This window comes from Amphiprion ocellaris, chromosome 12 (assembly GCF_022539595.1).
Source record: "Amphiprion ocellaris isolate individual 3 ecotype Okinawa chromosome 12, ASM2253959v1, whole genome shotgun sequence".
Taxonomy (NCBI): domain Eukaryota; kingdom Metazoa; phylum Chordata; class Actinopteri; family Pomacentridae; genus Amphiprion; species Amphiprion ocellaris.
This window is the reverse complement of record NC_072777.1, coordinates 30,713,572-30,857,750: the sequence shown is the minus strand read 5'-3', so window position 1 is coordinate 30,857,750 and position 144,179 is coordinate 30,713,572. Positions and strand designations below refer to the sequence as shown.

General features: G+C 38.5%; 6 protein-coding genes and 1 non-coding gene across 13 annotated transcripts in view; 4 read left to right on the top strand and 3 right to left on the bottom strand.

Moving 5' to 3' along the window:
* The window catches only part of LOC111585829 (mitogen-activated protein kinase-binding protein 1-like), a 41,515-nt gene extending 15,106 nt beyond the window's left edge, over nt 1-26,409 (bottom strand). For all 3 annotated transcript variants that reach the window (XM_035941645.2, XM_055015666.1, XM_055015667.1), the window contains exons 1-22: nt 26,086-26,409; nt 21,881-21,972; nt 16,522-16,584; nt 16,349-16,406; nt 14,088-14,258; nt 12,830-12,967; nt 12,070-12,252; nt 10,714-10,874; nt 10,317-10,506; nt 9,073-9,207; nt 8,765-8,952; nt 7,143-7,234; nt 6,926-7,051; nt 5,915-5,985; nt 4,221-4,342; nt 2,376-2,451; nt 2,170-2,281; nt 1,993-2,056; nt 1,605-1,715; nt 1,334-1,485; nt 636-673; nt 182-382 (exon numbers count right to left, since the gene is read on the bottom strand). In XM_035941645.2, coding sequence (XP_035797538.2) covers nt 182-382; nt 636-673; nt 1,334-1,485; nt 1,605-1,715; nt 1,993-2,056; nt 2,170-2,281; nt 2,376-2,451; nt 4,221-4,342; nt 5,915-5,985; nt 6,926-7,051; nt 7,143-7,234; nt 8,765-8,952; nt 9,073-9,207; nt 10,317-10,506; nt 10,714-10,874; nt 12,070-12,252; nt 12,830-12,967; nt 14,088-14,258; nt 16,349-16,406; nt 16,522-16,584; nt 21,881-21,972; nt 26,086-26,187 — 2,646 coding nt within the window. In that variant the 5' untranslated portion in view covers nt 26,188-26,409. The remainder of the gene's footprint in view (nt 1-181; nt 383-635; nt 674-1,333; nt 1,486-1,604; nt 1,716-1,992; nt 2,057-2,169; nt 2,282-2,375; nt 2,452-4,220; nt 4,343-5,914; nt 5,986-6,925; nt 7,052-7,142; nt 7,235-8,764; nt 8,953-9,072; nt 9,208-10,316; nt 10,507-10,713; nt 10,875-12,069; nt 12,253-12,829; nt 12,968-14,087; nt 14,259-16,348; nt 16,407-16,521; nt 16,585-21,880; nt 21,973-26,085) is intronic.
* A 1,452-nt stretch (nt 26,410-27,861) lies between these two features.
* Nucleotides 27,862-63,506, bottom strand: magl (MAX dimerization protein MGA-like). Of its 2 annotated transcripts, none has more exons than XM_055016105.1 (22): nt 63,030-63,506; nt 56,819-57,941; nt 54,443-54,914; nt 54,185-54,284; nt 52,149-52,280; nt 51,926-52,051; nt 46,749-46,862; nt 46,175-46,574; nt 45,073-45,280; nt 43,397-43,628; nt 42,968-43,146; nt 41,973-42,243; nt 41,242-41,486; nt 39,984-40,208; nt 39,382-39,643; nt 36,897-37,516; nt 35,141-35,223; nt 34,999-35,044; nt 34,756-34,908; nt 33,069-33,180; nt 30,465-31,202; nt 27,862-29,581 (listed from the first exon to the last, which is right to left on the bottom strand). In XM_055016105.1, the coding sequence occupies exons 2-22, from the start codon at nt 57,919-57,921 to the stop codon at nt 28,692-28,694; spliced, it is 6,711 nt and encodes a 2,236-aa protein (XP_054872080.1). In that variant the 5' UTR covers nt 57,922-57,941; nt 63,030-63,506; the 3' UTR covers nt 27,862-28,691. The 2 variants fall into 2 exon arrangements, with proteins under 2 accessions (XP_054872080.1, XP_054872081.1); XM_055016106.1 differs by having other exon boundaries at nt 42,968-43,107.
* Nucleotides 63,507-68,845: 5,339 nt separating this feature from the next.
* Nucleotides 68,846-74,442, bottom strand: LOC111585925 (C3a anaphylatoxin chemotactic receptor). Its single transcript, XM_055016117.1, has one exon. The coding sequence runs from the start codon at nt 70,577-70,579 to the stop codon at nt 69,653-69,655; it is 927 nt and encodes a 308-aa protein (XP_054872092.1). The 5' UTR covers nt 70,580-74,442; the 3' UTR covers nt 68,846-69,652.
* trnag-ccc (transfer RNA glycine (anticodon CCC)) lies at nt 71,072-71,142 on the top strand. Its single transcript has one exon. It is a non-coding gene; the product is annotated as a tRNA-Gly (tRNA).
* A 3,904-nt stretch (nt 74,443-78,346) lies between the features above and the next one.
* LOC111585839 (bromo adjacent homology domain-containing 1 protein-like) lies at nt 78,347-118,709 on the top strand. Of its 3 annotated transcripts, none has more exons than XM_055016234.1 (7): nt 78,347-78,483; nt 104,222-105,982; nt 107,488-107,846; nt 109,798-109,957; nt 110,064-110,143; nt 112,037-112,128; nt 115,699-118,709. In XM_055016234.1, the coding sequence occupies exons 2-7, from the start codon at nt 104,242-104,244 to the stop codon at nt 115,886-115,888; spliced, it is 2,622 nt and encodes an 873-aa protein (XP_054872209.1). In that variant the 5' UTR covers nt 78,347-78,483; nt 104,222-104,241; the 3' UTR covers nt 115,889-118,709. The 3 variants fall into 3 exon arrangements, with proteins under 3 accessions (XP_054872209.1, XP_054872210.1, XP_054872208.1); XM_055016235.1 differs by lacking the exon at nt 78,347-78,483 and adding an exon at nt 85,569-87,679; XM_055016233.1 differs by lacking the exon at nt 78,347-78,483 and adding an exon at nt 87,723-87,873.
* Nucleotides 118,710-126,525: 7,816 nt separating this feature from the next.
* On the top strand, nt 126,526-139,567 carry LOC111585809 (echinoderm microtubule-associated protein-like 1). Of its 2 annotated transcripts, none has more exons than XM_023295427.3 (7): nt 126,526-126,800; nt 133,247-133,444; nt 134,890-135,019; nt 135,741-135,842; nt 138,338-138,369; nt 138,538-138,564; nt 138,792-139,567. In XM_023295427.3, exons 1-7 carry the CDS (start codon nt 126,647-126,649, stop codon nt 139,067-139,069), a joined length of 921 nt encoding a protein of 306 aa, XP_023151195.2. In that variant the 5' UTR covers nt 126,526-126,646; the 3' UTR covers nt 139,070-139,567. The 2 variants fall into 2 exon arrangements, with proteins under 2 accessions (XP_023151195.2, XP_035797548.2); XM_035941655.2 differs by lacking the exon at nt 126,526-126,800 and adding an exon at nt 132,327-132,691.
* Nucleotides 139,568-143,788: 4,221 nt separating this feature from the next.
* evlb (Enah/Vasp-like b) overlaps nt 143,789-144,179 on the top strand; it is a 59,373-nt gene continuing 58,982 nt past the window's right edge. The window contains exon 1 of the mRNA XM_023295552.3: nt 143,789-144,179. This exon is cut by the window's right edge and continues 40 nt beyond it. The gene's annotated coding sequence lies outside the window, so the exon portion shown is untranslated.

Sequence of the window (144,179 nt, the reverse complement as noted above, 5' to 3'; positions counted from 1 at the left end):
GTATCCTCTTTTGTGGCTTTTATGACTATAACATGCGATCTGTGTTACAAATTTTCACAAAATAGTAAAAAAAAAATAAATAAAAAATAAGAAGAAGAATTTTCATTCTCTGTCAAAGCAATTGCTGCTTTATACATAATTAAATAAAATGACTAATATTATAATTCTAAATCCTGCATACCGGGGGCTCCTCGAGGCTGCTTGTGCTCACTCTCTCTCGGTCATGCGAGGGGCAACTCGGGCTTTTCTTATGAGCGAAGGTCTCCAGCTGCCTCAGGTCCAACATGGATTTAACCATCAGCTCCAGAGAGCCCATACGATGAGACCAACGCCTCCGAGGACGTTTAGAGGGGTCAGGGACGACCTGACTGACGGATCCAGGCTGGAAAGGCAGCGCAGGAGATGAACCAGTTATAGATAAAGTATAGTGTTTAGTGGGTATGAAACATAGTACATCATGTTGCTGTTAAAAATTAACACTGGGGTTTGAATTTGGTCACTTTATTTAATAGGGGAAAAAAAGTGGTTTTGACAATACAAAGACAATGGTCTTCTCATATTTTTTTTGTAAAAAATGCACCAATAAATCATTTATGGTGTTTGTTATTTGATGAATATGTTTAGAAACCACCTACCTTTGTTGGCTCCCAGTCTTGTCCTTCATCTGAGCCCCCTGTAGCCGCAGAAAAGTGCATAAATTACATGTTTAAAAATGATCACAGGAATCACTCTTCAATTTAATGTAAATCGTTTTCTAGATTCTGCTGCTCTTCATAGTGGAGCTACAACAGTTACTCAATCAGTTATTAAATATTAAGTGAACTATTTTCATAACCGATTAATGAGTTTGAGTAAATTTTAAAGAAAAGTAAGACACATTTTTGTGGTCCTGCCTTCTTAGATGTGCTCATTTTCTGGTTTATATCCTACTTTATCGAGAATATAATCAACAGATTAATCCACAATAAAAATAATCATTAGTTCTAGCCCTACTTCATACAGACATCAGATGTCAGTGGCAGTGCAGTGGGGCAGATGCACTGGGATTCAAAATAAGGGAACTTGTAATTAAACGTTCTTTTAGAGGGGAATGTAGTAAACATGGCTGTGGTTATACCTGTCATCAAGCACCACCAGCAACGACCATTACTTTTCAAAAAGGTTAAAAATACAGGAGATTCATGGGAAAGTATTCAAATAGGAAGGTAGTAGGAGGAAATGGCAAAATGTGGGTATAATCAGGTTTGACAGTGAACCAGACATCTTTCTACCAACTACCACACCCTTTTCTCAGCTCTATGTTTGTATGATTGTCTTAACAGTCAGACTGTACCTGTGTCGTCTTCTCCATGGCTGCTATCAGAGGAAGTGCTGGTCGTGTTGTCTTCAGGATCATTGTTGTCATCACCTCGGTCCTCCTCTTCCTGCTCGCGGTCGCTGTCCGAGGACAAACCGCCCAGAGCAGGAGCGCTGTACGCCTCCCTCCTGCAGCAACACGGTCAAAATAAGGAGTATTCTGTGAGTACATTAGTATATGTGAAGTGGAATGTTTTCTCCAGGTGGGTTTACGTCATAAATGTAATCATTTAGCTGTGTGTGTTCACCTGGGACTGGTGGTCCTGAAAGGTGGAGCGTTTGGGTTTTGTTGCAGCTGGAAGAGTCTCTCTCTCATGCTGATTGTCAGTTCTGGAGCCAGTCGCCACACGAAGATACAGCTGGGAGATAAAAGCATTCAAGCATTAAATATTCAAGATTTCATTTTAGTTCGACTGTTGAGGAAACTGTCTGCAAACACATTTCCACAGTCATTTCCTCTCACTGCAGAGGCTGGAGATGGTTTCAGTCCTGGAGCTGCTCACAGAGAGCGTTTGCTCATATTGTTTTCTAATGCAATAATGAATAAAAATAGCACATCTAAATGTCTGATTTTATATATTCAACTTACGCGTTTTGCTGTTTTAAAGTTCTACTTGAATCACAAACGTTTCTCACCTGTCGCCTGATACAGAAATCAGATGCTTGCAGTCGTTTGTAAACTTCATCCCAGTGACAATTTCTGCAGAACAAAACAGTAAAAATATTCTTTAGTTATTTAATGTAATGCCTCCCTGAGTGCAATTTATGTACAGCACCGTTTGGCTTCATGAAATCTGATGTGAGTTCTGTCACCAGAGTGTCCGAACATGGTGGCGACACACTCCCCAGTGCAGAAGTCAAAGATGCTGATGTTTTTATCAGAGCAGCTGGTGGCCACATATTGACCCGAAGGATCGATCTGAACCTGCAAATACAAAACAGTCCTACAGTTCAGGAGCTGTACGTTTATAAATAAATTTATATATAAAGGCTTTTTAAATGTGGAGGGAAAATGTTACCTTGAGCAGACTCCCGTCTTCACTCAGAGATCCTTTGTAGAGTTTTTTCTGTTTGCCGCTGCTGATGTTGAAAATCCTGCAGTCAGATGTGAAATTTTTAGAAATGAGTTCCTTCTATGAAACATTTGAAATTGTAAGTTTTGTGAACCACATTAGGGCTGTAGTGACTAGTTTGACTGACAGACTGGTTGGTTTTATCTGTGTTACTTTCATAATGAGAAAAATCTTTACATCAACAGCCTTCCAGGACTAATCCAGTACTTAGAAGAACAGACTGCTCCTTTTCACAACTTTGAACTTCTTTAACCTAATAAAGTCTGCTTGGTCTGGCTTATTTAACTTTTACTAAACATTTACTCGGGTTGGTTCCAAACTAATTCACATTATGTCAAAGAAGTCGTTGCTGTGGCTGCAGTTTGTTCAAACAAACCAGATGCAATCAGCAAGTGGTGGATCTAACTGAGAACTCAAGGACACAAAGTACAGTGATACAGTAGTGACCTAAAACATATCATGCTTTATTGTTTAATTTACCATTAATGGAACCATAGTTTACAAAATGATCATCATATTTTATTTTAAAAGTAACAAATCAAGTGAGAAGCAGGTGCATTTCCTCATAGACTTCTGTGCAATCTGACTTCTTTTTGCCACCACAGGAGTCGCCCCCTGCTGGCTGTTAGAATATTAGAAAGAAAATTTTTTTCATCCATCTTTTAAATTCAGTCTGTGATTCATGGTTCACATTTACTGTACGTTTAGGACATTTAGAGCACTTTAAAAGTGGAGTGTAAACTTTGCAGTTGGTATAACAACTACTAACATGACAGATCACCTAAAAATGCAGGGTAGCTTTTCTGTTTTGTCCAAAAATATATATACTAATGGAAAGATTTTTCCACTTAAGCATTCATGCATAGAAATGTATGGGAAAATGACACATTCAAAAGGTCAATCAAACCAGGAAACACATATAACCTACGGGGAACATTGCTTTTTAAATCTTATTTTGGGGCAAAAGTCAACAACTTTTTAAAGCAGTTTTTATCAGATTTGACAGGGGATTATACACATGCACCTTTTAAATTTGGCCTGTTTCCTCATTCATTTAGACAGAGAGCTGATCTTGTGAACCTGAAATAGGGACCTAGAGGCATTACCAAGATGGATGCCAAATGGCTAAAAATGTCTACAAGGACTTTGGCAGCTAAATTCTTCAATAGATCTTGGTGGTGCTGGATCATCAGTTGATATGGAAACTGATTTACCAGATGTTCATGGAGAAGGAAGGGGAAAATCTGTTTTCAGAGAGCGACTTTGCAGAGGTCTGTGTAGCAGGTGAAGACAGCCCTGCCAAGAACACATATCTCACACACAGTTGTGCTTTTATAACTTAATCATGAAATTCTCTGTCGCCCTCAGACCCAATTTTTAGCTCATCATCAGCTCTTTCATGCTGTTAAATAGATGATTTTCTAATCCTTGTAAAAAGAATAGACTCTAAAACATGATCACGCTAGGAGTCTGTGATGAGCCTGGAACTTGGTCGGAGATAATAGGTCCTTATTACTTTGACCCCTGAACCGTCTTCTTAGTGAGAAGTTCAGAAGTTCTACTGTCAGGAATCATATAAATATGGGAAGCTGGTTTGATCAGAGTCAGTTCTTATTATTTCTGTATTTAAAAAGCAGAGTCTAGCTTTTTAAGTTTATTTACAATTCATTTCAGCTAATATGGCTAGCAGGTAGACTTGGTGATTGGTTGAAAACAAGGGATGATTCCAGTCGACCATTTTTTTCTCTGGTTCACTGCAGCTCTAACACAAAGGCATTTAAACGCTCTCACCTGATGCATCGATCCTGACAGCCAACAGCGGCATACTTGCAGGTGGCGTCGACACACATGTCATAAAGTGTCGTCTTCCTCACCAGGTGGTGAGAACGCCTGAACTCTGTTCCTCTCTCAGTCTACACAACAAAGAGAAAATACTGTCAGGTCTGTGCAGGATACCACTTTAATTGTAAGTGAGCTAAACTACAAACTCCACCTACTGACAAAAAGATACGACAGATTACATCCACTTACATAGAGCAAACGTACATACCTAAAAGCTGCAGAGATCAGTTTAAATCAGTGTCTAAAAGCATCTCAACTGTGGGTTTGCAGAGAACTAGTCGCTGCTGAAAATGCTCAGAACATTCTGTCTCCGTTAAAGTCTGGAACATGCTTTGCAAAGACCCAATGTCAGTTCTGATAAGTCAGATCATTTAAGAGGTTCAGACCACAGCAGTGCATCATCATCATCATCTTCATCGGTATCATACAGACACAGTCAGAAGATCATTACGGTTCATTTAGAGTCCTCGACAGCACAGGTCTGGATAAAAGTCAGCACAGAACTCGTTCCTTTCCGTTCTGTCGGAGCACAGATCTGTCACAACAAGTTTCCACAATGAGCCTCCATAAATGTCCAGAAGCTGAAGTTTCACTCTTCACTAACAAGCCGTTGTTTGTTGTGCTCCACAGAACCAAACATAGCCTGAATCGTGGCTTAGGTTTAAGAAGAATGTTGTAACTTATGCAACTGTGACTGAACACAAAACTGGCCCAGTGACCCAGAAGCAATCCTGCAGGAAGAATGAAGCTTGGGGCATTTTTTTGTCTGTTTAGTTACACAACTCATAGTCCAAATGCTCCTATTGTTGTACGTGCTGCAGAACTGGATTCAAAAACAGATGCTAAATAGCTTGTGTGCCCTTTATGGGAAGAATTAAAGACATAGGGTGGATTTTTTTTTTTAAATTAAAACAATAAGAAAAGACATAGTTTGATGATGGTGGGACATAGTGGTGAACCACGGGAGTTGATGTCTTCTTTACCTTTGCATAAACGTGCATGAAAATGATCTTCATGGACAAGTGTGTGATCTATTAAAGTTTTATTCATGTACATTTAGCTACTTATGTTCATGTTATGTCATTTCATTCCAGTAAAACAGCTGCAAGCCCCGTAAGCAAACGTAACATTTCCAATCTGCCGTTACATCTGAGAACTCCTCAGATGTGATACAACGCCATGAACAGTCAACCAAAATGAGATGCAAGATTACACCGAATAAAATCACTGATTTCTGTCAGTTTGAACGTTGTTAAAAGCATTAAATGTCATAGAAGTACAAAAGTTAACAATTTATGCCATCACGTCTTCTAGTTTAAAGGCATTTTAGTGCAGATTCTAGCACATGAGGTTTGATATATACATAAGTACATATCAAATCTTTCATGGAAGAATTTGTGCAATATTTGTAGATTATCTTTACTTATTTTTGCTTTCTTTTAACTGATGCTTTCTACATTTTTGCACTATCCTCTGTGCTGCTCTAAATTTCCCTGTTGTGAAAATAATAAAGGATTATGTCTTAATATATTACATTTATATGTATGACAGGAGATTATCAGTTTCTGTGTTAATGTTATTAGTGGTATTGGATGTTCTGCAGCACATGTTTGATAAAAGGTGGGAAATGGCAGTGATGTTACCTTGTGTGCCGTGTGGAAGTAGATGCTCTTGTCGGCTCCACAGCTGATCATCCTCACTTTGTTGTCATTGGCTGAAGAACAAAACTCAATTATTTTATCGTCAAATATTTAATTAAAGTCTTTTAAACTTGAAAAACAAGTTAAAGCATCAAAGTACATAGCAAGTCTGCTAGTTCTTATTAAGAAGAATTTATAATCCATGCAAATCAAAAACTAAATTCATCCAAAGTCTAAATGAGTGGTGAAAAGTAACTAAATACATTTACTCAAGTGGTATGCTTAAGTATAGTTTTGAGTTACTTTACTTGTGTATTTCCAGTTTCTGCAACCTGATATTTGTACTCAACTACAATTCTGAGGCAAATAGAGTACTTTTTTCTTCACTATATGCATTTCATAACTTTAGTTACTTTGCAGATTCAGTTTCATGATGCAAAATATAATCAATATGATGAAAAAGTTATAGCTTAAGATAAAAATATACTGATCCCTTTATTGAGGGGAAATTCTCAATCTACCCAGCAGATATATAAAAAAAGTGTACTCATATTTACCAGCTCCAGCTGATGAACACAATAATGTGTCAGTAATTCCTGATCATACATTATTCTAAAATAGGCCATTCTGCATAATAAGTACTTTAATTTTTGGTATTTTAGATAGATTTTGATGCAGATAATTTTGCACGTTCAGTTAATTAAAGCAACAAAGTATTTCTCTTCTGGGATATTTACTTTAGCACAAGATTTGAGTATTTTTTCCACCTCTGAGGATGGTAACTGAAGCAAATATCTTAACTGAAAGAGAGGAAAAACACAACGTGACAAAAAAAGGCTTCGCTCAGACAAACATAACTCCACCTGACGACACATGTCGCTGTCATCTATTATTTAAAGAAGCAGCGCTGCGAGCTGAATGAAACGGGGACTTTGTGTGGGACCGAGTGGCGATGAGAGCGAGGATTAAGAGAAGATTAGCCGTCAGATGTTGACAGAGTCTCGAGTGGCTCACCAGCAAATCGGACGGCTGTTATGGATGAAGAGTGTTCGTCGAGCGTTTGCACCAGACTGTAGTCGTCGTCCGCATCCAAGACGTGGATCAGACGGTCTCTGCTCGCTGTGGCCAACAGCTTCAGACCTGACACACATAAGAATCAGTTAATGTCTCATCTTTGACACAACCGGTGCAAACGTCTCCAAACATACGTTCATTAGAGTCTCACGCTGACCTGTTTCTGGTTTACTGTATTCAAGACAGAGGATCTCAGCATCATGGGCGTCAACCTTCAGGATCTCCTCCGTGCTGCTGAGGTCATGAACCCTGCAGATTATAAGGTCACATTTTTAACCCTCTAAACCCCAAAACCAGCTGGTGGGTTTAAAAGGCAGCCTGAAAGGTTAGTTTTGAAAAACCGTATACCATCATAGCATATATCAAAATCAGAAACAGTAAAAACAGAGAATTGTTGGATCTTTTTTTAACTAATCATGTGTGAAAAAAGACCAAATCTAAACTTGCAATGTTTCATCAAAATCACTTTATTCTATCAATTTCTTTTTTTGACACAAAAATGATCCGGTTTGGATTAGATTCAGAAAAGAAAAAAAAATTCTGGCAACATTGAAAGGCATGATTGACTCAGCTGTGATCTTTAGTCATATGACAAAAATTCTCAAAAAATTTCCAGTTGTACTGCAGGCGGGACTAATCTTATGGGATATGCAGTGTCAAATTTAAAAATGTGAAGTCTCATTCAAAAGTTTGCTAAATACAGACTTGTGGCACCAGATCCTTTAAAATCACAAAAACCTGTGCTGCTTACACTATTCAGAAGCTATGAGTGGCTCAGTTGTGAACAAAAGTCCCATGAAATGAAGTCTGAGGGTTTTTGGCTGAACTGCAGGCAGTGTTTACACAGAGCAGAGTGGAGATGACAATGGTGTCGGAGGGAAAAATAAAACACACTGGATAAATCAAATAAATGCAAAATGACTCAAAGAAGAGAATGGTATACAGAGAAGTAGTTTTAAGATACATTCAGCTTGGTGAAACATTCTTCTACATGCCAAATTTGTACAGGCTAATAAAATATCTACAGCATGTAGAGCCTCCATTTTTCCAGTATTGCTGACACCTGTGCAAGAAAATTCTTGTAAATATTTTCAAAAAATGAGTAAAAATCTTCCAAAAAAATCCTAAAAATATCTAAAGTGATTCCATATATATCGGTAAAACTTCTAATATTTTCTTTAAGAACATTCACATAAAAATCAGCCAAAATCCAGCAAATTTCGCTGGATTTTGGTTGATTTTTTTTTTTTGTGAATGTTCTTAAGAAACATTTTTAACGTTTCTTTTTTTCCACCAAAAAATGTTCAAAGATTTCCCAAAGATGTTGTAAATGTGGACATTAGAAGTTTCACTGTGAAAATACATTTTTTTCCCACATTTTCAAACTTTAAAACGGGTCAATTTTGACCCGCAGGACGACACGAGGGTTAAGACGATGGGTTGTGGCCTTCCAGCACGGAAGAGGAGTGTTTAGGAGAAGGTATATAAGACGATGTAGCGCTTTGTGTTTTAGAATTTGCTCATATTTGTTCTTACAGCCTCTGTATTGAATAAACATTATTCGCATCAGACTCTGAAGACTGCTTAAAGACTCTTTCTTGAAAACTTTTTGAAGACTAAGTTTTGAACCAGAATTGATTTTTGACTACGTTTGACAAAGCTGCCTGATCATCACAACAGCAGGTCTTTTTATTGGAGTAAAAAATTAGTACACAGTAACAAATAAAACACCCAGAAACTGCTTAAAAGGAAAGTCATATCAGTGTTGGTGTGATCTACCTGAGCATCCCGTGGCGATCTCCAGATGCCAGGTGTTTGCCGTCCGGACTGACACAGATGGTTCTGATGCCGGTTCTGATTTCTGCTGTCTGCCCATCAGCCGATTTGTCTGCATTCACGTTCGGTGCACAGTCTGGATCCAGCAGGGCTCCGGTGTTTCCGTCTACGTAGATGATTTTCAAGAGATCCTGCAGAGCGAAGATGAGATGACAGAAACTAATCCATCACAGGGAGATTTTGCACTTGAAATGTCAATGTGTTCTTTTATCCTGACACAAAGGAAATATGATGTTTGAAGTCAAACTCACGCTGCTGAGGATGTTCTGAGATTGAGTTTGTGTCCCGTCCGACGTCCGCCACAGTCTGATGGTGTTATCAGCCGAGCAGGTGAGGAAAGAACCTGACGACAGACCAGCCAGCTCTCCTGGAACATCTGGAAACATCTGGGGAACGAGGGCAGAAGGAATATTAACCCTCCTGTTGTCCTGCGGGTCAAATTGACCCAATTTAAAGTTTGAAAATGTGGAAAAAATATATATATTTATGTCCGCATTTTCAACATTTTGGGGAAATTTTTGAACATTTTTTTGGTGGAAAAAAAGAAATGTTTTTTAAAAAATGTTTCTTTAAGAACATTTACAAAAAAATCCAGCAAATTTCGCTGGATTTTGGTTGATTTTTTTGTCAATTTTCTTAAAGAAAATATTATAAGTTTTACTGATATGTATTTAATCACTTTAGGCATTTTTAGTATTTTTTTGGAAGATTTTTGCTAATTTTTTGAAAATATTTACAAGAATTTTTTTGCCAAAGAAAAAAATTTGGGGGGATTTTTTAAAAATAAAACTTGTAAGGAATTATTGGAATTTTCTTCCTGAAGGTTTTGCAAATTTTCAGAAATTTGGGGAATTTTTTTGCAGAATTTTTGGAATTTTTTCAGACAAGGAAACAATATTTTTTGGTGCCGGTAAATGAAGACAACAGGAGGGTTAATTACATTATTAGAAACAATACAGATTTATTAAATACCACTGCTAAGTATATAGATTAATATTCCTTATGGGGCACTATCATGAGCCAGGATGGTGGTGTTCAAATCGATTGGTTGGTCGATTTGCTCTTACACAACCAAATTCTCATTGGTCAGACAATCGCTGGTGTTACTTTCACAAGGAAAAAACAGCTACATCACTAGATTTTCAGGAATATTCCATAATTTGTTGCCAAACAACTCTGTGCTTTCACAATTTTTAATTGGCCCAACTGTTAGGTCCACCTTATTTAACACATAAACTGTAAATATGAGCTGAACATAGCCGTCTTTGACTCACACATTGGTTTGTGGACTACTGTTTTGATGTCTTGATTATGGATTTTGGCCATTTTGTTTCTTTGAAACCAGATGTCATGAGCAAGGGGTGGATCTGACTCGAGCAAATAACGTAAACTCAGTGTTGGAATTGATTTGGTATCGGCCAGCTGCACTAATCAGTAACCTGCTGATTTAAAACACAGTTCATGCGTCACACTCCTTCCTCCTCACAGTGTTTACCTCCAGATCCCAGACACAGGAAGCATGAAAGAGGGCAGAGTGCAGCTTCCCAATGCGCTGAACATCCCTCACATCCCAAACATACAGACTGTGGTCATTATAGACACAGCTGAGGCGGCAGCCGGCGGGGTCGAAAGTCACGGCGACGGCATCGGGGTAACGGACGTCCGTCTTGGAGTTAAATAGATGGCTGTCAGGGAGAAAAGGTGCAGAAACGTCTTCTATAAAACCAGCAATGCATTTTCATTCATGCTGTTGCAACAATACCAGACATTCAGGAGAGGTTTTAACTGAATCGGTGCCACTTGAGACAGGAAACTCTATAAATAGAGCGCATTTGATCCGGCGGTGGATCGCTGCCAAGGGAAGGCTGTGTTACTCCTGATCTGCTGCTCACCTGGCTTCAGTGACGGCTGATACGTCAGAGCCGAGAGGATGAGGTCGAGGCAGCGTGCAGATGAAGCTGAGGTCGGCAGGTCTGAATGCTCTAACTGTCCCATCAGCACAACCACAGAAGATCATTTCCTCAGACAGAGACAGCGACTGGGCCACACCCGTCTGCAAACAGGATGCAACACGAACATTCACAGCGCTGTAATTTACACATGAAGCAGGGAGACTCACTGTAATAACAAAAGCAAGGCTAGCACCAATTATCCACATTTAAGTCTCAGAAAACTTGGCTGGATGTTACACATCTATTACAGCACAGTTGAGGTGAGTCCACAGGCTGACGGCCAAAGGTTACAGAGGAACACAAAGTGTCCTCGTTGGAAATCTTCCAAACACATCCTGTACTTGTCCTTGCTGTTAATTCCTCTTTGATCCTGTGACAGAAGGCAGAGCAGCACCAACAATCTTCACATGCTCATTAAACGTAACAGCCGGACTCGGACCAAAAGCTTTATTGGCTGCTCAGCTCTCAGGACCAAAACAAAGACTAAATTACTGAAGTTTTAGTTTTTATTTAGTTAGAGTGTTGATATTTTTAAAAGCAAAGTCAGGACCGACCGTTCTAGTCAGGCTTTTGATTGATTTGATAGATTTTATTTACTACTCTTCTTATTACTACTCTTCTCGTTTTAGTCTATTTAATGTCCAGCTAATTACTTCATTTCTATAATTTCTATAATTTCTTGTTCTGTTATATTTACAAATGTTATAAGAAGGCTACCCAGCAGTGTGTAAACTTATTAAAATTAGCTCCAGCCGCCACATTTAGGTGATAAATACACTCCTGATTATTTATCTGATATCTAGGTTAGATATGTTCCTTCCAAATAATTAAAATCCTCAGAAAATGTGTGTGTTAATGTAGTTTTTGTGCACGTAATCAGACCCATTTATGGCTTTTATTCTGGACTTTTGTATTTTAGTGTATTTAATTATTATTTTTATTGATGTAAATCACATTGAACTTGCTGTGGGAACTCTGTTCTACAAATAATGATATTATTATTATTGAATCAATAATTAGAATCCAATAATATTATGTACATTATTGTGAAATGAGCCAGTCTGCATAATAAATATTTTTACTTTAGCTCCTTAGGTATATTTTGATGTTAATATGTTTGAACATAAAGACGATTTTGACTGCAGACTTTAACTTTTTAGTATTTCTACACTGCAGTACTGCTATTTTTACCCAAGAAAGCATCCAAATACATTCTCCACCACTTGTTAAATGAATGTGCTGTAAAAACGCGACCTTACCAATACCCCAATGAAAGATTCCATGGCTGTTACTCACCTGCAGGTCCACCCACTTGTCCAGCATCCTCTTGCTGTTGAATTCACACAGCAGGCCGGAGGAGGTGATGCAGAAGGTGGAGTCACATTTAGATCCTCGTCCACAGGCGACATCGCAGAAGAAGTTGTTCCTGAGTTCTCCGATGAGCCCTGAGCGACCCAGCAGAGGTACAGGAGCGCTGGACTACAAACCACACAGAGGTGACGTTAGCTGGGACCAGTTAAAGCAGAAAACATCAAATATGTGCATGTGTGTAGCTGGAAAAAATCTGTATCTTGCACGTTCATTTTAACTTTGTTGGCTTGAAAATTTGTTTTGTAAATAAAAAGAGATACACTGAGAATTCAGTGATTTTTACAGTTAAATTTGGAACAAGTCTATGTTCAATTATTCTCCATTTCTTTATTTGACTGTCAGAACTGATTCACTGAGCAGCTGTCAAGGCAGGAAGTTTACTGAGACGAACACTCAGCACTGAAACAACAAAACAGCACTGAAAAACTGCACTCAAATTTCCTCTGTATGGACTGGCATTAATGTCTTGTTACACATATTGTAGCACATTTGTGTAACTCTGTGCTATTCCTAATTTAAACTAAGCTTTTTCCTGCTTAAATAAAGGCTAAATTAACAATAAATAAATAAAATAAAGCAGAAAATGTATTTTTCTGAAGATGGAAAAGGAAGTCTGAGAGCTAAAAAAGCAAAATAAAAGCTTTAGCTTACAGGAAAGACACCAGCATTAGTTAATCTTCACTACCTTGTTTGCCTTGCAGTGCTCCAGATACCAGAACTTGACATGTCGGTTCCCCACAGTTACAAAGTAGGAACTGTCCTCAGAGAAAGATACTCCAGTCACCTTACTGGACACCTTGTTAGCAGCAACAACTACGTCTTTCTGCAAGAAAACAACACAGCAACACATTTTTTAAGAGATACTCATGAAGACACTGATGTACAAAGAGGCTTTTTTGGAGCTGCATGTACTATATTTTACTGTAGAATCCAATTTTACTACATGCCTTTGACCAGAATTGTTAAATAGTGGTTCTAGTTTTATATTATTTCAAGTATTGCAGTAAAAGTCCCGTTTTAGTCCCTCTGACTCATATATAACTAGTGTTGAATGTTTCCTGTTTTACAATATTTGGTGCAAATTAGTTGTTTTTGGCAAATGTTTTAAAGAGACGTGTAGAAAAAAATGATTTTGCTGAAATAACATGATTTTAAGCTTAGATTTGGTTAATTTTCCTGTTGAAACATCATGTCACACATGATTAGTTCAAGAACAATAAGAAAGTTGAAAATCCAATGATTTTCTCAGTTTTTACAGCTTCTGTCTCTAGAGTGTAATTTTGGCAATTAAAAAAAACAGATTTTGGGATTCGGAGGCTAAAACTTAAACATATTACACAACTGACTGAAGTTTCACAGTCCCAGTTCGACAAATTAAGACAGAAACATCCATTGTATGTGATTCGTTCATGTCAGAAAGTTGAAAATCAAATTATTCTTTCTGTTTTTACGGGTAACTGAAAAAGTTCTGCAAGTTTTGGGCATCAGAGAGTAATGGAAACTGTATTATGATACACAGATGTGTTTAAAGCTTTTGGACTTTTTCTTTTTGGATATTGGATCACTTTAACCTTTACTGAAAGAAAACAGAAGTTTTGGGGGAAAAATCTATTTGATGAAACTGCTAACAACTCATAGATATCTGAAATACATACTAAACACTGCTTTTTGCAAGAAACCAGAAAGACTGGAAACTATTAGTTTAATCTTGAACTATGTGTTATATTATCCGTTGTGACAAAAGTTTATCTTAGCTGTCGGATAAATGTAGTAAAGAAAACAGTTTTGTGATATTTCCCTCCAAAATGTGGCACAAAATAAAAGTACATGTACAAGTACTGCAAAATTGCACTAAAGTGCAGCACTTCATCACATTTTTGCAGTTATTTCTCTCTTCTGAACATCAGTTTTTGCAACAACTTAAACTCTAAAGTGAAACAAACCTTCCAGGCCCAGACGTTGACCATCATGTCGTGCTGGTTTCCCACGCTGACGATATATTTGCCGCTGGGGGAAAACGCCACACAGGAGATGCCATATTTGTGTTTCTGGAGCTCGGCCACCTGCCGTCGCTCTGCAACATCCCAGAGTCTCACCGCTGGAAGGTGACCGCTCTGGTGAGGCGGAAACAGGGGAGAAAACGGATGAAACAGGGTTGAATGAGGGAAAAGAGCTGTTGGTTAGTTACAGTAAAGTGAGTGGAAGTCGTCTCCTGGAACACTGCAGTCTATTAAATGACCTCCAGCAGATTATCCTGAGTGTCCTCTGACTGTTGTCACTTCGGTCCCTCGACCTGCTCACATTATTCCCTCGCAGGGATCAAGAGGTCAGCAGGCTATTTGTGTCGTCTCACTATAATGTGCTGGAAGGACCTTTCAGAGGGTAACAGGCTGAAGGACGCTGCAGAGGGACGACATTCAGCTAAAGAAAGAGCTAAAAATGACACTAAAAAACCATCAGCTCGTCCCTGTATGTTAATGATCCGGTGTTTGATGAATGGGAGCGATTCTTATCACATCATTCACTCAGGAATATCTTCCACTCCTCCTCCTCTTTCTCTTTAAAGGCTTACAGGGAAATCCTCTAACGGAGTCGTGATGCTCTCAGCTTTGATCACAGCAACTAAAATCACTGTCAGAGTCTAATATTTCTGCTGTAATGCAACACCGACTCCCAGCACTGACATGTAAGTTAGTAGATCTAATATTTCTACGATGAATCCGCTGTGATCTCTAACAAGTGTTCATAGTGGGAGTGTACAGACTCTGGTTCCTTCTGAATGGCAGCGTTTCCTCCGTCTTTTGAACTTTGCTCTCTGCCGTCATGGCAACTGCTGCCTCCATCCACTTACACAGAGAAGTCTTTAATCGGCTTTGATTGGCTGCAGAGGATTAAGATGGAGTGTTTGCGTCGAGGCTCATGTTGTAAGTACAACAAAACCGAGTCAGGACGCTGGACTGGAGGGACGTGTTGCACCGAAGCTATAAGGCTAGGCTAAGGCCTAGAAAATCTGCAGCAGGATTTCTGTGAAACTCCTTCTAAGACTGACATAACTGCAGCCAGCACTGTCAAAAAAATATGTTTTTACAACAGTTTTTAAGTCAAATGTCATGTTATTTTACAGAATGTCTTCGTTTTGTTAAATTGTGAATAATACCAAGTGAAATCACAGACAAAAATAATTTAATTTAGCAGTTATTCATAGAAAAACAATTCAATTTGTCCTTCCACAACGTAAAATCACAGAAAATGTATTAATTTAGATTTGGAAGATTTGGAACTGTAAATAATGTCCACATCAAAAATTTGTATTTTTACTAATGACAATTTATAAAACATATCACTTTAAAATGACACAATTTTATTGTATTTCAATCCGCAAAACATATTTTCAGAATCTGATTCTGATAATTTAGAGATATTTGCTGCTATTTAAAAGAAAAATGATGTTAAGGACTGGAAAATGGCAAATATTTTTTGAATGACAATTTTACAGATTTTTGTTGTTTTGTTTAATTTATAGATATCTACTAAAACCATAAAAAGCATTAATTTACACACAACAAAAATCTGTATTTCTAGAAATAGCAATTAATTTGACTGTGAAACTACACTATATTTCCAAAGACAAATCAGCAAAAAATATATTTTACATATATTTGCCCTTGTTTTAAAGAAAGATTATGTATATTAAGGACTGAAAAATGGTCAATAATTTTGTTCTAAAACTGTAAAAGTGATATTTTAAAGATCTTTCCAGTTTTTTTTTTTTTCCAAATTGGATTTTTAAGGTTGTATCCCATTTTCTGTCTTGTCTGGTTGTTTCCTTATAACATGTACAGATACTCTTTGGGTCAGACGCAAAGTGGTGCTTGGAAAAACAGACTCAAAATTAGATTGTGGCTGCATCTGTGGTTGACTGTAAATGTTACAGTCCAACCACAATGTAAAAAACAGGAATGAATTTTTTTTTTTCTGTCTTTTTGGACAAATTTAAATTCTGAACCAACAACCCAAACGTGCACAATTAAAAATTTAAAATGACAGACAGTTATCCCTTTGTGAAGCAGTCAAAAGAAGCCATTTGATTCATTTTTATGCTGAACAAAGAGCTGCAAACCATCACACAGACGAGTTCCTTTCAGGTGAAAATGAGTTAAACTGCAGAGACAAAGGAGTAAAATCTGACAGTTGAAAGACTCACCTCTCCTGTCACCAGGTATTTTCCATCAGGGGAGAATGACAGAGCTGTGATGGTTTTTCTGTGAAAGACAGGAGCAGAAAAATATCACTTTGACTCGTTTCCATGTCAACTGCCAGTTTTTACTGTTTATTGCTGATCTGATTAAATGTCGCTTGTATTTGTGCACAACTCACCTTGAAGTGTTGATGATGTGATGCTGCCTGTTCTTTCTGGGGTTCAGCAAAACTACCACACACCTTCATTATGAGAGGAAAATAAAAAAATCCACATAAATATTTGAGTTTAAGCTACATGTGTGTACTGAGGAAACGGTTTGGTTTAAGTGGAAAGTTTGGATTGTGTGATTTTGTATTGTTTTGTCAAGAAATGCACATTTCTCAAGTGTACAAATGAGTAAATACTTGTGGTACAGCTTAGAGTACAACTAGATTACACAATATAACCTTACAAACATTTAAACTGTGATGTAATGCAGGAACACAGCCTCACTTCAGCAGCAAAGAAGCCTGATGTAACTAATCTCAGTTGATCCGTAATTAAACCTCAGGTCGCACATTCCAGATAATTACAGCTGGAGGTGCAAAAACACCGTACTCGGCACTGTAAACATTAATGCATTCACTCTTCAGGGGGTGCATTTAATAATTTATTCATTAATTCTAAAGAAGACCTCATGGTGTGAGGAAATTCATTAGAATTAACAACACAAAGGTGAACTGAAGGCCAATTAAAGCATCTGTGAACATAAAAAAATGACAAAATTTCAGGGGCCTCTGTTGAGAAATGCTAAATTATTCAATATGTATTGATACTGCACTTTAGCTTAACAAAAATGCAAAACTAAACCAGGCTATAGAGATAAAATAAGAATAATGCAAGAAGTAAACTGTAAAATAATAAGATCAAACAAAAACATAAAAAGAAAAAAAATAAACAGTTCAAAGCCTGAAATGTGAGCAAAATAACTTTAAAATCAATTTAAAATCTAACAGGAAGCCAAAGGGGGAGATGTGACCTTATCATATTTGTACCAACTGTAGACAATGGAAGGAGCTGTGGCTGCTCTCTGAGAAACATATGTTGCAATAATCAATCCAAGAATAGATTAAAACCATTTTCAGTAGATTGGCAACTAAGTGGAAGGTCCTAACCTCAGAGCTAATCTTGCAACCTGCTAAGATTAGTGCCCACAGAGCCGATGGAATTTAACACATCAAACACAATGATTTCCCACTTCTCTACATAAAATGTAAGTTAACTTCAGGACATCCAGGATTTTATATCAGCGGTGCAAGTTAAGAGTTTTACTGCTGGTAGGATCCGTTGGCTTTACTATTTGTATAACTACGTGTCATCGGTGTATAAATTGATTAAGTGTGATATTACTTTAAACAACCTGCCCCAGAGGTAGCATGTCTACAGAAAAGCAAAGTGGGCCAAAAATTAAGCCTTGAGGAACCCCACGAGTAATGGAAATACAATAGAAAAGTGCAAAAAAAAAAAAACATAGGGAGCAGTACTAAAAGGATTCACAAAGAGAAATGTTTTAAGAAAGCCAGGAAAACCCCTGGAGATGTATTTAGGAGTAGTTCTCTTCAAAGCTTTTAAAGTGAGCAATGCAATTTTTAAATCAAGGAAAGAAAGCAATACTTCATCATGTATAATTATGGATTTATCTGGGTTTGCTGGAAGAACTTGGGATAAAAATTACACGTCCAAATATATATATATATATATATATATATATATATATATATATATATATATATATATATATATATATATATATATATATATATATATATATATGACCTTAGTAAAATCATTTTTGGGCATTTTAACACATATTTTAGCCTGAAACATAACTTTGGTCATCCTTTGTATCAGTCACTGCACCAGTGATTTAGGTAAGACTTGATCTGCTTTAATTCAGACAGAACTCAGGAAAGATGTGGCTGCACTGTCCCTAATTTTGTTCAAAGTTCAGATACAAATGAGTGATTGGTTCTAGCAGAGGCCAAACTTTAAATTATTGTCCCTTGAAAATGGGAAAAGGTGTACAATTTTTAAACAATGGTGGTTTTGAAAATTTTACTCGATTGTTCAGTAGAATTTGATATGTGGCAAGTAGGGCACGCCACTGTTCACTGCTTTTTTTTGTAATTAGACATGCCAAAATGGCGATATGATACATGGTGGTCTCTTTTGAAATTCAATATTTGGCCTCTACTGGAGCCATTTCATCATTTGAATCTGAGTAAAACAATTTGTCTGTGTCCTCACCAAATTTCATGTCTGTAGGAGTTATATTTTGGGATGTATTGAGTCCTTAAAATGGTTTTCCAGGTCAGACAGTTGATAAATTGTGAAAATACAAAAATCCAAGGTCTGAAAACATGAAATGCTCCAAATCAAAACAACATGTTTTGCAGAACACAGTTTTTGGTCTCAAATAGCAAATGAGTGAAGTGAACCAAATCTGGAATGACTCAATCCCCATTTGTAAATATTGGATATTTTGCCTTTCCACTGTTATGCATTCACTTTAAACATAGTAAATCTTTTCCATATTCAAAAACCCCAGATACATTATCGTTTTCTGTTCCTAAAAGTTCCTCTTCACACCCCGTCCATGGTCTCCACCTGTTACTGAGCTGAGCTTCCTGCCAGGAGCTGCAGTGCTGCCACCACAGCTTGGAGAGATTTAAACTGAGACAGCAGATGGATTGCCAGACTGTGCACAAGTTAGGAAGTACAAAGCTTTCTAAAAATGACAAACGGAAGAAGACGAACACACAAATACAGCCATCACATATGTGCAAAGATGTGCCCATGTCCACATGCACGTATACACTAATTAAGGTACTGTAACAATACTGTAAACAGCTCTAAGTCTCCTGTTTTTGTCCAGCCATTGACCTTCTTGGTATTAATACAGCTTTGTCAGAAGAACCGATTGTGCTACAGCCTCGCAGGACCAACCGTGCTGCAGCTCTGAGGTTCTCAGCAAGACTTTGGTGGATCTAAATCCTCCAACCTGCAGCTCAAAGGTCTAATTTTTATACAGGTTTAAAAGTATTCATCTCCTTCAAGTCAGTAGATGCACCTATGGCCACAATTAGAGCTTAGAGCCTCTGTGGATAGATCTCAATTAGCCTTGCACACCTGGATGCTGCAATTTCATTCCATTCTTCTTTGCAGAACTGCTCAAGCTCTGTCAGGCTTCACAGAGAATGGGAAGTGAACAGCTCTTTTCAAGTTCAGCCATAAATTTTCAGTTGGATTGAGGCCTGGGTTCTGTTGGATTATCGTGCCCTATATAACTCTTGCTTATTAACCGGTGTGCCTTTATTGTAGAAGTTTAGAACAGTTCACATACATGTACCAGCAGCTGTAACTTAGAGTAGTATGCTGTAGTGGAAAAGCACTGGGTATCTGGGCCCGTGTGAACATTTGTGTTTCAGAGATCAACAAGGGCAGTATCTCATGTTGAAGACTACACAACCGGTTCAGGGGAAGGGTTGCCTCCACCCTGAGGTGAGAAGGAGAACAAGGAGCGCGGTCACGAGCTGTGCATGAGCCGACACAAGATGAGAGAAGAAGCCAATCAGAGGGAGAAGACACCAAAAAAACTTGCATGATTTTGTAGTAGTATATAAGTCTGGGTCAGGGTGGAACTAGGTGTAGTCAGACTTCATGAACTGACAGTGTCTCTGTTGCTGTTAGGGAAAGGAGTCTGGACCCAGAATTCTGTTCTGTTATATTCAGTCTTCTGTTAGATAAGTATTCATAGTGAGACCTAATTATCTTCTCCTATTGTTTCATCCAACGAATGCGCAGGAGCTATCTCACACATAGTCTATTTTGCTGGTAGATTGGGATTGAGCTCCAACAGTTCTGACTTGGTCACTCCAGAACATTCACCTTGTTGTCTTTAAACCATTTCTGTGTAACTTTGTCTGGATGCTTTGACTCACTGTCTTGCTAGAAAACAAATCTTCTTCCAAGTCACAGTTCTCTTGCACAATTCATCAGATTGTCCTTTAGGATTTATCTAACTATTGCTGCACTGATTTCACCCACTACCTTTACAAGCTTTCCAGGACCTGCTGCCGAAAAACATCTACCCATCATGATGCTGCCACCACCATGCTTCACATCATGATGCTGCCACCACCGTGCTTCACAACATGATGATGCCACCACCATGCTTCACATCATGATGCTGCCACCACCATGCTTCACATCATGATGCTTCCACCACCGTGCTTCACAACATGATGCTTCCACCACCGTGCTTCACATCATGATGCTGCCACCACCATGCTTCATATCATGATGCTGCCACCACCGTGCTTCACATCATGATGCTGCCACCACCGTGCTTCACAACATGATGATGCCACCACCATGCTTCACATCATGATGCTGCCACCACCGTGCTTCACATCATGATGCTGCCACCACCATGCTTCACATCATGATGCTGCCACCACCGTGCTTCACAACATGATGATGCCACCACCATGCTTCACATCATGATGCTGCCACCACCGTGCTTCACAACATGATGATGCCACCACCATGCTTCACATCATGATGCTGCCACCACCGTGCTTCACATCATGATGCTGCCACCACCATGCTTCACATCATGATGCTGCCACCACCGTGCTTCACATCATGATGCTGCCACCACCATGCTTCACATCATGATGCTTCCACCACCGTGCTTCACAACATGATGCTTCCACCACCGTGCTTCACATCATGATGCTGCCACCACCGTGCTTCACATCATGATGCTGCCACCACCATTCAATTCAAATTCAGTGACTTAATTAAATTTTCTTGTATTGTCCCCTGACTTTTCCTTTTCAGTAGCCTTTTCACTGAGTTGCTTGAAGTGTTCTTTGTCTTCATGGTGTAGTTAATTCCACAAGTACTAATTCACCAGTGACTGGAGCTTCCAGATGCAGGATTCTTGATACTACAATCACTTGAGACACTTTTACTAAACTGGCTAGGTGAATATCTATGCAATCATGTATTTTAAGTTTTATATTTTTGAATTGATTGACATTATTTTCTAGAAACTTCCTTGACTTCGACATTAAAGAGTCTTTTTGTAAATTCTTGTAATAAAAAAAAAAGCCAAAAGCTAAACAGACTGTGGTTCAAAAGTGTGGAGTAAATATTTGTTTACTTGTAGGCACTGTATACTACACTGAACACAGCCAGCGTTACCTTTTTGCACAGGTTAATAATACTCCACAGCTACGTCACTGTATCACTGAGCGAGTCAAAGAAAACCTCCCCCACGATGAGATAAAAAAAAGCTTTGGAGTTTTCTGACACCCACAGAGTTTCCTTCCTCACCTCCTCTGAGATGGTTCAGAGATAAAACACAGAAATTTGCACCCTGAGCGTCTGAACCAGGTAGATATGATAAGGAAGCTGTGAACGCTGCTAAGTCAAAGGTCAGATTCTGAGATAATGGCGCATTAAGTGGTGGTTGCGCTTCTTTCTCACCCTGCAGCGTAGGCCACCAGTCCAGATCTGGGATCGCAGGCCAGACTGCTGTTTCCTGAGGTGGTGATGCCCAAAACCTTCTCCAGAGTCACCTGGAGAGACACAACACAGAGGATTTCATCCCAATGAGAAGGACGAGAAGAGCTGGTTACTGGGTTGAATACAGGACTGGAGTCAGCAGTGATGTAGAGCTGCAATGATTAACAGATTAGTTGCCAGTTATTGAATTAATTGTTTACCATTTGACTGGTTGATTTTTAAGGGAAAAAAGTTAATTACTTGATTCCAGCCTCAAAAATGTAATATTTTCTGGTTTCTTTCTCCTTCTATGACAGAAAACATTGTGAGCTTGACACTGATCAACATTTTTCTCAATTTTCTGACATTTTACAGACCAAACAATAAATCAATTGATCAACAATGTAAATAATCTTCAGTTGCAGCACCATTTATGATTATATAAAGCTCAGCAATATGTGCAGCTGAAAGTACAGTAGCTAAATAAAACTAACAAGACATCAGGCGAGTCTTTTATCGAATGAATTAAACAGGGCATCTTGATTATGTACCAACAAACTCCACAAGTCGATGCACAAAATGCATAAAGTGGTTGGAATTGCAACTATTATTCAGTTAATCTATTAACTGTCATCGACACTAAGCTCTTAAAACTAACCAAATTTAAGGGAACCTCTGTCATAAACTGTAAAATTATGCAATGTATATTTTAAAGGGTGACATTTAAGGAAAAAAAAATACTTATTCCACAGGGAGTTAGCTGAAAATATTAATACCACTCTCATGTTTGTGCCTAATATGACACAGATAAACACACAACATACTTCATATACATGTATATGTTATGATTAATGAGACTATTCTGTGTTTTGGGTGTACGATCTCAAAGATCAGATTTAATTCTTAAACACAGAGTGACAGCTGCTCGGCTCGTCCTTCTGTATGTCTCAGGAATTAAAAAATCAGCTGTTGGTGTCATTGATTAGTCTGGAGTCACGTATGATTGTACCTGAATCTGCCGTGTGCTACTGACACACATGCAATAATAACAGCAAAGATTAGAATGCAGACAAGCAGGAGAAGCCCAGAGGGATGAGTCCTCCTCAGTATTTAGAACACATGCATTTATGTACTTAAATGTAATTTTAATACATGGAAATTAATATTTAGAGGTTTAGTTAAAGTCTGAAGGGATTTTAAACTGCCATTGTCCCTATCAAATAATAATAAATTCAAATTTATTTCATTAATTTAAAGAAAAACAATGTGCAAACAAAATCTATGCCCAATCTCCAAGTGAAGAAATCATTTACTAGTCTTAATTATTCATCAGAACAAATCATGGGTTCCACACTGTAAAAAATTAATGTTTTTGAATGTAAACTTTTTGAACAAATTACTGTTTTGTTTTTGTTCTTTTTAATGATTTTTTCCCCTTTTGTTACAGTACAGAAAATAATTAGTAAAACCACATAAAAGAAGTACTAATAAGCTTTACTAAAAAATAATACAGGCCTAAACTGTAAATAATGCCCACATTTATTTCTATGAATGGTAACTTATTCTTTTGCATTGTTTGACAGTGATGTTGCACTTTTTTTACTGTATTTAAATCAGCAAAAATATTATTTTACAGATATTTGCCGTTATTTCAAAGAAAAACTATGTAGATTACAGATTAATAAATGGCAAATAATTAGAAAATATTTGGTAAAATCTGACAAACTTAATGAATATATATGTTGACTATAAAAACAGCAACAACAAATTAAAAAAACAACACAAAATACGGCAAAACTGTAAATAAAGTCCACATGAAAAAATTGTATTTTTACAAATGTGTTCTTTAATGTTTGACTATAAAATTACATTGTTTTACTGTATATAAATCGGGCTAAATAGAATTATTTTACAGGTATTGTATTGTGTGTTTTTTCACAGCCTTTACAGTTACTGCTAGATTTTTGTCATTATTTACAGTGCATTTTGCTCCCATTTCTACATTTTATTTGGCAGTTAATGTCATAATTCAGCCTTTACTATTGAGATCCTCCAAACTCTTTATCATTTTTCTGACTTTCAAACGTTTTTTGCCATCTAACTACATCCACTTACTCATGCTTTGAGCTGCAGACACTTTGCAAACACCAACATGTTCAGCTCTTTTGTACTTAACTTCTTCATAACTTTTATACTTGTTTAAATATTCAGCTTTTCTCTGCAAATGTTTATAAAGGGAGTGAACGGACTTTAAACTTGAATTCCTTCCAAACACTCTCAGTTACAGGCGTCATTTAAACTTCAAATGAACTAATACTTTCAGCGTTTTGATATTTTTAAAAGCTTTTGAAGAACCAAAGGTGAAGTTCTATGCTTTTTTCATGTATTTATCCTATTTTTCATTGAAGTTGCTTCTTCAGGTCGTTAAAAACTAATTTTTGTTTTTATTTTTCTTTAAAGGCTTAATTTCTCAGTGTTTTTGGGGCTGAGAAGTCACATTTGCACACTGCTTTTTAAACTACGTAGATATATTAGCAGAAACAACTGATCTTTTAAAGTATAATCAACTTAAAAACGTATTTTTGATTTAATTTTTCAGTTTTTTTTTGTCTCAAATCGTTCAGATCCAGTGTTCAGGCCTGAGATACATCACATTTGCACACTTCTTTTTAAATTATGTAGAAATTCTAGTAGAAACACCCCATTTTTAAAAATGTATAATCAACTTAACAACTAGTTTTTTTAAATTTTCTTTTAAGGACTTAATTTTTCAGTGTTTTCGAGGCTGAGATACGTCACATTTGCACATTTCTTTAGAAATTACATTGAAATATTACTAGAAACAACCTATTTATGTGTATATAAATGATGTAAAACCCAAATATAGAAGAAAATGAGCAAAATGAAGGTGGTTCAGCTCCCAAATCTGCCACTGTCACGTTTCAACTTCCAGTTTCTAAGTAGTGACTATTAGCAGGATTCTGAGGAAGGCAGCGTGGTGCATTTCTGGTGGAGAATTCCAGCTTCTTCAGGTCATGCACAGCTCCATTACATCTGACCCTCATTTCAGCAGCAGATTGCGATTCAGCTCTCAGTTAAAAATTCATTGTTTTCATCAAACCGAGGTAAAATTGTTAAGCATTCTGCATTCAAACTGCATTTTCAGTTAATATAAACCCTCCAGTTATACTCGTATAATACAGTTTTTAGCAGATTTCCAGTCTGAGATCTACATTTTTAATAAACTGGCCACTTAGAGGGTGTTCACATTAATGGATTATAACTGATCTGTAAATAATATGGAACCATGATGACTGTGATATTATGCGAGCGGCATCTTTTATTCAGATCCGATACGTAAATAAAAGTACAACACAGCGATGTGGAAATACTCCACTGCAAGTAAAAGCCTTGCAAGAAAATTTGTAAGTAAAAGTACATAGCAGCAAAAATGCGGCTAAACGTTTGCAGTAGAAGTCTTGACTGATATATTATTATTATATATTCCATAATTACATTATTAACAGTGAAGCATCAGAGTGTCAGCAGCAGGTTACTGTTGGAGCTGCTGCAGGTTTGTACTACTTTATATTCACTTTTACATCCAGGGACAACAGATAAATGAATAGCAGATAAAATTAACAAATTTGAGTAAAGGTTTTCTCTAATATTTAATTTTTAGACAGATACTAGATAGTTTAAATTATATTTTAATGAAATATTGGATGTTTTGAGGGAAAAACGATTCGGTGGAACTGTTGACGACTCATAGACATGTTAAATGTGAGCCTGAATACATACTGCTTTTTGGAAGAAGTCATAAAGGTTTTAAATGCTTGTTTTATTATCAATTCTAGAAAATCTTCATTGTAACAATGCCGTTGGAGGAATGTAGTGGAACAGAAAGTAAAATATGTCCTTTTCAAATACAGCCGAATGGAATAATAAAGCAGCAGAAAATGTAAATATTCAACTAAAACACAAGAAACTCACAGGTGCAGTCAGAGTAGTTAAAGTAATTCTACTTGGCTACTTTTTTACTCGTGTTTATCTAATTTTCCATCATGTTTCTTGTAATCTGTGTCAAATATCACCACACTAGTTGCAGTATTACAGTTCTGCTGCAGACTACTTGTCTCAAACACTAAAAGGGTTTTACTTCTAAAGGGATATTATTGGATTCCTACCTTGCTGCTGAGATTTTCTCGGCTGTTCTTCTTGATCTTGGTCGAAGGAGAACGTAGCAAGTTCCTAATTCGACGTTTAATTGTGAATCCATCTCCCGGCATTTTCTCTGCAGCCGTCAGGACCGCTGAGCTCCCACTGTGTCCAACCGGCCGAGCTTTACGCACAGCTTTTACGCACAGCTTTACGCAGAGGGACAGCGCTTCTGCTGCAACCTGGACATGTGGACACTAATCTCCTGAGTGGGTCTACTGTTTCTTCTTCTTCTTCTTCTGCAGCAGCCTCCTGGAACTTCACTCCCTCATCCAGCTCCTCCTGCAGCCTCAGGACTGATGCTGCTGCGTAATGCACCGTCACAACAGGAAACCTCAGCTGTGTGACCTCAGCGGTTTAATCTGAACCGGCCCATGATTGCATCAATGATCGCATTTGTTGCTGTTTGTGCTCAGCTGGTTTAATAGGATTAGAGAGAAACAGCGTGGCCTCCCTACAGCTGCAGTTTGTTTGGCTGCTGATGCACTTAGCTGTGAATAAAGGTCCATTTGTGCCAATAATGGATGTTTGTATTAAGTTAATGCAACTTCGAGTTTATTTACTTTTAACAGTCAAGACAGCTGTGTCATTAAGCGCAATCTATGTCTTATTTGTAGTCAACTATTTATTTTAAACAAACTGTTGATCACTTCTAGCTAAATGACTTACCTTTAGCTAACTATTAATTAGCTAATTTACATTTAGCCAACTCTTTTGCTTTACTTTTAGCTTAGTATTCATTAATTTTAGCTATTTGCTACTTTCAGCTTACCATTTATTACCTTTAGCCAAGTCTTTACTATCTTTGGCTGTTTATTTCTTTTAGCCATTTGCTGCTTGCTTTTAGGAAACTTTTTGCTATTCATTACTTTTAGCAGTTTGCCTTTAGCCAACCATTTATTACTTTTAGCTGTTACTACTTGCTTTTAGCCCCCTATTTATTAATTTATTAATTTTAGCTTACTATGTATTACTATTTGTTACTTTTAACCAACTATTTATTACTTTTAACTGACTATTTATTTCCTTTAGCCTACTATGTCATGTACTTTTTTTGTAACATTTTAATGTTTTGATGTTTTTATTGTGACCTGCCAAGGGACTGCAGATGGAAATGAGCTTAAAGCTAACTCTGGTGCAATACATCAAATGGAAACATTTATGTTTAATATTGTACATGATCCCTTTTTAAATAAACTGATAATAATAATAACTATTTATTAGTTTTAGTCAATTCTTTACTTGTAGCAAACAATTTATTACTTATAGCTTCAAGGTTAAACCAACAAGGTTTCTTTGGAAGATGCTGGACCACAACATGCAGCCAGGGCAGCTTCAATGCCGCTTGGGAAAGTCTCTGTGGGAATAAAGCACCATTATTCCACAATATCGCTTCTTTAAGTGTTTTAATAATGGTGGAGAGCAGGATAGAAAAGTTTCATCAACGGATTGAAAGTGGTCAGCCAGAACAACTTTGTACTGATTTGCAGGGAGTCTTACCTCTAAGGAGGAAGCTGGACCCAACAGAGCCACTGGATCTCCTCACTGTAGGGCTCAAAGGTTCACGTTTTTCCTTTGTCACCAGAAGATATTTCCGTTGGACGAACAACCTTAAAACAGAATTGTTCTGATGTTTCAAAACAAGTCCCAAGCGTTACTTGGCGTTTCATCTATCATTCCACAAAAACAGATAAATTCTGAAGAAAAAAAAACTGAACCCAAAGCAAAATACCTCTCATTCTGAGCTGGGTGCAATAATAAATGTAGTTTTTATTAATTTCAAAGGTCAAAAGATCTCTAGTTGATTTGACTGACATAACAAGAAACCAGTGTTCCAAAGTCATCCATCAAGAAAATGTAATGCAATAAAAAAACAACACAATATTCACAGGGGTTATTTTCAGACATATAATATATGGCAAACAGTTTTTAATCTTGATTGCTTGTGACACATCAGGTTTATATGCATATTACTATTAATCAACTAAAAAACTCAATCAATAATGTATTTATACTATAAAGGCTAACATGGGTGGTTTCTACCAAAACTTTAAAGTGCAACTACAAATGATCTCCACTGAGTTAGTAACAAAACCAAAAACTCCAAAAGATAGTACGGCTCTCAATAAAAAGACACGTGTTAATACATTTTACAGAGTTAAAGCAGTGTGTTCTCTGACATTTAAATTACATTGTTAAGGCTTCACATATCGGATCTGTACAGGTTTAGTTTGCATAAGACAGATCAGTGACAAATGACTGAAAGTAAAATGTATTTTGAATGTTTATAGAAGATTGTAGGAAAAAACTGAACTGATTTTATTCTCATACATTCAGCAGGTCACTTAATGCTATTTCATATTCTTTCCACCAGCCGTTCTCTGCAGTATGAAAGAATTCCACTGAGTTTTGTGCTGACATATTCAGAGAAGAGCTTAACGGCGCCGCTGCTGCTTTGGCGTGTTCAGACAGGCACGTTTGGTGAAGCCTTCAAGGCTGATGCTCAAGCCTCAGAGAGCTGTGAGCTTTCAGTGTGAGACTAACTGAGGTCACTGGTGTTTGAAGCGACGGAGGACTATTCAGATTCGATGTCAGGGTCCAGTTCCTTCTCGATGTCTATCCAGGAGCGTTTCTTTGCGCTGGGGAAGTCTTTCCCTAAAGCGCCTCGTGTTAGCGGCCGCGATCCGTTGACATCTTCCGGCGGTGATGTTGAAGCCGGGCTTTTCTTAGCTTTAGCATCAAGACTTTTAAAGCGTTTCTCGGGGCTGTAATCGCTGGATTTAGATGAACTACTTGCTGCTCGCTTAACTGCAGCTTTAGGACTCTGCAGCTGTGCCGGCTTATTTTTTGGAGGCCTTCCTCTGCCTCGTTTGACCAGCTCCACTGCTTCCCCGACCACCGCCTCTGCTTTCTTCTTCAACTCTTCACTTTGTTTCTCCTCAACCTGCATAGATATTTTTTCTTCGTCGACACTGTCCTTGGCCTTCTCCACCACAGAGCTCGTTTCGGAGTCATCACCGGGGTTAAGACGGGTCTTTCGAGGCCTTCCTCTGTGACGGACCACATTGGCGCTCGGATCAGGCTTGGACTCGGCCGGAGAAGAAACCTGATTCACTTGATAAGAGCTCAGGCGGGCGGCTGCTTCTCGGCGTTTCGCCGCAACTTTTAGATCCACCAAAGGCACAAAAATCGATTTGCTGAGGTTGGCAAGCTTAGCCAGAGGGTGGGCTGCTACGAGGGAACTCTTTGGAGCAACTGAACACTTTGGATCTGAAGATGCAGTCTTGTCCTCTGACACGCGGCTGGTTTCTGAATCTGGAGGTTTGTCAGACGTAGAACTTGTTTTCTCTTGATTCTTGGATGAATTCACGTCAGGGGGCTGAATTACAGCTGGAGAGTTAACGGTACCAGCATCTCCGTCTTGCTTGGCCGTCATGACCATGAGTGTGTAAAAGCCGTTACCAACTGTAAGACAATAAAAGAGATATTTAATGTTAATAAAATAATACATTTAAATGAGAGATCGTTTAAATGGGCTGTATTAACCTTCTGACTGTAAAACTGGCCGACAGGTTTGAAAGAAATACTATCTTTCACCAAAACATCGCAAAAATTACACCATTTATCAAAGCCAGAAAAAGCAAAAACAAAGAAAACTGATCAGATTTCCAAATTTTAATGGCTCATGATCTACTCATCTGCAACATCTAGCTCAGTCGGATTGCAAACTTTCCAAAATGAAGTAATCGTGCATGACATTTGTGACATTTCCATTGTGAAAATCTGCGATATTTCATCAAAATTTATTTTTTCTAAATTTCTCATTTAAATTTCTTTAAAAAACAAAAATTCTGCACTTTTCCCACAACCATGAAGCTATTAGTGGCACCACTGTGACCAAAAAGCACATGACAAAAATTCAGAGACTTTTCAGCTGAACTGGGATGAACTGCAGGCTGTGTATTTTTCATTTGTATGTAAACAAATGAAAAAAGTAAGTAGCGAAAATCTATAGAATGTATTCTGTTTTCTCCCGTATTACTAAAATATGTTAGACCTAGAAAATGTACATGTTGATTCCAGGTTAGTTTTAATGTTTGCAAAAATAAAAATAAATAATTTCAGCAAATCATTTTTTATAGCATTATAACTAAGCCATACTGCACCTAAGACATTTTTGATTTCTTTCGAATTCTAGTTATGATTGTACCGTTTCCATAGCAGTGCAAGACTTTATTATACTGCAGTAAAAAATGAGCCAACAATGAGTAAAAATGTGACATGAGTCACAAAAAAACACCCATAAACTGCTTGGAGTTCAGAGGGTGAGGTGATACGAGGAGCTTACGTGGTTTCAGAGATGAAGGGAGGATGATTCTGCCGTCCTTGGTGCAAAACAGAGGAAGAGGTTGTGGAAGCTGAACTTTGGAGTTGATGCCTAAAGGTGCTGAGGATCCATGCTGGGCTACAGGGACCAGAGGTGTAGCGTTAACTGAGGCAGCTTTAGGCCCTGATTGAGGTTCAGCTTGAGGTTTTGTTGGAGGCTCTGTGACTTTGTCTGGACCCTTTTTTCCCTTCTGTTTGCTTTCTAATGGTATCCGATGTTGACTGATTTGTGTTGAGGCCACAGGTCCACCTTTTTGAGGGGTTTTAACCTCAGACTGGGCTGGAGACGGTGCTGCTGAAGGGGTAAAATGTGGCCTGGGTCTTAGGAAGGGTCTTGCTTGAGGTTTTGGTTGGATGGGCTGAAGCAGGGCTAGCATCTGCTGGACGTTGTGGTCGACTGATGACATGGGCCTGGTGTAGTCGACTGATGACATGGGCCCGGTGTGGTCGACTGATGACATGGGCCTGTTGGGTGGTGTTAGTATCGCTTGGAGTTGGTTGGCCTGAAGTGAAGGCATGTTGTTGGGCAGTATCAGGGGTGTGGTAGGGAGATGAAGCGGTGGAGGATTGGCCTGCAGATAAGCAGCTCTGGACTGTAGCAGCTGGGAAAAGAAAGGCTTCAGTTTCATCGACTTCTCTCTCCTTTTCTGTCTCTCGCAGATGCGCTTCAGCTTGTCTTTAATCTGAGACTCTGACTTCCCTGGAAAGGTCACATTGCAGACAACAAAATATCAGTAAAGGCGGGAAAGACATACAGCAGGTGCACAGACACATCCTCTATTCTATACATGAGCAGGTGAACATTTCTGTTGCTTTTTCAATGTTAAGGTGCTCTGAATTTGATGTTATTCTTTGGCCCTTGTCAGGCACTGCATACGTCACATCACCACTTCATTACTCTGTTTAGGTGAAGGCATCCTGTCATTTAAACATACATTAATTTTAATGTTTCTAAACACCATAATGACGGAAAGCCACACCAACATGGAACATACTAAAGCTAAACTTACAGCAGCTTATTAAACTTTCCCCAGTACTATTAATATAGCTTATTTATGATTTCCGAAACTTTGAAAATTCAGTGATGATAATCTATTACTGTAGCAACATAAAATAAAAATATGTGATGGAGTTCAGGACAATCTGTTCCGGAAATATACCTAAAGCTGATAACCTGTGTCTCTTTTTGGCAGCTCTATTGTCTTAAGTCGCTGTTAAATCCTGATCCATCCTGTCTCCATGTTGGGGATAGTTTATAATTCTAAGCATTTAAAAAAAAGTTGCTCATGTTGGAGATGCTCATGTGAATTCTGCTGCTGTTTTATGCTGGAGGTATTTAATAAACTAAGAGGAAAGACTCCTAAACAACTGGAAGCAACAAACTAAACTTCAACACGTTAGTCAAAACCTGGATTGCAATTATTATCAGTGAGTCTCAACAATGTGACCTGTTACTTTCTGTTTTCATCGCAGTGAATTTGTATTTTTATGAACATTTCAGTTTGTAATAGATAGAGCTGGACCCGAATATCCGAATATTTGGTCGTTGTGGTGGTCCGAATACTAATTTTGAGATCCGAATTCTTGGATCTCTTCTTGCCTGAAAATGCAGATATGTTCATCCTCCTGGCACATAACATGAAGAGTGTGTAGGTAGGCTACTGAAATGTCCTTTCTTGTAAATATATGCCCCTGTTTCAATTGCACAACTTCTCTTGTTTACATTTTATAGAAATGTCTGTTCATGTATATATGTCACTGTTTTGCACTACCTGTCTTATTTGAATATTATGCCTATATGTGTGTGTGTGTGTGTGTTGTATATATATATATTCTAATTCATGAGGTAAATGTGTTATTTTCTAAATTAGTATTTCACTTGTATTTGAGTTTGTTTAAATGCCATTTACTGTGTTAATAAATAAAGAAATGAATAATGTAAATAAATGAATAATATTCTGTCATTACCCCCACCCCGTACAAGGCGAATGTTCCAATATTCGTCATTAATTGGGCCCGAATATATATATCCCGAGCCCAGAAACTGATATTCGGACCAGCCCTAGTAATAGATGCAAAATTTTGTCTGCAAACTGTGCCTTTTGTTGTCTGTGGTGTTTTTAAGACCAATATCGGGGTTGAAATATGGAAAAATCCTTTCCCATAGTGCTACACATAACTCTAAATACACCATAATCTTCAACGTGAAATATCATCCAGTCAGACCGAGTGCTATTGTGATCTTTACAGTGTGTTCCTTCAGACACGAAGCCAACATGTTCAGATGGTGTCAAATGAACAGAAAGAAGTGCAGTTCTGAAAGGGTTTTTTGTTTCCTAAATGGTTAGGCTGCTCGTTATTCAAAACAATACAAGACATAACCAGTCCAAGTGACGACATACAGACATAAATCTGGAGGCAAAACAATCTCTCAATCATTTCATCAGTATGAGAGTGAGAAATTTTACAGATGAGTTTTGTGCCAAATAACCAACTTCAACTGAGTCTCTACGTTGCATTGAAACAGCCAATAAATCAGAGATGTAGCAGCACAGTCTGTACCAACCAGTTAAGGTTGAAAGCATCTTGATATAGTCAGTCTGCATCTTAGTCAGCATCTCCTTCCTCTCCTCCAGACATTTGGAAGTCTTAACCAGAAGTTGGATTTCTTTATTGGCCTGAAAACAAGACAAAGCAGAAAAAAACTGAGTGATGACAGCAACATGGAGCTGTGAATAGAAGCTCAAACACAAACAAGTATGAATACTCCAGTGAGGGCATTTGTAAAACAGATATGAATTTGAGAGTCAGACTCACTTGTTAAATCACTTTTATATAATTAGGTGATTAAAAATGCATGAAAACGTTCTTAAATTTGAGTTATTGATGTGTAAAGCTGCAGCGATTCATCGATTAGTCTTCATCTATAAAAATAATTGGCAACCATTGAATAACTAATTAATAAAAAACTCAAAATTCTCTGATTCCAGCCTCATTTAAGGGAATCTTTTCTGGTTTCTTTCTTCTAGGAGAGTAAATTAAATATCTTTGGTTCATGAACAAAACTACACATTTGAGGACGTCATGTTGGTGTTTTTTCACCATTTTCTGACATTTTTAAACCAAGAAAATAATAAATAAATGAATCAAACATTAAAAGATATCATTAATTAAAGTCCTATTTATGTGTACTGAAGAACATTTCAGCAGCATGTGCAACTAAAAGTGCAAGAGGTGAATAAATTGAACAACATGGCAATGTTGAATTACCTGGCAATGTTCACTGCAGGCCCAATTTGCTTAACAGCACTGAAAAATGTATTTTCTCTTCCAGCTTCTAATTTTGAGTGACAGGTTAATGCATAAGCACAAAATTTTCTTTCGAAGTTTTCGTCACTTCAGTTCGAATAGAGCAAGTCTTTGATGAAGGCAACGTGATTCTGTGGCTCCCACTGTGAATTTCTTGGGTCAACATATAATTGCAGGACTTTTTTTAAACATAGTTGACATTTTTGCTGTTTTCAGGCCTAAAATCAACATGACCACCTATAACCAAACACCACATGGCATTTTTACACAAAGATTCTTCTAAAATATTAGATATAGAACTGAGTAAAACTGAAATTGAAAGTTATTTATAAAGATATTGTAGTAAACCTGTTGACATGCCATAAATCCACACTACTTTATATTAAATAAGTCAGAAAGCCTTGGAGTCTGGCCAGTCTTTTCTTCAGGAGGAAATGACATCATGTGGAGCAGGTCATGTGATCTGGAATTAACACTCTTCCTTGAGAGGTGTTTTTGTAATGGGGAACTTAGTTGAAAGTGATTTCTGGGACACAGATACAATTTGTTATTTTCCATAGAAAATTTGATATATTGTCAAAAAATAAATATCTGTCATGATTATCTCAACTAAATAAAAAACAACACAATCAAAACTATTTCTGAATCAGCTCATCTTATTGTTGTTTAGCTAATTAGAAGGTGGTTGTTATTAAATTTGGACGGTTATTTAGTTGACATTTTAGTGATATCCAGTCATTTTTTATTAATAAGTGATTGTTCCCATAATAAATAATTATGGAATTTGTAAAGAAAAGATCATAATGAACATAAAAAACATTGTTTTTACTTTTAATAAAAATGTATGCAAGATATATCCCATGGACTTCACAAGTCCCTCAATTCTATATTGACCCTCTTGCAGTTTGTGTCTCATTTCAACTAAAGCCGGTTTTGTCACTGACCAGAGAGAGAAGCTGAAGTCTGGGGGCGCAGGGGTCACTCTGAAGGATGATCTGGAGCTTGTCGTACAGGAATCGCAGTTCTGAGCGTCTTTGCTTTTCGAGCACTGAGTGGTGCTTGCGTTTCCTTCTGTTTATAGAGTCTTCATGTTCATCCTGGAACAGACAGTGGAGATGAATACAAAGAATACTGACCACATCAAGATAAAACCAACATATATACACACACTTGTATGATCTACACACCTGGACGGTAACCTCTCTCACTGATCCAAAACCATCACTGGAATCTCTGAATGTAAAAAGGAAATAAAAAGGTTAAGGGTCAAGTCTCCATTTTTCTCACTCAATAGCAGAACATAAACATTTATACATCCTCATGTTTTACCGTGACTCCTGTAAAGACGCCCTCATTTTAGCGATGTTTGTTGCTGCTCTTTCATCCACAGTCTCAATATCCACGAGTCTATCCTGAAAAGAAAAAAAAACCAACATCCAGCCTGAAATTTTTGAAGCTGTGACACTGAGTTTGGTTCCAGGATTAGATGCTGTGGTGGTCCTGTGCAGCAGGTTGGTCTGGGTGCTCACAGCATCTCTAATGCTACACTGATGCTACGATGAACACACTACATCATTCTTGCTGCTTTAGTTCAACAAGTATTCTTCTGCTGGCATTTTGTGTGTCCACTTTTGTCACGGCCATCAGTTGATGCAGATTTTTTCAGAATGTAATTTACATTTTTTATGTTTAAACCAGAGGTGAAACAAGTACCTACAGCTTGTATTTAAATAAAAGTACAAACAGAAGAGTGTGGGATTACTCTGCTCCAAGGAAAAGCTGTGCATTTAATTTTTACTTTAAATGTTCAATATAAGCAGCTTCCTCACAGTCTGCCACATTTTCTGCACCTTCTTCTGCCAACTCTAAAATGTCTGAGTCACAAGTAAAACTCACTAAATGTTCTGCTGTTGCCTGTTCCCCACAACAATAGGAAAATCCACATTTTTTGTGTGTTGTGCAGCTAATGTGGCTGACATTAGCTCTGATCCCAGGTCTACAGGACAGCGGAAGCCGAAGGACATATAGAGATGATGGAAACTTTATTTGAAACCAATGAACAAGGATCGGGTGGGTTACTGTGTTTTCATGTCCCCTTTTGTGCTTCATTACGACTTAAACTCAGCTGCTGTTTACATCTGTTTGCTCACATACTGTGTGTTTTAATACAGCTGAATTCCTGATAAAGCCATTCTGAGCTGCAGATTATTCGGTTTCTGGTGTCAGACAACAGAATTATTATTATGGCGAGCTGCGTTGAAGAACGCGGTGGAGAAAGGATATCTGCCTTTTTTGCACTCTGCAACTGCCAGATGCTTTTATTTTGACAAACACAAAGCGCAGCACTATAGAAAATGTGGCAGGAAGTCATCAAACGCACTTCACACTCACAACACAACAAAACACAAACACTAATAACACTGTAACACTAGCATAAACCACAAAAATGACATTTAAACCCCCAACACCTCAAACTCCCATGGTGCATTGCAGCACAACAGTTTAGTCATAGCGACCGGCTCTGCGATCGCTACATTATTTTAATTATTTTTGCAGTAAAATAAGCATTTTCTAGCCTGAAAAATTGAAAACAACATAAAAAAAATAATAATTAAAACATATTAAAAGAATATTTAATGGAAATAAAATGTGTAGCGTACAGCGCTGGGCTCTGATTGGCTCAGAGACCGAAGCATCAGTCTCCTCTGTCTCTCATGTGTAGCAGCATTCAGCATCTGGCCTTGTCCATTTCACATAGAGATCTGATCGCTGTGCATTGTGTTGCTCTGCAGTGTGTGGGGAGGGTTTATAAAGCCTTCAATTATATATAAATAATAAAATAAATATCAGGTCGCTATTTCTTTTCGTCTATCGCGGGCGGGGGGGGGGGGGGGGGGGGGGGGGTCTGGAACGTAACCTCCGCGATAGAGGAAGAATCACTCTACTTAATAATTAGAAACATTTGTGGTGCTATTAATTTGCTGATATTTCCATGCAACATTATTGCCCAGAGAGAAAGACAAAAGCAGATAGAAAGTCCTGATCAAACAACCAGCTGAAACAAAAACAATCTCCTCAAACTTACGTCTTCGTCTCCACTGCAGTCTGAGGAGTCGGAGCTGAAGTCTTCTGAAACGATATCTATGCTGGACTCCTCCTGTTTAATCGCCTTCCTCCCGTTAGCTTCATCGCTCTCATCCGACGCCTTCTTCTCCTCACAGACCGGCTCAGAGGATCCAGACTCCACTGTTTTGCTGCTCAGTAGCCTCCTCACTTTCTCCCGGGTGTCCAAACCGATTAGCTCGGCTGCCAGGCGACTAAAATTAACGGCGCCCTCTTTCTGTGGCGGGACGTCGCCAGCGTTCGCCGTGTTTGTTGCGCTTTGGGGTTCGGACTGTTGTGAATCAGCTCCGCCAGCTCCGGGCTTCGGGAGCTGGATGAGGGTGAAGCCTCCGGGCAGGATAACTCCGGGAAGCGTCTGGCCTCCACTGCCCTGGTTGGACGGAGGGCAGATCCTGAATGAGTAAGTCCCACTCTGACCCAGGAAACTGGGGCTCTTCAGCGCTGGGGAGACGGTGAGGAAGACGGGTGAAGACGTGGAGCTGGGGACAAACGACTGGACCGGTTTGATGCTGCAGGAGTTCTGTGAAGGTGGCAGCAAACTGACAGATGCCTTCTTCCAAAAGTCTTGCTGGAGTGACTGAACTGAAGAGACAGAAGATGCAGAACAGGACTTTAACCTTTGTGTCGTCCTGTGGGTCAAACTGACCCGTTTTAAAGTTTGAAAATGTGGGAAAAAAATAGGTTTTCACAGTGAAACTTCTGATGTCCACATTTTCAACATTTTTGGGATTTTTTTAAAATGTTTTTTGGTGGGAAAAAAGAAATGTTAAAAATGTTTTTTAAGAACATTCACAAAAAAAATCTACCAAAATCCAGCAAATTTTTCTGGATTTTGGTTGATTTTTTTTGTGTGAATGTTCTTAAAGAAAATATTAGAAGTTTAACTGATATAGATGTAATCACTTTAGATAATTTTATAATATTCATTTTTTTGGGAAGATTTTTACTCATTTTTTGAAATTATTTACAAGAATTTTCTTGCCAAATTTGGAAAAAAAAATGTAAATAAAACTTTGAAGGGAAACTTTTAAGGAATTATTGGAATTTTCTCCCTGAAGGTTTTGCAAATTTTCAGAAATTTGGGGAATTTTTTTGCTGAATTTTTAGAAAATAATTTTTTGGAGCCCGTAAATGAGTACAACAGGTGGGTTGAAACAACCAAATGTTTAATTTATCACAACATTAGTGCTCGATTGTCTTTACATGATTAACAGAGCTTGTTAAAATTTTATATATTTACATTGTTTTTCACTTTCATTGACTTGTTTCTTTTCATCTGCATTAATCCTGATCATAATTACCAAATATTCATTCATTTTTAGGATTTTAACCCTTTAAATGCCAGTTAGTTTACATGATCTGACAGTTGTTTTTTTATGAAATAGACAATAAAAATGAGTGTACATGCCAAGTGGAAAATGATTTTTTGATTACTACAATCTGGTGTGTGTCAGTGATTAACAACAACATACATTCTGATGCTTTTCTTTTTTTTTTACTGCAATGTATCATAATAAAAAAAAACCTCAGACAAAAATGTCCTCATGGGCACAAGGGTTAAAGCCAAATCCTGGAACAGGAATTTTAAGATATTTCTTTTAATTCTCTAATTATGTAAATGAGACCTTTAGGGTTATTGGCGATGCTTAACTTCATGCTGCTGCTTTCTTCTCACTCTGTGTTTAAACCAGTAACTGATACATTAAAAGTGTCTCAGAAATGTGGGCAGGTACAACACAGAAAACAGATATTCATTAAAAGTGTTGCCTAAAGTGTCTCCTGTTTTCTCAGTCATCTCCTTGATGTTGGTACAAGATTTAAAGGCAGAACACTGAGGTGGTCTCAGGTGATTTATGTATTCTGCAGTTGCTTCAGGTGTGTGTGGGTGCTGATTACTATTCTTTGATTCTCTCCCACTATTTCATTTTTAAACTGTGTTTTAGATCTAAAACAAGCTGTTCAGAGGAGCGTTTTAGCTCAGTTTCAGAACTAATCTCTGAGCACACCAACACACAGGTATATCACATAACCCTTTAGTCTGCAGGGCTACAGGTAGAGGTGCAAACATACAGCAAGGAGTCGATCACTTAGTTGTAACAGATATTACAGAGGAATAACTGCAGGATATTAAAGTATAAGTAAACAGTGTAATAAATAATAATAACTGCTTACAACATAAACTTTTATTGGGCTTAGGTTTGTACAATTACTGATAAGGAAAAAATGTTTTGACCAGCCTAATCTTGATCTTTGAAATCGGATCAGAACATCCCTAAATTGGTCTGTTTTTATATTTGCAGAGCAGATCTGTGCTGCTTTCACAGCTGGTGTATCTGGTTTCATCTGGAAGTACGGTGAAGCAGCAGCTGCTCTGAGAACATCTGCATGTGTGCTAGTGTGGATGTTGCTTTAGAATTGGTGGACGTTAGTACTGCAGATAATCTTACCTGGAGGTTGTACTGTTATCTTCAGATCTGTAGTTTTCCTGGCAGTGATACGTGGAGGGACAATTGAACCTGCAGCTTTCACGTGAGGAGCTCCAGGGAGGTCGTTTCTTTGCGAAGAGTTCGGTTTCTGAGAGTTTTTATGAGAAGAGTCACCTGAAGTATGTAGTCGGCCTGTGACGTAAGCTGCAAGGCGGTTGGCTGGATGCAGAGATCCCATGTTTCCAAGCAACAGTCTGGCGTGATTGTAGGATTTACCATTAACCTGTAAAAGGAAGAAATATGTCGCTGGGTCAATATATAATTGTGGGACTTTTTGGAACATAGTTGACAGGTATAATTCACATTTTTGCTGTTTTCAGGCCTAAAATCAACATGGCCGCCTATAACCAAACACCACATGGTATTTTAACACAAAGATTCTTCTAAATATTATATATACAATTGAGTGAAATTGAAAGTTATTTATAAAGATATTGTAGTAAACCTGTTGACATGCCATAAATCCACACTTGACTCACACACTACTTTATATTAAATAACTCAGAAAGCCTTGGAGTCTTGCCAGACACCTGATTAAAACTGTCACTTTGCTAAGCCCTCACCTGTATGAGTCCTTGTGCTTGACACCCAGCAGGTTTCCTTCTCGCTCTCAGTCTGCCAGCTGGAATCACTCCACTCAGGAAAGGTGTGACTCCAAACCGGATTCTTGGTTCGTCTATTTGTTCATCTTCCTCCTCTGGATCCATGTCCTCATCAGAGCTTTGATCGCTGTCATCAAGTTCATCCTCATCGTAATCACTGGCCTTGGACGGTTTACTGATGAGCACCTGGAGGAATGCAGAGAGCAGCAGGTGATTTTGGTCCGGAGAAAGAAGCATGGACAGAATTTCAACACAAAGAAGCATACCAAAAGAAATGAAAAGATCGTAACGAGTACGTGATACTCCTCTATGAACCCAAAACCCACCGGTGTGCGTGAAAAGCATGTTATTTCAGAAAATATAAATATCTTTTAATTACCAAAATTGCAAGAGTTGTTGGGTTTTAACTTTATCGTGGTCTGTCAACATGTGTGATATGTTCGATCTGGAAAATGAACCAATAAGGTAAACACTGTGAAATTTCATCACAATCATTCTATTAGACATCTAATTTCAATTAAAAACATGCCAAACATCAAATGTTTGCACAAGATTCCACACAAAAACTACCAAAAAATCTGTGCTTCTCCGAGCAGAGTAGACAAGAGATTTAGATGAAAATAAAAAAAATGCTTGATCACTAAAATAAATGCAGCATGGCCCAAAAAGGGTAAACATAGCAGCAAGTTGTTGGAAAATACATCCAGCATGGTGAAACATCTTTCTATAGTTGATGAGCAGAGTAGCGTAACAATGCCTAGTTTGCAGAGGTTTAAAACTGGAAATACGTAAATATCTATAACATGTGGAGCCTGAGTTGTTGAAAGATACATTCAGCATGGTGAAACATGCTTTATGAGTTGATGTGCAGGGTAGCTTGAGTTTCGAGTGGTTGTAAATGTAAATAATGTAATATCTACAGCATGTGGAGCCTCATTTTTTCCAGTATTGGTAACACTTGTGAGAACTTGGAAAATGCTGTACATGTTGACTCCATTTTTTTCTAATTTTGTAAGCCGAATCGAAGAAATTCAACTTTTGTTAATTTCCTTTTTTCATATGATTTATGTTTTTTTAACTGTATCACTCTGCACAGAAGACATTTCTGAGTTGTCTCCGCTTTTTCATGGTCGTTCAGTTTCCATAGAGGAGAAGGACTTTATATTGCAGTGAAGCGGCGAGTGAAAATGCACCAGGGGCATGAACCTATGAGACCCACCCTGTAGGTGACGATGGAGCCGCTGGGCTTCTTCATGAAGATCTTGGCGACTGGACTGATGCAGTACGGTCCGATGTAGAACCGCTGAGAGAGTTGGTTCTGATTCATGCGTTCACATAAGGCCTCCAGCACCATCGTTCGGTCCTTCTTCCACTGACACGCTGACTGGATCTGGATCTGCTTCTTTGCTTCCGATTCACCGGATGTGTTGGATGTTTCCTGAGATGTTTTTTCAGCTGGGGTTCCTGAGGAAACATGCACAACAACAAACACCTTTAATGTCAGACTTAACCACAAGAAAGCATTCAAGGAAATACAGGTTAGTTCCTGAGGCAGGTAAAACATCTACAGCTGCAGAAGCTCTTTCTGTGAAGGCCAGTAAGATGTGGAACAGTCTTCCACTCTCCATAAGAGAGTGTCTCACGTTACCAACTTTCAAAACTCACCTTAAACAGCGGCTGAAAGTCAAACAGTCTTGTGACCACTGACCTGTAACTTCTTTGTGTATTTTGTGCAATGTCCTTTTATCATCATCTATTGTCCTTTTTTGTGACCTACTGTCCTATGTTTCACTGTTATGTTTTCTTTACCTGCCTGGGAACTGTGAATGTAAATTAGCATTGTTGCTATAATCCGGCATACTTGCATCTATTGCTGTCTAAACAGACGTTCATTAATGTGCACTATCCCTATCAAATAAAAAAAGAAATACAATCATTATATATTTTTACCTGCTTTTTTGACACTCGTTAGGCTGCTTTTCTGCGGGTTGTCAGCACTATTCTGCGGTTCGGCTGCAGTATTTGGTGGTGCAGCACCGGTAGCAGCAGAACCAGCAGTAGCAGCAGTAGTAATAGTAGTAATAGTAGTTGTAACATCAGCAGGGATCTTCAGCTCGAGGCTGACTTCAGGAGGAGGTTTGCTGTTGAACGCTCGGACACGTGCACACGTCATCATGCTCTCCAGATATTTATACACTGGATCCTTCTCCTCCTCACTTATCTGCAGTTGGTGGCAGTGGAACAAATGGTAAACAAATGCATTAGAACAAGAGATTTTTGACAATTTCTACTGAACACTAGTAAATACTAATATAGACTGAAAGGCTGCAGAGCAAAAAACCTAAAGAACCGACTACTTTAACTTTAATTAATAATCGCTTTTTCATTTCAGTAATGTTCAAGAAAAAAAGTATGAGTAAAAAATCTATAGAAAAATTATAATAATTAGTATTTCATGTTTACTTTGTCCAAAAGCAAACTTTGAACTAAACTTTAAAGATAAACTCACCTCTCCTGTACATATATTTTATATATTTTATATTGTATCTGCTTCTAAATATCCACATATCACTGCACTCGTACCACTCTGTCCATGCTGTTCATTGTGTTTATATTGTAATACAACTTCTGGTTAGATGCTAAACTGCATTTCATGCCTTGGTATTTGTCTTCTGTCCACTGACTATAAAGCTGAATTTAATCTAAAACTAGACATTTGAAGATGGAATCAATATTGTCTGACATTCAATAAATTAACCAATCAGTTGAAAACATAAATTAAAAATAATCATTAGCTGCAAGTAGGTTTTTCATATCAGATTTTCACCACATGGCTATTGTCCCTTAAGAATTCAACATAATGGTATTCTCGTTTTTTTTTATGTAAAAAAAAATATGTATACGAGTGAAACAGTTATCAGTCAAAGCCATTTTAACGGTCTTACTGGTGGTGCTGGTCGAGCTGGAACGATGCGTTTTGGGACCTTCATTTGGGCCGCACAGAGCGGAGAACTCGTAGGAGAGTAAAGCGGCTCTGGATCCTCACTGTGAACTTTGCGGTTCCACAGTTTTCTGACCTGGGAACCTGTGTGAACCCGGACCACATGCTCCATGTTAGTCGTAGCTGTGGAGGGAGGAAAGCCTCTCATTAACACTTAATTACTGACAGTTTAGACCAAACTGAGCAGGAAAAAGTTATAAAACAAACGGCAAATCTTACAAAGGAATGACTTTCTATCATTTACGTGTGTGAGAGCAGTGATAGATGATCTAATCCAGGTAAAATGTATGTAAGAAAAGAAATGCTGTGAAAATATAAAGCATTACGGCAGAGATACAGCAGTAAGGATGATGCTAGAGTAACTTGATCTTACAGTTAACAAGGTTGGTTTGTGGTTCACTCCCCGTCGCCTGCTTAGTAATCTGGTGTTTGAAGCAGACGCAGTCAAACATGCATTCAGGCCGTCTGCAGTGCAGCGGACCTCTGAATGGATGTCGTAGACTGGAACACACACAACCAAGTCTGCAGAACGCCTGACCACACTCAGGTCCAGCAGGTTTAGTATTTGGAAAAGGGACGACTTTCAAGACCTGACAGGTCGTCATCTGGTGAAAAGGAAAGCAGAGAATGAATCAGCATCAACCTGAAATACAAACGTGAGTTTTCTTGCTATGGAACATGACTGTTTATGTGTCCACTAGCCAAGTAGTGATTTGTATAGGGACTGACCAATATCGATTATTGATAATGGAAAAAGGTCGATAACCAATATCTGGAACAGACATGCATTAAAAGTTATTTATTAACAGCATGTGATAGTAGTAAACCTGTCATTCATACAGTCAAGCCTGAAATTATTCATACCCCTAGCAAATTTTGACTTAAAGTTACTTTTAAATGTAAATAAAAGCTGAGAAATTATTCTTTCCACAATGATGCCTCTTGTACATCATCTTATTTTCTTTTGGGAAACGCCTGTGTCATTTCCAATCAAAAAAAATTTGCTGGTTGAACAAAAGCAATTTAAGTTAAAATTTGTTTGGTTTGTGAATAATTTCGGGCTTGACTGTAACTAAGCTTCTTTATGTCTAATGATTATTGTACCTGACTGTGTACAGCAGAAACAGGAGTGATGACATTTAAGCATCACGCGATGCTGCAATACACTCCTGGTAACTGATCCATCAATTGATTGGGATCAATAACAGTCTGTATCCAACATTTACAACTGCTGTTCTTTTCTATTTTCTTCAGCTTACTGACTTACTGTCAGAAACATTAGTGTTTATCTCTTTTATTTATAACTTAAGTTGAAGTAATTTTCTTATTTTGCACAGACAATGATTACATTTGGAAAGCCTTGTTGCATTTGAGAATGCATCCAATGGGGTATAACAATAAAATTAGGCATTGTGTGTTTATTCCACAACAGGAGATATGTGATGTTACCTAAAGTTAGTTAAACAGCCCACATATATTGGCATCGGTTGATGTTGGAATTGGAAATTGAGAGTTGGACAATATCTGCATATCAGTTATTGGCAAAAAAACAATATTGGACATCCTTATCTGTAGGTAATTCATCCGTACTGCTCTGCTCTGCAAATGTGCTCATCTGTCTCTCTGTGTAAACAATGACTTTCATAGGTTGGCTGTTACTTACGTGTGACACTCAACCAATCAGATTTTCAGACACTGTTTGAGACTAGAGTGACTACAGAGAGACAGAGCTGCCTACATCAGAGCCAGAGGTGTGCATTTAAATTATTTAGTATTTATTACTTATTGATTTATTTAATAAAATAAAAATAATGATACAAAAATGCTAAAAATGCCAATATCAACTGCAGAAATCAGTTGGGCCAATAATAGGTCGACTCCTAGTTCTCTACACCTTTTAAATCTTACAGCATAAAAACAAAGGTTACTGTCACAGGTTAAGTCAGCACTGAAGAATGACAACGATGCAGGCAACCCGACATGAACCTTTAATGATCCTCCTGCACACACCCTGCTTAATGGAGTTCACCTGTACAGCACGCTGCATACCTGTTTAGTCAGCATGACAGACAGAGCCATAGACAGCCTATCTGCAGTCAGCTGTGTTCTGCCAACGCCCTCTTTCATCGCCCTCATCTCCATCTTCAGCAGTTTGAGCTGGCACTTGGTGAGGCCTGAAGATTTGTGGTTCGTACTGTGGCTCACACCGAAGCTCATCGCTGGTTTCTGGACGTACCTCGAGGAGAGAACAGGTGATCTGGAGGAGCAAGAAGGAATAAGCAGATTAAATTTCTGCTAAATAAATTGTTGGTATCATGTAACTTACTGACAGAAACATTACAGTTGTAGATTTTAAACAACCAAAGTCAGAGTATAATTTTAGGGCAAATATGTCCAAAATGCTCCACTGGTGCTGCATTTAGGTCGGTTGTGTTGCTATAAAACTTTGGTAGGATTAAGAAAACATGTTTAATACAACAGGACTTACTTCTCCAGACTTTCTTTGTGCTAAGTGGCTCAACAAAACCTCAAACGGAGATAATGGGTTTTTCAAAAGTAGTCACTCAAGTGTCAAGATGCATTTCAATGCCAGGTGTGACCTGATGAAAATAAACTTTTGTTGCCGAAGGTTACTCATTGCGCAACTGTCAGTTTAAATTTGGGAATATTTTTTAAGGTGGAAATGTCAAAAGATAGCATAGGGTTTAAATGGTTCTGTTTAATCTAGAGCTGAAACGATTCCTCAAGTTATTTGAGTAATTTCGCGAATTTCGCTGGATTTTGGTTGATTTTTTGTAAATGTTCTCAAGAAACGTTTTTTTTCCACCAAAAATGTTCTAATATATATTCCAAAAATGTTGAAAATGAGGACATCAGAAGTTTCACTGTGAAATTTCCCCCCCCCCACATTTTCAAACTTTAAACCGGATCATCAGGACGACACGAGGGTTAAGGTATTTTCCCATTTTTTTTAATGCGCTGCATGTTTTGCTGACCACGTCTTTTAATGTTGACTTTTAAGCCGGTATTACCAACAAAAAATTCGTTTTGTCACTGGAGAAAACTAACTGCACAATGACAATAAAGATTCTTGATCTTGATCTAAATGTTGAAAACCTTCAAAAATGACAAATGATAAAACCATCCCTACCCCTGTGAGACCTCGGCAGTGCAGCTGGATCCAGAAGCAGCAGCTGGCTGAGTGTCTGATGAAGCGGTCTGAGGTTGGGACTCGGCTTCTGCTTCTTTGGGGGTTTCAGGACTTGTCAGAAGAGGAGGAGGTGACGTCAGGGCAGAGTACAGGAGGGGTTTATGGGACAGAGGACAAGGTCTGATGGCCCTCACTGGGAGTCTGGAGGCAGCGTTTTGCTGCTTGAGGACGCTGTCCAGAGTCTTGACATAGCTGGAGCTTTTAGCCGGCAGCTGATAGGCCACCGAGCCCTCCGGGTCGGTGGAGAAGGCGGCGGCTCGCTCGCTGATCTGCTGAGCTTCGTTTTCCAAGTACTCGTCCAACATGTTGCTGCAGAAGGCGGACAAGTTCTTTTGTAATGCTGTTGGAGGGAAAGAATAAAGAGACTTTAATTTATCTGGGAAGAATAATGAATCAGGCACTCAATGCATTCAACCGGTTGCAGTTTAGTTAATCTTTTGGTGATTAGAGCCACTCTGCTTCATTTACTGCATGATAAAAAGGGAAGCTGCATCAAGACAAGCTAAAACCTCACCTTCACTGTTAGAGGGAGACGTCTCTTTGCTTCTTATGAATTTGTTCTTCCATCCTTTTATTTTTGTCACGTCGCTCGTCTTTCCTGTTCGGGAGATGAAGGTTAATCCTTCATCTGTGAAGGAAACACACAGTGTTGGGCCTTCAGTTAAAGAGAGCAGCACACAAACACACAAAAAGCTTCACATTGTCTGATGTGATGGCTGTGCCCACAGCCACACAAAAGGTTGGAGCATTTACACGCTCAAACACCATCACCACATGTTTAGTTACTTAAATTACAACACACAGTTTGTTTAGTTTAAAACTGGTTCATTAGCTTCTTGACAACACGCTGTTTTCTGGACGGAGCGCACATTTGGTTAATACTGTTCGTCATTTTGTGATATTTGTTTCTCCTTTCTTTGAGTTACCTGGCTGCTGTGAAGCATTTCCTACTTGGAGACAAACAAAAGATGGGTCTGAGGGCGGAGCAGGGCTTTATGCTGGAGGCCCTCCCACGGACCAGACCAACAGCTCTTACATCATGGGGGGGATCAAGGTTTCACTAGGGCTGGGCGATAAATCGATTTTATCGATTAATTCCTGTTTGTACTTAATGTCGATTTGTTTTAATGAAAATCGATTTTCTCATCGACATCCGCCACCAACGCCTGCCTGCTGGGCTCCCGTAGTTCAGCGTACGCGCCCCTCCCCCCCGCGCTTGATACACAAACAACATGGCGGCGAGCGGCGCAGATCTAAAGGCGCGTGTCCACTAGATGCTATTTTCCCGCACGGCAACGCACCGCATCTGAAAATCGCACGGACGGCGGACGATCACTAGCGGACCACAACATGGTCACATGACAGCGCTAAGCAACAGCAGGCCGCTACGTGGTCACGTGACCGAGCTTTCAGCTGGACAGTCCTGCAGACAAGTCGGATAAACACAGCGGCTCGGCCGCAAACTTTCCCTTTTATTTCAAAAACACGTCACCGAAAAGTATTTCTGAAAGCATTTGAGGCAGAAATAATCTGTGCAGCAGCTGAATCTGTCCTGGTTTTATGTCACTGACGCCTAGTTTAGATGTTTGAGGACACCACATCCAATTTGCATAAAGCAGAAGTAAGTCTACTTTATGCAAATGAGTTGCAGCCCTCTCCGGGTAAACACACCGGATCGCAGCGGGAAACGCACCGCAACGGGAAACGCACCGCAACCGGACCAGCATGCCACATGCGGCGCATTTCCAGCTGCGATCCAGTGTGTTTACCTGGAGAGGGCTGCAGCTCATTTGCATAGAGTAGACTGGACTCCAGCGTGCGGAGATGAGGTAGGGGGTAAAAAAAAATCTGATAAATCGTGAATCGGGATTTTTTGTGAAAAAAATCAGATTTTTTTTTTTAGGCCATATCGCCCAGCCCTAGGTTTCACTGTGTTAAGGCCACTACACACTGTGTGATTTTCAGCCATCGCAGACGAAAGATAACAATCATGAGAGAATTGTGGCGATATCTTTGGTCTTGGCTCTAAATCAGTGGTCCTACGTCACACCATGAGACAGGTTCGAGGACAGCCGTTGTCATGGTCTTACGACCAAAGACAAGCTGCGACAAAATTCTGAGAGTGTCAGAAATTTGGAGTGATTGTTTGACAGCGTGACTGCTGCTGTGACCTACGACAACTAACTAACCCTATGAAATGACGAAGGGACGAGTCGAATACCAATCGCGCGACATCGTCCAAATATTTGGATCTCAAATATTCAGACACCAACGTAACGACCGAATATCCGGATATTCAGGTCCAGCCCTAGTAGAGTTATAGTTTGCTAACCTCTTTTAAAGGACCGTATAACTTTAATGTCATTACCTTCAGTCATTTGTTTTGTTAAAGCAATTTTTTTTCCAACTTCAAACCTGTGTTTTAGTGCTTGATTGCTTGATCCACGATATCTGAATTTAATTTCCATTTTACTTTCTTTATTGAAGAGAAAATGACCTTCTTTTAAAGCAAACACATTCTGCACATTTATGGGGTTTTAATTATATTTTTGGGGTCTATGAAAATATGTTCATTAGTTTTAATGTGCAAAACAACAAATTTTTCCTCATATTGTGCAATACTGCAGTATCTCTTCTTACCATCAGTCAGAAACACTCAGTTTACCTCCTGTCTCTTTAAAACCCTTCCTGAAACACCCAATCTGTTCTGATTGTCATTGAATTATACCAAACTATTAACTGATTCATCGATCTTATCGCCCAAGCTGCACCAATATTCCTAAAAGAACTAAATAAAGTAACTGAAACAAATATAAAGAAAAATAAAGTAATAAAAATGAAGAAACTGAAAAATGTTATCACTGCCCTGGCTTTGGAATGTTATCAGGATGCTTCAGGAGCGATAAGTTCTGTTTGGATACCGTCACCTAGGCCGCTGGTCGGCAGGAGTTCAGAAAAGACAGCACAAAAAACAGCAAAACTGCCACCAAGGAAATGTCATAGCGATCCACCTAACCATTTCAGAGCTATTTCTGGACCATACTGCTAAACTAAGATCCCTTGTTTCTTCCATTTTAACGTCATCAAGGCTTTAATGTGACACCACTGACAAACTACATGAGACTTGCAGGAAGGAGGTAATTTACCGCACTAATACAGGAGACTACCTGCAAATGTGTCGTCTAAATTTAGAAAGAGAGGGATAATTCCACTGAGAAAGAGGGAGCAATAAAACTGAAGTATGTTGCTATGGTTAACCAGTCTCCATTACAGAAATACTGGGTGTAATCACACTGATCCACCATCACTCTCACTTTGATCACAGCTGATTTTTAACATCTGACTCTGAACACAATCCTACACAAGGAACCACCCAGGTTTTATTCATAATACAGGTCAAACCTCATGCCTCATCTTCCAACAGGTGATAAATTTTAAGCATGTTGAAACCCACAGTAGGTTTTATATATTCTGTTTTCATTAATGGGGCGGCATGGCTGAGTGGGTAGAGTGGCCGTCTTGTAACCGGAGGGTTGCCGGTTCGATCCCTGGCCTGGTAAGCTCATCTCGAGGTGTCCATGCAAGACACCGAACCCCTAACTGCTCCTGATGGGTCGTGGTTAGTGCCTTGCATGGCGGCTTCCGCCATCAGTGTGTGTGAATGTGACGTATAATGTAAAGCGCTATGGGTATAGTTTCAGGTACAGTAAAGCGCTATATAAATACAGACCATTTACCATTCATTAGCTCCATAGCTGTGTTAGTACTGGACCTCGTTATCATTCTGCTGTTTTGTACTTCTAAATTGCTGTTAGTAATTTAACTGTATTGGCAATACAGAACCCAAAAAGGCAGAAGATGAAGGACATGCATGTCAGAACATGTTTTGTAGATCAGCTGTAGTACCTGGTTGAGCCAACAGGCGGAGTTTCTTACTGACTAACACTGTACAGGTCCTCGGTTTTCTACGTCATCGACCTATGGCATTTCGTCGTTATGTCAGAACTTATGTGGAACTAGCTGACGAGCGGAGCGGACAAATACATCACCATGTGGAGCTACAAGACTGGTTGTACGCCACTTTGGATTGCGCTACATTCGCTAACTTTTTGCCCCTCATTATGGCTCCCAAACGTATATCAGACTTTTCTGATGGCAGTGCTTCGAAGAAAAGGAAAACCATCTCCGTGGAAGTGAAATTAGAATAAAACGCTTGGAACAGAGTGAAACACCGACGAACATCAGTCAAGTTGTAAAACTAGTGCAACATACTGTAGCGACCCTCTGTGATGAATGAGTGAGACTTTATCTGGTTCTCTGGTCGTTTATTGAATCTTCACAACGCCAAAATAACTACAAAAACCCCATAACTTAGCTCCAGAATTAGCCGCCGTTCACTCACGGCGTTCTCTCTCCCTTGACACACACTGCTGCTGACTCTCAGCCAATCAGAGGGGAGCTAACTAAACATGGCACGTTCACTGACATTAGGTAAATCTGGAACTGAACAATAAACATTGAAACCTCAACATCAACAACAATATCAGTACATAACAATATTCTGCTATCTTCTTGTAAAATGAAGCATACATGCATGAAATTGGTTGATATTCATGACTTTTACGACGAACTGAACAATATCATGATGCACATAACGGCTTTGTTTACATTTTCATCAGAGTTCCAACTTATGGCGAAAATTGACTTAGGTACATCAGTAGGAACGGAACTCTGATGTAAGTCGAGGACCCTCTATATGTCACTTGGACTACTGGCAGCTCCGTGTTGACAAACAGAGAGGACTGTGGGACTGTAGCTCAAGGGCCATTATGAGAGTCTTCAGTGATGCTTAATGCCCACCAGCCAGCATGTATACTGAATTTGCTTCCTGTGAATGACTAAATGCTCCATAAGGCTGCCAATTATTGGTTAAGGAACATATTTAAAGCTTGCTTTCCCGCTTTAAGCCAATCAGAATTGTTCTGGGTGGTACTAAGCCCAGGATGCAGGAACAGTGTCCCTGTAAAACAGTGACAGTGGAATTGTTCTGGTGTAACATTTGCAGAACTGTGATTAAAATGGATTATTCACTGCAAGAACCAATCAGGGCTGTTGTACTAAGTTGGTACCAAAGTGGTTTGAGAGGAAACTAAACTTGTGCACCTCCTCCTGACTGTTTTAAGGCTTCGGACAAATTGAACTCTTTGCCAAATCTCTGGTCTTCACCCAGACCAGGTGAGATAGTATAAAGAGTAACTAAGTCTGAGGTACCAGTATTTCAGGAGTTAAACAGATAAATTTCACTATGGAGAGCAACATTGAGAGCAACAGTGAGTGCTATTGTTTAGTTTGACTACTTTGAGTGTTTGAAGCATATGTTGTGTTCGTCTGTTCGGAGGATTTTAGGACACAGAGCTGCTTGAGCAGAGCTGTACTGTCAAATTTTGGCATTTTTTCTTTATTGCTTTTTCCATATTTCTGTCTACTTCAGCTTTAAAACAACTCAAATAACAAGTGCTTCTCCCTAATCTGTACATCTGTTTGTTTTCTTACTATGACAACAAAGCAGCAGCAACAAATTATCCACAACAGGCAGCATATTGTGCAGAGCTGAGCTGAAAATGTCACATCTCTGGGTCCAGAAAAGCCCAGCTAAGAGGCCTGAGAATCGAGGAAGATCGGTGGTCTTACCTCCAGGAGACGGAGCAGCGGTGTTGTTTTGTTCTGGTAGGCTTGGAAACGGCAGCGGAAGAAGAACCCCTAAATACTGCAGGTCGATGGACTTTGAAGGGTCGAGGGAGCTCAACTTCAGGCCAACTGAGAAAAGAAGAAAAGGGAGTCAAATACAGTTTATTTACATTATCTTATTGGATGTAACCTGCTCAAACACCAGGGCGTTTATTTGTGAACTGACCCTCCTGCAGCACAGGATGGATGACCTGTCGGTGTTTGAGGAGTCGCAGGTCGTTCAGCAGAATGGCTTCCAATCGAGCGATTTTCTCCTCATCGGTCTCTGGACTCACCTCCACCTCCACCTCCACCTCCACTGAAACAGCACAGAAGTGTTCAAAACAGATAAATTGCATGACTTTTAACTCATGCAAATAAAGTGGAACTATTAAGGAAATCAAACCTGCTCTTAAATAAGCAAAAAACATGTAAGAGAAGGTCAAATCATCACATTTTTTAGAACAATTTCTGCTCAACCATCTCCGATTGGACTAAAATATCTATAGCATAAAATATAGATATTTGTAAAGATATCTTTGACAGTTTTGTTTGATATATATCAAACACTTAATATAGCCACCAGTATCCTTTTTTAAAAATGAAATTGCTCATCAGGCCACTTTCAGCAGTTTTTTTTCATTCCCTGAAGCAGTTTAAACAATATCTCGGAACCTCAAAACCTGAAACTTTCTGTTATTTCTCATTATGTAATTTATTCAGAATCTATTCACATATTGTTGGACAAATTGGTCAAATAATCTCTGATTATAGGCGAGTTGAAATATGAACAAGATTGAAGTGTCACAAAGAGATCGTTGAGCAAACTGACAATGCAAAAGTCAACTAGTGATATTTTCTGAAACATAAATAGAGTGTGTCGACGTGGAATATTTTCTAATAACAGGGGGTCCTCGACTTATGTCGGAGTTCCATTGATACTGATCTACATAAGTCGATTTTCGCCATAAGGCGGAACTCCGACAAAAATGTAAACAAAGCCATTATGTGCATCACGATATGACAAAAAGGTGTGTGTTGCTCCGTGCCGGTGTGTGTATCGATTCAATTCAATTTTATTTTTATAGCGCCAATTACAGTCAAACTGTCTCAAGACGCTTTAAAGAACCCATATGCCTGACCATATGCCTACCGAGCGAGAAAGAGCTGGAAACAGCGGCTAATTTTAGAGCTAACTTATTGGGTTTTTGTAGTTATTTTGGCGTTGACTACGGCCCACAGTAGCCTGTGTGAAGGTTCAATAAACGACCAGAGAACCAGATATAGTCTCACTCATTCATCACAGAGGGTCGCTACAGTATGTTGCACTAGTTTTACAACTTGACTGTTTGTCGGTGTTTCACCATGTTCCAAGCATTTTATTCTATCTAATTTCACTTCCACGGAGGTGGTTTTCCTTTTCTTCGAAACACTGCCATCAGAAGAGTCTGACGTACGCTTGGGAGTCATAATGAGGGGCAAAAAGTTAGCGAATGTAGCGCAATCCAAAGTGGCGTACAACCACCGAATGTAAACAAGCCCATTTTATAGCGCCCTGAGACGCGTATTCCTCCGCTCCGCTCGTCAACTAGTTCCATGTAACCAGTTCCAATGTAACGACGAAACGCTGTAGGTCGATGACGTCGTAAACCGAGGACTGCCTGTATCTTGGAAAGTACTTGATATACCAGCCTAACATTTAACAAACACCTATTTAAATATCCATAATTCATTATTACAATACTATTTTTGTGGTACAACTTTTCACACCTGCACAACTAATTATGAAAGCATTATTCATTTTTCTGATTCTGCTCAGAGGTGAGACTTTTCATTACATCTTCAATTTTTTTCATATTTTAACTCAGCCATAATTAAAGATCATTTAATCGACTTGTCCATTATTACAGATTCTGAATGAAAGACATAATGAGAAATAACAGTGAAAATTTCAGGCTTTTATCTTTAATAGTTTCAGAGATATTGTTGTTCAGCCTCAAATTTCAATGGGAGAAAAAAACGGGCTAAAAGTGGGTTGATGGGCAGTTGTTAGAAAAATTCTATCCCATAAAGTTTTTAAGATATTAAGCTGAAAATTTCATTAATTTTGATATAGTCATGTTTTATACTATAAGAATTCCAAGCAAATCAGAGATGGTTAAGCAGGAAGATGATTTGAGAAGAAAAACCCTTAAGAGGATTCAAATAAATATAGATCTTTACATTTCTCACTCGTCTGCTTCGACTCCTTTGGCGTTGTTAAGGAAACTGGAGATGCTGGCGATGAGGTCGACTTGTCCCTGACGTGACCCTCAAGAGCTTCCTGTTGCATAAAAACACATTTAAACACTTTACAGGACTGTGAGGAGCTTCAGCGAAGAACTCAACACACTTATTTTGGAGTAGACGGATTCCTGGAGCAGCATAGTTTGGATGTTTGGATGAAATGAAAATTCTTTGCAGTCACTTGCTGTATTTTACCTTCGAGGTAAATGACACAAACAGCAGGCCTTCTACATCATCCAGCTCCGGTTGCATAGCGACTGTCGATGATGGGCTGTGGGCTACTGTGGGGGAGGCAGCCGCTGCCTTCCACTCTCTTCCCCGGGGATTCGCCCAGCGTCTGTTGATCCTCTTCCTCCTCTTGCGGTACCCAGGTGATGAACCTGGGGTGGACGTGGAGAAGGCCGGAGTGGAGAGCCTCGCTTTGGGCAGCGTCCAGATTGTTAAGCCACGCTGGGCCTCAGGGGTGACGCTGGTGGCGACGGGTTCTTCTTTGGGTTCCTCTCGTTTCTGGACGAGGACGAGCTCACCGAGGGCATGGTGGCCTCGGATGCAGGGGACAAATGGTTCGTCTCTGCCAGCAGCGTTGGACATGATGGGCTTCAGCACCAGTCTGGTCGTGGTCTCTGGTGCATTCGACGGAGAAGCAGAGACGCTGGGATTCTTTGTGCTGCAATAAACACATAAATGAATATTATTTGGGTCAATATGTAATCGCGGGACTTTTTGTAACATAGTTGAGCAGGTATCATAGTTGACATTTTTTCTGTTTTCAGGCCTAAAATCAACATGGCCGCCTATAACCAAACACCACATGGCATTTTAAAAGAAACACTCTTCTAAATATTATATATACAATTGAGTAAAATTGAAATTCAAAGTTATTTATAAAGATATTGTAGTAAACCTGTTGACATGCCATAAATCCACACTTGACTCACACACTACTTTATATTAAATAAGTCAGAAAGCCTTGGAGTCTGGTCAGTCTTTTCTTCAGGAGGAAATGACATCATGTGGAGCAGGTCATGTGATCTGGAATTAACACACTTCCTGGAGAGGTGTTTTTGTAATGGGGAACTTAGTTCAAAATGATTTCTCACACAGATACAATTTGTTATTTTCCATATAAAATTAGATATATTGCCAAAAAAGAAATATCTGTCATGATTATCTCAACTTAATAAAAAGAACACAATCAAAACAGTTTCTGAATAAACTAATTTTATTATTGTTTAGCTATTTAGAAGGTGGTTGTTATTAAATTGGAACGGTTATTTAGTTGACATTTTAGTGATATCCAGTCATTTTTTATTAATAAGTGATTGTTTCCATAATTAACAATTATGAAATTTGTAGACATGATTAAAAAAAACATTAGTTTTTTGTCTTTTTAATAAAAAATGTATGCAAGAGATATCCCATGGACATCAAAAGTCCCTCAGTTATATATTGACCCATTTACTGACACTAAATTCATAAAATGATTCAATGATGAGCCCAATAAAATACATTAAGTTGTGACGGTGCAGCTTGTTGTATTGGTACTTTAATAAATGAATTCCTGCAGTTGAATTGGGAAAAGGCCACCCATTACCTGCAACTATGCAGATGTCATTCTACAATATATGTAATATAGAATAAACAGGGGCTAAACACAATAATAAAACTTGTATAGACACCTATGTACACCACTTTGTCTGCTCCTCCCACTGAGTCCACATCACCATTTTTGCACATCAAAACAACTGGAATCCTTTAGCACAAATCGAATTGTTCTGGTGTAAGAGGCTTTGACAGTTGGTGAAATCAACAAAAACACGCATTTTAGCTATTTCTTTTTGTCATTTTGTCCATTATCTATCTATCTATCTATCTATCTATCTATCTATCTATCTATCTATCTATCTATCTATCTATCTATCTATCTCCAGTTATTACTGCAGTTAGAAGAAACATTTTAACATCCAGATTACAAAACAAAAATACAACATGTATACTTGCAAAATAAAGTTATCTTTCGATTGTTAATAGTGAAACAATAGTGAAAAAATAAATTTCAAATGGTCTCATACTTTTACGGTGTGCATGTAGAGAGTAGATACTTTCCTCAGTCAAATGCTTACAAATAAATAGGAAGTTCTTCAAATTTGTCAATCAGAATTTCAGCAATTGTTCTTACTCGGTGCCACTCTACTAGACTTCCTCATAGTCCTCATATCTAATATGCTACTTGTTCCTGTTATTACACTCATTATTTGTGTGTGTACATATATATATATATATATATATATATATATATATGTACACACACACATATGTGTGTGTGTGTGTGTATATATATATATGTAGTTGCACCATAAATGATCACCCAGAATGTATTATATTATAAACACTGCAGCAGTAACTGAACAAAAACATGCATGTACTAACAGACCTGAAAGCCAACATTTTTAACATCTGGATTACAATACAAAAAACACAACATATATACTCACATAATAGCCACCTATTTTTCTTTTTTTTTATTAGTAGTGAAACATGAGAAAGTGAGAAAATTCAAACAAATCCTACCTCAGATCCACGGCCTCCTGTTGGTCCTCTTTGGGTTCCGCAGCAGGTTTTAAATCTGACTCCTGAGGTTCCGTCTTCACCACCGGTTGGGCCTCGGTGCTGACCCGTTGCAGACGAGGGTTGTGTCCGTCCTCCCTGAAGCCCTTCGCGAACGGGTTGTGATTAATCTTCAGCTGCGTGATCCTAAAGTTCTGGTAAGTGGTCACGGCCATGAACTCGGTCTGCGGGAACGTAAACGTTATGCTTTCTGGTCCCATTACCACCGGCTTATCTGCTGTGGGCTGGTTCCCATCCAGCACCGGGATCACGTGTAGCCTGGGGATGTAGCGGTGCATGGAGTGCAGGATTATATGTCCGTCCTGGTCCTGGGAGTTATTGGTTAGTTTGAGCTTGTAGAACGACACCAAACTGCTCATCCACTCGGAACCTCGACATGGTGAGTAGTGGTGGGAAAAGGCTCGGATCAGACCCTGACCCTGATGTTCCGGCGGTCCGTGGATCTCCCATTTGGAGGTGCTCCATCGGTACCTGTACTGACCAGACGGGACTATAGAAAGCACCAGATTGTACTGCTGATCTGGATCCAACCCAGCCAGGCGGTAACGGCAGTACGGGAACATGCGGCGGCCCGGTTTGGTGAGAATCATCTCGGTTCCGCAGCCGTAGAACTGCTTCCACACGCTGTTGTTCTCCAACGTGACGCTGATGCCTTTAAAGGTGAGCACGGCAGGTAGATCGTTCTCCAGGTCCGCCGTGCCGAACGTGGTGGACGGCACCGAAGAAACCCACGATTCCGACGCGAGACTCGTCCCAGAGCAGGTCAGCGAGTCGGACGCCGAGGCGATACATGAGGTAGCTGGGCTGGATTCTGAGGTGGATGTCGCAGCGGGTTTGGCCGGACTGGCTTCAGTAGGTGAGGACAGAGCAGAGCTGCAGTCATTACTCGCCACGGAAACAGCTTTACTCTCAATCTCTGCATCACTGCTGAAATTAGGTCTAACAGTGGCTGGAAAGGACGGAGCTGAAGACGGGATGGAAAAACTCCCCAATTCATCCTCCGTCACCAGACTGCCCTCCATGGAGGCGAGTTCAGAGTCAGACATCGTCACACTGCATCTGACACCTGAAAACACAGAAGGAATAACATTACTGGAAGCACATAGCAGCTACATGCATCACACACATTCAGGATTAAATCAGACGGAATCATCTGACAGGAAAAAGGACAAAAATAATATAATGAATGCAGACAGACGATGGCAATTAGAGCTCATCGGAGCAGAACAAACGCTGGCAGAAAGGAAATAAGAGGCGGAAATATGCACAGAGAAATGTAAACAAACCAACATGCCGCTTTGCTACAAAATGGTTGAAAACTAGTACAACTGTTTACAGAGAAATTTACCTGAACTTTAAGACAGTTTTCATTTCAATTTACAGAAGTTGCACTGGCTGAATGACAAATGAGTTTACAGCTAGTTTTAGCATCAAAATCTCTCCCTCATTATTTACAATGTTGTGACTTCTGCACAATTTTCTCTGTTTTTTAAAGAATGTTGTTTGATATGTCTCATTGTTTTTGCACAGGGGAACAGCCACTGTGCATTTTACAGAACATATTGTGAAGTATGTGACCAATAAAAAATCTTGAATCTGACTCTGAACTGATCTTAAAATCTCTCTTTACCTTGTTTTTAAAGATATTTCACTTGTATATATGTTAGATTGTCAGTCAACTATTTTTTTATACTCTGCATTGTGGTCGTTTTGTTTTGTCTGCATTTGTATTTAACATCTGCTTTTTGTAGCATCTTGAAACTTGCTGCTATAGAAAAAAGCAGATAGCATTGTGGTGGTTTCATTAGAAAAGGGGCACCATGACAAAGTATTTTGTGAGGCTTAATGACCTCCAGCACAAATGTAGTAAATTTTAGGGCCCGACTGATTTATTGGTTGGCCAATTAAATCAGCCGATTATAGGCCTTTTCAAAATAATCATCGGCCGGAGTTTTGCCAATTAAACACCAATATATTCTTAATTTCTCATTAAACAGTAAATGCTGTTGAGTGTTGAAGTCGCACAGAATGATGTCCTTGTGCCTCAGTCCTCCCTGCTGTCTTCTCAGTAACGTACAGGAGTAAGCTACAGCCAGGAAACATTACAGGAGTGGGCTGAGCCAACAGGTACGTTCATAACGACGCTGTGAAATTAACAATGACTCAACATGGCTGCCGTGTACCAGTTCAACTCTCTTTGCCATGTGTCGTGACGAGTGGCACGTGCTTCGTTGTGTCGGTCATGCTTTTCATTTATGTTGTATTGCTAAAGTTGTGCTAACCTAGCTAAAGTTACTCCCTGTCTGTTTATGCTAGCAATAACATCGCTGTAGTTATGCCAACCTAGCGTAGCATTAGCTAACAGCTGAATAGCCATTAAGTAACTCCAGAAATAACGAAAGTGTACAAAATATTTGAGAGTACAGAACAACCATAAATCACTCCATCAGCTGCTTGTTGAGCCGCATTTAAGGAAGAGGATGTGAACGCAGAGGGGAGGAGGTTTATTCAGTTCAAATGATGAACATTACTGTCTGTCTTCAGCAACTGTCATGATGTCACTCTTAGTTTTAGTTTGTTAGAAAATACTAGAATGTGACCCAGGCTTGAAAAGCAACTCACTGTGTGTTGTTATGGAGGAACATTAGTGTCAGAATATTTGTGACCATTATAGATTTAAAATTCAACTCTGTCAAAGATGACATGTTTTGACATCTGCGAAAGGTGTCTCTGGTTTTTATTTTGGATCATAAGAGTCTTGACTTCATGGCAAAGAAAATAATGGAGTAGAGAAAATGTGATTTAACGTTAAAGGGCCTCAGAGGGCTGCAGAAATAATGTTTTGCAAGTAACTTCGCTCATTATGTTGCTTATATACAGCATATATATATATATGTAACCTACCTGTAATTTGTAGCAACAAGAAGTACAAGGCCAGATGTATTTCATAACTCATTTATAGATTGACTCTTTTTTAAGGTTAGATAATGTCCCAGAGGTTTAATGCTTTGTTGTTTCTACTTGAACATTCCTCTCTGTTCTAAAGTTAGACAAATACTAAAAGACAAAGTATTGTAAAACAGTAAAATGTTTTGCCTGTAATTCATATCTTTGTTGTTGTAAGCGTTAAGGGACCAAAAAAGAAGCTATTTTATTCATTATATATTTTTTAAATTAATAAATAGGCTGCTGTTTTGTTTACATCGTATGTCACTCACAATGTGTCTCCCAGCATATAAAAAACACCATACGTGCATGTTAACAAGGTAAAAAAAAATTAGTTTTCACTTGACGGAGTCTTTAATAGAACCACAGTTCCTGCTAATTTAAATGAAGACATCAGTGAAGTCAATACAAAGCACTGATTTAATGTTATTTAAAATTAAAGTATCTTCAAATGCCGGTTTCTCATGTCGCTGCTGTGTGAACGTTTGAGCATCAGACTCCTCAGAATCTGATCCGTTTGATTCACAGAACAGCTCTTTGTATCCTGTAATAATCAGACGGCTGCAGAGGAACTTTGGGACTTTGGCCTCCTGAAAAATAAATTAGCCGCTAATGGAGAAAGTATAATTTATTTACAACCCCGGGATACAAGAGGTCTTCGGGTGTGCTGATGCTGACTTCTATTACCAGGTATGTAAAACATGAATTATAAAAGATATGACATGAAAACAAGTATAAATATCTTTATAGAAAAGACGTGCTATGTCACAGGGATCATCCAAAATGTCAGATATGTTTATATTTCAGAGAAACTTGGAGATTAATGACGGGAAACTGTAAAAACAAACAAAAAAAAAAACAACAAAAAAAAACAACTTACAGGGTGGGATTGTTTGTATTATTTTTCTTTTGAAGCATTTCCAACATGCATGACTGAATTACTCCTATATAAAAACTTGATATTGTGCATTATAGAGTAAATTTATAGAGTTTGAACAGAGTTGTAGGCGAGCTGGTGTGCTGGAGCTGCAGTGAATGAGTAGGGTCTTCCTTCTAGTTACACTGAATACATTTTCAGGCAATAAGGAACTATTTTCATGGAGAAAACTTTGCAATATTTACATATTTAGAGGACTATTGCGGTACGAGTAATAATTTTGGTAGGAATAGTCATTTTTTCCATTCAATATCCACTGAAACAAGTATAAAAACTTTATTTTTGTACCAAAAAGTCCATAAATTATGTGGGGAGAATACGATTTACAGGTGCCATGTATAAATACTGCATTTATATTGGTACAGTCTGACACATTTTGCCTTTATCAAACAGCTGCAGCTCCGATGATTCATATTTTGCTGCAGTTTTGGTAATACTTCAATTAATTATCCAATCAAATACCAAAAAAATCAACAACAACTCTTCCCCAGTCTTACAGTTTATCACTACGGATGCATGTAATTATTATTTCCAGTGTTGATTAATGTGAATTTTACTTTCTGGATCAATCATTTGGTCGTTCGGACTTTAAAACATCAGAAAAATGTGAAAAATGTCAATCCGTGTTTCCTAAAGCTCAAGATTACCAATGTCTTGTTTTGTTTACAAATCAAATATTCAGTTTACTGTCAAGAAGAGAAACCAGAAAATATTCATGAAGCTGGAATCATAGAATTTAGACTTCTTTAAAAAATGACTCAAACTGAATTTTTGATTATCAAAACAATGGATGGTGACTAATTTAATAGTCGACATTAATGGACACAGCTGTGTTAATAAATATGAATAAAAGACAATTTCACCTGCTGAGTAGTGCAATAGGTGATAGCATGATGACTACTAGAATACCACTAATTAATATAAAACACATGATAAAAATGGGGAAAAAACTCTCCTACAGAATAGCATCCTTGGAAAGCACTTTTATACTATGTAAAATTAAGTAATCTCTTAATAATCCCACATTTGTGCAATTTTTGGAGTGTTCTGGCAGCAAAGAAGACAATAAATAGTAAGAAATATTAATAAAAAAATTAATACCACCCTTAAAAGCACTTTTATATCATGTAAGATTAAATAATTTCTTAATAATCCCACAGCTGGGCAATTTTGGAGCATTTTAGCAGCAAAGAAGACAGAAAATAGCAGGGAATATTAATAAAAAAAATAAATTGCACCCCTTAAAAGCACTTTTATATCATGAAAGATGAAATAACCTCTTAATAATACCACAGCTGGGCAATTTTGGAGCATTTTAGCAGCAAAGAAGACACAAAGTAGTTGGGAATATTAATGAAAAAACAAATAGCACCACTTAAAAGCACTTTTGTATCACATAAATTGAAATAATATCTTAATAATCCCACATTTGGGCAATTTTCTGAGTGTTTTAGCAGCAAAAAAGACATAAAATAGAAGTGAATAATAATAAAAAAATTATAAATAAATCACAAATATATAAAAGTGTAGTTGATATAGAGCAGTTTATCCTATATGTAGAAAATCTAGACATTAAATAAAGTTATTGTATATGTGGAAACACTAAAATTGCAGAAATCCTTGCATAAGTAGTAAATATTAATACTGAAAATACCGATATGGCTCAAATTCTATTGATACTGCAGGTTCTAGAAAACAGTGATGCTGCACAGACTCTTCTGTATGTACAAACACTAGAAGACAAACCTAGAAAGCCACACTGGTGTCTGAGTGTTTTGGAGCTGAGCTTAATCATTTCTGCTGGCAGTTTGAGAAAAGTGGACTTTGCTTTCTTGACAACTTCTCCGTTTCTGACCAATCGGCTGCCTGATGAGACGCAAACAGGCCTGATTCCCAGCGAACGCAACAAAACGCAGCTTTCTGCTTTTAGAAAGGCCAATAAAAAACCGACAGAAAGCGACAAATCTCTAGAGGAAGCCGGTGTTGTTGTCGTGCTGCCCCCCGCCGCTGCTCCCGGTCACACCAGCACAAAGATGCTGCAGCCCGAAAGGTGTTAACCAGCCCGAAGAGCGAATAAAAGCCCATCAAACCGGCGCCTTTCCACCAAAAACCCACCAAAACGTTTCCCTCCAAAACAAAACGAGTGGACCGAGTTGCCACACAGCGGCTCTTTCTTCCTCACACGCCGCGGAGGGCAGCAGCAGCCAGGCCGCTCCGCTCCGCCGCTTCGAGCAACTTGGAAAAGTTGCAGGTTTCTGAAGCGACTCTCACCTTTTTCTGCTCGGCGAAGCCTCGTGGTCCCGGAGGGAGGCGGTCGGCGGCGGCACGGAGACGCGCTTCCTCCGGTGGAAACTCCACAAACTGTTGCGCGGTCGTCGGTCGTCGCGGCTGGAAGCGGCCTCGGCAGGATCCCTTCGAGCACAAACGCGAAGTGGCAAATGGAGGCCGAGCGCGGAGCCACGCCACGGAGCTCCGACCCGGAGAGTGCACGCTGCGCAGCCAGAGCGCATGCACGACACCTCCACCCCTCCTCCTCCTCCCTCCCTCTCGCTCTCTCAATGGCGCGTTATTCCCGGGCCGCGAGGGAAGCGGGAGTCCGGTACGAGCCCCATCCCGGACGGTTCCATCCTCCTCTTCCTCCTTTTTCTTCCTCCTCGACTTTTACGCGGCTTCGTGCTCGAGTTTGCGCGTCAGTGTTGCAAAGAGCGACACTTTCTGTGCGTGTTTCCTCCACTTCTTCCACCTTTTTCTCACCCCCTCTCTCTCTCCTCACACACACACACACACACACACACACACACACACACACACACACACACACACACACACACACACACACGTGACGTAGCACGTTCACCATGTCTCCAGGCAGCCCAATGCGCAAACTCCCCCCGAGGACGAAGCTCGACCGGCCGGTGGTTCCATCACGGAGCCCTCAGACCTCAATAAAACCCATTAAAAACCAAATTTACAACACGTTAGAACCACTGCCCCGTCTGCATGCAGAGGCACCGAGTCACAGTTTACCTTCATGTCAGCTGGTTTTGGCTTCATTGTACGTAAAAGACGCCGCAAAACTGCGCACCGCTTTGTTTCTGGGTGAAAATGGCGAAAAACAAGCTTTTGCCCCAAAAAACTAATTTTATTGCACAGGACCAATGTTTTGTTGGCTTTACCAAACCAGAAAATATAGGTCAAATGTAGCCCAGTAAAACAAAATGTGTAAGAATTTTTAACTTTATATCCATTTGATCACTTTTAATGTGATTTTTGTTTGTATTAAAGGTTCTAGACTTTAGAATTCTTCTCATGTTTGCATTTTCAAGAAACGGTACAAACTATTGTAAGATATGACAGAAATGGTGCAAAAAACATCCTAGTGGTATCATAATAAACACAGCTGGAGTCAAATTCTGCTTTGTAACGTGGAATAAATGAAGTGGGATAAAACTTGCAAATGGCTCATTCTCAGAGTGAAAATAAAGATGAAATAAACTGATAACCTAAAAGTGGTGAATCATCTTCACAGCTGTTTTTGCCAAACACTCGTTTCTATTTCTCACTCGTGGCTTGAAAAGAAGAGGAAGGAAAACAAAAAGCTCGGCTTGTTTTTAAGGTTTTGCCACAAGGAAAACATGTGATTCGCTTCACTCCATGCAGGTAAAAATATGCAGCATTTCCGACCACCGACTGCCTGCTGCTGATCAGGGCGGAGTCTAACAGGACGAGGAAGTGGGAGCTTCATCTTTTCTGCTCCACGTGGAAATCCCGTGTTGATCAGCTGCACACGGTTTGTGCAGATAAAAAAAAAGCTCAGTTAAACCTGCAACCTGCGCAGAAATTCACCTCTGACTAAAAAAAGAACAGAATCAGTGTGTGTTTTAAAAGGTAGGGCGACCTTTAAGAGGTTTCATATTCAGACAACACACGGAGACAACACCTGAGTAAATATCTCTGCTTTTTAGCTTTAAACAGAAACATGTACTCAGAACAATATTATGCCTTAAAGATAAAATCATATGAACATTAAATGTTTGTTTTATGGGATGATCAGGCAGAAAAATTTAATTAAGAGACCGAAAATATGTAGGTCAATATAGTATTGAGGGACTTTTGAAGTGCATGGGATATATCTTGTATACATTTTTATTAAAAGTAAAAATACTAATGTTTTTATGTTCATGATGATCATGTCTTTACAAATCCCATAATTATTTATTATGGAAACAATCACTTATTAATTAAAAAATGACTGGATATCACTAAAATGTCAACTAAATAACCATCAGAATTGACAACCACCTTCTAATTAGCTAAACAATAATAAAATGAGCTGATTTAAAAATTGTTTTGATTGTGTTCTTTTTATTAAGTTGAGATAATCATGACAGATATTTCTTTTTTGGCAATATATCAAATTTTATATGGAAAATAACAAATTGTATCTGTGTCTGAGAGATGACTTTCAACTAAGTTACCCATTACAAAAACACCTCTCCAGGAAGTGTGTTAATTCCAGATCACATGACCTGCTCCACATGATGTCATTTCCTCCTGAAGAAAAGACTGGCCAGACTCCAAGACTTTCTGAGTTATTTAATATAAAGAGTCAAGTGTGGATTTATGGCATGTCAACAGGTTTACTACAATATCTTTAGAAATAACTTTCAATTTAAATTTTACTCAATTGTATATATAATATTTTAGAAGAATCTTTGTTGGTGTTTGGTTATAGGCAGCCAAGTTGAATTTAGACCTGAAAACAGCAAAAATGTCAACTATGATAGAAAAAGTCCCGCAATTATATATTCACCCTCAAGCACTTAAATAATCCATTCTAATCAAATTTATTTCATCTGCATTTTGAAATTTTACTTTAATCAACCTATTTAGTGCAATATTTCCTTATAGTATTTTTATTGTTAGTTTTATTGCAAATATTTATATTTACATTTAATTATAGTAACTATCCAACCTATGTTGTCTTATTCAGCTGTTTTTGTGTGCATTTGTCTCTAAATCTATTTTAACATCTCATGTTTTGTGAAAATATAGTAACCATCACCATCATATAACTAAAATTCGATCAATTAATTCAATCTTTGAAGGACAGTTTCTGGAGTTTTTATACACCAAACAATCAAATAACAGAGAAAATGACCAACAGATTCATGCATAATGAAAATAATCATGCAGTCAGAGCTTCACATCAAGCAGCTACAACAGTGAAATCCCGCTTTGACATCAATTCATTATTAATAATAATCATCAAAGCATATAATATGTAACAGTGGAATAGTCACAGGGGACATTTTTCTGCACTGACTACTTCTAATAAATGAGTATATTTTTGCAACAATGGCTTTTATTTGTAAGTGAACACTTTTACAGTACTTTTACTAAAGTAAAGGATGTGAATGCTTCTTCCACCACTGAAAACTGTCAATACTGTAAAAAAACAAACAAACAAAAACAAAACAACTCTGTTTTCCACTCTATAAACTTGTGGGATTGATTTCGTGATGCTGTATTGATATTTCGGCTCATCCAAATTAAAAAAAAATAAAAAATCTCTACAAACATAAAGTGTGACTTTTCTTACTTATAAAAAGACTTAAACTCATACCAACAGTTGCCAAACTGTATGAATTGAATGAATAATGACTTGGTTTGGCCTTGGAATGTTCTTATGGCCTTTACATGAACCATTTTTAAATCACAGTTAATATGCTGCTGAATTGATGTATTGATCAAACAGAGAAACACAACGACCGGTTTCTACACAAAGCAGCCAGTTCATCAGAGACACTCATGACTTTGTATAAACACTTTTTATGGTGTGTGGAGGAGTGAAGGCAACAGATTAGTTGGTGCATTGGTTCTTCATTCAAACCTGCTGATCAGGTTTAAACCCAGTTTGCATGATGTTTGCATGCTCTCCCTGTGCCTGAATGGTTTTCTCCATGTGCTCCCACAGTCCAAAGACATGCATGAAAGGTTTTTAGGTGAGTCTAAATTAGCTGCAGGTGTGAATATGAGTTTTTGTGGTCATTTGTCTGTTTGTATTGACCTTGTGATCCCTGGCAGAATAAACCGAGTGGAGCTGATGAATGGATGTTTCGGTTTGAAGTGTGAAGTTTTTGTTTTGGTCACTATCCGAGTCATTTAACATTTAATATCTGCTCACACTCAAACCCATTTTCCTAGATATTGCATTATTCAAGATTTGTAGATAAGCTGTAGTACCTGGTTGCGCTACCGGGTGTCTCAGTATTTATTATTAAAGCAACTAGAGGAGGTGGGCACTTCTGTGTTGGCAAGCAGAGGGCATTGTGGGGATTTAGCTAGTAAAAGGGCACCATGACAAAGTCTTCTGTGATACTGAATGACATCCAGCCAGTGCAACCATAAATAATCAGATTGTATTACCTATGTACTAGTTTCTGTATGTCAGTTGGATATAGAGAATAGTAGATAATATATAGTTTTTGTTGAGGTTTACAGCACGTTTATAGTTTCACAAGCAATACGGTCATATGACCAATCGAAGATGTACAGAATTTACTTTGTCAAATAGTTAATAATTGACAGATTTTCCTGCATATGTTAAGTTAGTTATTGACATAAATGACAGATTTGTGCTAGTGGACAGAAAGAATCTGGCTTAGTTTCTTGCAAATATTGATCAGTTCAAGACTCCTTTGACTGGATAACCCTTATGTATACTTTAATTTTGGTGATACAGACGCTAAATAGGCTGTTTAAAGTTTACTCTAAAGAATGTGGAACATACCGCTGTTGTTACACACTTTCTAGGATACATTGAGACACATATGGATATCTTACAACTACCAATTTAAAGTATCATTCAATCCCTTTTCAGCAAATGTTTGCAAAGTCGCTCTTTGGTCATCAACTGAACTCATAAAAACTCACCGCTGTGTATCAAAGTTACATATTTAGGCTTTCCCATCCATCCAGCCATCCATCCATCCATCCATCCATGCATCCATCCATTTTCTTCTGCTTATCCGGAGCTGGGTCGCAGAGGCAGCAGATGAAGCAGGTCGTTCCAGATGTCCCTTCCCCCAGTAACCCTTTCCAGCTCTTCCTGGGGGATCCCAGGACATTCCCAGGCCAGATGAGAAACATAATCCCTCCAGCTTGTTCTGGGTCTACCTTGGGATCTCCTCCCAAGTGGACGTGTTTGGAAAACCTCCAAAGGAAGCCTCCCCAGAGGCATCTGAATCAGATGTCCAAACCACCTCAACTGGCTCCTTTCGACATGAAGGAGCAGCAGCTCTACTCCGAGCTCCCTGCAGATGTCTGAGCTTCTCACCATATCTCTAAGGCTGAGCCCAGCCACCCTGCGGAGGAAACTCATTTCAGCTGCTTGTATCCGCGATCGTGTTCTTTCGGTCACTACCCAGAGCTCATGACCATAGGTGAGGGCTGAAACGTAGATGGACTGGTAAATTGAGAGTTTCGTCTTGCGGCTCAGCTCCCTATTCACCACGACAGTTTGATACAACGCCCTCATTACTGCTGACACCGCACCAATCCACCTGTCCATCTCTCGATCCATTTTCCCATCACTCGTGAACAAGATCCCGAGATACTTGAACTCCTTCACTTGGAGAAGCAACTCCCTCCAACCTAGAGGGAGTAATCCACCGGTTTCCGGCAGAGAATCATGGTCTCGGACTTGGAGGTGCTGATCTGATTCTCCGCCGCTTCACACTTGACTGCAAACCACTCCAGTGCTGCTGAAGGTAACGGTCTGAGGAAGCCAACAGAACCACATCATCTGCAAAAAACATAGACACGATCCTGAGGTCGCCAAACCAGAATTTAGTTTTCCCATTACATAATGGTTCCTTCTTGCCTCAAAATGACTGAGGTGTAAGTTTACCCTGTTGCTTTCTCTAAAAAGCATCTGCTTATTTTGCTCATTTGTCTTCCAGCATGTAAAAAATATTATATAGACATGTTAACAAGGTAAGAATTTTGATTTTCATGGGAGGAGGTCTTTAATCTACCCGTATATTGTACATTTTATCTTCTAACAGCAATTTAAAGGCACCTTAAATCTCTTATCAGCAGTGATACATTATGAAATAAACCTAAGAAAATTGTTAGAAAAGTTAGATTAAAAAGGCTACCATGACTGATATGTGACCTTTCTATAATAACTTTCACTTTCACTGATGCTACACAGCCAAACCAAGCTGCCCTCATATCATACCATAATCAAATTATGTGTTGACATTCTAAATGGGCCGACTTAAACTGTGCTGCTTCTGAAAGTGAGATGTTTTAGGGAACAGAACTGCTGCTTTTCCCCACTTACTATTGTGCTGTAAATACAGGTCGTGCTGGTTTGTGCAAAACGCTGTAGTGATCATGCACAGATATGGCTGCCATGTGTAGAGTCACATTGAAAGAATGAGTCAGTTTGTGACTTTCATTTTAGATTTCTCTGCACCACATACACTCCTCCTTATTGTCCGTATTGCAAGGCTGCTCAGAAGGCATCTGCATGAGTGAAGAATTTTGTTGTTCAGCCGAAAGAATGACAATCCTGTGCTGTTGGCATTCAAATTCAAAACCTGATTGGAAAAAATATGAATATATGTTAAAAATAGGACTGAAAATTACTTTTTGTTAAAAGCACTGGCATTCAAAGGCAAACAATGTATCAAAGCAGTGTTTTAATTTTCATATTTGTTGTTAAAAAAAAGGTCTAAAATTGCAACAAAATGCTGAAATATGTTTTTGATAAAAGAGGGATTACTGAAATCTGAAGCAACTTAATACAGTTGTCAGTTTATAACATGTAATCACAGAAAGTATCTTTATTTGGACTGGAATTTTCTTCTGCTTAAGCACAAAAATCATTTGTTTTTACAGTTTTTGAGGGAGAACAGGTTATTTCCAACCCCGTACACATACGGACAGATGGATGTGTAGGAAGTCGAGATAAAGAACTCAACTTCAGCCCAAAAATGAGAGTCACCTGAGCTAAACATCCACTGGAAGACCAGGTACAGAGTCCACTCCACCTGGAACAGCACCATGGCTGCCAGAACAACGATGGTGCTTCGCTGGAGCTTTGGATCCTTACTCTTCCTATTGAGATGGTTTGACCAGCTAATGCTCACCGCCGGAGTCACCGTCTTCCTCCTCCTCAGCAGCACCGTGAGGATGAGGCAGCCAGTCACCGTGACGATGATCAGGGGCAGCAGGTAGCACATCATGGTGAACAGGTACTTGTACAATCGGTTGAGGAGGGGGCAGGAAGTCTGGCTGCACTGGAAGAAGTCTGGAGGACAACCGCTGCTGTTTCTGCTGATGTTAACCACCGAGTCTTGAAGGTCCAGGACGAACGTGGGGAGGCCGAGCAGCACCGAGAGCAGCACACAAACCCCGCTCATCATCCAGGCCGATCGGACACTGTCCAGGTATATCGGGAGGTTCACCCTCCTGTCGGCGTCTCTCAGCTTCTGATAGCGGAAGATGCTGATGAGGACGGTGAAGAGGATGCTGTTGATCTCACCGAACACAGTCATGAACCTCAGCAGGCGACACGACCACGTTCCAGAGGAAGGCAAGGACATCTGAAGGATGGTAACGTCATAGATATTTATAATGATTATTTCCTCCAAGTTTGCTGCAGCCAGTCCCAGGAGAAACAGCTCAAAGGATTTAACTCGGGAGAATCTGGTCTGAAGGATGGACAGGATAAGAAATACGTTACCCACAAGCCCTAGGCAAGAAATAACAATCCTCAAACTCAAGAGGTTGACAGTAGCATCAGCCATTGTTAAAAGTTAGATGGAAATCCGGCGTTTCTGTGTTCTTGCCAAAGACCTCAGTAGAGATAGAACTTTCCAGAATCAAGCAAAGGTTGTATTGTGTCTTGTCTCTTCCAGCTTTTCTGCATCACTGATCTCGTTATCAAGTTCTCAAAGATGGCACGAATCTGAATCAGTGATTGGCTCATTATAGAGGGAAAAACAAGAGGCTGCTGGAAACACTGAAGGCTGGGAGTCATTAAAGTTTTACCTCTGAGCTTTTCAAAGCTTCATCTTGAGACCAGAACAGAGTCTGACTTAAAGCAGTGACTTGTTTTTTCCGCTGGTCAGCATCAACCAACTCAATTAAAACAGGAGTTGATTTATGACCTTTGACTTTATGTTTTCCACTTTGTATTTGTCATTTAAAACTGTTTAAAACTGCAGATTGTGTTGTGAATTGTGAAACTGTGAACATATTTCTGGATTTTTAATCTTTAAAAAGAATGTTTTGCAACAGTGCCGCTGGTGTAGTGGTATCATGCAAGATTCCCATTCTTGTGACCTGGGTTCGATTCCCGGGCGGCACATGTTTCTTGAATGTTCCCAAGAGGATAAATAAAATGTGTCTAATTTCTGAGTTGTTGCAATCTAAATGTAATATCAAACTTTAATAGTGTAGTAAATAATGTAGAAAGTTGTGTTAATCAAATGTTTTTAATGGCCTCTTAACTTCTTGTGAGTGAACATGATTGACTACAGCTGGTGATTCCTTTGCGTCAATTTAATTAGGGTCCATTTGATAAACTCACTAGACTCAGCTGCAAAAAATACAGTGGGGAAGAAGGAGGAGTTTGACAAAGATCTGAAAAAAATCATTGAAACAAGTCAGAAAAGTCACTTGGAGCCATTTTAAACATTTCAGGTCCCAAATCATCTGTGCAAGCAACTGTTTATAAGTATTAAGTGCATGGTACAGTTGTGTCACTGATCAGGAAGAAAACACAAACTATCATCTACTGCTGAGAGACAGTTGGTCAGGATGGTGTCCTGAAGTCAACCAAAAATCACCAAAAAGCAGGTCTGCAATGAATTAGAAGCTGCCTCCTTCCTCTCGAAGCAGAACCCTAAAGCTCCACTGAAGTTTGCTGCTGATCACATAGACAAAGAAAAGATCCTCTAGAAAAAAGTTCTGTGGTCCGATGAAACAAAAATTGAGCTATTTGGCCACAGTAACCAGAAATATGCTTGGAGGAGAGAAGGTGAAGCCTTTAACCCCAAGAACATCAAACGTACCATCAAGCATGCTGGTGCCAGTATTATGTTCTGTTTTGCTGCCAGTGGAACTGCTGCTTTGAACAATGCAAAAGGACTAATGAAGAAGGAAGATTCACATTCTTCAGAAAAACCTAAGTTCATCAGCCAGAAGGTTGATCTTGGACACAGTTGGGTGTTTCAACAAGACAGCGACCCCAAACACACATCAAAAGTCATAAATAGATGACTAAATCAGGCTAGAATTAAGGTTTTAGACTAGCCTCTTCAAAGTCCTGACTTAAACACTATCAAGAACCTGTGGACTGTGATGAAGAAACAAGTCTGTATCAGAAAGACAATAACTTTAGTTAAACTGTACTAATTATATGGAGAGGAGGGTCAAAGATAGAACAGAAGCTTGTGGGTGGCCTCTAAAAGCACCTGAATGAGATGAAAATGGCCAAAGAACATTTATATTGGCATTGCTGTATGTACATATTTGATCAAGTAGGTTTTATCATATCTCTAGAAATCCTGTAATAAGCCTATGAAAGAACCAAAATGCATGATTGTTTTGGTGTTACAAGAGTATGTAACTATGTACTGGTGTATATAAAACACTTTGCCATTTAAGTGTGCTTACCTGAAGCGCTTTTGTCTTATGTAAAAAATTCTAATTTCAGTAAATAGATTCTAATCAGTGACTCTGTTTGTCAGTTTTTGTGTGGTGGACAACTAGAGGAACAGATATAATTGGTCGGGGGGCTTCTGGACCCTGCTGCTGTCACAAGACCAGTTCATGTTCAAACTTGTCTCTTTTCGTCCTCGGTGGTCCATCTAAGCAGCCGTCCTCTTTAACCGAGCCCTGCATCCTGATTCAGCTTAATTGGGAATCCCACAGTGTGCATGTAATTAAGGATAAGCCCTACACTGGCAGTAAATGGGGAAACTGAGTGTTGCGCAACGAGCCTGGACGGCTGAAAAAGTCCTTCATCAGCATCCAGTAATTATCAGTCAAATAGTATCAATAGCTTTTCCTTGTTTCATCATGTTGTAATAAATTACAACACTGACTGTTATTAAATTGATTGTATGTAATTCTGAATCACAGTTTTCTTTAGAAATATGCTCTATAAAATGCAGTTTCAGCTAAGTAGAACACAAACCACAAATTGGTTAGTTGAGAGGAATTTTTAAGAGAAGGAAAGAATTCTTCTGAGTCGAAGTGTGACTATTTTCTCATTTCTTTCTTCTTCTAAGACAGTAAACTGAATATCTTTGGGTTGTGGACAAAATGATACATTTATCATATTGGACTTTGGGGTATCTTTTATAATTTCCTGGTATTTTATTTATTTGGTCAATAAAATGCCAGGAAATGGTGAAAAATGCCGCAATCAATTAATTATGTGGTGAATAATCAGTGGTGGAAATAAGTATTTGCTGCACCCCTTAAAGGGATCTTTGTGATTGTAGCTCCAAAAAATGCATAAATCACTGTTGTTTCAGTCTCATGTCTATACTATAAGATATATCAGAGGTTTTCCACAAAAACAATTAACTGTTCTTATTTAATGTACTAAATAGTCACTAGATTGTAATTGGTGGAAAATCTAGACTGTAACCCCCCTTCTATGACAAAAACAACTTGAATTTTTACTTCGTGTTTGCATAAAAATATTCCCATCTATAATAAGTGTCCAGCCACATTCTGTAAATATGTGTATTTATGCTGCAAAGTTGGACATCTTACTATGAGGGTCTGTGGGGATTGAATCGCTTTTGGAGGCAGCCTCAAGTGGACATTTGAGGAACTGCAGATTTTGACACTTCCACATATTTTTTTTTTTTTTTTTTTAAGATTTGATGTAGTTTGTTATATAATTCTAATAATGTTATGATTAAATACTCTTTAGGATTTCAAACTACTGTACAACTGTATGACTGTGAACTCATATAACCCAATGTACTCAGTAAATTTCTATGATTAACGTTAGCCAAGAAAATATAAAAAGTAGGTCTTGCAAGGCAGTTGAAACTGGCTGCTAAGAAACTGATAATACCACTGCAACTTGTTTATGTGCTTGTATAAAAGCTTAACTGTTTCTTTGCATTGCCACTCACTTGTTCAGATTGTGCACGTTGATTCCTTGCACAGGTAAAACATTCGCTTTGACTTGAGAGACAACTCCGAGTGTTGTTTTGAGCAAGTGGTATTCCAGAAGAATTTTCTTCACATAGTTCTGCCTTTGAGTATATTAAGGGAGGAGGTGGGGGTGGATGGATGGGTAAAGAAGACACTGGACTTTGAACAACAGCCTTTGAGTCACCTTTACAAGCAAGGTTCTCTATTTTAGTCGAAACCCTGTCATTGTTGTGCCTAAATCTAATGGAGGAGTCAAAAAATATCTGTGCAATATTTATGCTCATGGATTGTATTTCATAAGTAGGAGAAAACAATTTAGAAGGTTGCTGTAAAACTTGATGTTTTTCAGCTTTTCTGGGTTTGTCTTGGTTTGAAAATCAGCTGAAATTTTCATCTCAGGCCAAATAATGCACAGAGAATAAATAGGAACTTCCTGATTCTGAACATAAACTGTAAAAGATGATCGGAAAAGTGACACCACTGCTGAAGTACCTTAAACCTTCATTCTTTCTGACGGCCAGCAGGGGGCGGCTCCTCTGGTTGCAAAAAGAAATCAGATTGTATAGAAGTCTGTGAGAAAATTACCCTTTTCTCACTTGATTTACTGCCTCAGTAAATATTTTCCTCATGAGTTTATGATCTTAATTGCTAGTTTCAGCTCTAACTCAATACAGCATGATGTGAATTTAGTAAATTTTCGTCGCATTTGAAGGAAAGTAGATGATACAGCAGGGTGTGTTTTAAGGTTATACTGGGATTGGCGGGTCATTAACATGTCAGTGGGCTTAGTGTCCTTAGTCGGCTCCTTTCTTAATCCAAAAATGGCTCAGTTTTGATTAGTACTATTATTAAAACCCGTTCTTCCTGCAACAAATAAAAATGTCTGCTATAAAAGATGACTATGGATTTATTTAAGGTGGAGAGTGGGTTTTGACAAACTAAGGACTGAAGACAAAAATTTCACAAGGCCATTTTTAAATCAAATCAGAAAAATGTGACGTAGGAGCCAACTTGGATGAGAGCTGTGGTCCCTCAGCTACAACTCTGCATAAAACGTCATTTAAATGCTAATCTGCAGCAGCTGTAGTAATCAAAATGTACCATTTTGTTAAGCTACTCTGCTAAAAGTAATTGCTTGGTAGAATTACATTTAATTACCAGCTAATGAAAATAAAAGATGTGTTTGACACTTGTGGTGAACTCTCAGTTATTAAAAAATCACTTATCTGTGGAGTTAATTAAGGGAATGAAGCCAAGTTACAGAAAAGAAAAAAAACACTAAAATGTCTGATTGATTTGGAAACTTCACAAAGAAGAATGTTAGAGGAAAAACATCACGTCTTCAATTTGACTTTTCACACACTAGTTTTTTATATGCACAGAATATTTGACAGCTTTTTAAGCTGTAGATTTGACACAATAGATAACATAGCAAGTTTTAAAAATACAACTCATAGCTACAGGTTAAACCTTAAAACATTTTTGTCTTCTTTCAAAAAGCAGTGTGGAGTCTGCTCACATTTCAGATGTCTAGGAGTTGTTAACAGCTCCACCGAAAACTGATTTTTTTCCTTCTAAACGCCTCACTTTTCAATAAATGTTCCGATGATCCAATACCTCAGAAAAAAGAAAGACTGGAGAATAACTGAAAACAGATTGGTGGATTAGAACTTTATGTTTTCTTCTTTCTTATCCCATTAATCATGTTTGGAGGCCTCAGATTTCTGTGCAGTTCCTGAATATCTGTGCAAATGCAGGAGCAATTTCAGGTTCATTGCTTTGCCCAAGGACACTTCAGCTTGTGAGGGGTCCAACCCTCAACCTTGCAATTATTGGACAACTTGGTCTTCCACCTGGACCACAGCAGTCACACTGTAAATTGTTTGACTGTACAAATACCTTTTTTAAAAAAAATTTTTTTTTACTGTATTTAAATTTACAAAAATATATAATTATTTTATAGATGTTTGCTGTTATTTGACATAAAAATTCTGTAAATTACGATTGAAAAAAATGGAAGAAATTTTTTTTTTCCGATTTTCCCAGTCATATTACAGATACTATCTAGTAAAATCAAAGATAAAGGTATTAATTTACGTGTTGACTGTAAAACAAGCTAACAAAAGAAAGAGTTTTTACAATGTATTTTTTTTAAGAATTTTAATTTCTTGTTTTCAGTGTTTGATTGTAAAATTACCATTTTTAAAACTGTATTTAAATCAGAAAAAATTTATTTTACAGATATTTGCTGCTATTTGAAATAAAATTTGTCTATTAAGGAGTAAAAAATTTAAATCATTTTTCTACATCTTTTTACAGATTTTCTGTGATGCTAAATTACAGATAATATGTAGTTTACTGTAAAACAAACAAAACCCCCAAAATTGTATTGTAAACAATGCATTGTTTAACTATTTAAATCAGCTAGAGAATCTTCAAAATTTTACAGTACTCAGCATTTCTTAATGTATTTTCTTTGGGCATTTATGCTGCCAGATTTGACCTGTTTCTTTTCTTTTATTTCTTTATTCTACTTTTTTTTACAGTGTATCCCACTTTAACTGCATTTTGCTTGTTAACTAGAATTTTTCATGCATTTCTTGTCAAAGGAAAACATCTATAGATTCCAGGTTTCATGCCTAAGAGGAAAGATAAATTTAAAAAAAAAAAATGCTGAGATATGTTCCAGTTTACCAGGAATTTACATGATATTTACAGCTCTTGGCGCAAGCCCATAAAAATAACTATTTTACAGACATTTGCTCTTATTGCCATCATTTTTTGCTTTTTTAGCTTTACAGTATCCAAACATTTTGCAATGTACTTTACAGGCAACTTATCTGACAGATTTTATACCATTTTTAACAGAATTATTTTTACAGTGTATCTTACTTTAACTGCATGTTGCTTTACTTAAGTGAGATTTTTCATGCATTTCTTGTCAAAGAGAAGCCCAGACTTCACGCTGAAGAGGTAATGAGTGATTGTATGAGAAAATAACTAAGATATGTTCAGGTTTATCAGGAATTTAACGTGACATTTGCAGCTCTCTGAGCCCTTCAGGCTCCACAGTAAGGCCTGTATCATTTGAGACTCTCTGGTTCATGTTCAGGTGTCTCCAGGCTTCCTGACGCCCATCAGTCCCTTTACTTTGGAAATTACAGACAATATCTAGACAAAAGGTATTGTGTGGTGACTGTAAAAAAGTTTTTTTCCAGTGCATCTTACTTTAACTGCTATATACTATTATTTAAATAGGATTTTAAAAACTGATTTCCTGTCAGAGGTACGTCTCTATAGATTCCAGGTATGTAATGTAATTATATGAAAAAAAAACTCTGATATGTTCAAGTTCATGAGGAATTTAACATGCAGATGTTGGCACAGAGGCCCTAAAAAGAAGTAAAATATGTATTTTACTGACATTTGTTATCGTTTTATTTTTATCTTTTTAAAAACAACTTTTAAAGGTTTTGTGTCTTACAATATTATAATGTATTTTTTTATGGCAGCAATTTCTCCTGTATTTTAACAGAATTATTTTTACAGTGTATCCCACTTTAACTGCATGTTGCTTTATTTAAGTGAGATTTTTCAGGCATTTCTCGTCAAAGAGAAAACCAGATTTCTCGCTTAAGAGGTAATGTGTGCTTATATGAGAAAATAAGTGAGATATGTTCAGGTTTATCAGGAATTTAACGTGACTCTTCAGGCTCCACATTAAGGCCTGATTCATCTGAGACCCTCTGCTTCGTGTCCAGGTGTCTCCAGGCTTCCTGACACTCATCTCCGGGGCCAATCATCTCCACAGCGCATCTCTCCAACAAAGTTGAGGCTTTTTTGGAGGAAGAGGAGGATCCAACCAACCACCCCTGGCTGCAGTTACGCGTGGATACCCCTTTAAAAGACTCACCATGTTGCCATCACATGCTCCAGCACCGAAGTAGGATGAGGATGTTGTTGCTGTTGTTATGTAAAGCGCGTTTCTTACTTATATTTGCGGACTTTTTTGCGGAGGATTTCTTGACTTTGCGCGGCGGCGAGGAGGCGGTGGAGGAGGAGGTGGAGGAGGAGGGGACCCAGCCCACCCAGTCTGTCAGCGCTGCAGTCATGTTGAGCTGCTAGTTGTTGTTCGGCAGCAACACACCGAAGGACTGGTGCGCAAAAAAAAAAAGCGAAAGCTGCGCGCAGCCTTTAATGCCAAGTGGCGGATAGAAAGCGACGAGTCTCCTGGAAGCTCCGCAGCCGAGCGGAGCAGCGGATGGGATAGAAAAGAGCCAGCAGGCAGCTCGGAGAAGGAGAAGGAGAAAGAGGAGTGCTGCTGCCTCTTCTGGTTCTTCTTCTGGCGAGCGGAGAGTTGTTTGGGTTCCCTTCCTTTTTTTTCCTCTCGAGCGGAACATCGGCGACATTCGCTTCCTCCAGCAGCAGCAGCAGCAGCCGGAGGTTTGCTCGCACCTCTCGCCGTCTTTTGGGGGGATTTAAGGTGGAAATCGGACGAGGTGGTGGCTGCACTCGGAGCTGCGTTACGGTGAGTAACAAGCGGCTGCTCCCGGTTTGTGCGCTGGCAGAGCGGACGGTTCGCTCGGCCAGCTGTCCTCTTTTGTCTGCGCTTTTTAGTCGTGTCTGGAGGACGTTGCAGAGGCAGATAATGGCCATGATGAGGATGGAGGAGATGCCCAGGGAGTGGTGCTTCAGCCGGGCTGGCTGTGCAGAGCACCACCCCTCCAACTAAGTGGAGCTCCAGCGTCCACAAGGTCAATAATAGAAGCTGTGTGATGTTCTGCTTCACCTGGGTGGATGTTTTCTCCAGGTGTGTTCAGGCTGAGCTCAGGTTGGGCTGCAAACTTTACTTCACTGCTGTCATTTCATTTCTTTAGTTCAATTTGCACAAATTTTTAAGTTGGTTATTCATAAAAAAATAAGCTGTTCCAATGACTGTAGTATTTCCTTATTATTTACTTAACTATTATAAGATAAGCTCGCCTTTATTGATCCCTCACCAGGGAAATGCAGATGTTCCAGCAGCTAGATACCAGTGAAGTAGGAAATAAGACCAGAAATTCAGAGATACAGTGAGGATAGAAGTAAAGCTAGAATAAGGAGTATGAGGTGTGAATATGAACACAAATTTCTAAGTTGACAACATTTGAATTAAACTTCTCCAGTGTTGAATAGACACAGGAGGAAATCCTGACCTGGAAGGGAAGAAAAATTAAGCTGTTAAGCCAATTACATTGATTTATTTCAACATGAATTTAGTTTTAATGCAGACATTAGAAATGTTGCAACGTAAACGGTTGATCTTAATCAGTAAATCTGAATTTTTCTCATGCAGACATGCTTTTAATCAAGTGGTGGAGTTTTTGAAGTTTTCTGAAGTTTTTGGGCCTTACTGATACTGAAATGAAAGAAACTGGATAATGTGAAATAAACTGGATAATGAAACTGGATAATGTGAAATCATGGAATAGTGTTTAAGTAGCACCTTTGTTTCTGACACATTTTGTTGGTAGTTTCTGAATTTTTGGGAGCTTTTGTGTGTAATTTTACAGCATTCAAACACAAGATGGTTAAGCTTAGTTTGGGATGTTTGTCACAACTACAGGGCTTGCAGTTACAGTGGTCCCTCAGCATGTTGCAGTTCACTTTTCTTGGTCTCACTGTAGCACAGACTTTTAAATTCCATTTGATATTGTGGATTTTTCACTATCTCGCAGGATTTTTCAGTATGTAGGTATTTTTATATATTTATTACTGTGATGAGCTGCGTTTGAAGTACGACACTGGAGAAAGGATATCTGCTATTTATGCACTTTGCAACTGGCAGATGCTTTTATTTTGACACACAGAGAGCACCTCTGTAGAAAATGTGGCAGGAAGTCATCAAACGCACTTCACACTCACGGTCCTGACAACAGAACATAAACCAAAATAACTAGGCTGACTAAACCACAAAAATGCAAGAAAACACAAACACTGCAAACACTGTAACACTAGCATAAACCACAATAATGACATTTAAACCCCCAACACCTCAAACTCCCATGGTGCACTGCAGCACAACAGTTCAGTCATAGTGACCAGCTCTGCGATTGCTACATTATTTTAATTATTTTTTGGTAAAATATGCATTTTCTAGCCTAAAAAAAATTAAAACAATATAAAAAATAATAATTAAAGCATATTAAAAGAATATTTAATAGAAATAAAATGCATAGCGTACAGCGCTGGGCTCTGATTGGCTCAGCAACCGTAGCATCAGTCTCCTGTGTGTAGCAGCATTCAGCATCTGGCCTTGTCCATTTCACATAGATGTCTGATCACTGTGCATAGTGTAGCTCTGCGGTGTGTGGGGAGGGTTTATAAAGCCTTAAATATATATATATATATAAAAATAATAAAATAAATACAGTCACCACATTGCGTTTTTTTCCGTCTATCATGAGGGGGTCTGGAACGTAACCCCAGCGATAGACTAGTGACCACTGTAAATGCCAAATGCAAAAATAAAGGTGTCCCACTAACACGCAAAGTGACTTGGTAAGTGAAAAACGTGCCTTTATCTGAGGAGTTTACTAGAGAAATAAGTCTTTGATGAAGCCGCTAACTTAGTGATGTGACTAGAGCTTGTACAATTAATGAATCAACAAGAAAAGCATTCAGAGAGCGCAGTACTCTGCCAAGGCTGCTCAGTCGTATGATTTCCAACGGATAAGACCCAATAAGTCCTCAGCGGTGGATTTGTAGTAGGATCACAATCATGTGATCATCAACAGGCAGCTGATGTAGTGTTCACTTGTCGTCATGGTTACAGTGACGCCGTGCCGCTATCTCACAATGATACACAAATCTCCACATTTGTCCAAAATTATTAGAAATTTGTCCAGAACTTGCTCAAAAAATCCTTCTTAACTGTTCAAAATCTGACCAAAATGAGTTAGTGGTCTAGGATGGCTGAGAAGGGGTTAAAAAATATTAAAAATGGGTCCAAAATGACTTTAAAATGTTCACTTGTTGTCATGGATACCGCGACGCCGTGCCGTTATCTCACAATGATACAGAAATTTTTAACAAATCCGTGGATCCAGACAGTGAGCTGCATCACTGCCAAAATCTAATGAGGTGGTCCTTGTGTCATTTCTGACCTTCCCTGAAAATTTCATCCAAATCCGTTTGTCTGTTTTTGACTAAAGTTGCAAACAGACAGACAAACGTACACCAATCATCACGTAACTCTGCCACGTTCCTTGACGGAGTAATTAGCTGTCAACTGTTACAATTAGCACCACACCACACTCATTACTGAGTATTTTTTGAACAAAAAAATCTAAGTTTTTAGATTCCAGCTTCTTAAATGTGAATATTTTCTGGTTTCTTTCATCATCTGTGGCAGTAAACTGTGTATCTGTGTGGTGTGGATAAAACTTTGTGACATTTTTCACAATTTTCTGGCATTTCAAAGATCAGACAGCTAATGAGTCTATTAAGAAAAGCAAGTGACTAATCAGCTGTAAAAATGACTGTTAGTTGTAGCACTGTGAAATAACAAAACATAGATTTTTGTAAGATGGGAGCAAGTGAAAAACAAGTTAGTGTTGTGTATTTTTCAAGTTTATCTCTTGTGTTTTCATGTAAAATGTTGTGAAATATGTACTTTCCATCACTGTCTGTCACTTACTGGCTCAACTAGCTGCTCATTTAGGCCTTTTCTTTCTATCTAAGTGGCCTTTTGGCCTCAGTGTTTTTCTTTCCCCTCATCACACAGCCATAAATGTGTTTGAGCGCATTCTGTTTCCTGCCAGCTCTCATTTTTCAGCCCGTCGTGAGGCTGAGCTGCTCAGTGACACGCTAGTTTATTGTGGTTGATCATTAATCTGCAGGAGTTTCTGCAGCGGAGCCTCGTTCTTCTGCCTGATCCAGCAGACCCACCTCACTAAAGCTTCATAAATGTCATAAAACTTAATATACAAGTCCTTTAATGACTCACACCTAGACCCGTCATTAAATAGCCGTGCAGGACTAATAGCGGAGCCATAAAGGCGTTGCACGGTGAGTTAGCGGTGGATTCCTGCCAGCAGACACGTCTGACGCTTAAATCATCAATGAAATACTTGCTGCTGGAATCGCTTTGGATTAGCGATATATTTAGGATATCCAAACAGTCTGTGTTTAGTTTCATTAATTTTATTCCAGCTTTGTGTACCATCATTCAGTGGTGCTAATCCTCCACAATACGTTGGCCTTCATTTTATTTTCTGCGGCGTTCCACAGTAATTCCACATTATTGGTTTTTGGGAAGATGCACGACTCCACAAATCTGTTTTCTGGTCCTGTTAGTTGTCCGTTACTCAGTGGAGGAAACTGTTTCTGTTTTGTGCTGCCATGTTCTTCTGCTGTTGTATTTTTACTTATCTACATTCACCTGACAGCTGCAGCAACTTCAATATATAATTGAGGGACTTTGAAGTCCATGGGATATATCTTGCATACATTTTTTATTAAAAGTAAAAATAATGCTTATGTTCATTATGATCATGTCTTTACAAATTCCATAATTATTTATTATGGAAGCAATCACTTATTAAGAAAAAACGACTGGTTATCACTAAAATGTCATCTATGTTACCAAACATCCTGCATTTATATATTGACCCATCCAGAATGACTTGAAAATGATCCATAATTATAGAAAATTAGTCCAGAATGACATGAAATTTGTCCTAAATTACTTGAAAATTATCCCAAAGACACAAAAATGATCCAAAATGATGAGAAAAGATCGAAGCTGATATAAAACTTGTTGAAATTGACAAATAAATTGCCAAAAATGACTCGAAATTTGTCCAAAATGACTTGAAAATGATCCATAATGACAGAAAATTAGCCCAAAATGACTCGGAGACTGATGAAATTGTTCGGGTCAATATATAATTGAGGGATTTTTGAAGTCCATGGGATATAACTTACATACATTTTTAATAAAAGACGTCCGTCCGTCCGTTTTTTTTCCTTCAGTGTGTCTTTAGCTGCTTTTTTGCGCACGTTGAATGTCTGCAAACTTACAAAGCCAAAAGTTAAAGCTCTCTTAAATGTGCTCTGCTCTTTACCTGCCTGAAGCCCCTCATGTGAAGTTCAATCTTTTCTTCTGTTTTTTTTTTATCTCTCTTATCTCTACCTTGCATAACTCCTGCTGAGCACTAGGGGTTCAGTGGTAAAACGGATTTTGTACTGGAACTTTCCAGCGTGAATACCAAACAAATTCAGCCTCTGCACATGAGGAACAACTCAATTTGAAATTCTTTTGCAGACTTTAATGACTCTAACTGGAGATTAACCCTCCTGCTGTCTTCATTTACGGGCACCAAAATATACTGTTTCCTTGTATGAAAAAAATCCAAAAATTCAGCAAAAAAAAGTCTCCAAATTTCTGAAAATTTGCAAAACCTTCAGGAAGACAAAACTAATTTGGCAAGAAAATTTTTGTAAATATTTTCAAAAAAATGAGTAAAAATCTTCCAAAAAAATCCTAAAATTATCTAAAGTGATTACATATATATCAGTAAAACTTCTAATATTTTCTTTAAGAACATTCACATAAAAATCAACTGAAATCCAGCTGTTGTCCTGTGAGCCTCCTACCACCAAGCTGTTGACTCTCAGAAACTTGTCTTGTGATTCTGTTGTGTCTTAGGTTTTGTCATTTTAGCCACATTTTACCTTGTTTTCTACCAATTTTCAATCATTTTGGATAGAGTTTTTAGTTATTCTGTTGTTGTTTTGGACAATTTTTAGGAATTTTGGACAGGCTTTGTCTTTTCAGCCACATTTTAGGTTGTTTTCTACACATTTTGTGTTTTCTGGCTGCAATTCATTTCATTTTGGGGGGATTTGAAGTCATTTTGAAAAGGTTTTAAGCTGATTTAGACAGATTTGAAATCATTTTTGGGAAGTTTCTAAGTTATTTTGGACAGATTTAGTCATTTTAGCCACAGTTTAGGCTGTTTTAGACAGATTTCATGTTATTCTGGCCACAATTCAAGTTGTTTTGGGCAGATTTTCATGCTGAAACTGAGACTTCTTACTGTGACCACTGTTAAGCTGTGCTTGAAGCTGTTGTCCTGTGAGCTGCCTGTCACCAAGCTGTTGACTCTCAGAAACTTGTCTTCTGATTCTGTTGTGGCTTTGGGTCTTCCTGTCACACTTTCTGAGTGCCTTTTGGAGAAAACTGGACTCACTGACACCTTGACTTTCTTCACAGTTTCTCTGTAGGAAAGACCTACATTTTTAAGTGTTATGATGGTCTGTCTCTCTTCTATTGTTAATTGCTTTATCTTTGCCATTTTTGTTGCATGAAACACACAGCAGCAGCTCAGAAAAGCTGTTCTGAGTTTGACAAATTCACTCTTTCCTCCCCTGGTAGCTGCACAAATTGATAATTTTGCATTTTAAATCAGGAAACTACATCATCATGCGAGTTGGGAAAATAGTTTCTGAAATTCAGCTGCCTAATGATTGCATTCACGTCTATTTTCCCCCTGAGAAACGCTAAATCCACTTTTCCTCGATTAAACATTCAGGTTTGAGGTTCAGTATCATTTTAGTTTGACTGAGAGAATTCAACAATAAAATCAAACCAATTTGCATCGTAATGATGTGATCCAGGAGACTCACGGACGAGACAAACTTTTTACTGCTGCTTTAAACTGAAAATGTCATTTATTGCTTGTGTGCAGTGACAGCTGATGACCAGCGTGTTTGGCTGCAGTAAACTGATCAATAGCAACCCGTTTAATTCTCAGGAATTGGAAACGAAGAACGTCTTAAATCGAATCTACGCTGCTATAGGAGGAAGTTTAAAATGGAAATTGTTTTCCGAGACAAACAACATGTTTTTAATGCAGCAACACGACTGATTGGATCCTAAAAAGGAGACATATTGATCATCAGACAGTCGCAACAGGAGAGTGTAAACTAATGCAAGAAGTTTTGTTGAACTTGAGTTCTGCTCTTTCAGCTTCTCTCACTTTCACCACCTTTTCTTTAACCCTCATGTTGTCCTGCGGGTCAAATTGACCCATTTTAAAGTTTGAAATCTGGAAAAAAAATATATTTTCACAGTGAAATTTCTGAAGTCCACATTTGCAACATTTTTGAGAATTTTTTTTTACATTTTTTGGTGGGAAAAAAGAAATGCTAAAAAAAAGGTTTAAGAACATTCACAAAAAGATCAAGGTTGATTGTTTTTTTTTGTGAATGTTCTTAAAGAAAACATTAGAAGTTATATGTGTGTGTGTGTGTGCGTGTGTGTGTGTGTGTGTGTGTGTGTGTGTGTGTGTGTGTGTGTGTGTGTGTGTGTGTGTGTGTGTAATCACATTAGATATTTTCAGGACTTTTTGGAAGATTTTTACTAATTTTAAAAAAATATTTACAAGAATTTTCTTGCCAAATTTGGGGAATTTTTAAAATTTTTTAATCAAACTTTTAAGGGAAACTTTTAAGGAATTATTGGAATTTTCTTCCTAAAGGTTTTGCAAATTTTCAGAAATTTGGGGAATTTTTTTGCCGCATTTTTGGATTTTTTTCAGACAAGGAAACAGTATTTTTTTGGTGCCTGTAAATGAAAACAACAGGAGGGTTAAATGAGTCTAGCGTTTGGATTAAAGCAGCAAAGTGGCTTTTATTGATGTGAGCTTCTGATTCTTTATGATTATTTCACACAAGATGAAAAAATCCACTTTAAACTCTTCTGGATAAAACACCAGCAGATGCTCTTTACATGTTGGATGCAATTAAGTGTTTTTTTTTTTTTTTTAATTTATTTATTTATTTTTTAAGTTTCAAATGCACTTTTTACGAGAAAGGATCAAAGATAAGAATAGTTTTATTGAATCCAATGACACATTATTTGCATGGCCAGAATTAATATATGTATAGTAATCTTACACTTTTTTTCACGTTTCAGTTAGAGCTGCAACAATTAATTGATTAGTTTCCAGCTATTGAATTAGATTAAATAAGTTTTTCAGTTATTTTTGAATGGAAAAAGGCCTAAAATGAGTGATTGCAGTTTCTTAAATATGAATATTTTCTGCTTTCCTTCCTCTTTTATGACGGTAAACTGAATATCTTGGTGAGTTGAGGGCAAAATTAGACATTTGTCATCTTCTTTTGAGAACACTGATAGACATTTTCATATTTTTCCAATGTTTTTCTTACTAAATATTGGGGGGATTGTTTTTTTTAAATGCTTTAATGTTGTATCGTTCAAAAACAGCTTTTTCTCAGTGATGGAGCCTCATGCTGAGTTCACTAAACTCTTTGGTTTTAGCCATTACAAAACTCCAAATTCATCATCAATGTCTAACACATAGTTTTACTGTATTTTCTAACTTGTTTATTTCATTTTCATTGAAAGCAAACCCCTTGGTTGAATAAAAATTCTAATTGACATGGAAATGAGTAATTTGGGGTTTTTTTTGCATCGACAAAGTTTGAATCCTTTAAAGCTTGTTTCCTCATAAAAATAAAAACTACATTCAATAACATTGAATAAATAATATTTGACTTAGAATGAGTTTTAGGTGCATTTGTATTCTATTACCTGCAGAAATGTGTTAAATGTGAAGCATTTAAACACAAAGTTAAAAAAACAACATAAAAATAGTGAAAAGTCATCATTTCCATATCTAGCACAATGTCTTTGTGTCTTTTATAGCTTCTTTATGTTGTTTTCAATCAGAAGAAGCCTAGTGGTCAAATACAAACTCCAAAATTGATGAAGAAACCTCAAAATTTGGCACAAATCTGAATAAAACTGGGCCCTAACTGTGTATATTTAGGAGTTTTAATTAATTTTTGATCAATTTCAAGCTTGGTAACTTTAAAAACACCAAATTATTCATTCAGATCTAAGGTGCATTTACATCCTATTAACCTGCAGAACTGAGTTAAATATGGATCGTTTAAACACACAGGACAGCGTAAATGTGTTTTTTAGCGTATGTAAATGTCTCCGTATATGTTTGGTTTTGGAAATTTGGTGTTGATGTGACTAATTTTGGGGCATAACTGCATATTTAATCCTGTTTAAATGTGTGCATTAACCCTTTAAAGCTTGTCACTGCCCTAAAAAGCGCTTTTATTTGATGAATTTGGGACCTATAGTGACTTTTAGGTGCATTTACATGCTATTACCTGCAGAACTGAGTTATATATGGATCGTTTCAGCACACGGGACAGTGTTTTTGTGTTTCTTGGACACATATATGCCTCTGGCTGTGCGTGGTGGAGCTTGGGCTGAAGCTGTGTGTCTCTACAGCATCTCCGTCACGTAGCTCCGGTTCGTCTGAACGCAGAGAGGAAACCAAGTTGTTCTGGATCCTGCTGAATGATCCGAGTTCCTCGTGTGTCCCCCTCCGCGGTAAACAGCTGTTTGTCCGTCATTGGAGGACGCGGGTGTCAAACCAGGCTGCTCCGTGTGGCAATTGGTTCAGATTAAGTTTCTGCAAATCGGTGGAAGCCTCAACCAGGAAGAGCGCACACATCAGCGCCACCGACCGTCCTCCTCCTCCTCCTCCCTCCTCCACTCCTCCCAGCTCTCCCAGTTCACGGAGCTCTGCCATCGCACCAGTCCGGCTCCCTCCTCCTCCTCCTCCGCCTCCTCCTCCCTCCTTCCCCGCAGATTTGTTCGACGGTTCCCGGCTCTGGCAGGAGGAAGCGTGGCGGTAAGTTCCCACCTTTTTTTTTTTTTTTTTTTTTGCCTTGCTTGATATTTCGCCCTGGATGTTTGAAGTTGCTCCGACCGACCGGCCGGCAGCGCGTATTTTTCCGCTCGGTGACCGGAGATCCGACGCGGCCGCCGCGTCTCCGATGAGGAATCCGCTCCGGAAAAAAAAAAAAAAAAACGCGACCAGGAGGGGTGAGTGCCCTTTATTTCTGCTGGGTGTGTGTGTGTGTGTGTGTGTTCAGCACCTCCCTCCCTCCGCCTGGATCCAGACTTCAGATGGGCAGCGACGTCAGGCTCCACCGGATCCCATCCGACCCACCGCACATATTTTTACGCATTTCTTACGCGCGTCGGTCCGGTCGGTGGATCGACACCTTCCGCCGACGGATCCGCGACCAGTGACCTCATGTTTGTGGTGAAAATCCTCCGGCAGCCTCGTGTCCAACCTGCCTGTCAGCGGCTGGAAAATGTGAAACCGGGAGCCGCTGTGCTGCTACCGAAACCCAGCTGGTGGATTTATTTATGATGGAGGCTCAAAGTTGAAGCAGAAAGACAGAAAGCGGAGTCTAGGGTTCTCCTACAGGTGTAATTCTGCTTTAATATCCGGAGTTTTATTCTCATGTTGCTCACTGGCTGGTGTTGGTTGGTGACCCTTTAAACTGAAGCTCTTGTGACACTTTCAGACCAAGTCCTGGCAGAAAAGTCAGAACATTTTAGACCTCACTGAAGTAGAAATATGTCAATATTATCAGCAAAATGTACTGAGAGTGTAAAGGTCAAAGACTTAATAGCTGCTCAACTCATAATAATGATCCACTAATTACACCAAAGGAAAATAATGGCAGATGAAAGCAATAATAGTGAAAAATATCAGTTTTTAAAGAAGTTTACTGTTGTTTTGCAGATTTTCCCTGTTGTTAAATTACAGATAATAACCCTGCATTCATTATCTACCCACCGCTTAATCCTCATTAGGGTCACAGGGGGGTTAGCTGGAGTCTATCCCAGCTGACTGAGGGTGAAGGCAGGGGACACCCTGTACAGGTAACAGTCTATCACAGGACTACAAATAAAGACAAACAAGCACACTCACATTCACACCTACAGACAGTTTAGAGTTATGCTGTTCTGAAAGATAGATGAGTTAAAGAAGAAAGAAGCTAAAATAACACTCAAGTAAGCTAGAAATACTTCCGAATTGTGCTGTTCTTTACTCCAGATGCTGCGAGCAGTAAAACTAAAGAGCATTTTCCCAGATTTAACATTAGAAGGATGTTTAGATGCTGGAAAAGGTGGAAATATTCGGTTTTCACGGGAAAAAGTGACAAACTAGAGACTAAACCAGAAAGATTAGAGAGTAGAGTCTTAAACAAGAGAGGTGTATTTTAATTTATCCGCACATTAAGGCGGTTACAGCTTTTCTCGTTGTGCATTCAGCTGAAAAACTGTTGTGTTGCTGAAGTTCATCAGCTCCTTCAGGTGTTAAAACTGAGGCCCAGTTCACACATCTGGTGTCTGCTGAAGTCTAACGTGGCAGAAAGGTTGCTTTAAATATATTATTCCAAGCTACTAGGAAGAGAATTAGTTGTCCTTTTATGTAAAATAGTGTATAAAATGAATAGATTTGACTTTATTTTGATTCCTTTATGTAGCCTTTCTAACACTTGTCAGTGGCGTTCTATTGTGCATTAGAGGTGTATTATCACCCAAATAACAAAATCTAATATGCAATCAGACTAGAAATATGTGTCATTAATTTACACTTCTTACTGATTTTGGTCTGTATTTCTATTGTAAACATCAATTAAACCTTCTGGACTTCTGAGTTTCTATCTGGCAGCATTTAGTTAAACAGGATGGAGTTTGAGAGGCTCAAAAGTGGGGATATTATGTATTTATTTATTTATTTATTTTACCTATTTTTTTAAAAACTGTGCATAACATTTGAAAATAGAACATAGAGCCCATTGTAGTGTGCACTGAAGTTCATTTTACTGATTAGACTCACTAAAGATCAGCTTTTTTCTGGCCCAGTACTGATTATTTAGTAACCAAGGAGACTGCTAAATAATATTTGGAACCAATACGGGCTGCTTTTGCGTGAAAATTGAAACAATAGAACAGCACAAAGTCTTTATTCATGTTTCCCAAACTTTTATCTTTCAGTGCTGATGGGTTGGTTGGTTGTGACCTTTTCTGAAGGAAGAAAAATGGGAAGAGTGTCTATTCTCTTCTAACACGAGCTCATGGTTATAATGTGCAGTTTTATTCTGAGAGATGGATCTCATGTTGCTCATTGGTTGCTTTTTGGTTTGTCACCCTTTAAACTGAAGCTCTTGTGACGCTTTCAGACCAACTCATGGCCTCATTTTGGACCTGAACCGTGAGAACAGACTGTAGATTTACAGTTTGTGGTTGTGAGCAGTGGTGGAAGAATAATGCACATCTGTTACAGTGCTGCAGCTTTAAAATACTCGCTTACATCGAAAAGTCGTACCTGGATTGTTGTTACTGAAACATTACCATGCGAGCAGCATTTAAAGCACATCCTGTTTTTACCTCGTTGACATGTTCTCATGTTGTTTCTGTACGCTGGAGTCACTTCAGACATGTACAGTTGAATTACTTCAATATTAAAACGTGCAAATGTGTAACATAGAGCAGTTTTACAGCATTAGTGCAGAGCTGCAGGTGAGCTGGTGTGCTGGAGCTGCAGCAAGAGAGAGGCAGGGAGTTTATAGATCTACACTGAACAGAGGAAGCAACAGCGTAGGTTTATATCGGAGTCATTTTAAGGCAGGAAAATGTTATTTTCAAGGTAAAAACTTTTCAATATGTAACTCAGATACACAGAGATGAGTTTTTAGATTTTGAATCAACATCTGTGGAAGGAATTTAAAGACATTCTTCTTTTCTGTCGGAAATTATAACGATATTTTCCACTATTTTTGATATAGACAAAACCTGAATCATTATTTCCAGATTTAAACAAGTTCATTGTCCACATGTGTCTTCGCTAATCAGTTTTTGAGGAGGGTCAATATATAATTGAGGGACTTTTAAAGTCCATGGGATATGTCTTGCATATATTTTTACTAAAAGTAAAAAAAAAATGTTTTTATGTTTTATATTCCATAATTGTTTATTATGGAAGCAATCACCTATTAATAAAAATGACTGGATATCACTAAAATGCCAACTAAATAACCATCCAAATTTAATAACAACCACCTTCTAATTAGCTAAACAATAATAAAATGAGCTTATTCAAAAATAGTTTTGATTGTGTTCTTTTCATTAAGTTGAGACAATCATGACAGATATTTCTGTTTTGGCAATGTATCAAATTTTATATGGAAAATAACAAATTGTATCTGTGTCCCAGAAATCACTTTCAACTAAGTTACCCATTACAAAAACACCTCTCAAGGAAGTGTGTTAATTCCAGATCACATGACCTGCTCCACATGATGTCATTTCCTCCTGAAGAAAAGACTGACCAGACTCCAAGGCTTTCTGACTTATTTAATATAAAGTAGTGTGTGAGTCAAGTGTGGATTTATGGCATGTCAACAGGTTTACTACAATATCTTTAGAAATAACTTTGAATTTCAATTTTACTCAATTATATAAATAATATTTTAGAAGAATCTTTGTGTAAAAATGCCATGTGGTGTTTAGTTATAGGCGGCCATGTTGATTTTAGGCCTGAAAACAGCAAAAATGTCAACTATGATAGAAAAAGTCACGCAATTATATATTGAACCAGGAGTTTTTAGGGATGTAATCAATGACTGGAGGGGATTTATACATATATTGAAAAATATTTGCACTGCTATCATCACCTTAATAAGCTGTCCTATATTCCACTACTGCCAGTTCATGGGTTGATTTTTATATATTTTATTTATTTTGCTTTATTTGCATTGTATTGTTTAAATGTATGGCGCTAATACAAAGGTGTGAGAAAAATGTCTTGTCGGTTCCTCTGTATGTCCTGATATATAGAGAAGTTGAAATCTCAATTTTGTTGTGAAAACAATCGAATCATTAAGGTTTTTTTTAACACATCTTTTTCAAAATGTTTTGAAAAATGCTACTTTTATTGTCAAATCCAGCTGCTGGTAGAGAGGATTAGTTTGCCTTCATAGCATCTGCGGCTGCTAGAAAATATGGATCAACCAGCTGTCTGCCTCCATAATTACAGGAACTGATATTCAGCATTATAGCAATTATTGGTAACGTTATTGCTTGCAACCAATTCCTGGTAAAGTAAATTACCATGATGAAGCTGCCTGTCACCACATTGTAGAGGAAGCAGCACCGTAGAGTTACATCTGAGACATTCAGAAGGAGGAAAAGAGCATTTTAATGGAATAAAACTTCTAAATAAATGCATTTTTAGGGGTTTAATCAATGCAACGTGTTCATTACACACCAGAAGAGTTATACTATTGGATTAATATTAGCGGTGCATTAACATTTAAGCAGCATTTAAATACTGTAGCTGACTGACGTGGGGCTGATTTTAGTTGTTTTATTTGCTGTCAGGTGGCTTCATTTACTGTGGGGCAAGTCATAGCTTTATTCATTCATTGTATTCATGCTATGTGGGGTATTTATGCAATTATTTTGACAGATAAGTCATTATTTTAGTGGGAATTTAAATTTTTGCTGCATGTTTCCTTCTATGTGGAGAATATGACTTGTAGTTTGGAGCATCTCTGTAGAGACCACAATCATGTTATGTTGTGATGTTTTTTTTACCTTTTTTAAAAAAAAAAAATTGTAGCTCCTGTGGTTTAGATTCAGCCCTTGACCATATTGCCTTTTCAATAATGCTTCACTTCATTGTTTTCAAACCTTACTTAAGTATGCGTACGTAGGGATTATTAGCAAAATATGCTTTAAGTATAAAAATGTTCATTGCTGTTAGACTATATGTTGGATTATTATTTCTGCTGACTGCATTTACTTGCAGTCAGCATTTAAATATTATAACTGACTGACGTAGAGCTGATTTAACTCCTTTCATTTACTGTCAGGGGCCTTCATTTACTTTGCAGCAGTTAATTGTGTTTTCTATCAGTCATTATATCCTGATGGGTTTTTATGTTCTTAATCTGCTGTAAAGTAACTGCAGCTGTCAGATAATGTAGCGGAGCACCAAACTGTGAAATGACTGACATTGACATATTTAGTTTTTCTGCAATATGAAAAAAAAAATACATCAGTTTTCACGAGATGATTTGAATAACTCTATTAGGAAAGAATGAATGTTTGTGGAATGATTGTGGTGATTCTGGAGAGGAGAGAATCTGCTTTTTAAAAAAACAACACCGGTAAAGACTTTGGTTTTCATTCTGATCAGACTGTGAGCTGGTGGTGCTGATTTAAATGAAACAAATTAGTTGTGTTTCCTCAGGTGGCAGCAAAAACTGCAGAACACCGCAGACAGAAAAGCTGCTTTTGATCAACATTGTCCTTTCTGTAGCTGAAATATTTCCATACAACTGATTTCTGTTGCAATGGGGTTTTGTGGATCCTCCATGCAAACAAACTGTGTCTTTTAAAATTAGGTGGAAAAACTCCTCAGAACCTTTAAATCAGAGTAAAACCTGTTACATCAGACAGATTTCTCTTGTAGATTTGTTATGGAAAATGTTAAAAATGTGAGTTAAAGAAGAAAGAAGCTAAAATAACACTCAAGTAAGGTAGAAATACTTCTGAATTGCGCTGTTCTTTAGTTCAGATGCTGCGAGCTGTTAAACCAAAGAGCGTTTTCTCAGATTAAACATTAGAAGGATGTTTAGATGCTGGAAAAGGTGGAAATATTCGATTTTCGTGGAAAAAAGCGACAAACTAGAGACTAAACCAGAAAGATTAGAGAGTGGAGTCTTAAACAAGGGAGGTGTATTTTAATTTATCCTCACATTAAGGCGGTTACAGCTTTTCTCATTGTTCATTCAGCTGAAAAACTGTTGTGTTGCTGAAGTTCATCAGCTCCTTCAGGTGTTAAAACTGAGGCCCAGTTCACACATCTGGTGTCTGCTGAAGTCTAATGTGGCAGCTCTTCATACGGAAATATATTATTTCAGGCTACTAGGAAGAGAATTAGTTGTCTTTATATGTAAAATAGTGTATAAAATTAATAGATTTTACTGTATTTGGACTCCTTTATGTAGCTTTTCTAGCCCTTGTCAGCTCCGTTCTATTGTGCATTAGAGGCGTATTATCTGGTTTGTCTTACTGCTGCTTGCTAACAAAATCTAATATGCAATTAGACTAGAAATATGAGTCATTAACTTACACTTCTTACTGATTATGAGCTGTATTTCTCTTGTCTTCTCTGAGTTTCTATCTGGCAGCATTTAGTTAAACAGGATGGAATTTGCGGGGCTCAAAAGTGGGGTTTTTGAGGCATTTTAATACCTGGAAAGTGAAGATTTTCAATAATTTAAGTTAGATTTATACTGTTAATCCTTAGAGCTTCAATAGAAGAAGCAACTGGACATCTCTCTTTGAGGTTCTTGAAGGTGTTTCACCTCCTGGATGATGCTTTCTTACTAAAGCTTCCTGGGTTGTCATGACTTGGATGACTGAGAATCTACCTATAATTAGCTTCAGATCTCCAAGGTTACAGTCAAAGATCGATGTTCCACAACCACAAATCCATGCGTCCTCCTCGTGTGACAGTCACACTTTAGATGTTATCTCGCTTTTTAATGCTTCATCATGTGTTACAATTGAACTGAAGCAAATCAAATCGCAACATCTGTCAGAAAAATCCCTCTTAGATTTCATCCCCAAATCAATTAGTCCTAATTGCCATCAGTCTCATGAGCATAATATTGATTTGTTCTGCGGCACCATGTCATTAAAATGTCTTTTTGTACATAATTTCCCTCAGACTCTAAATTCTCCACATATTTTTGTATAATCTCTGCTGTTGTAGTCGTGTTTTCTATTGGGTTAGTGTCCTTTCCCTCACAATCAGGCTTCTAGCTCCATGGTTGCTAATTTCATTTAGCATCTTATTTAACCCTCGTGTCGTCCTGTGGGTCAAATTGACCCGTTTTAAAGTTTGAAAATGTGGGAAAATATATATATTTTCACAGTGAAAACTTCCACATCTTCAACATTTTTGGGAAATTTTTAAAAAATTTTTTGGTGGAATAAAAGAAATGTTAAAAAAAAATGTTTCTTTAAGAACATTCAGAAAAAAATCTACCAAAATCCAGAGAATTTCGCTGGATTTTGGTTGATTTTTTTTTCTGAACGTTCTTAAAGAAAATATCAGAAGTTTACTGATAAATATGGAATCACTTTAGATATTTTTAGGATTTTTTTGGGAAGATTTTTATTCATTTTTTGAAAATATTTACAACTTTAATTTTTTTTTTTTTTTTAACATTTTTATTTCTTTTCAAATTTGGGGATTTTTTTAAAAAAAAGTAGCTTTTAAGGGAAGCTTTTAAAGAATTTTTGGAATTTTCTTCCTGAAGATTTTGCAAGTTTTCATAAATTTGGGTAATTTTTTTGCTGAATTTTTGGATTTTTTTCAGAGAAAGGAACAATATTTTTTGGTGCTCAAAAATGAGGACAACGGGGTTAAATCTGCAACGGGGAGCTTTTGTCTCCCCCTTTTGGCAGGAAAGGGAATTACACAAATACTGTCAATCACTTACTGTCTTTATCAGATTTTCTTTGAAGTTTCTTTTATTTTTTTTTAACCTGGAGCGTCAGAAAGTCTTCCTGGATGCTTTGTAGGTGTTTCCACAACTAAAAATAAATGCAAACCTCAGAAATGGTCAGAAGCAAACATATACATCCCATTATCGAGGAGAATTTATGTACAGCGATCCTGTCAGTGCAGTGACAACATTTTTAAAAGTGCATTAAGAAATGTGCAAATATAAAATATCACAGTCTAGTAGAAACAGTAAAAATTGTGGTAAACCAGTGTATTCTTTTATAGAGAGCTTATTTGGTGTATTAAGAAGAATAAAAACAGAAATTTTTACTGAAAATATATGTAAAAATATATCCATATAAGGTGTAATTGTATGTAAACATGTAAATGTATGTAGTTTACATGTGTTTATATCCAACTGCTTCCTTGTATGTAGTTTTTTAGTGATAGATGAATAGAAGTGCAATCATGCTTTTATTATTTCAAAATACTTCAAAAACACGGCAAACTTTAACTTCTTAAGACACTGGGAACATTTTACACACCTTTATTTCCTCTCATCTGGATTATTCTAACTTTTTTTGTACTTATATTAACAAAAAAATCTGTCAGTCAACTCTAGATAGTTCAGAACTTGGCTCCCAGTAAGTTTTTAAGATTTTGCTCATCACTTTTAAAGCCCTCTATGGCCTCTCTCCTCTTTCTATCTCCAACATTTTAGTACTGAATGCACCACTTTAAGATCTTTGTCTTTCTGTTCTGTGACTTTTTATTGCCTTTGAACTGTCATTTATTTTGTTAAATAATGTTCTTACCTCTTTTTAATGCTGTGTTAGTTTCATACAACAGGTTGTGCTTCTGTCTTTCAAATTCTGATGATTTTAGGACTTTTTGCTGCCTTCAGAAACACTTTGTAGCCTCCATTTTGAAAAGGGCTCTAAATATGAGACTAATATTATCATTATTATTATAGATAGAGACTTTATTTATCCCTGAAGGGAAACTGCAGTGTTATGTGTCACAAAACGCTCATAACTTACACTGATCTGACGTGAGGTAGACAAAGATTTAAATATATATGCGCATGTGCATAAAAGTCGCTCTTCTAGATTAAGAAATCTTATAAAATGTATTAAAAATGACCTATAATAAGATAAGACAGCACTCATAGTTCAAGTTTATGTATTTATATGACATTTCTAGATGTAGTCATCAATAAACACAGTCTATTATAGTGTTTTGTGAACCATATTTTGATAGTTTGACAAAAAAATAAGCGCTTTCTGGGATCAGATAGGCTCTTTTTTTCTACTTTTAATCTTTATTTTTGGAAATCTGACCCAAACTTTGTGTTCCACAAGGCTGTTAAGCTGAACTTGTGGCTTCTTGTTGTCGTATTTTATGCTCTATACTCCAAATGAAGTGGGATTTGCTTCTGTGCTTGCAACTTGCTGTGATATTGATGGCATTTGTAGTTTAATCTGTTATAATATTTCCTGCCTGTTTGTGTGTCTTAGTTGATGCTGTTGAATCATCATTTAAATCCATCTGAGTTGCTGGTTTTCTTTCCCGCGCGGCGTCTCAAGAGCCCAGAAAAAAGGAATAAAAATCATGCGAGTCTCATCGTAAAAAAATGTATCCTGGTGCGTTTAATCGCTGCGAGAGGAACTGATGATCTGTTTTCTAACCAATTAGAGACAGAGCGCAGGGTCATTGATCTTCCTGTAAATGTGAAATTGCTTCCTGAGGATCACCAGGCCTGACTGTGTTTAAAGAACACAAACTGCCGTTTGGCCAGAACGCTGCAGATAATATCTCACAGGTTATTCCTTCCAGTGTTCCTCCGCCTTTTACTGCTGGAAAATTGTCCTTGTGGCTTTGAAAACACAGTCGGAAGGGCATAAAGTCAACACATAAATGTGGAGTTTGATTATCGAGGCAGTTTAGATCAAATCTGTGACCAAATTCAAGTCGTTTTTCTTGAAAATGGAGCAAAAGCAGCTCTGAGTTTTCAGTTTCAGGTGTTGAATTTCAGTTCCAGCCAGCTGCCACTGAACTAATTAGATCTAGAGTTTGCTCTAACATTGCAAAAACACACAAACAAAGAAGGATCAGAGAGTTTTTCATTCATTAACATGTTCCTATTGTAACAAATAATCGCTGCATTATTATTTCTGTTGAGCAGCATTAAAGCTGTTGCTGTAATTTCATTTGAAGCTCCGCTGTGGTTCAGAGCTTTGATTCTCGTTAACCCTGCAGCTAAAATTATTTCGGTTATTGCCAGAATCGCTCACACGCTGCAGACTTGGACCGCCTTCCTGCTGCACGAGCCCAGTCAGACAGAATCCAACATGTTTGAGAAATCCTACTGAGTTGTCAGTTTGGTTTGACTATCAGGAATCTCACGTCAAAATGAGTCCAAACAGACACCGAGGAATCTTTAGTTTCATACAGAATAAACTGGAAAACGTTAAAAAGCTCGTTGTGGGAGCTTTTATGTTTCTCATGATAAACTGATAACATCTGAAGCTCAATGAGAGGATTGTTTAAATCCCAAATCCAGAGAGAACAAGCTGTAAATGTGCATGTCAGCCGTCTTTTAGGGGGAGGATTTCATTATCTCATTATGGCTAGTTATGGAAAGTAATGGTGTAAGACAAGAAGCTGTCACGAGCTGGAAAAAGCTTCATTTGATTTACAAAAGGAAAGTTGAATGATGGAACATTTTCTAATTTTATCTGCCGTGTTTTCTTTTGTGGCGCCGAATGGGTTTGTACAGTTTCAAACCAGTTTAAAGCGTCTCACTAGCAAGAAAATGATGCTTCGACTGAAACTGTAGCTTCAGCCAACTCATTCTTTATCTCTGGATGGACAAAATCAGACACAATTCACTGAGCTCACCCTGCCTGCAGCCTTACTAACCTAAATAAGTTGTAAACACGCACACAATGTTAGTATTTGCAGCATGTTAAATTGTTTGAACCTGGTTATTTTTCAGAATCTACCCAGATTCAAATGATTTCTGAAAGTAGAACCACATTAACTGGTGATTCCAGCACAATTTACCATGTTGGTTGTTGAACTGTGACACAGAAAGGGCTGTTCTGGAAAGTTTACATGTGACTATTTGGTCCACAGAGTCCATATTCTGCACATTTCCATGTTTCTGATGTGATTTTTGAGTTGTACTGGGACACGGTTGTGGACAAAATCAAATATTTGTCTCATATCTTTGGCTTTGGGACACAATGACCATCATTTTTCACCATTTTCTGACCTTTGATAGACCAAACAGCTCATTTAGACAACATTCAACAGGTTAATGATTATTAGTTGCATTTCTATTAATTAAATCACTTAAGCAAATCCACAAATACTTAAGCCACTGTTGTTTCTGGTTGAGGTGGAGCCAGTTTTTGAAGCTTTATGTACAGTCTAGCATTGAAGCATCCTTCAAAGCACTAAATACATGAATCTGTCTTGTTAAATGATGCCAAGCAGAGGACAGTTCAGCTACGCAGAATTGGTGTATTTTTGTAAAGTTCTGGATCATTTCAATTCTTGGGTCCTTAAAGAGTCATTCAAAGAACCCACATTTTACAAATTTACAGGTTTCTTATTTATTTTTGGCATTTATTAGAATATTTTTTCCAACCTTAACATTTAAATAACACATTGTTTTTCTCATATTGCACATTACTACTGCAGTTCTTCTCAGCTTCTGTCTGAAATGATCAGTTTTAGCTGTTGTCTCTTTAAGACCTGCCTCCTGAAAGGTTTGCTCTGATTGGTCAGCTGGTCTAATAGCTGGTTATGTGTTGGAGCCACAGATGAATGTGTGTAGGCAAATAATGCAAGGAGGCTGCTCATTGTTTGATTAAACTCGTCCTCAAGGGAGACATTATGAAAATCTGTAGCATCAGAGCTCCAGACCAACTTTTCCACAGACTGTGCATGATTTTTTTTATTTATAACCACGCCTATTAGCACACCTAGCACGCCGATGAATTGCTGTCTTTGCATAACTTAGTTTTGCATTAATGTGAAAATCAACAGTCACTCGAGATTTGATATTTGCAAAATATTTCACTTTCGAAACGCCTGCCAGTTGATAAACACTAGAATTTACAGGGGTTCCCTAAACGCCTCACATGCAGGCGACATTATACGGGTCAATGTATAATTGCAGGATTTTTTTTATCATAGTTGACATTTTTGCTGTTTTCAGGCCTAAAATCTACATGGCCGCCTATAACCAAACACCACATGGCATTTTTACACAAAGATTCTTCCAAATATTATATATAGAACTGAGTAAAATTGAAATTGAAAGTAATTTATAAAGATATTGTAGTAAACCTGTTGTCATGCCATAAATCCACACTTGACTCACACACTACTTTATATTAAATAACTCAGAAAGCCTTGGAGTCTGGCCAGTCTTTTCTTCAGGAGGAAATGACATCATGTGTAGCAGGTCATGTGATCTGGAATTAACACACTTCCTTGAGAGGTGTTTTTGTAATGGGGAACTTAGTGGAAAGTGATACAATTTGTTATTTTCCATATAAAATTTGATACATTGCCAAAAAAGAAATATCTGTCATGATTATCTCAACTTAATAAAAATAATTTCTGAATAAGCTCATTTTATTATTGTTTAGCTAATTAGAAGGTGGTTGTTATTAAATTTGGACAGTTATTTAGTTGACCTTTTAGTGATATCCAGTCATTTTTTCTTAAGTGATTGTTTCCATAGTAAATAGTGATGGAATTTGTAAAGGCATGATCATAATGAACATAAAAACATTTTTTTAAACTTTTAATAAAAATGTATGCAAGATTTATCCCATGGACTTCAAAAGTCCCTCAGTTACATACATTGACCCATAAGACGCTGCAGTTCACTCAGACAAGTGTGAGACCAAAAATGAGTTATGCAACAGTGAAATAAGGCATTTTGATGGTAATTCTTTACATTTAAGTGCCAACGAAGCGATTTTATGCATTTATAATTTGCATATTAAACATCAGTGTTGCAGTCGATCATTTTTATTTAATTGTGGGAAGACAAAATCACAGACGATAGTTTTATTTGCTTTATTCTGCAGCTACATTAGCCTTTGTGATTGAAGATAGTGGGTTATTTTTGCTCTTAAATGAATGTAGGTGTGTCTGAATCTGACATGGTTTTTCCTCATTTTGCTTTTTTAACCCTTTGATGCACAACATGGGTCAAATGATACCCATATTCCATTCAGTATGGGTCACTTTTGGCCCATGTTGTGCATCAAAGGGTTAAATAATCATAGATCGTTTCACCATTGGAACATAGGAACAGGGAAATAGATTTTATTTATTTATTTTTTTTATAGACTGAATCAGTTAAGAAGAAAAAAGCACTACTTTAAATCGCAGCAGTTAGCAGAGTAGCTACCTGTGTGAGCATCTAAAAATCAGCCTATGGATCATTGTACGCTTGCACAGATGCAAATATGTGATATTTTAACTTACACTCTCTCAAATTTCGGTTGTAGTCTGGAGCCTTGTACGTGGTGACGTAGATAAGTAACAGGAGAAAAGCTCAGACTTCAAATATGTAGCTTCGGTCAGATAAGAAGCAGTGTTTTCTGTGGGAAAGAATACCTCTTTTTACACACACATAACAGAAAAAGAGGAACCTAAAAATCTGAATATGGGACACTGAAGACTTCTCTGACATTATGTTAGAGCCGACTCTGAGTCAACATTCATGAAATAAGTCAGATCCTGCAGCCTCCATTAGTTTGGACCAGTTAAAGTTGTGAAATCACAGGGGTGTTCACAGGTAGTCTGCTCCTCCTGCTGCCAAAAATAATGGATTAATCCTGAAGCAACGCTTTCCTCCATATGAAAGCAGCTCATTAGGCAATTAGACAGTAAAGTTTTATGAGCCTCAGTGTGGAAATCCTTGAGGTCGCTGCTTCACTGTTTCCCTGATCACTGTACATGAACATATACAGTCTATGAGTCACTCTGTGGTTGCTGTTGATGTTGCAGTTTCACAATGAGCTCAGGGAGCGTTTTTACAAATACTCTCCAGCTGGCTGTTTGCTGCTAATTGACTTTAATTGCTGGATGATTTCACAGTGAGCTCCGGGAGTCATATCATACAGTGCACGTAAAGATTCTCTCTCTAATGTGCAGATTTGGACCAAAAATGTGAAGCATTTAAGTGATTAAAAACGTCTCTAAGTTTAAATATTCATTCAGTGTTTGTTTGTCTTATTCCCCTCCGTCGAGCTCGCTGTGAAGATTTTTGATATTTCCCTTTCAGACTGAACAATTGGCCTTAACAAGCTGTTACTTGCATGCTGTGTGCTCACGAGGTGATAAGGCAGCGACGAATGAATGACAGCGCAACACAACAACAACACACAAACCGCCATAATGAGAGGATTCCAAACACAATAGCCGGAGCCTCACCATGTGATGAAATGAATAAAGTCCCATCACTAAAGCGTTGAGCTGAATTTCTTCGTCATTAACTTTCTTGATGCATTGAATCAGATGTTGTGTTTAAATCTTAGCTCAAGGCTTATGTAGGAAAGCTGATATCCTTGTTGTTCACGCTTCTTGGCGGCTTTTTTTTCAGTTTCTTTGTGTGGCGCTACACAAAAGCCCTTCTAGCTTTGTGTGGTTTTAAGTCATGACAACAAAACACTTTGGGAATAATAGTAAGAGGAGCCACTTGGCAGCAGTTACTGTCGTGTCGTATTCCTTATTTTATCTTTGTTCTTTAATTTTAAGTTTTTATCTTCTTTCACGTTCAGCACTTTGAGTTGAATTTAATGTTTGACTTATTATATATGTGTATAAATTAAGTTAGATTTTTTGGTTGATGCGATACAGACCTTAACACTACAACTTCCAGCGCTGCCACAGGTGTTTTCTCTGGCCATGTCTTGGTGGATTTCAGTTTCTTGTATTCATTATATATATCTACATTTGTCCAATTTGACTATATGCATATATATATATATATATATATATATATATATATATATATATATATATATATATATATATATATATATATATATATATTTTATATTTTTTTTTAAATTTATTTATTTATTTATTTATTTATTTATTTATTTATTTTTACATATCAAGTATCTAATAATTGTGATTAACATTGTGGATAAAGCTTTGTACCTCTGCATTTAAAGCCCATGTTGGATAATTAAATAAGGCAAAGTAGAAGTGAAAACTGAATAATTGAAATATGAAAACTTCATACAGTTACACAGTCGTGGAGGCCGTATTCAGATCAGATGCTTAAGTGAAAATACCATTACAGCAAAGTAAAAAGTACTCCATTACAAGTAAAAGTCTTGTGTGAAAAATCCTACTTCAGTAGAGGTTCATAGCAGCAAAGTGTAGTTCAAATACTGCATGAAAAGTCCTGGTTTGATCCCCCTGACTGATATATTATACTATATGCCATCATTAGATTATTAATAGTGAAGCATCAGTGTGTCAGCAGCATGCTACTGTTGGAGTGGCTGCTACTTTATATTTAGCTCTATATTCAGGGACAACAGATAAAACCTAAGGAATTTGACTCAGGTTTATTTGAACGACATGTTTTAAAACAACCTAGTGTTATAAGAGGGAAAACAATAAAAATATGTGCAAGACTGCACCAGTAAGTATGAAATACTAAAAAGTATGATAACAACCTGTACGATCCAAATTCTAAAATATGATAAATTTAACATACCGACATATTATGCCAATATAGTGAAGCCATTAAAAGCATTTATAGCATTGAAGTATCAATGAGAGAGAGAGGCTATTCTAAAGAAATAAGAAAGAAAAAGCAAATCTGTGATTGTACAAATGTGCTTTCAGGTGTTGGGTGGAGGTGTTAATAGACATCTACAACATGAGCCCAGCTACACACTGCTTTTTGGAAGATGCCTAAAAGGTTGGAAACAGCTGATTTAATAAATGTTTAATGCTGCGTAGTATTTTAAGAGCTCATTGTACTATCCACTGTGTCAAATCTTCATCTGAAAGAAGTTGTGGAGTCAAGTGGAAGGAGAAAGTACCAGACAATCAATATATTCAAGAAAAGTACAAGAAACTCAAAATTGTACTCAAGTATAGCACTTAAATGAAAGTGCTTAGTTACATAACACCACTGCCACTTGGACTGTAAACTGAGGTAAAAGCCACTCTCTCTCTGTAAAACTAGTTCAAACCCTTTTCTCCTGAGCTCTGGAACAGTTTAGCTTTTAGTTTAAGTCCTTCCTCCTCTTGTAGACTTTTGTAAACTGCTGGCAAGTGCTAAATCGGAACGTTTTTCCTATTTATAGATTTTCTTCCTGTAAAGAAAGTAGTTCTTTAAAGATGACCAGCTTCACAAACCTGCCGGCTGGTTTTGTGGTTCGGAGGATTAAATTGTGTGCCTCAGTCCAGTTGTGAGGTCCAACGACTGTGAAAGTTGATGTTTAATGTTGTTTTTGTTGCTTGAACTTTCAAAGTGTTTGTAGCTTGAGGGGCTGAATTTATATCGGAAGACTGGTGTGATGCAAATATGTTGCATGATGATGTAGATAAGTAACGGAAGAAAAGCCTGGACTTGAAACAAGGTGTTTCAGGAGGAGTGTTTTCTAAGAAAGTAAAGAACTATCTTTGGTGTGAACCTAAATCTTTGTGGTGCAGATCTTTAACATGCACAAAATCAGCTATAAAACACATGACAGGAAGAAGAAAAACAAAAAATGAAAAAGGCACTATGTGCTCTTTAAAAACATTACAAACTTGAGTTTTGACCTCTTGCCTATCTTTTCCTTCCAGGCCCTGTGGGGAAGCATGTGATGACTCACGCCAGGCAGAAAGCTTCCCTCCGGCAGAACCACAGCAGTGCCGAGTGGTGGGACGGCGGCCACCTTTGGCCACATGGTGGCGCGATGGGCGGCGCCTGGCCTGAGCGCACGCTACGATTCGGCAGGACAAAGAAGATAAGTGAGATCTTCAAACAGCGGAAAGACAAGAGGATGAACAACAAGAAGGGACGAGCAGCAGAAAGATCAGATCAGAACAGGAAGCTGGACCGGAGGCGGGTCAAGAAACGGGACAGGAAGTTGTATCCTCTGCGAGGTCGAGTGGCGACTTCAGATGGAGAAGGACTCAGCTGCCACGTCCTCCTCACCCGACTGGAGGAGAGCATTCGAGATAAGGAGATCTCGAAAGTAAAGGAAGGAAAGGACGCTCGAAGACACTTAACTCTCAAGTCGAAATCCAAGAAGGGGAAAAGTAGTGAAAGAAAAGCGGCAAAGTCGTCACCAAAAACGAAATTAAAACCAAGCAGCCCGGGTTACAGCGAGTGTGTCGGGTTGGGACTCCTGCAGCCTCGTAAGCGTAGACTGGCTTCTCTAAATGCTGAAGCAGTGAACAGTCTGCTGCTGGATAGATCCACGGACCCCCAGCCGGCTGCAAAACAGGCCAGGAGACATGAGGAACCCACAAACGGAGGGTCTTCTCTGGACGCAGATCCAGTCAGAGGTGGCGTCTCTGCAGGTCTGAAGGCTTCACGAGGAAACGTCAGTAAAGTGTCTCATGAACTTGAACTGTGCCAAAGCTCTAAGCCAGTGAAGAAGACCAAAGTGAACCGGGGAGATGAGGGGATGAGTCGGGAGAGCCTGGACGCTCCAGCACCCAGAAGACTGGCTGGACTCAACGCCGCCGCCCTGCTGAAGCTAACCAGCTCCTCTGCTACCAGTAAACAGAGAGTAAAAGCCGCTCCCAGCGCTACCATCACATCAGACTCGACCCCGAAGCAGCTTTCAAGGGTCAAACTCCAACACAAGGGACGTTTACAGAAGCAGAAGGGGAAGGAAGTTCCTCCACCTCACAGTGGCTGCTCTACCTGCAAGAAGAAGGCAGACTTTGAGCCGAAGGTGGAGTGGGAGACCGGCTGCACCCACCGACTCACCAAACCCGGCTACCAGTCCCGCAGCATGCTAGCGTATCCACTGAAACAAGTGAAGGAGGAGCAGCTGGAGACTGAACTGAGCTCTTACTACTGCTGCCCCCCGGAGGGTTCGGTGGAGTACTGCCACCGCCTGGCCTTCTTCCTCGGCCAGCAGCCCTACGGAGAGTCGGATGATCAGCCGCTCAACTCGGCTATGACCCCCGTGAAGCGCGAGTGCCTCGTAACCTCGCCATCGCTGACACACTCCCACCCCCACACCGCCCTCACCCTCAGCCCTCACCCCTGCCTCTGCACCGCCGACCACTGCTTCTCCAGCTACTACGTCCACATCGCCCACCCGACACACACTGGAACCACTTCGGCCTCGTTGGCCACGCGACCTCTGAACTTTGCCCCATCCGGTTTGTGCCCTAATCGAATGAGCGGCTCCAAGCTGCTGGGCCAGCAGGTTCCCCACCCGTCCGGCTTGGCCCACCCTGCCTACTGCAACTCTGTGACTTCACCCTGCTACGGCGAAGCCTGCGGGATGGGCGGCTACACCTACAGAGCGATGCCTCCCGTCACCAGCAGGGGGTGTTCTTTCAGCACAGGATGCACTGGATGCACACAAAGCATCAAAACAGGTGAGTGGAACAAGGAAATGGTGTTATGAACAAAACCTTCATCCATACTAAAGAGTCCGTTGTTATTAACCCTTTGAACCCCAAGCAGTTTATGGCTGCTTCTTTGCTGTGTGCAGTAAACGGCTAAACAATTGACATTGATACCGGCAATGTTGAGAACTGACACATTGAAACTGTCAAGAATTTAGTTTTGTTAGTTTTTCTTGTAAACAACAAACAAAAAAATATAATTTATATATGTTTGTGTCTGTCTAATGCAGCCACACCTTTTGAAACACAAAAAAAATTTTCCACAAATGTTTCATGATAGTATTTGAGATTGTGTCAAATTTTATGGGTGTCCGAAAACTTTTTTTCCACCACTGTATGTTTTATTTTCCTCTGAGTCTCTCTTGTCTCCTTCCTGCTCTGTGAAAACACTGCCTGCAGTTCAGCCTAAATGAATTTTTGTCACGTCATTGTTGGTCACTGTTGGTTGAATCCTGAGTCAAACATGACTTCCCGTTTGTGATGAGGATTGTAGATTTTTTTTGTTTGTTTGTTTTGTGCAGGATTTTTGGCTAATTTTAAAATAGAGGTGCATAGAAAAAAGTAATTTAGCTGAAATATGATTTTAAGCTTCACCTTTTGTTTTTTCCAAATGGAGCCACGTGTCACTCATGATATGTTTAAGGGCTGTCAGATATTTGGAAACTATGATGATGCTCTTACTTTTACAGTTTCTGGCTCTGATTAATGGTGTCATTCTGGTGGGTTTGTAAAGAAAACCTGCTTTTTGCCTTTTGGGTTTGCCTAGTTGGTTTTAGGGTTCAGAATTTAAAAGGAAATTTTAAGCTCATTTTTGACAATTTTTCCTGATGAAACTACATGTCACTGGTGATGCATTCAGGGACTGTTGGATCATTATTTCTGAATTTCAAGGAAAATGTAACCTTATTTTTGACAGTTTTTCCTGATGAAACTATCTGTTGCTAAGGATGTGTTGAGAGACTGTTGGAAAATGGAAAGTCTAACTATGGTAGTAGTTGTTTTTAGAGTTTCTGGCTACAATAAATGTTATGATTTTGGAGTTTTTTTTTATTCACAAACATTGCCTTTTGTACCTACCAGCTTGTTTTGGAGGATTAGGGGATTAAACTGTTTGCCTCAGTGGAGTTGTTCGGTCCAACAAGTGTGACCATCGATGTTTTTGTTGTTTTTGTTGGCTTTGAAAGTGTTCATAGCTTCAGGGCTCGACTTTATCTTGATAAGGAGCTGCAGACCTGTTGTAATGTTTTCTGTAACAAATGTGTTTTTTATATATATAGTTGGACTGATGAATGAGATAAAAAAAGTTTCTAAGCAGATTTACGAGGGAACTGTGCAGTTTTATTATTTAAAGTCGATATAACCTTTGCTAAACAGCAGCATGTGCAGGGAAAAGATTGTTTGTCGCTGATGAATTCACCTATAAGAGGAAGGTTGTGTTATTTTCTTTTACTGAGAGTTACTTTTTACTCTTGCAGAGGGTTACTCCTCCCCTCAGGGTGAACACAACCCCTCTCTCCTGGTTCCTCCCTCCATGCCCATCTCCAGCTGCCCTCTATCCAGCGTGCCCACATCCACTCAGACCAAACCCCACCTGCTGACCCCCCTGTCTGGTCGAGACCAGCCCCAGGCCCGGTTAAAACTAGCCAAGGAATGCCCACAGAGCACCAAAGCCTCCAACGGCTCGCTGTCTATCGGCCGCACAAGACTCACGGCCAAGCAGCCGTCGCCGGTACCGAGTCTGAGCAGCACCAAACAGAAGAAAGTCAGTCGAAGACGAGCCACCAACGGCTGGAGGCCTGTTGGGATCTCCACGGAGAGGGAGGTCTTCATAGCGGTACGTTATCTGTCAGAACATCTGTGCTAGTTAAGGTGCACCAATTCATAAACACTGAAGAACACTTATTGCTATTCCTTAGGTTTATTGTTATTATAGATTCTTCTGACATTATTTCTGGCACCTAGCTGATTCGCAAATAATGCAATAATGTGGATTTTTTGTTCGAAAGGATTATTATAGATATGAATATTGAATAATAAAAAAATATTCAATAACTGGGTCAATATATAATTGCAGGACTTTTTGTAACATAGTTGACAGGTATCATAGTCGACATTTTTGCTGTTTTCAGGTCTAAAATCAACATGGCCGCCTATAACCAAACACCACATAGCATTTTTACACAAAGATTCTTCTAAATATTCTATATACAATTGAGTAAAACTGAAATTGAAAGTTATTTATAAAGATATTGTAGTAAACCTGTTGACTACTTTATATTAAATAAGTCAGAAAGCCTTGGAGTCTGGCCAGTCTTTTCTTCAGGAGGAAATGACATCATGTGGAGCAGGTCATGTGATCTGGAATTAACACACTTCCTTGACAGGTGTTTTTGTAATGGGGAACTTAGTTGAAAGTGATTTATTTATTTTCCACATAAAATTTGATATATTGCCCAAAAAGAAATATCTGTCATGATTATCTCAACTTAATAAAAAGAACACAATCAAAACAATTTTGGAATAAGCTCATTTCATTATTGTTTATCTAATTAGAAGGTGGTTGTTATTAAGTTTGGATGGTTATTTAGTTGACGTTTTAGTGATATCCAGTCATTTTTTCTTAGTAAGTGATTGTTTCCATAATAATTATGGAATTTGTGAAGACATGATCATAATGAGCATAAAAAACTTATTTTTTTATTTTAATAAAAATATGTGCAAGATATATCCCATGGACTTCAAAAATCCCTCAATTTTATATTGGCCTAGCAATTCTTTGTACGTTTTTTATGAAAATCACAAAAGGTGCGTTAAAAATCTGCACTGAAATCAATGGGAGGTCAGAAGGACAACTTTAAATGTGATTCATTTAAGTACGCATTTTGGTGTCTTTTCAGATTTGTGCAGCTGCAGTTTAAGTTTTATGGATTTTTTGAAAGTCTACAATTTTTTCTTCAGCTGCAGTGAGTGACACCACTTAAAAATTTTGTGAAAAAAGTACCGTTAATCTTGTCTTCTCCTTACAATTTCTACTCTACATGAACAATTTGTGCAGAAAAATGTAGATATTTTTGTCCTCTTCCTCCCAGTGTGAGTGTCCTTACAGTAGAACTTATGGTTTTCTCATAAATCACCTCAGAGCACAGAGTGCGTCGCCCAAAACTCTGTTACTCCCATTATATCAGAGTTCTAAAGTTTCAGGTGAAAATCTGAAACGAAGGGTCTCTATGACCTGCCACCAAATCTGTATAACACCCAGTACAGACATGAAAATACATCAGAGTGTTCAAAACAATGTTGTGCCTGATGCAATGAAAGAATTTTTTAAATACGACATAGTTTTTGAGTTGTGATCGTTTGTTGGAGGCTCTAATCTTTCGTCCGCCTGTTCTGCTCACTGCAAGCTACTAGTGACTCACAGCTGATTGGATGATTGATACACTTTCAAAGTAAAACCTCAAAGATGCCAGGGATCCTGAAATATGCTGGCTTTTCAAAATAAAATGTACTTAGACCTTATGTTTAACTATAGCAGGACCTGGCAACAGCTGCATTGGCACACTCAGAATTTGTTTATAAATTTTCTCTTCTATTCTGCTACCTGATCATATAGTAGACACCTTAGCATCCACACTACCGCCTCACACAAGGACTAAAAAAAAAAAAAAAAAGTCATCTCTTGAGGGAAAAGATAATTGTGTTTTGACCGTGCAGCTTTGCGTGACAGCTTCCTTTTTGTCTTTATAATGAGAATTACGTCTGTCCTCATTGTGTTTGCGTCTCAGGGAGAGGATGAGACGGCCCTGCGGCAATGTTACGAAGGCGTGGAGAGGGACGGCGAAGTGATTCGAGTCAGAGACACCGTGCTGCTACGATCAGGCCCCAGGAAGAAATCCCTCCCATATGTTGCCAAGATATCAGCGCTGTGGGAGGACCCCAAAACAGGTGAAGGAGATGAGGAGGAGATAGAGCGCTTTGTGTGCGTGGACGGATGGTTGACTGGACAGTGTTGATCAGTGTTGTTTACCTGAGTGTCCGTGTGCTGCTGCAGGAGAGCTGATGATGAGCCTTTTCTGGTACTACCGACCCGAGCACACCCAGGGAGGCCGAGATCCCAGCACACACTGTGAGGTGAGGCCTGAGTTTACTGCCGCAGAGATTCATTTCTCCCACTGGGTAGATGATGGTTGTGCAGGCAAACAGAAAAACAAACATTCAGGAGAAAGGAAAAAGATAAATTAAAATGCAGTTATTTAATTAGCAACCTTTTACGGAGGTGCAAAGGTGCAAAACTCAGTAATAAGCAACATTATAGAATAACTAATTAAAAGACTGTTCTGGGTTATTTTAACATTCTGTATTTTCCATTAATGTGGCTATTGTGGCAATGCCACATTTGCACTGTTTGCCTTCATTGTCGAGATTTGGGAGAATTCAGTTAGCATTAGCTCCCTGCAGCTTTCCAAATAAAACAGATTTTACATGAATCATTTTAATCATTTCCACATGAGATGTTCAAGGAGCCTTGGACAGTTGAAAAAAAAAAGAGAAAGGAATCCAGTGAGTCTCTCAGTTTTTTATAGTTTCTGGCTCTTATAAATGGTGTAATTTCAGCAAGTTTGTAATGAAAAAATGTCTTTCAAATCGAGGCTCACAGGATTAAAGACAAAAACACTGAAATAAACCCAAACTAAATAAAGTGTATATGAATAAATGTAGTTAAAATGCATAGTGTAAACATGACTATTGTTCTCTTTCCCAAAACTGTGTGGACAGATAGATAGACAGATAGACAGATAGATAGATAGACAGATAGACAGATAGATAGATAGATAGATAGATAGATAGATAGATAGATAGATAGATAGATAGATAGATAGATAGATAGATAGATAGATAGATAATTTACTAATCCCGAGGGAATTCAAAGTTTTCAGAAGCTTACATGCAATAAGACAAAACAGGCAGGTTAGTAACATTAATATTAAAGGTTAGTATATACTCTTAAAAAACTTGCTGTACAATACTATAAACAAAACACTTCTAATTCTAAAGTCTATAGAAATACTAATTATATTAAAAGTCAATAAACAGTATTTACACCTTTCAAGGCACAGTGATTTAAAATGCATGTATATATATGTCTATATGTATATTATTCATTTAGCATATATGTAAATATAAAATGCTAAATGAATGAGTGAATTCATGGTAGTAATGAAAAAGAAAATACTGTTACTAATAAAAACGAAAATGACTTTCAAAACAAGGAAAACAAAACTAAAGTTGTTAACGTGAATTTGTTCCCAACCCTTTTTAAAAAAAAAATATTTGCAGCAGTTTTAATTTCAGAATCCCAAAACTTATTTTTTTCTATTACATTTCTTCTCCAATGTCATGTTTTCATCCCAAAGTCTCATTGTGTTAGTCAAGACAAACAGCAGAGTGAGTTAAATGAAGTACAGATGTCTGCTGTCTTAATCAGAGACACGCTTCAAGCTCTTTCTTTCACCTTTTAAATTATACTTTGGTGTTTAAATGTGGGTGGAAGTATGTTTTTTTCTACTTAAATCACATGTTTTTTCTTGCTATAGTAGTAAAATTACAAGCTATCCTGACATGTAAGAAAACAGTGCACGATGAGGAAAACAAAAGCACTTGTCTGTGCAGAAATATTTAGCGGCTGACTGTTGCTGCAGACATAATTATCTCTCTCCCAGCAGCCCTGAAGCTGTTGATAGCTGGTTAGCCTTTCAGTGTCACCACAATGCCAAAAATGATGATATCTCTGCGAGTTCAGTCTAACACAAAACCAAGAACAGGGAAGGGCACAGCTTCAGTGTTAGAAAATTCATTTTCTATTTGCAGTGTGCAGCGTGTGGGGATTTGTGTTTGGTGACACACAACGTAAAGGAACAGTTTCAGGCCCCCATGAGCTCACAGTCGAACAGCGTTGTCATTTCCTTCAGCCTTCATTCTGCACGACGGGAAGCACTTACCATGATGTGACACTGTCGCTTTCAGAATGAGATTTTCGCCTCTCGGCATCAGGATGAAAATAGTGTGGCCTGCATAGAAGATAGATGCTACGTTCTCCCACTTGCCCAGTACTGTAGGTAAGTGGCTGCTCACACAAACACCTCAGCGTTGGTTGAAAGTCCTCTTAGAAGCTTTGGATTCATGTGTTTAATTAACACCTTCTCAGTGGAAGTCTGCTGCCCTGTTCTTCTTATCGCACATCTGTGACACTGGAACTGTTAACGAAATCAAAGGCCATGAGAATTTACTTAGGAGTCACTGGAGATTATTATGTTTTATGTGTTGAAATAAAAATACAGAAAACAACAGAAACTGTTGCAAAATCACTTAAGTGTTAAGTGAATCAACAGTGGGTCATCTTACACTACAGGGGGTCTTTGACTTATGTTGGAGTTCCTTTTCTACTGATCTGCGTAAGTCCATTTTCACCATGAGTCAGAAGTCTGATGAAAATTTAAACAAAACCTTTACATGCATCACAATGTCAATCAGTTCTTTGGAAAAGTCATGAATACCAACGACTTTCCTGCATGTATGAGTCATTTTACAAGAAGATAACAGAATATTGTGACGGACTGATGTTGTTGTTGATGTTGAGGTTTCAATGTTTATTGTTCAGTTCCAGATTTACCTGATGTCAGTGAACATGGATGTTTAGTTAGCTCACCTCTGATTGGCTGACAGTCAGCAGTAGAGAGAGCTGGGAACGGCGGCTAATTCTGGAGCTAAGTTAGCGTGTTTTTGTAGTTATTCTGGCGTTGGCTACGGCCCACAGTAGCCTGTGTGAAGGTTCAATAAACCACCAGAGAAGAAGATAAAGTCTCATTCATCACAAAGGGTTGCTACAATATGTTGCACTAGTTTTACAACTTCACCAATGTTCGTCTGTGTTTCGCCCTGTTCCAAGCGTTTTATTATATCTAATTTCATTTCCATGGAGATAGTTTTCCTTTTCTTCAAAGCACTGCCATCAGAAGAGTCTGACTTACACTTGGGAGCCAAAATGAAGGACAAAAAGTTAGAGAATGTAACACAATCCAAGGTGGCGTACAACCAGCGAATGTAAACAAAGCCGTCTTATAGCGCCGGTGACGATGTATTCGTCTGGTCCATTCCTCAACTAGTTCCACGTAACCAGTTCTGATGAAACGCCGTAGGTCGATGACGTCGTAAACCGAGGACCCCCGTAATTAGATTTCTTCTAAGTTGAACTATAAGGTGTGAGAGTCACAGTTTAGATGTTTTAACAAAACAAACTCAATGCCACAACTCTGAGTACATCTTTCATTAGTGAGATTCAGATCTTTGTTTTTTTCAATACTTCTGTGTACATCTTTATTTTTGATGATTGACCTGAATCCTCATGTGCTGTTCTGCCATTCTTCAGACTATTTTTAGTTGCTCTTTTCTGTAGGGGTTGTGTTGCTCTGTCTGTCTCTGTAAAATACTCCAAAGGTCTTCTGTGGGATTCAAGTCAGACGACGTACTTATCCAGGTCAAATCATTCACTCTTTCCTTCTGTAGAAACTCTTGTGTGACTTTGTGTTTTAGAATAGAGTATCCTGTTTTAGTCCCACAAGGGGAAATTTGCAAATTTGTTTTAGATGGTTATCATGCTGGAGTATCCCTTCTCTCTCTCCAGACGTGGTTTATCTGCAGGCAGTTTTGCACTCATGCAGCCCCATGTCTTCCACTCCCACCTTCACTGTGGCAGTCCTGAAGAGGTTTATGGCCAGCATGCTGGAAACCACATTTGTCTTGGTACTACCTGACCAAATAATGTGCTCCCAATCCTCACCAAATTTCTTAAATTCTTCAGCGAAGTTCCATCTTGCAGTTTTGTGTCTACAAGCAACGCTTTTTTCTTGTCCTCCATCCATAGTGGTCGATGTTCTGCAGTGTCCTTCACGCTGTCTGAGCTTCACAGAAACTACCAGCTTTGAAGCAGCTGCCGTCTGTTAGTTTATTGTGTAAATACTGCACTGTTGGTGGGCTTGGTACAATGGCCTGTTATGTACCTCTTGGTTACTGTGGATAATGTGTTTCACCGATCTTCTTCTTTCTCCTGTGTCCTTGTTCGTCTTTGTAAAGCCTCACCAGCACATTTTTTAGTTGCTCTTTCAGTTCTTTTCCATGTGGAGCCATGATGCAGACAGACAGACAGACAGACAGACAGACACTGTCCAGAGATCCAAAATAGGAAAGGTTCTGGTGTGCACAGCTCATTTTAGAACCATATTCATGCAGTTAGGTTAATTTGAAGTCATAGTTCTGCTCAGTTTAGCTTCAGTGATCAGAGCTGTATTCACTTTTGCTGCATTTAGTTTCTACTGTTCCTTATAATGTCTTATTGTTGCTACGGCCTTAAGGACGTGTCACAGAGCATGTCACTGCACATACTGAATGAGCATATGACAAATAAAAACTCTTGAATCTAGCTGGACGATAGTACAATAGAGTCTTTCCAAAGTAGTTTTTGATTGTTCATGAGAGGAAAAATTCTTCTTGTCAACTTAGAAATAATGCAGATATTAAGAGCTGATAAAATTTTGAAGCATTTGGCATTTAAGGGATATTTTACAGTTGTGGAGCCGCTTTTGTTCTCTACTCTGCAGCTGACCGTGTTCTCTATTGATTGAGTCTTTATCAGTTTTAACAATATTTAGTGATAAGTACAATTCACGTGTCAGCATTTGCACAATATTATCATTGTTCTTTTTTTCAGAAAACAATTTCCCATCAAAAAAATAAATAAAATAAAATAAACAGAAATGTGAACATTTTTAAGAACATTACGGAGTGACCATTACATTGTCTTTAAATTTTCAGACTCAAAATTAAATTGGGCTTTTTAATTTTTATACACGCAATCCATTTTTCCCAGCATGCTGCAAACCAGTCTTGTTTTTGATTTGTTAATGCTGTCATCGCTTCCATTTTATTAATATCCAGTGTTGTAATATCCTGTGATAACCATTTCTTGCTTGCAACCAACAAAACACTCAATAGATATTTATCCTTTTTTCTCCTTTCCTGTGGTAAGGATCCAAAATAAACAGTTTTCATTCCAAAAGGAGTTACAAATTTAAAAACGTCTTGCAGTGCTCCATGAACATCACTCCAGTACTGTCTAATAATTGGGCAGTCACATAGGATAGGAAAATGGTTTGCATGTTGGTTCCACACCTTCTCCAACTAACAGGAGGAGTTCCAGCTTAGTGTATTTTTGACGTGGAGTGATGACGTATCTTATCAAGGTTTTCCATCTATATTCCTTCCATCTCTGTGAGTTGGTGCATTTCCACTGCAGTGTCCATATTGCAGTCCATTCCTCCTCTGATAGTCATCCCTCTTTCTTTCTCCCATATTGTCTTTACGTGTTCAGTGGAGTGACACTTATGATTCGTCAGACATTTAACTGGCTTCTTATTAGTTTTCCTATGATATGAATTTCTAAATAACTTCATTAAGTCCATGTTGGCCTCTGACACTGTATATATTTGTGTTTCTATATAATGATGTAATGATTGTAGATATCGATGAAAGTCTTGTTTTTCCACTGCATATTTATGTTTAAGAGTATCGAAGCTGATAACTTTTCCTTCCTTAATCAGCTTGCTTAAGGCTCTCCTGTTCTGATTTCCCAGATTTTGTGCCTTGGTGAAGCGGCGTGCTGAGGGCGCCCCCCCTGGCAGTGCCAGCATGGTGCCCTGCCGCCCTGACTTCGCCCCCCCCTCCCACCGCTGTGTGCCCACAGACGTCGACCCCGAGTTGGTGTATCTCTGCCGGCACGTCTACGACTTCCGCTACGGTCGCATCCTGAAGAACCTGCAGTAGAGTTCAGACGGCCGTCGCACCTATGAGTTAATGGTCACGTAGCTCCTCCTGCTGCACAGAGGAGGCGGCCGAAGGACCGAACTCCCCTGTCTGGTCTGCTGGGCGCCTCACGATCCGAGGGAAGGGGGATGATGATCATGATGATGATGATGATTTGTCAAGGGGCAGATGAAGCAAACAATGTGACACTATGAAGCACAGATCCCTTTAGTTGACCACCGAGGGGTTAGAATGTGTCTGAGCACCAATATTTCCTGGTTTGGAAGAAGGAAAAATTCACTCATCAGTTTTTCCACTACTCTGAGGTTACTGGAAGCTCCTGTGCCCCCCGTCCTCGATCCCTTTTCCTGCCAGGAACACCAGGCCGAGCTGGGCCGCCGTCAGCACCGTGTTCCCCCTGAAGGATCTTAGCACAACAATCACGTTTGTTCCATTTGTAAGCCAGCGGCTCAGGGATGGTCCGGCACTAAGGTGCTTCCGGGGAACACAAGCCTGCTCTGTCGGCTCGACGTTAGCGGTGTTCAACTAGCCGGGGTGAAGGAGCAGCTAATGGAGTGTCGTCTCGTTTCTCCCGATTTCAGTTGTGTGTCTGTGTGTGTGAGAGCGAGTGTTGTCAGTGAGGATAAATGGATAAATGTGGGCATTTGTGATGGTGTTTTAGGAGGCTTTCAGGCAATCAAACCAAACAAGCAGCTTTGGAGGAAGTGGAACTCTCTCTCTGTCCGTCCCTTCTCCTGACACAAACGTTTTCATCTCGACCGATGCTCAAAGTGAAACACTGCACCTGAAGGAGGGTTTGTGAAGCAGATCTGTGCTCACAAAGAGCAGATCTTCTTTAACGGCATGCCAGGACACTAAAATAATTGATTTTATCAGTTGAAACTCACATGAAACAGCTGATTTTGATCATCTCAGCCATAGTTCTGGTTTAAAGAAGCCTCATCAACAAGAGGCTCTGCTGAGGGTCCGTTGTTTCGGGTGTTTCTTAGTAAAAGCTTTCACCTTTACTGCTCCCTGTGACTTGCCTTATGACTCGCAGGGGGAGTTTCAGGCAGCTAGTCTCACCACAAACACCCAGGAAGTGGTAGATCAGATGAACCTGTCGTTATAACAAGTCAGATTTTCCAGAATGTGATGAGTAGAGACGTGCATGAAGAAGCACTGTTTAGGGCTGCAGTCAACCAAAAGAGAGGAATCTACTGGCTATCATTATTAGCCTAAATTAACTCTAAATCAGCCTAAAAGCTAGTATTTACAGCTTATTGAATTATTTTATGCTGAGCCCCCCTGTGACCCTAATGAGGATTAAACGGTGTATAGATGATGGATGGATGGATGGATGGATGAAATGATGAGAACAGACTGGGACCACAAAAACTAGGAATATTATTAGTCTAAATTAATTTAAAATAAACAAAACCTAGTATATACAGCATATTGAATCATTTACACCTGGTTGTTTAAACAGTCCAGCGAGCATCTGCCCTTATTCATATGATTTTTGAAAATCAACGGGATCTGGGCACAAGAACTAGTGAGGAATAAACCACAGACAAGTTAGCTGCTGTTTTTACATCATCTACCATGTTGTTTGTTGAGTTTTGATGCAAAAACGGCTGTTTGGAAAGTATACACTCGACTTTTTGGCCCCAAAAGCAGCCAAACTAACACATTTTTTGACATGTGACAGTTAGTTGGGAGCTGAAATGTTGGCGTTTACTGCAGCAGAGCTTAATTACTGGGCAGACGACAGTTGTGCAGGCAAACAGAAAAACAAACATTCAAGAGAAAGGAAAAGGATTAATTAAAATACAGTTATTTAATTAGCAACCTTTTACGGAGGTACAAAGGTGCAAAATTCAGTAATAAGCAACATTATAGAAAAACTAATTTAAAAAGAATTCTGGCCTATTTAACATGATGTATTTTCCATTAACGTGGCTTTTGTGGTAATCCCAAAATTGCACTGTTTGCCTTCACGATTCATGATTTCTGAAAATAAACAAGTGATCTGGGCAAAAGCACTAGTGAGGAATAAACCACAGACAAGTTAGCTGCTGTTTTTACATGGTCTGCCATGTTTGTTGAGTTCTCATGCAAAAACGGCTGTGTGCAAAGTTTACACTCGACTTTTTGGCCCCAAAAGCAGCCAAACTAACACATTTTTTGACATGTGTCAGTTAGTTTGGAGCCAAAATGTTGGAATAAATTGGACTTATCAGTTTCCATGAGGTTAGGCAGGTTCAAAATTGTGAAAATGTTAACAGGTGGTTTGTTCTTCCTGCTGCTAAAAATAGTGGATTACTCCTTCAAGGCTGCTGAGCTTTTCTCCTTATGAAATGAAATAAAATGAAAATGAAAGAAATGATAGAAAGCAGTAGAAAAAACTTCCCTCCGTATAAGGGAGTCTACTGAAAAGCTTGTCTGGTCCAACTAGAACCATCCAAAATGCAGATTTTCAGTTTACTATCACGTATGACAAAGAAAAGCATCAAATTTTCACATTTGCCAAGTGAAAACACAAACGTTGGCATATTAATTCAAAAAACGATCAAATTATTTCAATATCTCCAGACTGCAGCTCTACTCTGGTCACCAACAGTGATGTTTTCATGACGTCTCTCCAACTCCTCACCTGGTAAATGTCACTTCTGCCCATTTTAATTCTACATCCAGACCACTTTTTATTTCTCCCCGTCTCCTCCTCCTCACCCTCCTCACCCTCCTCCCGCCAAGATGAACCAAAGGATGTCACACAAGCCAGAATTCCCGTCTCCTCCTCCTCCTCCTCCTCCTCCTCCTCCTCCTCCTCCTCCTCCTCCTCCTCCTCCTCCTCCTCCTCCTCCTCCTCCTCCTCCTCCTCGTCAGCACTTCTGTCCTCGTTATATTGCACTAATCCATTGCTTAATTACAACAACTTTGTTTTTTAAACTCCAGCTACTAATATCTTACCGGGGGAGGGTGGGGGAGGGCACTGTACATCATTTATTATGTGATTTGTACCTTTAGAAGGAACCAGTGAGGATGTCATGGCTGCTTTTTATCAGTGCAAACTGTATATTTCTATTAATTTCAGCAGTTAGAAGGAGTCGGCCGCCGTGTTTCTGTCATGATGCTGTTGAATCCTATTGGAATATATACAGTGTGTGTATATATATATATATATATATATATATATATATATATATATATATATATATATTACTAGAGTCCATTCCATTTGATTTATGAATCAGCTCTGACATATGAATATACAGTATATATATATATATATATATATATATATATATATATATATATATGTATGTATCCACACTGTAATGTGATTTAGAGTTGAAAAAGGCCTGACTTTGCTGTGTGGACAGACGTAGCACCGTGTCGTATTTGGATCGAAGGTGTGTTGAGGTGATTCTTTTGCAGTGTGGGGATTTCAAACCGCGCTCTTCCATTGCCTTTTTTTTTTTTTTTTTTTTAAACCTGCAAGTGTTTCTCTGTCACTCAGAAAGCGAGCAGCGTCAGAGTGCCGTACCTTTAAAAAGCAGAAAGAGTACCCGAATGCTTTCCTGCACAGCAAAAACGCCCTTTTTATTCCTTCATTGGAGTTTTTAACACACTGAAGCCATCTTTAACTTCCCCTCTATTTGAGCGGCACTAAACGAAATCCTGAACCTTTTATTTTATGTCTATTAACCCCCAGATTCTTCAAAGAGGTAATATATATTCTCCTACTTTACAATTTTCTCCTTATTAAGAATATTTTATTATGTGGATTTTCCTAAGATGGCATATGCAATATATTTTTAGGCTTACTATTTTTGGAAAATGAGCTAAACGAATCAAGAAAAAAAAGAATATGTGTTATTTTTAGTTTCTTTCAGATGAGTTTCAAATCGTCACTGCGTTTAATTGAGATTTGACCAAATGAAAGAAAAAATTGAAGGGACCTGAGGTTGTATAGATTAAAGGCAGAGAGAATCGTCCCTTCCAGGAAATTTCTAATGAAGTGTACATATCTGAATCCAGGAAGCACCGGGCACTCTTTAAACTAGCAGACAGCCAATGCACAGTGTAGTATTTTTGCAAGATCTGTAATAATTATATTTAAAGTAAAGTAAAAAATATTTAAATGGAGTGAACAATAAAAATATATTAAGATTTCAATTTAACTTATTTGGAAATACTGTGTCTAACTGATAAACTATTTGCTGTTTTCTTTGTGCTCCAGGATAGAAAATGACTTCTGTTTGTAACTTAGTTTCGATTATTTGGTTTTATTGGGATTGAGAGCAGATCAGAGCACACCTTCAGCAGACAGGAGAGCAGAGATGGAGGCTAGAAAAGTCTTCCTGCTCTCCTGACCGACCTTAAACCTGCCGTTTGGGAGAACGCCGTGGTCACCTGAGCTTTTATTGATTGGTCCTATTAGTGGAGACGGTTCATCTGAGATGAGGCAGAGGGGACACGACGTCCGCCAAGCTTCAGTTGGAAGCATGGATGTAGATTTCCTTTAATCACATACATTTTGAGCATCAAAAAACTTAATTTTCTGAGCACCATTTTTCTCTTATGTTGCATCAATTTATAGCAAAGACACTAAATTTAGGCACAATGACTAAACATTCATAGTGGTTTTAAAAAATTAACCCTCCTGTTGTCCTCATTTATGGGCACCAAAAAATACTGTTCTCTTGTCTGAAAAAAATCCCCAAATTTCTGAAAATTTGCAAAACCTTCAGGAAGAAAATTTCAATAATTCCTTAAAAGTTTCCCTTAAAAATTTTATATTAAAACAAATCCCCCAAATTTGGCAAGAAAATTCTTGTAAATATTTTCCAAAAATTAGTAAAAATGTTCCAAAAAAATCCTAAAAATATCTAAAGTGATTACATATATATCAGTAAAACATATAATATTTTCTATAAGAACATTCACAAAAAAATCAACCAAAATCCAGTGAATTTCGCCGGATTTTGGTTGATTTTTTTGTTTTTTTGTGAATGTTCTTCAGAAACATTTTTAACGTTTCTTTTTTTCCACCAAAAAATGTTCAAAGATTTCCCAAAAATGTTGAAAATGTGGACATCAGAAGTTTCACTGTGTAAATATATATTTTTTTTCCCACATTTTCAAACTTTAAAACGGGTCAATTTTGACCTGCAGACGACACGAGGGTTAAATTCCTCTCCTGTTTATATTGCTGGGGAAATGCACTTATCACCTGTATCCCCCCAAGAAATCTACACCAAAATTCCCCTCAGATTTTTACCAGTTTCTTCTCTCTGCAATAATTCATGGAAGTTTTTCAGTAAGTGTCAGAAATTCGGGGCTGTGTGGAAATTATTAGGCTCCCTGCTGGTTTTAATTGATTTTAATATTTACTGTGCACTTTTAAAACTTGCCTGAGTTTCTCCGAAAGCTGAATAGGAAGAATTGTGTTGAAATTTGTGTGTCCACCAAAGCGTTTTGACACTCTTCTGAAAACACCCAGTTGAGCGTGCTTTGAAGTTTTTTCAGCTGAGACACTTTGGTTGCAACAACAGTAAATTCAAGCATCGGTTACCCGTCAAAGTCCTCATAGAGCAGAAAAAATGAACAAAGAAGTGGCGCCTAAGTGAAGCTGAGGTCCTGTGATGGCGCTCACCTGTTACTCTAAGTGGCCACCTCCTTATTTATGCCTAACTTTAAGCTTGGAATACTTTAAACAGGTAAAAATATTCATGCCCCACACAGGCCATACCACACAGCATACATATTTTAATACCTAATTGCGATAAATTACAGCCATTACAGGGTCGTAGCAAACTAGCATTAGCTTACCCTGATACGTCGTCTAGTTCGTATCTTCTTGTCTTGGGGTGATGCTGCTGTATCGCCTCCCAAACTCTCCTGTTCTCCTGAGTGTTTCGACTCGCCGCCCTCAGCTTCCTCTGACTCTCTTCTTTTACTTTGAATCTGACAAAAAGCCACAGACTGAGCAGCAGGTGAACCATCGCCTCATTGGTCGGGCCGCTGTGCTATGACGACTCCACCAATGATGAGGTGGTACTCAACTGTAATGGAAAACCACCTAAATCGAGTTGAGTAGAGTCGAGCTGAGTAGGTGCTAGTGGAAAAGCACCTTTAGTAACATAACAAGCCCAGGCTCCTACCTAAATGAATGGAGGGAGCCGTAAATGTAATTTCATTGAACATAAAAACTGCACATGGAGAATCACCAGTTAAATCTGATAGAAAACCCTAAAAAGTCTGATTACTTTGCCCCAAAATCAGGTTAAAAAAGTATTCTTCTGCTGCATATGCAATAAGCTCTCCTTTATTGATGTTCCATCATTGTTCAACGCTGCTACAAGTAGCCTCGAATGTGACATTTGTTGAACAATCAGTGACAAACGCAGCAGTTTATCCAAAAAGGAAGCATTTTTCTACTCCTGGTGACCAGAAATGAATAGTGTAGAACAGATACTCAGGTGCCACATCAGGGTGCTGGTGATTTTACGATGGTAAAACATGATTAACATGAAGCACTCCCACTGCAAAATAAATATGCTGGCCTCAGAAAAAAGCCTTGGTGGACACACTAACCTTGGGTGTAATTCAAATTTGATTCTTTCATCTGAAGGGGGTTTTGCTATATTTTGCTTTGGAGAGACCTAACTGAGAAGAAAAGGCTGCAGAATCAGCGACTTGTTTTAATTCCCTACTTAAAACCCATTTATTAATGTATTTTAGTCTCTTTTTATTTCTCTTTCTAGAACTGAAAGTTGCAGCCTTGGTACATGTGTTGCTTTATTTTAAGAAGAGACAGTAAGTTCCCTGTGTTATGTTTGCTTTCCATAGATAAAGGCAACTAATATATTGAAAGCAGAGTGTTTAATGTGGAGGACCTTTTTTTTTGTAAATGTTTCCTCTGCTCAGCCTAATAATTTCCCCATAGTCCCTTATTTGAAAACCTTAAAGGGTTCCCTGTGGATGAAATTTCGAGATTAAACACGTCCAGATCAGCTGACCACCGCTGTCTTTCTCCCTGATGTGCATTGACCTGTTTGCTCCCCGTAGAAGGCAGGAATCCTGTCCTAGAGTGTGCAGAAAATCTCATGGCTGCATCCCTAACGTGTTCACCAGCTTCCTCCTCCTCCTCCTCGCATCCACGTCTTATTTTTTAGCTACTGAGAGAGATGCAGGAAACGTGAGGAAAAGCTCAGTCAGACGGCTGCCGTCCTCCCAAGTGCTGGCTGGCCTTGCAGACAAAAGCACGAGACTAGATTATATGTTCTGATTGATTTCTTAGAAGCTTTGCATGGACGCAGTTGCATCCTCCATCGCCATGACAACGAGGCCGGGCCAGCGCTCGGGAGAGGAGATGCCTCAGCAGTTTTGACCTTTTTACTGAGGTGTGTTGAGTCCATGAGTCCAAACTAAAGCACCTGACCAGCCCATGAGATTCTGCTTTCTGTGTGGTCTGTACTGATGCTTATTGTTGACATATATTTTGATATATTTGAGGGGATAAACTGGGGGATATACAATAAAACAAAACAACAAAAAAAGTCTAGATATTTTTGGAGTAGAGAAGCAATGTGTGTATCAGATTATTGTCACTTTGTCATGCTTTCTGAGAAGCTCTTGGATTTTTTGAGAGAATTATATAACATCCCGACTGATTTAATGTTCCATTGAGAGAATATTTATAAATTTTAAGTCCTTTGTGAAACTTCTGTGTGTGGCCTTTTATTTTAATGGCTCAAAGAAAAAGGTTGTTTTAACCTCATGTAAAATTTGACAGACGTTTCGGGCAGCAGAAAAGTTTGGAGGTCATCTTTAAAGTTTTATTCTGGTTAGATTCCAACCACGAAATGATAAAATTCCCTTTCCAAGGACGTCTAACTCTGTGCAGAGGCAGTCTGCTTCACTGCATGTCATCAATAAGAAGCCGCTCCTCCACCGATCATCTGTAATGCTGTACAATCTCCACAGGAGGTCAGTAGTGAAACGCCACGTTCAGGTCAGGGTCAACTACTCCTCTGACCTCCGTGTTCCACTACTAATCAGAGCACACGGTACACAGGCATGTTTTAATTTGAAGACAGCAGGAGGAAGGTTTCACCTCTCTGCCGTCGCTCTTCCATGTTTCCTCTCCACTCTGCCTTCATGTTCTCTGTCAGCAGAGTCATTATCTGCCTTTGGCCTTTATCCCTGTTTGGGCCTCAGAGCATTAGGACTGTTGAGCAGCACACGTTCAGTAACAGCCTTAGTGTCTGTTAGAGGATAACGACAGACACAGCAGATGATTAGTGGGTCGTAATAATATAACTAGTCCACACACTTTGACCTGAGAGGCCTCTTAAGTGCACCGTCTGCTCCAAGAAGACTGCTGGCTGCAACAGAAGACGGAAACCTTCGGGGTGGATGAGATGAACGAATGAATGGTGACACATTCACATCCTAAAGCGTCGGCATTCATAACCTCGCCTTGAGATTAAATTATCAAAAGAGTGTTTTAATCTAGTTTATCCAGTGTTTGTATTCAATAATAACTGGCTGCACTTGTGTTTAATTAGATGTAAATGGGATGAATACTTATTTAATCACTTATTTTATATTTTATTCACAGGTGCGTCATTTACAAGAATGCATGTACAGGCACATTTTCTACAGGTAAGTTTACTCCAGAAATCAGTAGTTAGATTTCATAATATTTTACAGTCACACTGAATTCTAACATTGAGCTTTATCTATAATCTTGTATCATCCATTCCTAGTGCTTCAAAAAAAGTATGCTCCTTTAGCTGTCAAGTTTTAGTTCTCAAACTTCTCACCAGACAGTTAATTGATTCCTCTTCTTCATTTTCTAGATTACCAGTGCTCCCCTTCTTTTTCCTGTTTATGGCAATACTGTATGTACATACAGACTGTATTATATAAAGTTTATGAATCAATCTGCTACTTCAGTATAAAAACAGAAAATTAAGGGTTTTATTATGTGCTATATTATGCATGATTATACACTAATATAGTTAATTATGCTGTACTTTATTTCTGTTAATAGATCTTTAATTATGTTACTTTCTCTCCCATGTATCTCATTTCCATTTTTCTTTGTATTCTAATGTTATTATCATCACTGTTATTATTAGGTTTATTATTATCTTGTTTTTCTCATCGTTGCTATATTAACGATAACAGCTGTAGGCTTAACAATGACAATAATTACATCCACTTAATCCAAATTATGATAATTATGGCTGTAAAACATTGTGCTGTTATTTCAGTTTGGTGTAAATCATCAGTAGATGCATAGAAATACACAAAGTGATGCTCTGTCTCCCTCTGTTTCTCTTACTTTTGTGAGAAAGTGGAATGTAACAAGTACATTTGCGTAAATGCTAAACGCATTTTGCATTTACTAATGTTACCTGATACACTCTGCTACATTTATTTGACAGTTTAACAAATTTACAGATTAACTTGTTGCATGCAAAGTATGAGATTAACTTAAATATAATGCAGTTCAAAGATTAAACAATCCAAACGTCTGTACAATCGTTTAAATCAGCTCTACTGCAACTGAATGCGACAGCAAAATGTTGATGTACATGAATGCATAACTAAAATGAATCCAGGAATGTAATATATAATACAGCAAAACACTTACAAGGATATTTTTTTGTGATATTGTAAATACATTTTGGTGATCATATGTATGCAACTGTGTTATTTTACTTGTAATGGAGCATATTTACAGGCTAGTACTGCTAATTTTACTTGACATAACACACTGAGAAATGCATACAGGCATCAGAGGAAATATGTTGGGTGAGACACCAAAAGAAAAAAAACATGAAGAGGAATATAAAAATGTTTTTGTTAAACTTAAAATGCAACACATCTCAATTTATTTCTGATCACTGGTTATGCTTGACATCTTTATTGGATTTCAGGATTTTGTGAACTATTCGGTTAATAAATGCATTACTTTCTGGAGGAAGGGAAGAGTTGTGTTACGAGGGCAGAAAGCTTTCACAGGTCAGCAAATGGAAGCATCTGCTGGAGAAAGAATCAATCCAGCAAATGCAAAATAGACAGAAAGCCGGCTTACAGTGGAGGTGGGGGACCCCGACACAATCGCCTAACTAGCTTTTCATCTGCTCCCGTTTCTTTCTCTGTTGGTCTAATTACCACGTCCGGCTTATTGTCCTCTTGATGACTGTAATTAATCAAGTTGTGCTCCCTAATCTCTGAATCTCATCATCCTTGCAGCGCACCAGGGCCGACCACACCGGATGGCAGCCTGATGTAAGCTCTTTTGGGGAACGTAATTGTGCGCTTGTCTGCAACTTTGCATGCAACAGTAAACTGCACAGTCAAACCCTGCTGTGTTTTTGTTTTATTTAGTCAGGAGTGTGTTGTTTTTTTGTCAGGTCAGTAATTGTTGTTCTTCCTTTCCTCTTTGTATGTTTGCAGACAGCAGTTCTACAACTTATCTAGAAGTTATTCTGGGTTATTTTAAATAAAAGTCCATCAGAGGCCTCCTTGACCCCTGTCTATACTGAGAGAGAAGAAGAGACTCTTGCAGTTTGTCCTCCGTTGAGCTTCAGATGGCTTACCAGCTCCTTAATCTGTCCTCTGAGTGACATCAGCCTCCAACGCTCCTTACAGGACAGCAGGCGAGAGGGAGGGAAAGCAGGAGGTGGTGGCCGCCGGTGGGGTTTAGGGAAGGTGAATTAGCTCAGCGGTAAAGTTTAGGAGTCTGTCAGCTTTATGGCAGCAGCGGAGGGTGACTCTCACATGGAGGAGCTGGTGGATCACGGTCTGGGGATGGAGGAGACGTCCCACGACCTGCTGAGGAGACCCTCGCTGAAGGAGAGCTACCACAGCGACTCCCTGCTGGCACCAGACACCGACTTCATGACAGGTAGAGCAGAGAAAGTTCACATGTTAAGGGCTCAAATTGCCCAAATTACCAAAAAAAAGGTATTATCTCACTTGTACCGCTTGCCATTAAGGCAGCACCTACTTACTTTCTTAATTAATTGATTAGTTGCTCTAAAATGCCAGAAAATGGTGGAAAATGTTGATCAGCTGTTCACAACCCAAGACATTCGGTTTACTGTCATCGAGGAGAAAATATTCACAATTAAGAAGCTGCAATCAGAGAATTTAGACATTTTTTTTCCTAAAAAAATGACTCAAACTGATTATGAAAGTAGTCTATGATTAATCTAACAGTTAAAGTCAAAGTGAAATTTATTCATAAAGTACTTTTAAAAGCAACAGGAAGTGCTGTGCAGTTAAGAAAAAATAAGAATACATAATGACTAAAAGAAAAAAATTAAAGCGCTGATTAAAGAATAAGAATAAAAATAGAACACAGTAGTAGATGAAATCAGGCTCTACTTGAGTCAAACACCAGTGAAAAGAGGTGGGTTTTAAGAGTCTGAGCAGTTGACAACTAAGTGATGAATTGTTGCAGCTCTATTCGTGCTGCAGATAGTTTCAGCACAATGAATGGAGGTAAATGCATCTTTGTTTCTTTTTGTTTGTGGCGCTCAAAGCAAATTCTTAGAGTTTAGTTTACAAAACTGAACAGGAAACTTTCAAGTTCTGTTTAAATGAACTGCATTTTTACTAGCAAGTAATAAAATGAGATAAATGCACTTTCTGCAGTGGATATGCAGGTGTGTACATGCATGAGTGCATTGCAGAGATTTGCAAGTTCACCTTTGACTTGCTATCTGAAAATAAGGCAAACTGCATTCCACATCATCCAATTAAAGAAATATTCTGGACTAAAATAAGCTTCTAAAACTTGCAAATGTGAATGAACTCACTCAACAGGTGTGTCTTTTGCACTATGGTAAGGCTTAACACAGCCATAGTGTATTACAAATCTTTTCATGCCAATTTCTGGATGAAATTTTCATTCGGGATTATAAAACCCTTCGGATTCTGTTGCATAATCTCACAAATACATTGAAAAGTAAAAAATCAGAAGCAGTATTTCTCCACTGTGAGACTGTTGGTCTTCAAACAAGACAAACCTCAGCTAATATTCTGCTTGCATGCTGCACATTCAGACTGTGGGTGTTGTGGAATCACCTGAGCAGATTTAGGGAAAGGCCCTGCAGAGATAGTATCAGCGGACTGATATGTGCAGGATTTCTTGTGCACACGTGGCCTCGGTGTGTGTGTCAGCATGCAGGGTGACAATATGAGCAGACAGATGCTGTTCTTTCATTCAAGAAACACCATCTGTGAGCAGAGATTAAAACACTCTATAGGCTGCAGTTATGCTTTAATGAGTTCCACTTTGCTTAAATGTATATGAATTTTCAAACGCTCAGTGCTCTACTGGAAGTGTGAGCAAATGTGTGTGTGAGATGAACACACACAGACTCAATGCATGTGTTTGGTGGATGTGTTTACATTTGTATAAATGGTATCCGGGGAGCCTTGTGCTTGTTCTTTGTGTAGCGGAGTTAGTGCAGAGACCGAGCTTTGGGTTGCTAATTCCCTTTTACAGCAGCAGGATTATGTGCTATTCTAATCCCAATCCCATATGGGGTGTGTGGAGGTGGCACGAGGATGATGTCACGGCCAGGACAAGAGGAGAAACAGAAGATCACAGGCCTACACAGAATCACAGCTCTCCATGAGAGGCAGATTACTGCTAGCTGCATGCTCCGGCGATTATACCCGGCATCTTCTCCCACAGAGGCGCTCAGCACAGCAAAAACTCTCAGACGAGTTACAGCAGGAAGGGAAGAAATTTAAGTTTTATGATTATGGAACATGCATTTAACAGCAGCACATGTTGAGGCTGTGGAGGTGCTAAATTATGAAAATGTTTTAAGTGTCAAGATACAGTGCATTCCCAGTGGTGATAGATGTAGTAATAGTATTTGTTTTCATCTTATAGGTATGTTTTGTAAAGTTTGCTCATTTGATTAAATACAGTTTAGAGTTGCATGTACTTTACTTGAATATTTCCATTTTCTGCTATGTTATATTTGCATTCTAATTTAGAGGCAACAATTCATTCTCCACTGCATTTATTTCATAGCTTTGGTTACATTGCAGATTTTTTTAATCAATGCAAAATATAATCAACAAATAAAACATAATGCAGTTTTATAGATAAAGATAAAACTTTGAGCTACCCTGTGGAAATAAAGTAGTTAAATCACCTTTAATAGCTTCAACATTAAAGCAGTGAACACTTTCATGCATCACCAATAATACACATTAATCGAGTACTTTTAGTTTTGGTACTTTGAATGTATTTTGATGCTAATATTTTTGTTCTTTTACTTAAGTGTTGATATGCATGACTTGCACTTGTGATTTCTACACTGTGTTACTTCTATTTAACCCTCCTGTTGTCGTCATTTACGGGCACCAAAAAATATTGTTTCTTTTTCTGAAAAAAATCCAAAACTTCAGCAAAAATATTCCCCAAATTTCAGAAAATTTGCAAAACCTTCAGGAGGAAATTTCCAACAATTCCTTTTATTCCTTTTATTTTATTTAGTTTTATTTAAAAAAAAATCCCCCAAATTTGGCAAAAAAATTCTTGTAAATATTTTTTTAAAATGAGTAAAAATCTTCCCAAAAAATCTTTAAAATATCTAAATTGATTTTTTTATATATATATATATATATATATATATATATATATATATATATATATATATATATATATATATATATATATATATATATATATATATAAAAATAAATATATATATATATTTTTTATATATATATATATATATATATATATATATATCAGTAAAACGTCTAATATTTTCTTTAAGAACATTCACAGAAAAATCAGCCAAAATGGTTGATTTTTTTTGTCAATATTAAGAAACATTTTTTTGATATTCCTTTTTTTTTCCACAAAAAAAAATACAAAAATTTCCCAAAAATGTTGACAACATGGACATCATAAGTTTCACTGTGAAAATATGTTTTTTTTCCACATTTTCAAACTTTAAAATGGGTCAATCTGACTCGCAGGAAACACGAGGGTTAAATGCAAGCTTTAGAAGTTGAATGATTCAGTCATCAACCATTTATCCATTACCGTAAGATATTTATTTCTCTACTAACTCCAACAGCCTTTTTTTTTTTTTAGAGCCATTTTTATTAGCTTTTCCACATTACAAAACAAAAAAGAACATTCAGGTTAATATGTGATAGTCAGATTTGTCAGATAATGAAAACTTAGCATCTAGGATGTGAGAATAGAAAGATTTGTACACTTATTACCTTTACATACATCTACATCTGTATATCTATAGACACGCATACCTGTACAAACACGTTTGTATGTAAAATGGGAAAAAACAACTAAATAAACTAAATGAGAAAAATTTATACACATCAATACACACATTTGCTAGCAGATTTAAACCATTAAAATCATTCCTTATAGCTCTTTCAATAATGCAACACTCTTATCTCCTTTAGAGGCCATGTTAAACATATTTCAACTTTTCTATTCCATGCTTTTTACCACCATTTATTGATTACTTTCCAAAGCTTTTTAACTGAGCTTGCTAGCATTTTTAGTCCACTTACTGTTTGAAACATTTTGCGTTTAGCTATTTGAGCAATGACTGTTTTTTTAAGGAGGAATCATTACTAATTTAACTACATTCATGAATAACATGGTGTTAACAGCGCTCAAATAGCTTTTCAGTAGCGAAGCTTTACCACTGATTATGTAGCCTCCACACAAGCTATATTTCCCTGTACCAGTCCTTAGTGTAGTATGCTAACACCAGCTAGCAGCGTGTCAACAGCTAGCTGCTGACGAGCTACAGGTTTTCTCTATCAGCAGCAAATGAATTAAATTTAATGTAAAAATAAAATTTGATATGAAACTACTTTTGCCCTGTTGGTATAGCTTAGATCGGTACACTTTTCTTCATTTAATGTAGCAGAGCTGCTAGCTTAGCTCACTACACCTACCCAGTAGCTAGCCCAACACTGCTAGCAGCTAATTGTATAAATTGTTTACTTTCTCTGTTACTTTCTGCCTTTAAGTCATTAAACTTATCTCCTGTTAATCATTATTTTGAGCAAACAATTCCAGCTATTCATGCATTACTTTCATCCATTTAAACCATTAATTCTTTGCATTTAATTAATAAAACCGTTCAGTTTTTCTGTTACCTTTACTTCTTGATTTATTCATACTTTTGAGCTACTCTTTGCAAACTTCCACTATCTATGTACTATTGGTGGCTATTTTAACCATTTATTCAGTAATTTTATATTTTGTGTACTGTGTCCATAACTTTTAGCTGTCTATATTATACTGTTTTGTCATTATTTTGAGGTGGCTATTCAAACTGCTTACCGTCTCTATTATTTTTAGGTCTGTCTGCAATTTATATGTTCATTTTATATACTGTTAGCCTTTGCTTTTAGCCATTTAAGCAATTTATTTTCTAATTTCACCACTTATTTACTTGTGTTTACCATGTGTCCATTACGTTTATCTGTCTGTATGAACCATTTAACCATTTAAACCATTAGTTTCTTGAATATTTGTTGTCATTTTGTCGATTATCAGTTAATGTCAGCTTTAGCAAACTATTTCAGCTTTTTTTGTATTATTTTTAGCTGTTTAAACTGCAATATTTTTTAGTTTTAACCATTTTTCCAATTTATTTCAATTTGTCCAATACTTTTTGGCTTTCAAATATTTTTGCAATTTATTAATTACTTTTCATGATTTAGCTTCACATGTTAACTAGCTTTCATGCTCTTGCAGTTGCAACGTGATGCTTAGGCTGCGAACTCATTACATTAATGTGACTTTTAATCAAACTGAAATTCCTATTTAATGAAATTGGTTGAAGTACTTTATAATCTACTCACATACCCCCTGGCATGTGAAGAAGTACCTCCTAGGGTGCAAGTACCCAGAGTTTTTGATTTAAAAAGCTACACCAGGATACAGATCATGCATCTGATCCCGGCTGCTTTTCTTTCTTTTTGCTGGGAAATAATGCTTCATTGCACCAGTTACTTTAGCTCTTTTCTGCTTTTTAGACCTTGTGTTCGCTCTGCAGCTGCAAACATGCACTGGTTTTTGTTTAATTTCTGCATCAGAGGGACCTGCACTGCAACCAGGATGTTTACTGCTTCACAACAAAACAACAACAGGCCACATCTCAGGTTTATTTGTGCTGCTTCCTCGCTGTGTCTCCATCTCTGGTAGTGACACGGGGCTTAGCGTGGGGGCGGGTCAAAGAGGCTCAGTCTGCAGGATTAACATTGTACTCTGCACACACATACACACATGTAAGTACACAAACACACACACACACGTGCACAGACAATTTAGGCTGAATTGGATGAGTTTTAAAGCATCATCAACCCCACCCCCACCTTGATACGCACCCTGAGCAGAGGGCTTTAAGCTCCGTCATACACATCACGGCGTCCCAGAGTTGGCCAGGCGACCACCGAGGAAGCGTGAGGGGATCAGAAAACACCCTCATCACCTCCTGCTGCAGATGCTGTAACATCATCTGGATGCTGTGAAGCGACTAGAAAGGCTGATCTGTCGATGTGTATGTAAGTGGAGCGAAAAGAAATGAGATCTTAGTGGACAGCGGCCAGTGGATCAAGATCAGATGGAGGGAGAGTCGACTCATCTGGCCAGAGGAGGGAAGAGGGGTGAAAGAGTTTGCTCAAGAGAAGAGAGGAAGAGGAGGAAGACTGCCACGGCGGTGGAGGAAGGCCAGAAACTACCTGACTGCTCATCAGCATCCAGTACTTCCCACGGTATCCAGATCTCAGCCATTGCTACTCAGCTTTCACTGATTGCAAGCAGCGAAAGAAAGAAAAAAGTGAAATGATGGAGTGTTGGTGACGATGATGGAGGTGTTTTGTATGTGAGCTTTGATACCTTTGTTTACTGGCTGCTGTGTGATGGCGATGTGGATCTGCTGTGTCCAGCTGTGTTGTGACCTCATTAGCTTGATTTTTGCTTCACGGGCACGAACAGTGGATGTTAAAGAGCTTACTGCTTCCTCTGATTATAGATCTTGTTGCCAAGTCAACTGCACTTATGTTCCTTACCTTGCTCTCAGTTTCTATGCTTGTGTGTTTAATGTCACTCTCCAAAAGATCAATCCCTTAACAAGGTGTTTATTACTGTTTCTGTGAATTTGCTCTTTATTTTCTTGTTTGTTTTGTGCTTCCTCTGCGTTTTCTAATGCAGCAGCACTACCTTTAGAGCCTGTCATCTGTTATGTAATGTAATTGAAAAGCACAGCAGCATAATCTGCGTCCTGGCATCTCTCTTTGACTCTCCTGACTCTCTCTTTTTCCCCGCAGATGACCGAAGCTCAGCGGCCAGCGGACTAGATGTGGCCGACCGCCTCACCTACCTCGAGCAGAGGATGCAGATGCAGGAAGACGAGATCCAGCTGCTGAAGCTGGCTCTGGCCGACGTCCTCAAGAGACTCAACATCTCTGAGGAGCACCAGGCGGCTGCAGCTGCTTCTGCTGGCAAGAGACCACCGGCTGCCAAAGGTGAGCAAAGATCCTTATCCTCATGTCACTAAGAGGACTTAAAGTGCATCAATATGTACAACAGCTTTAATCGTGCCAGCCTGTATTGTACACTGGATGATATTGATTTTTTTTTATCGATTGTCGATGCTATGCCTGCTTTCTGAGCTTTGCTAAAAACGCTGTCTCTCAAGTGCAGCTACAAGATCTTGACGCCATTATTGAGCTGTATTGGTTTATCACCATGAAGCCAAGTTATTTGGGTGTTTATAGTGCTTCAAGCAGAAAAATGTTCAAAGACAGTGATTTTCTTGCCGATTTGACCAGTCGTTTGGTTTGTAAAGTGTCAACAGCAAAAGCAGAGACTACATATGAAAGATGGTTGCGCCTCCGGGTCTCAGAAATGAAAAAGTGCCTGAAACGATCATTCTCTCTACAGCCAGCATTGATTGAATCTAATGTGAGATGTTAGTTTATTCATCCAAGTTTAATATTGCAACAGAAAAATTCACGAAGCAAACGCATAAAACAAACAAAACAGTAAATCCTCACATTTTAAGAGCTGAAAATAAAGTGTTTTGTCATTTTTGCTTGAAAAGTTGTCAGAATAGTTGCTAAATGATCTTCAGCTGATCTTTGCAATGTGACTGTGCAGACAGATTTATGACTAATACTCACTCTCACACACACACACTTTCTCTCTATATATAAACACCAGCAGCTGGGTCAATATATAATTGTGGGACTATAACCAAACACCACATGGCATTTTTACACAAAGATTCTTCAAAATTTTATATAAACAATTGAGTAAAATTGAAATTGAAAGTTATTTATAAAGATATTGTAGTAAACCTGTTGACATGCCATAAATCCACACTACTTTATATTAAATAACTCAGAAAGCCTTGGAGTCTGGCCAGACTTTTCTTCAGGAGGAAATGACATCATGTGGAGCAGGTCATGTGATCTGGAATTAACACACTTCTTTAAGAGGTGTTTTTGTAAAGGGGAACTTAGTTGAAAGTGATTTCTGGGATACAGATACAATTTATTTTCCATATAAAACTTGATATATTGCCAAAATAGAAATATCGGTCATGATTATCTCAACTTAATAAAAAGAACACAATCAAAACAATTTCTGAATCAGCTCAGTTTATTGTTTAGCTAATTAGAAGGTGGTTGTTATTAAATTTGGACGATTATTTAGTTGACATTTTAGTGATATCCAGTCATTTTTTTTATTAATAAGTGATTGTTTCCATAATAAATAATTCTGGAATTTGTAAAGACACGATCATAATGAACATAAAAACATTTTTTTTAACTTTTAATAAAAATGTATGCAAGATTTATCCTATGGACTTCAAAAGTCCCTCAATTACATATTGACCCAACAAACAGAAGCACTTACAACACAATCTGTAGAATTAAAACTCTGTTGTTGTGTGTTTTTCCCACAGCCAGGCCGGTGTCTCTGGGTTTGCCCTCCAGACCTCCCATGGTGACCTCCAGCGCTGCTCCTCTGAAGAAGAGCTCCACGCTGCCCTCCAGCTCCACAGCCAGGAACTACAGTCCAACGCCACCCCGAAGGTAACAGTGGAGATCAGTCCATCAGATTTGAAGCAGATCATGTTGTGCATCCTCCAGTCTGATTTAAACAGATGTCAAACAACCTCTTTCAGCACTGCTTAGTCCATTTAGAGGTTAAAACTGTTGTCTGACTTCTTCTCTTGAAGCTCGTGATTAAAAACAATCACCAGGGCGTTGATGGGAAACTGCTCTAATCAAACAACTCACCGCGAAGCTTCGGTCTCAGATCTCAGGCTTCACTCCTCATTATCCAATGTGCAAAAAGCAATCAGCAGACAGCTTCCATTATCTGAGAAACAGTGCACACGGATGCTCAATAATTATTCCAACGCTCGCCTTTTATTTCAAAGCAATAAAGCGCCGAACCATTTTCTTCGGATCTCTTCCTCTCAATTACCTTTCAAATGATACTGCCATTAGGTAGCGTGAGGAGCAGAGCAGGATGGGGCCTCTCGTTGGTACCTTAATGTGCTGCTGCTATTTCTGGGCTACGCTGATATAATTGCACAGAGAGGTAAATCTCCATTCACTTAAGGCTGTCCATTCATTACAAGTGAGAATCCCAGCCATCATTAGCAGCGCTGCTTCATTTCTCTGCACTCTTATTTCACCTTTCTGTGCGCTAATTAATCCTCTTCCTCGTTCCACTTCTTCTGCTTTCCCACTTTTCCACCTGTCTCTCAGATCCATGACCACGCTTGTGTGTTTTTTTTCTTTCCAGTGGTGTGAAAAGTCCACCAGGTAGTGTGAAGGAAAGTCCATGTAAGACCACGAAAACACGGCCGACATCTGCAGCCTCAAACTATAAGAAACCTCAGGAAGGGTAAGAAGCTGCATTTCAGAACCTCCGTATACAAGATTCAATTTATATTATAATAATATATACAGTTTCACAATCAATTCTTACCAAATATTTGCAAAAATCCTCCCTAATTTCTCTTTATGTTCATGTAAATGCCAGTTTTTGTCCATGTGCACCACTTTTTGCAAACTAGGGCACATATACTAGAAGTTTCCACTGATCTTGGTACAACACATGATCTGTTAAGTTGCAATCAGATCCACCCATTAATGCATTAGCTGCACCAGTTTTAGAGGGATTCTCAGCAAGGGGTCGAGTTAGGGCTGAATGGCTTGTGAAAATATGTAACTGGCATTTTTCTCACAAATATTACACGTGTAATATAATAATATGTAATGTACATAAATATACTGTAATTTTAAAGTCAAACTGCGATTCAATGTTAACTCTGTAATAGATTTAAAGCATGTTATGGAACATTACCACCCAACACCATCAGAAGTTTGACTGTTACACAAGGAGAATAGCTGGAATTTGTCAAAACACTGACAAAGGTTTCAACTCTGTGGCTGTTAGACAATAAAACTGGACTTATATCATTATTAAGCAGCATAAATAACCTCTTAAAGCTTCAATCAAATCAAATAAAACTGAATTACAACATTGCTGTCATTGTTTAATAGCCATGTTCTCATTTATCCAGCGTTTATGATTTGCTGATTCCAATTTTCTACTTGTGATCTGACACAGTGGACAAGTTGCCGTTCCATCGCAGGACTAATTTACGAGCTAATTCTGCATGTGAAAAGGCTTGATTTATGTATTTAAGTAAAATAAAATTTTCCAACATTTATTCTAATTTATTCTGATTGGCTAGTACTTATGATGTGTATCCAATCAGATAGTGCTGTGGGCGGGACGTTGCTCTAGGCAGCTGCATCAGAGTCAAGGGCTTTTATTTTATTAGGGTCCGAGCAGCGAATGGTGCGAAGATCTTATTGAAACCCGATGTGAATTATTTTCCCGTTTTTTGAAACTCAAATTTGGTGGCCTAAAGATACTCAAAAAACGCGTGAAACTTTGCATACACATCAGGACTAGTGAAAAATTTGATATTTTAGGGGTGCTGCATAGGTGTGAGCCACCTGGAAAATTTCAAGCATTTACTACATGTCACCTAAAGTTATCAAATTTGGTACATATATGTAACTCATCGAGATGCACAAAAATGCAATTGACAACCATGGGCAAAACCCAACAGGAAGTCAGCCATTTTGAATTATGCGTCATATTTTGGACGATTTTCGATCAATTTTTGCACATTTTCAAAAGCTATAAACTCAGATAACCCCGACAGAGCTGAAATTTGGCCCGGAGGTACACCAGTCATGGGTGATCAGAAGTTATCAAAATGCTCTCAGGGCGTGGAAATGGCGGCCCCCGGAAATTTGACGTGACGTAATGAAACAGGAAGTTCAGTCTAACTAGCCTGTAAATGCTCCTATCTGCCTCAGACTTTAAATGTGTGATCAGAGTCTGGCCCTGATCACATCCATAGGCCAAAATGCAGTCTCAGTGATAGCGCCGCCTGGTGGACAGTTTTGATGGATCGCCATCAAATAAGCCACAGGTTGAAATACACTCTCAGTTGCAGCGCCACCTGGGGGACATGCTTGGATTCGCTGATCTGCAAGAATGCGAGGACCCGTTCAGTGCTGCTTGCAGCTTTAATTTGTTGTACTGATGACTGGACGAATGTTGAATATCAGATCCCTAATCTGCACACCTGAAATCGCACATAAAGTACACATTGAGTCTACAGTTTGCAGGGAACTTTGCAAAACAGATGCTTCAGTAGAGCAATTGAGGTTAGAATTTGAAATGAGCAGCTGTATACATTAGCTAAGATATAGAATCAATCTGTAAACAGAAGCACACAACAAAAAGTGACACAATATGCTGACTGTCAATATATTTATCAGACTTGCAGTAGGAGATGCTGCTATCTGTTGACATATCGAGTAGAGCTGCAACAGTTAACTGATTAGTTTCAAACTATTACATTAATTGCCATTTATTTTGTTAATTGTATAATTGATTTGAGATCTTTTGTTTAAATACAAAAAAGTCAATTTCTTTTGTATTCCAGCTTCTAAAATGTGAATATTTTCTGGTATCATTCCTCCTCTACGACAGTAAACTGAATATCATTTGTCTTCTTTGGGCTTTAGGAAACACAGATTTTACACCATTTTCTGATTTTTATAAACCAAACACATGATCATTTATTCCAGAAAATAATAATCATTGAAAACAATCCTTAGTTGCAGCCCAAATATCAGTGTTAAATATTAGTTGCTCTAACTCTCCACCAGTGAAAACCCCACATCAGTCCACCTCTACTTTACTCTGCTGAAATCTTTCTCACATTTTGACTTTTGTATTTCTGTTGCTTCATCTCTGACTCTGTTTTTCCCTCTCATGTCCGCTGCTGCATCATTTTCTCAATATAACAGCAACAAGTCCAAGGAGGCTGCAGTCAGTGTAGGTAAGAGAGCACTTTGTCTGCTTCCCTGCAGCTGCTTTTTCAAGGTTTTTATATCAGCAACGTGAAGCTGCTGCTGAGCAAATAGCAGCAAACAATTTAAGCAAAAGCCCTGCATGATGCTGCTGCATGTAAATTAATCTCATGTGTTTGTGTGCTAATCTAATGCAGGAACAAGACGGGTGACACACTGCAAAGGTAGGCTTCGTCCCTGATAGGAAATTTGATATTTTCCATCTCATAAAAGTGGAAAGAATTGTGTTTGAGCTTTTATTTTGTGCTCATCCTTCATTTATCACATCTCACCGTGACCTGTGTGCCTTCCTTCAACCCCCTGCTCCCTTGTTTTTGTCTTTTTTCCACCTCATCTCTTCTTTAAACACCCAAACTTTGGCCTCCTCACCTCATTTCACCACTTCACTTAGTGACTATGCAGATCTATCTGAGCCCCCTCGCAAGAAAGACTGGGTCTTCTGAGGCCGCCAAGTCCATGTCCACGGTGCCGACCAACTCCAGGCCGGTGCCGGCACCGAACCACCCTCAGCCGAAGGGTGGAAACAAGCCGGAGATGAGGAAAAGCACCCCATCCTTCACTTTAAACCTCCAGAAAACCACGAGCAGCCAGCAGAGCGCACCACAGGACACATCCAGCTACAAAAGCCCCATCAAGTCACCCAGCCAGTACTTTCAGATTTGTTACTGAAGCAGAGTTATAAACAACTCTTGCTTTAACTGCACAATTTTACACTTGTTTACGATTAACTTGAGGGCAAAACTGCAGGCAAGTTCCCTCCTGAACCCAGAACAAATTATAAAAAAAACCTTCAAAAATCACAACACAGCAAATATAAACCGACTTCTTTTTCTTCTTCTTCTGGAATTTTGGAGCAATTGAAATCAAAAATACTGTGTGGAAAAAGTGTGAAAGCTTAATGCATTTAGTTTCTTCAGAGACAGCAGTGTAGTTGTAGCTCCGTTTGTGTTGATTCCTGCATATTGTGTCACTGGATGCTTGTGTTTGCTGTTAATTTCCACTCTGTCACTGAGAATGTGGGATTATCGAGTGAGTTTCTTCCATTGTTTGCTGTGTTGTTCCCAGTTTTGTAGTTGACTTTCCACCCTGAAGTCCACCTTAGATAATACGCACCAAAAATCCTCTTTTTAATTCAGGAAGACAATAAACAACAATGATAACTGAAAAGGTTTCTGTTCTTTATTTGTGTGTAAAGCAGCTGAAATAAAGAGCGCTTTATATTCAGACAGTGCTGTATTTTCCTGGCACGACTGACTTCAATCAGCCACATAGAAAGAAGTTCAGCCACCTTAATGCGATGCTGATGACTGTTTTTCACAAAGTGACAATAAGGAACAAACCGAACACTCGGATGAGCAGAAAATGAGTGGAATTCATGTCCCGCGACCTTTTCAGTTAGACAAACATTCAAGTGGACACTTAAGGAAAATACTGGAGCTTCGCCTGGAACAACAGTTTCCATCCTCGCTGTGAATTCTGCTAAATTAACTTTAACAGATCTGATTCACTCCAACTAAGGTGGAATCAAAGGCTGACTCTGTTAAGGTGTGTCAGCTTTGTTCTGGTGTCCTATGGTCAGTCAGAGTTCACAAACTGCTACTAAAGTACAATTTCTAGGTAATTTACTCAATTATTTTCCAATTTTTTGCTACTCTCTCCTTCCACGTCGCTACATTTCAGAGATAAATATTGTAGCTTCTACTTCACTGCACTTATCTGACAGCTTTAGTGACTTTTATGATGCAGATTTTACACAGTGTAGTAATCTAACAATACTAGCTGCTTCCAAAAAGCGCTCTGGAGTCGTGCTCACATTTCAGATGCCTAAGACTTGCTAGTGTATATGTGATAATTCCACTTGCTGGAATCTGGTTGTGTTTCTTGTTGTTGGCTCAGTGGCGCCCTCTCTGGAGCTGTGGTGTACAGCTGGCGTTGGTGGCACGCAGTCAGTTCCTGAGAGGCGTGTACGAGGTAGGTTAGAGAGCACAGCACGGGATCATAAACGGTCTCTTTTGTGTCGTCCTTTCGGTTATATCATGGCTATATGTACACTATAGTCCATCCAGATGTTCGTTGGAGTGTGGTGACATATATTATTTTACATTTACATCATACATTACATTTTATTTTAGTAGGGTTTTCCATGCAGGACTTTAACTTGTAATGGAGTCTTTCAGTTAAGCATTTTCTAGTATTTAGAATCTGAAAACTTGCTGCTGTTACAATAAAAATCAAGTTTGGTTGATTATTGTAATTAAATATAAAGCCATAAATCCTGACTTTAATATGACTGTTTCAGCCTCGTCTGCATATATTACAACAGAGATTATCAAACACTGTGACTTTAAACGTGTGTGAGTCTTGGTGGAGTGTATAAACTCCATGAATTCACGGATTCAGCGCCCTCCTGTGGAGATAAAGGCCAAAGAACCAAACAGTTAATGAACATCATGTGGGTGTTAAAGTTGCAGCAGATCATACATATCAACTAAGCAAAATTGAAAAAGCAGGTCAGTTTTACATACTCCAATATCATCAATCACAAAATTGCCTTAAAGCTTTTATGCACGTGAAACAAATGGCACTCTGTATACTTAGAATTCCAGTCCAGATAAAGAAAAACACACTTTAAATAGTGGGGAAAAAACACATAAAAGAATCTTAAAATGAAATGTACTGTCTGTTATGACAGAGCTGAGTTTTTCATCTCCACAAAGTGAACAGATGGGGTCAGTATGACCTCAAAGTGATCCTCAGCATCACATGAACTGGAATGGAGATTCATGTTGTCCCTGGAAGTTATGACTCCCTCTGCTGTTGAGAAGTAACACTGCAGGCCTGATTTTAACACTTCAACTCTTAAAATGGTGAAATAGGACATTTAACAAGTGTATTTGTGATTTTAACCCCCCCCCCCAAGAAAAACCCATACATTTAGATACATTTAATCATATGAAATCGCTTGCTGGCAGTGCTTTTGTCTTTAACAAACTAAACAGATTTCAAAGCAAAGTATCAGAATCAGATTTATTGTCATGTAGGTTTTAACATGCAAGGAATTTAACGTGCTGATGTAGTTCATTACAGGAAATGCTGACAGGTAGAGAGTTTTTTTTTAAAATTAAAGGGTTGACCTCACTGTTCCAATATTTTTGGAGGGGAGTGTATATGGATGTAAAGAGTTTTAATATTAACACACACTCACATAACTAAACTGTACTTTATTCATTTAACTGAGAAAATACACATTAATCAGGAATGGCATGTGTGGTATAACAGTAATTTAATGAATTAATTTCTCATGAATTAACAGCATGTGGGGACCCCAACTGTAATAATGTCATCAATTCATTCTGATTAATCAACTGTAATCTATAGGAAACTCAATTATATCTGAAAGTTAGTTGGTTAACAGCACTGACAAAAAACATTTTGCCCTGTAAACACTCACTAAGTTAGTAAATGTGACCTGACATTTGCAGGAAAAATTTTAAACAAAATATAGAATATGTTTCTTTTAATAATGCTGCTTACGTGCAATCTGCTGCGCATATTTATTCTATTTTATTGGTTTTTATTTGATCTTATTACCTCCTCACTGTACTGTATATATCTTGCCTCTTTTACATATGTTGGAATTCTTATTATACTTTTGTTTTACATGTACATTTGATTTTATTATTTATTGTTGTTAATTTAGCTTGTTTCATTGCATCATCCAGAGGCAGCTACTTCTATTTTCGTCATGTCCCCTTGTGTGATTACAATAAAGTGATTTTATTCTTATATTTTACCATAAGTACTTACACACATTAGTAATGCATAGTCAGACCATTCTGTAGGGTAGAATGGTCTGTCTGCATCTCACTATCATTTGCTATGGGTGGAGCAAAGCCCAGGATGCAGTGCTGGTGCCCCTGTAGAATAGTAACAGTGGAACTGTTTTGGTGAAATGTTTGCACACAGGGAAGTGAGAACTGTTGACCCGTGAATTATAGAATATTCTAAGGTGTTACAGTCCAACCTCTAGGGTCAGCTGAATGTAACAAAATAACCAGATGTCATATGCACCCCCAGCCTGTGACGTACTCAGTTCTTAACTCTGGCCCAGCGAAGGGTTGGTGCCTGAAAAGCACCAGTTTTTGGAGCCTGGAGCTGGTGTTTTGTTGGTGGAAACACAAAGAACTGGTGCTAAGTTGGGCACTGGCTCCAAACTAGCTCTGGAACCAGCTTGGTCAAAAAGAGGCCAAAGAGGCACCAGGGCGAACTGGTCTCATGAAATCCCAGCCACCACGATTAAGAGTTTAGTTGTAGATTTATCCTCTACAGGTGTGGTTTGTGGGAGGAGGTGTTGTGGTGGTGGACCAATCCAACAAGTTGGGAGGCGGGGAGAACCAGGGCTGAGCAGCTCTGCAGCTCCAGGCCAATCAGTCCAAATGACTTCCAGGTGGAATCTGGAGCTCAGTCTTCAGCCAGCTGTAATCAATAAGGTCTCCACGAGCCATCCAGACATACAGAGGCTGTACAAAGTCCATTACCAACCACAATAAGTAGCAGAGGACGTCACATAATGTAATCAAAAAGTTATTAGAAGTGACAAAATGTGGCCTAGTGGTTACAAAAGTAGTGACTGCAAATGCAATATCTGTCAGAGGGATTCAAAGGCTTTATTGTCATATGATAAGATCTACTTTATTCATCCTGGAGGAAATTATTAAACTCTGAGTTAATATGAGGCAATAAATTAATTATTCAACGCCAATGCAATGACATTCTTGGCTCAGTGTCTCTGTATAGTGCTGTAGTTAACCTATTTCCATCACTTGAATTTACTTGTGCATACTGAGATATACACAAAATACAGTGCAACAAAATGTAGAAGATTATGTGCACTATTTGTATTGCAAAATATATACTTTTTGCATGTTGGTTCAGCCCTAAAAGTATATTAAATGTACAACAGACAAATTTTCCTTCACATGATGCATATAATACCAGCACACAATCATCTGAGTCCATGGATTTTGAATATTGTTCAAAAATGAGGGCCTGGGGGTCTTTTTCAGGTCACAACAGCTCCTCAAAATGCACGATCGTCATCATCATCACATCATGCAATAATACAATATTCCTGCTGCGGGGTCTTAAGGGCTTAAAGTATTTGTGGTAATCGTGGTTTTATATCCAATCACATCACTAATATTCCTGTGAACCTGCTTGCTGTGGAGGAAATGATTCTGGTTATTGCAGGACAGTAGGTGTGTGATTATTCTCACACTAAAGGAGATATATTGTGTATTTCTGCAGAACTTTTCCCTCTGAGGAGACGCTGAGTTGGTTTTGTCCACCTGCCTGCACAGCTGCTCCATCACCGCACTGAGGGCGCTGCAGCCAAAGCAGCGGGACATGAATATTTCAGCAGCCTCCCTCTCCATCCAGCCTCCCAGCGGTTGGAGGCAGGAAAAAATGGCACCTCAGAAGCCGCTGTCAGACTCTCCGCCCGGCTTCTTGTCCTTCGGAAAGCGGCGTGCTGCCCTCTGAGATGGTTCCCGTTGAACCTCGCAGCCCTGACGGACGGAGATTTCTTCTTTTTACCGGACAGACGTGAAAACTGTGCGCAACCGTGTAGCGTTTCTCCACACCCTGTCGCCTTCTTCACCCCTCAACATCTGCACATCCAGGATTCGCTGTGTTTTTTTTTTCCCCAGCCTCAACCCTCCAGAAGTGCTGCAGCTGCTGGATCGGTTTTTATTATTTGGAGGAGAAACCCTGATCTGAG

What these genes read in the sequence shown, in the direction of transcription:
- LOC111585839 (XM_055016233.1), top strand. Translation starts at nt 87,738, where the DNA reads ATGTTTGAAGTTGCTCCGACCGACCGGCCGGCAGCGCGTATTTTTCCG. An exon ending in AGAGGGAGGTCTTCATAGCG is followed by an intron (nt 107,847 to 109,797) that starts GTACGTTATCTG and finishes TTTGCGTCTCAG; the next exon opens with GGAGAGGATGAGACGGCCCT. An exon ending in ATCCCAGCACACACTGTGAG is followed by an intron (nt 110,144 to 112,036) that starts GTGAGGCCTGAG and finishes TGTCGCTTTCAG; the next exon opens with AATGAGATTTTCGCCTCTCG.
- LOC111585925 (XM_055016117.1), bottom strand. Translation starts at nt 70,579, where the DNA reads ATGGCTGATGCTACTGTCAACCTCTTGAGTTTGAGGATTGTTATTTCT.
- LOC111585809 (XM_023295427.3), top strand. Translation starts at nt 126,647, where the DNA reads ATGGCAGCAGCGGAGGGTGACTCTCACATGGAGGAGCTGGTGGATCAC. An exon ending in AGACACCGACTTCATGACAG is followed by an intron (nt 126,801 to 133,246) that starts GTAGAGCAGAGA and finishes TTTTCCCCGCAG; the next exon opens with ATGACCGAAGCTCAGCGGCC. An exon ending in AGTCCAACGCCACCCCGAAG is followed by an intron (nt 135,020 to 135,740) that starts GTAACAGTGGAG and finishes TTTTCTTTCCAG; the next exon opens with TGGTGTGAAAAGTCCACCAG.
- magl (XM_055016105.1), bottom strand. Translation starts at nt 57,921, where the DNA reads ATGTCTGACTCTGAACTCGCCTCCATGGAGGGCAGTCTGGTGACGGAG. An exon ending in CGCTGCTCCGTCTCCTGGAG is followed by an intron (nt 46,863 to 51,925) that starts GTAAGACCACCG and finishes TTTCCTTCACAG; the next exon opens with ATGAAGGATTAACCTTCATC. An exon ending in AAGCACAAGGACTCATACAG is followed by an intron (nt 39,644 to 39,983) that starts GTGAGGGCTTAG and finishes TTCCTTTTACAG; the next exon opens with GTTAATGGTAAATCCTACAA.